This window comes from Meles meles, chromosome 17 (assembly GCF_922984935.1).
Source record: "Meles meles chromosome 17, mMelMel3.1 paternal haplotype, whole genome shotgun sequence".
Taxonomy (NCBI): Eukaryota; Metazoa; Chordata; class Mammalia; order Carnivora; family Mustelidae; genus Meles; species Meles meles.
Genome location: NC_060082.1, coordinates 50,867,206 through 50,992,209, shown reverse-complemented (window position 1 = coordinate 50,992,209; position 125,004 = coordinate 50,867,206). Strand labels below are relative to the sequence as shown.

Genomic DNA, 125,004 nt, shown 5'->3' with positions numbered 1-125,004 from the left:
AACAACTATAAAGTCTAGAGGTGCCTGGATGGCTCAGTCGGTTAAGTGTCAGACTCTTGATTTCAGCTCAGGTCATGATCTCAGGGTGGTGGGATTGAGCCCCTCAATGGGTTCAACACTGGGCATGGAACCTGCTTAAAATTTTGTCTCCCTTGCTGCCCCTCCCTTCTCATGTTCACTCTCTTTCTCTCAAATAAATAAATAAAAATTAAATTTAAAAAAAAAACCACAAAAGCAATAAAGCCTAACTCAGTGTATATCACAGAATACCTCAATAATCGTTAGCAGCAAGGACATGTAAGAATGTTACATTGGGAGTGCCTGGGTGGCTCAGTGGGTTAAGCCTCTGCCTTCAGCTCAGGTCATGATCTCAAGGTCCTGGGATCAAATCTCACATCGGGCTCTCTGCTGAGCAGAGAGCCTGCTTCTCTGTGTACTTGTGATCTCCCTCTGTAGATAAATAAATAAAATCTTTAAAAAAATGAATGCTACATTGGGATAATAATATTTTTAGAAAATGCTTTCCCAAGCATTATCACTTTCAATTTTCACAACACCCAAATATGTAAGAAGAATTATTACTCCCATTAATTAGGTGATTGAGGTTCAGAGAAGCAATGTGACTTCCCAAGTAAGAAAAATTAGGATTCAGTGGGGTGGTCCAAGTTCAATGCCAATTTTATTTTATCACCTTGTGCTGCCAGCATGAATGCTTGGAAAGAAGGGGACAGAGCAGTATGAGGCAGGAATGGGAGGGCACACAGAAGGGAAAATGAGAGGGTTCCCAAATCCACAATTTTATGCATGGAATTAGATGTTAACTAGTGGAATCTCTGAGAATAGACCTGTCTTTACACTCAACTCACCTTTGAAAGATCATACATAGGAAAATCGAGTTTTTAGAATATAGGGAATTTCCAAGAGAAAAGAAGGAAGCGCCCCTAAGATTTTAATTTGAGTTAGTGTTTTAAGATTTGAACGGTGACAATTATGCATAAAAAAATCTCATTCAAAACCAATTTACTGTCTCTATATATGCAATGTTCGTTTATCTTACTGATTCATCTTCTAGGTCATAGATTAGAAGCAGCATAGCAACTGAAGAAGAAAATTCACATATATGACAGCAGATAAGAACCAAGCTGATGGCCTGACAAGAGAAAAAAACTGTGACAAGCAGAATAAAACTTAAAAGCATGTAACAATTTGGGTCTAAGTGTAGATACTCACAGTGATCCCTCCGTATCCTACCCCGCCTTCCTATATGATGACTGAACAAAATAACTAACCAAGCTATAAAAAGAGAGAGTAAAATATATTCATCATATCTTATCAAAGGTAGCAGATATGTTTTAAGACATTTTAGCAATAATCATGCCTAAAACTGTTTCTAAAACCCATTTTTATTCCAATTTCCTGGGCAATTTGATGGCAGACGAAATTACGTGTTATTGTCACTAAAAAGTAATTCATTTGCATAAACATCATTAAGTGCGGAGGACCAGTGGGTCAGATCTCAAAGTCATGGGATAGCCTTTTCTGCTACGAAAGAGTGAGGCATTAAAAGCTCAACTTGAATTTCCTGTTTCTGTGCATCAGGAAGTCCTGGTGGGACTTTGCCAGGATGGCAAATAGAATTTTGTGTTCCTAAAGTTCAGATCCTCCTCCTTGGGAGAGTGGAAGCCTCTCTCTTTGTCCTGAAAATGCAGGTGCTCATGGTGCCCAAACTCTTGAAGCAGAAGAGATCAGAATGGGCTTTTGGGCTTCAGGAAGTTAAAAGTGAACAGCTGCCTGATCCTGGAGGAAATCCCAGGGACTGAGAGTAAATTCAATCACTTCTTCTGAGTAGGGCCTCAGAGGGGGCACCAGGGGTCTGCCAGGATTGAATGGGAGAGAGAAGGTCCTGGGGCCCAGGTAACAAGCCCTGGCATCTGAGGCCTCAGAGGGGCCCTCCTTCCAAGGCCTCTGCTGGCTTAAATGGAGACTAGACTGTGGCAGCCACTACCTTACTGAGGCTCAATCACCAGAAACATAGAGCTTCAGCGCCCCTCCCGAGGTGGCAGGGCAGAGACATTGTTGCTGTATCAACAGCAAGACTACTGCAAGACTACTACATCCTTATCTCCTCTCTCTGAGAAAGGCTGTTTGACAGACTACGCGACTGCCTTAGTCATGGGTTCTTGCAGAAGGAGGGAGATAGTGGTAGATGGTAGAAGGATCCATTTCCTCACAATCTGGTAGACTGGGGCTGGAGCCAGCTCTATTTTCATTTGAGAAGTGACTGGCATTACTTCTGTCCAGAGAGCGTGAAACCATTTATGTGTGATTTTTTTTTTTTTTTAACATCTCGGTAGTCAGAAGACAAGAGAAAAGGTCTAGATCTTCTCATGTCTGATGTTCATAAAACCAAGCCATCCGCTCTTATGGCTATTAAAGGAGATGAGTAATTCTGATGCTCTTCCTCTTAGCAATCCCATCTGCACCTACCAGATTTGACACGGTGATGCTTCCGCCAGCCAGTCAGCCAGCCCGAGATACATCAGAATAGCCTTGTGTTGCAACACTTAAAAAATCAAGTCTGGGTCCTGAATGTGCCTCCAAGTGAGGACACGTGCTTGAATTCCCCATCGTGAGAAATGAGAGCTTTCATATTGCCTGGAGCACTTCGTAGTTTTTAGGGAGATTCCGAAAGCCGGCCAGCATCCTCGGCTGGCGGACTTGCTGGCTGAAGCCTCACAGGGCCACCTCTAGTAGACGCAGATGGGATTGCTAGGAATGCTTCAGGGGACTTCAGGTTCTCAGGAGGCCTTAAAGTAAAGGACCCTCTCCTCCTCCCCTCACATGAGAAATTGGGCTCCCTTGTGGGCTTGAGTCTCTTAAGCTCATGATGGGGATAATGTTAATGAGAATGGGCAGGTCCTCTTAGTTATGGTCATTAACACAGATTATGAGTTTAGTGGGATATTTCTGATGACTGTAACCCTGACTTAAGTAGTTGGGATTTTCCATAATTGGCTCCCTTATGTCTAGCCTCCCAATGAAAGGAGAAATCAAAATCCTTTTCAGGTGATTTGAGACTCAGTTGCCATCCAGCTATGTTCTCTGATTTCTCATGGGTATTGTAAAGCTCCTGAGAGGAATAGATGTGGGAGGAAAGAGAGTTACATTAGGGACCCTCCTGTGGGAGCAACCTCAGCCCCCAGAGGAGGCTATTTCTAGACTGTGGAACACCCTCTTCCAGCCCCATGCATACAGCGGCTTAGCTGGACCAGCAACACCATATCCTCAAAAAAAAGCAAAACACCCACCTAGATGTGTGAACTGCCCCAACAACTCAACACCTTTGCTCCCTTTAAAAGATGAACCTCTTGGGGCACCTGGGTGGCTCAGTGGGTTAAAGCCTCTGCCTTCAGCTCAGGTCATGATCCCAGGGTCCTGGGATCGAGCCCTAAATCGGGCTCTCTGCTCAGCAGGGAGCCTGCTTCCCTTCCTCTCTCTGCCTGTCTCTCTGCCTACTTGTGGTCTCTGTCTGTCAAATAAATAAAACCTTTAAAAATATATAAATAATATAAATAAATATAATAGAAATATAGAAATAGAAATAATATAAATAAAAAATAAATGAATAAAATCTTTTTTAAGAATAGTAAAAGATGAACTTCTCTTTAATAACTTCTCTTTCCTTCTCCAAGGACTTCTGTTTTTGGCAACATAACAGGCTGATCTAATCCCCCTCCCACTTCCACAGGAAAAGACATGGGGGATAAAATAAATAAGATGTAGCAGAACAAGATCATTATTTTTTCTTATCCAAGATCTAAAGAAGAAACCCCCCAACCCCCAGGTGATAAAATACAAACTGTAGCTCAGAGCTAGAGGACAAGATCGTGAGTCGATTCCGTGGCCCTGCTAGCTGGGGTTTTCATGCCAGTAGGGGTACAGGAGGTATGTGCTTGGGCTCAGACATTGGCAAAACTAAAATGCAGATTTCTACATAAACGCTGGATTTGGAAGTGGTCCTGTCCGTGTAAGAGAGACTCAACAATTTCTTCCCACCAGCTCAGGAAGTAAGGAAGCTGTTCTCTGGTACGAGCCCAGGGAAGAAAATAAAACAGGGCCCACATGAGAATCTGCACCCTCTCTGAATTCACACTATTCAAGGGGGGGGGGGGCTGTCCAAGCATCTCAAGCCAAGAAATTAATGTCAAATGGAGTTAGCACCAGCCTCGTGAAACTCATGGGGTGTCCAGCGAATCACATGAGACTCCCAAAAGAAAAAGCAGCCCTAGCAGAAGTGGTTCACCATCAGGTTTAAAGCTCCTTGCGCAAGGAGACTGTAGCAGTTTGCTAGAGGTGACATGACAAAGTACCACAAACTGAGTGCTTCCAACAGAAATGTATTGTCTCACAGTTCTGCAGGTGAAGACTGAGTACTAGGTGTCAGCAGGGTTGTTCCTTCTGAGGCTGTGAGGAGGGGTCTGTTCTGTGCCTTCTCCCTGGTCTCCGGTGGTTCACGGGCAGTCTTCAGTGCTCCTTGGCTTGTAGAAGCATCAACTCTATCTCTGCCTTCATTTTCTTTCTTTTTTTTTCCCCTCATTTCATTTTTTTTCACATTTACTTTAAAATTAGTTTCAGAGGTAGCTTTCAGTGATTCATCGGTTGTATATAACACCCAGTGCTCATTGTATCATGTGCCCTCCTTAAAGTCCATCACCCTGTTACCTCATGCCCTCCCCCTCTCCCCTCCAGGACCCTTAGTTTGTTTCCTGTGGTTAAGAGTGTCTTATGGTTTGTCTTCCTCTCTGATTACATCTTGTTTTATTTTTCCTTCCCTTCCTCCATGCTCCTCTGTTTTGTTTCCTAAATTCCACATATGAATGAGGTCATATGATAATTGTCTTTCTTTGGTTGACTTATTTTGCTTAGCATAAGTCCCATCCACATTGTGGCAAGGGGCAAGATTTCATGTTTTTGGATGGCTCAGTACTATTCCATTCTGTATCTATACCCCATCTTCTTTATCCATTCATCTGTTGGTGATCATCTGGGCTCTTTACATAGTTTGGCTACTGTGGACATTGCTGCTATAAATATTGGGGTGCAGGTACCCCTTGCGATCAATACATTTCTATCTTTGTGGTAAATACCTAGCAATACAATTGCTGGATCATAGGATAGCTCTGTTTTCAACTTTTTGAGGAACCTCCATACTGTTTTCCAGACTGTCTGCACCATCTTGCATTCCCCCCAACAGTATAAGAAATTTCCCCTTTCTCCATGTCCTCGCCAACATTTGTTGTTTCCTGAGTTGTTAATTTTAGCCATTCTAACCATGAAGTGGTATCTCATTGTGCTTTTGAGTTTTATTTCCCTGATGCCAAGTGATGTTGAACATTTTTTCATGTGTCTGTTGGCCAACTGTATGTCTTCTTCGCAGAAATGTCTGTTTATATCTTCTGCCCATTTCTTGGCTGGATTATTTGTTCTTTGGGTGTTGAGTGTGGTAAGTTCTTTATATATTCTGGGTACTAGCCCTTTATCTGATATGTCATCTGCAAATACCTTCCCCATTCTGTCGGTTGTCTTTGGATTTTGCGACTGTTTCCTTTGCTGTGAAAAGACTTTTTATCTGGGGCGCCTGGGTGGCTCGGTGGATTGGGCCGCTGCCTTCGGCTCGGGTCATGGTCTCGGGGTCCTGGGATCGAGCCCCGCATCGGGCTCTCTGCTCCGCGGGGAGCCTGCTTCCTCCTCTCTCTCTGCCTGCCTCTCTGCCTACTTGTGGTCTCTCTCTCTGTCAAATGAATAAATAAAATCTTTAAAAAAAAAAACAAAAAAAACAAAAAAAAAACTTTTTATCTTGATGAAGCCCCAATAGTTTATTTTTGCTTTTGTTTCCCTTGCCTTTGGAGACATGTCTAGTAGGAAGTTGCTATGGCTATGGGCTCCATTTTTAATTCCAGTTCTACTGTGTAAAGTTGTATGACCTTGAACCAATTACTTAATTCTCAAAACTTCTGTTCTTCAACTGTAAAATGGAAACAGTTCTTGGTTTGCCTTAATAGCCCCCTGCCTCTTCTTTTATCCTAAAGAAACATCCTCCCCCAAACTTGTGTGTGTGTGTGTGTGCACGCGTGTGTGTGGGCACACTAGTTACTCTCCTCCTTCTGTGTATCAGAGGAGGTGGGCTTGGGCACCAGCCCCAGCAGCAGAGAGTGAAGCAGGTTGAGCCCAGTGGTGATTCCCTTCCTGGTGTTGGGTTTAGGTGTGGGCATGAAATCCAGGTCCTGTCGGGGAAATGTCCCTGGCATAAAGAAATCCTTTATGTATATATTTAAATCTATATAGATATCTCTATAGAGCTATATCTCAGGCTGGGTGTCTTTATATACTTAATGAAGAAAAAAAGATCTCTTCTCTGACTCTGGACGTTCTGTAAAGATGTGCCATTGGGAAGTATAGCAGCAGTTTGAAACAATATGGTTGTTAATCTGTGAACAATACCAATGAGAATGGCAGAGAGAAAAACTAGAGAGAATCTAAGTCCTTGATGACTTTACTCGGCCACTGTACTAACCAGCTCTGGGACTAATCTACCTGTGAAGTTCTTGTTAAGTGAGAGAATACATGTCTTAATGTTTAAGTCAGTGGAATCGGGGTTTTCTACTGGTTACATCCCAAACGTCCTAAGTGATTTATTACCTCATATATTTATGTGAATAAATGAGGTAATTCCTATAAAGTGTTTAGCACTGTGAAAAGTTAAGAATTATCATTAATAAAACACTTAATTGTAGAATTATTTACTGCTTTCTTCCTTACTAAAGTGTGCCGTAGTTCTCTAAAAATATCTGAGAATAGTTTTGGCCAGAACCTAAGCTTCTGCTCCTTTGGTGCCCAATTTGGCTACCAGACAAAACACATAGTAGATATTTAGTATATATTTCATGATTAATTAATATATTTTTATTTTTTCCCTAAATATAACCCTGATGGACAATCTAACCTGGGTGCCCTTGTGTTTGGTGGAGACTGTGTGTCCCAGAAGAATATTTTATTTTGTCACTGGGCAGTGAATTCCAAGAGGATCTAAGTAGTTTGAAAAATGGGAAAAATGGCAGCCCTTTCTAAAACTGGAAAGTGCCATAATCACAGGCTGTTGGGGCTCCCTGGAAACATACATACATCTTCTTCATTTTATAGCTTCATGTTCTAGAGCCCAGTCCAAGACAACAACCCAGCCTCCAGAACCTGCTTCCATCCCTTTGCCTCCTTTGTCATTACTTTCTTGACTTTCTCCATAGTCAGCTTCCCTTACAACCTTAGTAAGAGGGAAGCCCTCTCCCTAACGGCCATTTGAGCTGCCAGGAATTCGTAGGAGTCCATGGGAATCTTTGGGAATCTGTGCATCCACTCCCTCCCAAGGTCATTCTGCAGAGTCGCTGCCAGGGACCAGGTGGCCTGGCATGAGATCTGAGACTCGGCATCCTTTGCTGACTGCAAACATCAGCCCCTCATCCCTGAAGGGTCACTGAGGGCTAGAGGTTGAGAAGAGGCCTCTCCCTGTCCACACACTGATCAGCCCCTGGCATAGAGGGCTGGTAACAAGGGTAGGGAGGGACTCCCCATCCAAGTCAAAAGAGGGTACAGCATCTAAGCCTGGATGGTGCCATCCATCCCAGGGTGAGATCAAAAAGCTGTTAAAAGACTTTTGTTCCAGTCTGTCCTAGTCTGGCTCTGTATATGGCCTACCCCCACCCTCATCCCTGCCCCAGACACCATACACATTCATAACTTTGTTCATGCCATTTTCCACACCTGAACGCTCCCACCTTCTCTCATCTGCTCCCCATCCCCATGTTACTGGCCTGTTGAATTTAAATTTCAGTGCCAATGTCTGCCTTTCCATCAGAGTTAACTACATGCTCCTCTATGTTCCCACCATACTTGGTTTATTCAACATAAAATTTAATTCAAAATGGCGTCAGTTGGGTCTTTTCTACTAAATCAATGCTTCTCAAACTTTATACACATAAAAGTCACCTAGAGATTCAGATTTGGTAGGTCTGATTTAGGGCCTAAGAGTCTGCATTTTTAACAAGTTCCCAAGTGATGCTGACGTTGGTGGCCGATGGGCCACTCTGAATGTCCAGGTACTGCTTTTGAGTTCCTTGAGGGCAGGTGTCTTGTCTTATTCATCCTTGTAGTATCAGCTTTTAGCACAGTGTCTGGCTGATCATATGTAGTTAACACAAATACATTGAATTGAAATGAATCAAATTAAGGCACTGGTGGTTCTGAGCTGTCTCCTTTAAACTGAAATGTGGGATCTGGGCAGGATTAGACAGCTGTAGATGGGGTGGCAGAAAGTGAGGTGGGGCAGGAATTGGGGGTCATAGAAAACCAGAGTAAGTCAGCATTACAGATCCAGAAACTCAATTTTATCAGTCTGTTTAGGTTCTAAAAGACTGAGTGACACTAATATGTAAACCAGAAGGCCAATTTATTAATTAACATAAGAGGATCTGTCTTTCCAATGATGGAAATACCAGTGTCTGCCAATGAGATACTCTCCTGTTCCCCAGCACCCATCCATGCTCCCTGCCCCCCAACCCCTCACTCTAGGATCAAAGTGGCTCTGGATAATTTAACTCAGAACCTCGACTGAATGTAGATAAACTAAACAAACTGGCAGGTAAAAGAAAAGCTTGACAGGGGTGCCTGGGAGGCTCAGTTAGTTAAGCATCTGCCTTCAGCTCAGGTCATGATCCCAGAATCCTGGGATCAAGCCCCACATCTCATCGAACTTCTTGCTCAGCAGAGAGCCTGCTTCTCCCTCTCCCTCTGACTGCCACTCCCCCTGCTTGTGTGCTCTCTCTCTATGTCAAATAAATAAATAAATAAAATCTTTTGAGAAAGAAAGAAAGAAAAGCTTGATAAATTTTTCCTTTCCCAAAAAGACTGTACTTCTATAATACTTATTTTCTCCCAATAGTCTTTGTCCTGGGTGGTGCTGGATAAAGACAGATACAGTCTTTTTTTTTTTTTTAAGTAACAAAGAAAAGTTTATTGAAATATGGAAAACACTTGCAATCAATATAAAAATATTTTATAGAAAAATAGGAATAGTAGTTTTTGTTTGTTTGTTTGTTTTGTTTATTTACAGCATAACAGTGTTCATTGTTTTGGCATCACACCCAGTGCTCCATGCAGTGCGTGCCCTCCCTATTACCCACCACCTGGTTCCTCAACCTCCCACCCCCCCCGCCCCTTCAAAACCCTCTGGTTGTTTTTCAGACTCCATAGTCTCTCATGGTTCATCTCCCCTTCCAGTTTCCCTCAAGTCCCTCTCCTCTCCATCTCCCCATGTCCTCCATGTTATTTGTTATGCTCCACAAATAAGTGAGACCATTTGATACTTGACTCTCTCTGCTTGACTTATTTCGCTCAGCATAATCTCTTCCAGTCCCGTCCATGTTGCTACAAAAGTTGGGTATTCGTCCTTTCTGATGGAGGCATAATACTCCATCGTGTATACGGACCACATCTTCCTTATCCATTCATCCGTTGAAGGGCATCTTGGTTCTTTCCACAGTTTGGCGACCGTGGCCATTGCTGCTATAAACATTGGGGTACAGATGGCCCTTCTTTTCACTACATCTGTATCTTTGGGGTAAATACCCTGCAGTGCAATTGCAGGGTCATAGGGAAGCTCTATTCTTAATTTCTTCAGGAGTCTCCACACTGTTCTCCAAAGTGGCTGCACTAACTTGCATTCCCACCAACAGTGTAAGAGGGTTCCCCTTTCTCCACATCCTCTCCAACACACGTTGTTTCCTGTCTTGCTAATTTTGGCCATAGACAGATACATTCTTGTTTCCAAGTGTTTGTGTCTCTCTGGTGTCACAGGCCCCGTCAGTGGAGGGAGTAGGTGGAAAAGGGAGTCACAGCCTTCACCCACGTATTTTGCCACGTATTTGCCTCATGTTGATCTGGACTTTCCTTGTACTTCTTAGTGACAGTCAACTTGTGACTAAATATCTCAGCATAGACTTTGTTACGAACTAACCCACTAACCATGTGATATCCTGTGAATCACTTTCTGTGCTTCAGTTCCTTCCTTCCTTTGATTTGATTTCTTCCTTCAGAGATTTGGAAGAAATAGGCTCTATGATCTCATCCAGCCCTAAGATTGCCAACTTAAAATACTTTATATTTATAATCTGCTTTAAAATACTGTATTTCATGGATGCCCCATAATTTCACATTTACCTATGAGACGAATGAATCTTAGAGAAAATGAGTACCTTGTCTTAAAGCATCCACCTAGCAAATGGCCAAACTAGGTGTCAAACACCAATCAGGCTCCTCACTTTCTTAATCACTAACTGATAAGGTCTCCTGGAGCCAGGACAGGGAGGGTTTTTAGTTCTCTCCCACCCTTGGGAAAGAAAGCAAAATCTCTGGCTCCCTTGAGTCCCCTTTTCTTTGTCTCTGTCTTCTCAGGGTCTGGGCTGCTTTCAGCCTTTCTTTCCTTTCTGTTGAGTTCCCCATGTTCTCTCTCAGTTTCCTCCATCTCTCTTTCTTTCCTCCACCTTCCCTTCCCTCTACCTGCCTGTCCATCCCTCATTTAGCCTCCTCCCACCTCTGCTCCCTCTCCTCCTCCTCCTGCATGCCTGTGTCTCTTGATAAATATTGTGGGCTCTGCTTTTATAAAGATGTCACCCCATACTCCTGGGCGAATCTATGGGTTAGTTAGGATAGGAAGATGGTGCCCATGCATGGTCTAATGATGAGGGTGGTGTTTTCTAGTCTAGTGCAATGGTTTCCAAGCCTCAGAAAAGATGGCCTGCATTGGAATCACCAATGATGTGGGGGGGTATAATTCAAAATTCAGATTCCTTCACCCCTACCCAGAGGGACTTTATTCATTAGGGTCAGGGTGAAAATTTATTGCTCTATATTTTTAGAACCTCTTCTGAGATAATTATTATGAACAGCCAAGTTTCATACCTTACTGTTGGGGCCTGTGCCCAATAGACCTTGTCCCTAGGGTGAGTCAATGAGTAGCCAAGAATCCACTACAATACCAGGAGGGCTGCTTCTGGTGGAGGCCTTGCTCATAGATTATAAAACATCAGTTCGTAAGTCTGCCCTGTCTGTGGTGTATCTGGCTCAATATGGGGAACTCCTTGCTCCTGACACGTTCGGTCAAACAGAAGCTCTTGAATTACATTTCATCTATTTTTTACCACAAATCCCCAAATCAATAGGATATGCCCATTCCTTTCATCCTTTTGGATGACACTTCCTTCTTTCATACAGTAAGGAGTTAGAGGAGAGACATTTTCGTTTATGTCCCTCTAATGGAACGGGAGTTTTCCAATTATTGTATCAGGACTTTCAGCATGAAATCTGTGGGTTCTGAAAGCCACACATGCAGAGCCTGGTTTGAGGCCATCTAGTCTACCCCTCACTAATGAACCTCAATTGCTGAAAGACAAACATTCTTTGAATATGAGCTCTGTGCGGCATTACCAAGCTCTTTGCTGGGATTACACTCTGCCCTTGGTTTATACTGTGTGCTCTCAGTACAGGGAATATTGCCCCCAAGAGAGAGAATATTTGCGTTACAGTTATGCCAAGTCCTCCACGCCCATAGATCCAAGGACAAAGGAGTTGAAGACAAAATTTTGATCTCACATATGTTAGCCTGTCCAGCTGTTCACTGGGAATAATCATATTTGCCCTGACATCTACAGCTGGAGTGAGCTCTTTCCTCTAATTGAATAAGTCTGGTCTTTTGTTTTACTTATTTGGCATTTAGCTCTTAGCATTAGTAGCCTTGCATCACTTGTATGTATCTGTTTTGTCTTTATAACTAGATTATAAAGCATTTTATGGTAGAGATCATGTGTTTATGTGATACTTCACTTATATATTCATTCATCAAACACTCACTGAGCACCTCCAGGCATGGGGCTAGATTCTCAAGAGAAAAAGAAGACAGGACATGGTCTCCAACCTCAAATGCTTCCTGGTAAATAAGGAGCGGTAAAATCGTGTGACTGTACAGATGAGTATAAGTGCATGTGTATAAGTATAACTATAGAGATGGGTATGATTCCTTGTTGAGAGGAGACAATACTCAAGCTGGGCTTTGAAGGAGAAAGGAGGAGTTTCCCAAACAGAGAAAGAATGTGGAATAGGAAGTCCATTGCAGGCTGAACTTGAAGCCTAAAGACAATGATACATGTAGGAAGGGACCGGAAATGAGGCCAGGCCAAAGCGAGAGACACCTTCCAGGGTTAATCTAAGGTCATGGATTTTATCCACAAAGTCATGGATGCTACTAGAAAATCTAAATTAGCCAATGGTATCATTAGCTCTCTATTCCCAAAGCTCACTCTGGCTGCAGTGTGGATAGGAATAGAGGAGGATTGGAACCCAGTTAAGGGATGTGGCAACAAAGCAAAGTTGGTCATGCTTGGACAAGGACAGTGTAGGTGGGGATACAATGTCCAGAGAACTTGTTGATTAATATATTGTAGGGGTGAGTGAAAACTGGTACTACCACTTTGAAGGGAGATACATCACTAGTTATTAAATTTTGAGAAGGTAACAGTTCTGTGACTCAGAAATGCTAGTTATGGTTATCTCCTCTAAAGAAAAATACTTACTCAGCATTGTTTGTTAAAAAGTAAATCAGCTAGACCAACACATCCATCACTAGGGGACTAGATAAAGAATATAATATTAAATGTATCAGTACTATCAATATAACAAAAGACTTCTGTAGATATAACAAAATAGTTTTGTCTCAAGCATCATTATGACTGAATGAAAAAGAGCCAGTAGTAGAATGACACATGTAAGTGTTGATGTCCTAGAGAAAATCTCATTGGAGAGGCCCATTGCAAACAGCTGTCTTCCTACCTTCTCCCCATAAAGCAGACTGAATAGACATCAAGTCACACTTATCCGTGCAGTGCTTCTACCTAAAATTCTTATTTTTGTAAAAAATAAAATAAAATAACACTAAGTAGATACAAAATATCATTATTAGAATACATATAAACTCTATAGAGTTTGATGTAAGCAACACTCCTGTGGTCCCCACCAACTATAAGAACAGAAAAAACGTTGTTATTTTCCATGCCTGTGTCCCTCTCAAATCTGTCTTATTCTTCCCCCTCTGGGAAGTAACCACTTTCCTGAATTTTGTTTATGGTTCTATGTATGTGTTCACACTGTTTAATTTTGTGTGGCTTTGACCTTTTTATATATGTGGACCCACACAATATATGTTATTTTGTGACATTCTTTTTTCATCTAAATATATTTTTGAGGTTCCATGTTGGTATCAGTCAGAGTTCCCCAGGGAAGCAGAACCCACAGAAGATATATATATAAAGGAGATTGATCACGAGGAAATGGTTCGTATGATTACAAAGGCACAGAAATCCACCATCTGCTGTCTCCAAGCTGGAGACCCCGTAGTGTAATTCCAGTCAGAGTCTACAGACCTGAGACCAAGGAAGCTGATGATATAAACCCAGTGTAAGGCCAGTAGATCTATGTCCCAGACCCACAGACAGACTGGAAGAAAAAGGGATGAATTCCATCTTTCTCTGCCTTTTGTTCTGTTCAGGCCCCAGAGGATTAGATGAGGCCCACCTGCATTGGGAGGACAATCCACTTTACTAAATCCACTGATTCGAGTGTTAATCTCACAGATACACCCAGAAATAATGTTTAATCTGGGCACCCTGGGGTTCAGTCAACACCCAAAATTATCATGATGTTGTTGAATGTAGCTGTATTTTTCATTCTTACTTCTCTACCATATTTTACTTTATGAATATCATACAAGTTCATCGATATATTTTAATATCGAGGGACTTTTTTTTAAAGATTTTTTATTTTATTTATTTGACAGAGAGAGAGAGAGAGATCACAAGTAGCCAGAGAGGCAGGCAGAGAGAGCGGGGGGAAGCAGGCTCCCTGCAGAGCAGAGAGCCAATGTGGGGCTCCATCCGAAGATCCTGAGATCATGACCTGAGCCAAAGGCAGAGGCTTAACCCACTGAGCCACCCAGGCGCTCCCTGAGGGACATTTTTATTATTCCTGCTTCTCTCCGCCAGCTATAGACAGGGCTGCTGTGGACTTTCCTACATATGATCCTTGTGTGGATGGGTTACCGTATACCATATACAAGTAAGGATGTAGATCTTCAACTTTCTATATTATGCCATATAACATCAAATTTGTTTCCAAAGTGATTGTATCAATTTATATTTGTATTAGCAATATGTTCATTATTCTGTTTGTTTCACATTGCCAGACAGTTAGTTGTCAAGCTAATTTTTGTCAATCTAGCGGGTGAGAAATGATAGCTAGCAAGCAAAGGGGGACTCCAATCCTACTGCTACAAAGAAATGAATTCTGCTACAATCCCGTGAGCTTGGAAGAGGACGCAGATTCAGCATGAAGTGCAGCCTGGGCAACATCATGACTGTACTTTTTGAGACTGGGAGCAGAGGACTGACAAAGCTCTGTCTGTATCCTGACCCATAGAAAGTGAGATAAATGCATGTTGTTGTTGTTGTTTTTAAGATTTTATTTATTTATTTGAGAGAGAGAAAGACACAGAGATAGCTACAGAGATAGCAACAGAGCACAAGCAGGGAGGAAAGGGAGAAGAAGCAGGGCTGGGTCCCAGCACCCTGGGATCATGACCTGAGCCAAAGGCGGATGCTTAACCAACTGAGCCACCCGGTGCCCCAAATGCATGTTGTTTTAAGCCACAGAACTAAATTGTGTTAAACTGTTACACAGCAACAGATAATGAATACATTAGTGGATCCACAGAGAAATATAACCCCAATATGCTCATTAGTTCTGCTGTAAGCAGAACTGATATAATCTATGAAAGGGCTGAGAGCTGTTTTCTTTAGTTAAATTGTTGGCGAAGGGCTTAGATCAGCCTCACTGGTTTAGGCCTTCAATCCCTTGACTGATGTGTGATGAGGAAAGCAGGATTTGTCAGCAAGTGACAGCTCCCATTTAACCCACGTGGCTAGAGGAGACACTTCCCAGGAGAGGGGAGCTTTCACAGTTAAAACAACAACAGAATTCTGTCATGCTAATGCAATTGGGAGAGACAATTAGAAAAGACAGGTGTATCTAAAAGGAGATCATTTTTTCATTATTGAAGTTCATATGATTATAAAAAATCATTTGAAAATTAGCAAGAGCATAGGTACATGCACCAAGATGGTTAATATGAAGATCAATCTAAAATTGTGGTTGTTTTATATCAGTAAAAATTAGAGGAGCACCTGGGTGGCTCAGTGGGTTAAGCCTCTGTCTTCGGCTCAGGTCATGATCTCAGGGTCCTGGGATCGAGCCCCGCATCTGGCTCTCTGCTCGGCAGGGAGCCTGCTTCCTCCTCTCTCTCTCTCTCTGCGCCTGTCTCTCTGCCTACTGTGATCTCTGTCTGTCAAATAAATATTTAATCTTTTAAAAAAATTATAAAGTAAAATGGAAGATCTGTTGATAGACTAAAAGAGAATTTACCAATAAATGAATCAAAATGGAAATCTGTAGGATCAGTATGAGAAAAATTTAACCTGAGACATTCCTGCACTTGACTGACTGTCATGAAGGGTAATATGACCGTTACATTCTAACTAAATGCTTATTTCATGACAGAAAATATTTGATGGCTACTTCACACTATGCTTAGTTTAACAGGATCTTCTTTCTAACCAGTACATACATTTCACTAAGAGATTCAAATTTCAGTCCGCCTAAGAGCTACCTGGGAATGTGTCTCGGCATGCTTATTTGGAGACACCACCCTTAAGAAATTCCGAACTAGCCCCTCTGAATAGAACCTATTCACCTGCATTTTAACTGGAAAAACACTGCTTCAGCCCAAAGGAAAGACTCTCAGGAGATGGCGCCTCCTTTCTGATCTGGAGATCAGCAGAAGACAGATCCTCAGGAGGGAATATTTTTCTGGCAAACCTCAAGTAACATCAGAAAAATTGAATATTGTACGTATATGTTTACTTAAGACTGTTTATACCCAGGAGAATACATTTGTACCTAGCACTCGTATGGGATTATATGTGAGGAATCTTAAGGGATATGCCTCACACTGTATCCTCTCCATGCTTTCCCTCGTTTCTTCCTTACGTTCTATGGATTTGGGAAGTAAGGAAGGCAGCGATGGCATGGAGAGCATGTAGGAGGAGAGGCAAGGGCAGTGTATAGCATCATCTCTGAGAACTGTAGGTGTCCAGGCACTGTGATGGAGAATATGCGTATTTTACTGTTTGGCAATGCTTGGTTAGCTATCAATGAACCAGAGCAGAAGACCAGAACGGAAACCATGACACCCACCCCAGCATAAGTTTGGGTTTCCTCCAAAGCCATTTCCCCGTGTATATGAACGCAGCGAGCTGGAGAGAAGATATAAGTGGCTTCAAGAAGCTTCCTCCACGCTCTAGAACCCAAGGTGACCATTTTTGAGCTGCTTCTCTCTACCTTTGGTCAGATCTACCTTCAGTTCCATGGGAGGCTTTGAGGGTCATCTATACCCAGGACTGTCTCTCTTCTTCTATGGACTTTATCATGCACGACTAGTCTCCAGGGCCTTAATATGCAACTACCCAGTCCAGTATCTGCCACGCTATCCCTGGAGCAAAGGACGATGGGCAAGACTGCAACAAGTATGCTATGTTGGGCTGGTGAAGATATTAAGCGCCTTCATTTTAGCAGCCCAAGAGCTGCATAACATACAGGGACAGTTTGTACTTATCAGCAAGATATACCATCAGAGAAACTTTTTGTACCGCAAACAGTGGCAACATTTCACTCTCTATATGGCCTTCTTTCTGAGCGGGTGTGTGGATGCGGTGAGCCAGAACTTGCTGCCCCAGCGGGGTGCTGCTCTGGAGCAGGGCGCCCAAGCCCTGGCCATGTTTCTGTTTCTGCCTCTGATGGTGTCTCACGTGCAGGACTCCGAAGGTGTGGAGCTGCAGTCCCACGTCCTGCTCACCCAGGCCATATTCCTGCTGGCGCTGGTGGTGGTCGCAGAGCTGTGGGCTCCCAACATGCTGCAGCTTTGGGTCATGAAGGCCTTTTTTTATATGCTGACAGGCTCTTGGCTGATTCAGATAGGCTTTATGCTGTACAAACCAATTTCTGGCTATAAATGGATGGACGATGAGGAAAACGACATTATATTTGTCACCACCTTCTTCTGCTGGCATGTGGCATTCATTGCCGTTTTGATGATCTGGGTCTACGGCTTCTCCGTGGTGTGGTATTGTTACATTTGTTGATGTCCGAACCTGGGCATCCAGGGGAGCCTGGGGAAGCCCAGGAGGGTTCCTGTCACCTGCACATTCTGAAACACCTGGATGAGAAGTTGTGGGAAGTGGAGGTGTTAGAGAGGAAGACGACCGAGGCAGCAGACTCTGCTGGGATGGACCTACCCCCCCCCCCCCCCGGCTTCTCTCAGCCTCGTTTGCTGAGCAGTGTGCTGGGACAGGCAACTGAAACACAAGAGGCATGTCACAATGACCTTGGTTCTCGGCTCCCGATGTATTTCCCCCACCTCCTCTCCCTCTCCTCAACTCCAGCCAAGGCATTCTCTTTGCCTTTCTCCTCTCTGTAATCTTCACATCTCCCCCTCCCCCCAGGAGAACATGAAAATAAATGTACTATATCTTCCCTTTGGGTCTTTATATATATCTTCACTCACCCAGGAGAATACCGACCACAAGTTACATTTAGTACATCATAATTCACCCATCATAGAAAGCACCTCCTCACCCTTTCTCTTTCTGGATCTCTTCTCTATGAAATCTAAACTGTTGTTTTAACTAGAAAGAGCTCAGAGAACAATTGTGGAATTGTTTTCTTATGGTTTGTCAAAGAGATCTTTTATTTTCAGCTTTATTGAGATTACCTAATTTACAAGCAATCGCACATATTTAATGTGTATATTTCGGTGAGCTCGGGTGTAGGTGACACCATGATAACATCCCCACACTCCTGGAAGGCAGCTTCCTCCGCAGGGTCTGGCACTACAGAGCAGCACCTTGCACACAGCGAGGGTGCAAAAGGCCCCGTGTGCTTCCAGGAGTGAGTCTCACTGAGTGTAGAGCCTGTCAGAGTCTTCTCGCTGGGTACATCAGCCCATTATTCTGCACACACGTCAATCCATTTCCAAGTAGTAGACTCACCTGGAACCACTCCTTTCTGTTCTCATGTGTCGTGAAATTCAGTGGCTTATTTATTCCACAAAAAAAATTTTTTTAATCCTCACAACTATCTTATCATGTAGGTTTATAGATGATAATCTAAGACTCAAAAGGTTAAAAAAAAAACAACTAGCTTAAGGCAGTCAGATATCTAGTTATGTCGCACAATGCTATGCCTGGGTGTCCACGGAGGTGGAATTCTAAGTAGTAGAGTTAAATTGTTGGCAACTTGCAAAACAATGTCTTTATGACTCCTGTTACGCTTCTTTCCCCGCTGTGCCCAGGATATGGACAATCTGTTAGGCTTCTCTTACTCTTGGTCACGATTATAATATCCAGGCTTAGGACAGAGTGAGGCTGGGGCGGGGGTTCTAGGGGGTCATCATCCTTCCGGTTTCCCTTTTGCTTCTAGTTCTTAGCAGAACTAGACATACCTGTCTTCCTTTGGTTCTGGCCTTCCTCTTCCTGGTTAATTTTCTAGTTCAACAGTTACAGTGTAGCAGGGGTGAATTATTGTCTGCTTGTTAAGGTTTTTACTCCGTGGTTTGAGGAGCTTGTGAGCATTCAGAGTTACTGCAAAGGGGGTGGTGCGTCCCAGTGTCATTTCAGGGGTGGTCACCAATGTCTGTGAATGCGGGATGGCATGCATGTGCCCAGCAGGCACCAACTCTCCAGGGAGGGTTGCAATCAGGTTGCACCAGTAGGGTATCCAATCAGGTAACAGTGCTGCTCTCCCCCAGAGAGAGCGGTGGTCTGTGGGGTGGAAATAAAATATTTCTTAGGCATTAGTTCAGCTTCTTTGCCTCTACTTGTGACCAGTGGAGCTCTGCAGTTCTCTCTGTAGGTTCTGCCCTGTTCCTGGTTGTCACTTCGGGGTCCCTTCCGCTTGTTTCTCCCTCACAATCTTGGGTTTTTTTCAGACCTCGCCAAATTTGCAGCTCATCCTTCCTCAACCCTAGCTGAACCTCTTCTAGTGTCCTGAGGTTGGGAAAGTAGGGAATCTGTTTTTCCTCTGCATTCTTTCCTACTAATATGGCAAACCCCTGTTTCCTACTTCACTCAGCCCTCCTATTTTTGAATTAAGAGCATGTTTTGGATTTTTTTAATCTAAAAATTGACTCTTCTTTTCTTACAGTTACAATCAAACCTCATCTTGTGGCAATGTCTGCCACTAACTGGGGAAGAAGTTATTTACAAGGGTGGAAAAGCAAAGCCTAATAGTAACATATTAATATTTCAAGATATTATCTCTCTACAAAGATAGAAGTTGAAGAAATACCAAAGCCATCTAGTGATAGATCTGTCCCTTTCTGAGTACTTTGAGCTCCTGGTAGATGCTGATGAACTCATCTCCTGTAGTAAATTAATGCCTCCCAATATTTTTATGTCTCACAATATGTACCTTTGAGGTAAAATAATAAATATTAGCACAGTCACAACACCACAGAGAATTATTACTAAGGGCTGATATAATGGCGGAATGGACAGACCTGATGTTTGGATGAAAGGGTCTTTCTGTTCTCTTCACATCACAGTAGGTATGAGCACTCTGAAAGTAATCCTTTGGATTTGTATCTTTGGATGTAAAACCTTTGGAATGTAAAACCAACTGAAGGAAGATAAATTTAGAAACGATAGCAACAGCAAAAAACCCCAGAGTTGTAGAGAGAAAGGTGTAATCTTCACCACCGCCCACCAGAGGGCACATTTTTACACGAGCCTGGAAAAGGTAATTGCTCTCCGTTTGGTGTTGAAATAGCAATTTAGAAAAAATGATGGGATGAAGAGGAGGGCAGAAAAATCCATAAGCAAGTGTTATCCAGGCATCTGGTAAACATAATGAAGGTCTGTTTGTTTCTTGTTAAACTTAGGTGTGTGGACATGAGTAAACACAGAAATCAAACACTAGGTATAGATTATAGATAGATAGATAGATAACTGGAAACATTGATATACAGATACATATGGTATATAGGTGTATACATGTATAAATATCTATGTATATATACATAGATAGATATGTGTGTATCTCAAAAACAAAACCGTGTGCAATGCCCTTTGAACTGAAATGGCTGCTGTTTTTTAGGAACTTTATAAAATAACCAAAATGCTTTTTTTTAGCTCATCACATAATAGACATGCATCAGATAGTTGGTGAATGAGTAAATAAAGTATCTAGTACAGGTGTAGCGCAGATGAAATGTTAGTTTAATTCTGATCTGCGTTTTGATGGATAAGTAGGAGTTTGTTAGAGGAGTTCTGGGTAAGAATTCTGAGGTCTTTTATGTTCCTCTGCTCAGACACCAAAGCCCAGCAAACACAACTTTAGCAGAGCAGTTCCAGGGATGGAATTTCATGGCCCAGGAATACAGAGAACACTACCACTTCCTGTCCCTTAGGATGGGTGGCTAAGGAAGAGCCACACAAAATTATTTAACGAGAAGTTTAATAATTTACTTTACAGTTTGAAGGCAGAAGATTATTAATGGGCGCTTACTAATTGAAGGGGAATATTGTTCCAAAATAACAAAAACATTTGCAATGACTTGTATTGTAGTTAACATTCAATAGGTTAGGCATACATTGGTATACTAATTATTAAATTTTTTAACTTGACATAAAAAATTACTTGTAATATTATTTAAAATTGCCATCATTTGTTCATTGTCTTTCAATAAAATCATGCATTTGATAAATCATGCATATCATAAATCATAGGGAAAAAAATTTCCTAAACAGATACCATTTCCATATTTTGTTAGTTGAAATTCCTTAGTCATTTCATATTATAAAATTTAAATTTAAATTTACCCACTCAACCAAAAGAAATAAAATTACTATTGCCAACTTCTTGAGGCTTCTCTGTACAAAACTCAGAATTTTTATATATATTTTAGGTCAAAGAATATAAGATCAAGACTAACCCTTTCTTTGTAGGATTATATCCATTTTTGTTGTTGTTGTTGTTGTTGTTTATTTTGTTTTTTGTTTTCTGGTTTTTTTTGGTTTTTGTTTTTATGTTTTTTGTTTTGTTTTGTTTTGCTTTGCTTTTTGTTTTCTGTTTTATTTTGGTTTGGTTTTGCCTTTGGCCAAGACTTCACTAATCACCAGTCACAAAAGATTGTACTTCTTGGGGTGCCTGGGTGGTTCAGTTGTTAAGCATCTGCCTTCAGCTCAGGTCATGATCCCAGGGTTCTGGGATGGAGCCCCTCATTGGGCTCCCTGTTCAGTGGGAAGGCTGCTTCTCCCTCTCCCACTCCCCCTGCTTGTGTTTCCTCTCTTGCTGTCTCTGTCTGTCAAATAAATAAATCTTAAAAAAAAAAAAAAAAGATTATACTTCTTATAACTTCAGTATCTTTCCTTAAAATGAATTGTTAGCCGGGCACCTGGGTGGCTCAGTGCGTTAAGCCGCTGCCTTCGGCTCAGGTCATGATCTCAGGGTCCTGGGATCGAGTCCCGCATCGGGCTCTCTGCTCAGCAGGGAGCCTGCTTCCCTCTCTCTCTCTGCCTGCCTCTCTGCCTACTTGTGGTCTCTCTCTGTCAAATAAATAAATAAAATCTTTAAAAAAAATGAATTGTTAGCTAAATAGGGTATATTAGTGAAAGTCTTTTCCAATTTTTATTCTCTTTCTGTATTACTGTAGCTAAATGCACCAAGACCTATTATGTACCATTATGTAGCATTTTAACCCCTTTATGTAGGATGAAATTGCACCTCCTTTGACTTTAAGAATTATGTGTATTGCATCGACCACCATTCTGAAGTCTTTGATTGAAATCTATTATATCAGCAAAGATGACAAAAATTGGGAGTCAGGTCTAAATTCTGCATGCTGCATCTTTTCCTCAGATAGCTAACAATGAGCAGTAATGCACACAAAGTTCTAAATCAGAAGGCACAGCTTTGCTTAGGAGAATTCTATTGTCTGTCGATATTATATCTAAAGCTTTCGTAGGTTAACACTGGGACAATGACTCTGTGTTACTTGCTTTACCTCTCCCTCACCCTCTTTCAGTGTCCCCTTTCCTCAATCACAATTTTTAGGTCTTTCTATTTGGGCAGGACCAAGCTTTCCATATGGTCTTCACAGCCATTTCTCAGCTGAACTGAACAAACATTACCCGGTACCTACTACTGCCGGGCACTACAGGACGTGGTGTACCACTTTCTCTATGCCATTTCCTTTCAGCTCATTTCACCCAATTCCTAATTAGTGTGATTTATTTCCCTACTGTTAAAAGAGGATGCCAGTTTGAGAGAACAGATTGCAAGGGGGCAGCTATTACAATTTATTGTCATCCAACTTTCTATGTGTTTAACAAACTTTCTTAAGTCCCTTTCCAGATGGCTCCATCCTCTCCCACCTTGTGACTTTCGAATCACTAAACTCAGCTTCCAAGGGTTTTGTAAACTGGTGGATATTATTTCGGCAGGCAGTATCTCCTGGATGTTCTGTTCACTGAAAACATCAGCCTACCAGAGTCTTGAATTCCCTTTCTCTGGAGGGCTGTCGGGCACTTGGTTATCTTATCAAACAATTCTTCGATTTTTCTGGTTCTTTTCCCATAGGAAGTAAATATTCAAATGAAAGACCATCACCTCTGTAAACCTTAGTCATTTAGCCAAAATTACTGAGAAGAGAGTCAATCAGTGTCATACCCAAGAAAGTGTTAAAAGACTTGAAAAGTTCTGGGATTGTTGGGAAGCCTGTCATGTCTAAAAAATCTTGTCCCAAAGAGAAGAACTTCAGAAGGTGGCAGGCATGTTAATAATGAACCACCAATAATTATTTACATTTGAAAAAGTGTTGTGCTTCCTTTGGTATATGTAAAGACCAAATACTCTTTTTTAAAGTGATTTTGATTTTTAAAGTGAAGAGATTTGTGTTCCAAGATGAGTTGGTAGCCAACCATATTTCTTCAATCAATTATCAGTTACCTCATTTGTTAGTCAGTGTAATACACACACACACACACACACACACACACACTCACGAGAGAGAGAGAGAGAGAGAGAGAGAGAGAGAGAGAGAGGGAGATATCAGGGCGAAGCTCTGGATGTCCTTTGGAAAAGAGCTATCACAACCTGAGCAAAGAAGAAAACAAACAAAAAACCTTTCCAGTCTCTTCCTAAAAGCATGGCATATATAACACTGATATATACACCCACGTTCCTTAACAGACTGTGCTTTCAGACTTGTCCTCAATGAAGCTGTGTGCAGCCTTCTCTACTCCTGATCACTCACCCACAGTCTTCCCTGCAGCTCAGAGAGGCTATTGGAGCTATTAACAACTTAATGGAGGGTTGTCGCTCCAACAATGGCAAGGACTAAAAGCCAACATCACTGGCTACAGGCATTTCAAGCATGATCCCTGACCTTTCAAGACCTTTTAGTTCCCAAAAGGAAAAGGAATCAGATGTCTCCCAAACATGTGTGATAAGAATCACGTGGGGTACCTGTACATTACCATGTCCTTCCTCTGATGACTCCGATTTAGAAGGCAGGGGTGGGGCTCAGGAATCCATATATTTTACAGGTGCCCCAAGATGATGATTATTCTCAGGCAAATACAGAAAATTTTTGAATTAGATAGATTTGAGTTCAAATCTCAGCTCTGATACTTAGTGGCTGTGTGTTGGGTCAGATCTACAATGCAATGATTTCCCAGATCTCTGGGTGTCTCCTTTACCCGAGTGTATCTTTACCCTGGAAATGGCAGCAGATCTCTTTAGCAAAGATTAGAAAAGAGATTCATAGTAATTTCCGAAAGAAGTCCAGGGGCTGAAAGAAGTCCAAGGGGTTTATTTTTAAGGCCATTCAAATGCATGTGAAGGGGCACCTGGGTGGCTCAGTGGGTTAAAGCCTCTGCCTTCGGCTCAGGTCATGATCCCGGGGTCCTGGGATCGAGCCCTGCATCGGGTTCTCTGTCCTGCAGGGAGCCTGCTTTCCACCCCCCTCTCTATCTGCTTCTCTACCTACTTGTGATCTCTGTCTGTCAAATAAATAAATCTTTAAAAAAAAAATCCAAATGCATGTGAAAAGTAGATATGATTTACTAGCATATTTGAAATAACATGGGCTCTTGAATCAAATGAGCAGACTAAAATCTGTGTTGTACTTCCTATCTTTCAGTGAAAGGGAAGTAATAACTTCTAGTTTGTGGGTTAAGAATCGAATTAGAACAAACTATAAATACTTAGCCTAGCTTCTTCCTCATGGAAGATATTTAAGATATTCTTGAATATCTTGAATATTCAAGATTCTTGATATTCTTGAATATCTTGAATATTCATTCAAGAATAGAATGTTTATTCTATTCCTTTTCAAAGCCAATGGATTAGGAAGTCACCCACAGCCAATCAGAAGAGAAACTATCTGGGAAAGAGGAGAGAGGGCAGAAAACACACCTGGATATTTGGTTGAATTTGCCAGCTTATCTGGAAGATAAGTCAACTCATTAAGCATTCACCAAGTACCTATTAAATTTCTAGAAGGATCTTAGACACAAGAGACACATTAGAAATAAATGAACAGATCCTTACTTCCCTGAAGCATAGAGTCAAGTTAAAGAGACAGAACTAAAACTCAGGACCTGTATAACTCGAAAACAATTTATGAAGAACTTGTCAATGCACACAAAATAGTATATGGACTAAAAGCCTAAGTATAGGAAGAGTCTGGTACATTCCAGGAGATCCAGGAGATGAGGTAACAAAGACTTATCTTCAGACTGAGGTCTACACCAGACATAAATAGGCTGCTTCCTGATAGAATCTGGAACCCCTTGGAGGGGGTGTCACTGCGTGTTCACAAGGGGTGAAGTTCTGTTGACTGGGGCCTAAAATTCTGCCTCCTAATCAATCACAGTGGCAGGGAAAGCATGGCAACATGAGCAATGCTGGTGAGTATCTAAAAGGGATGTTTCTGAGGCTTTTGTCTCCCCCTACATAAGGCAAAACTCTCACCTGCCCAGTCTTAAACCACGTGTGGCTTTTATGTTTCATGCCCTTTATTTTCTTTTTTTCCTCTTCTCCTCCCCAACTCCCACCCCCACTTTTTGCCACCTGATCTTTAAGAATAGGACAGAGTCCCAATCATAGAAGAGTAAAGCAACTAAGAAGCAAGAAGAAAAACACAGATTGGGCTATCACGTGCCATGTCTCCTCCAGGGAGAAGGCTAGCATGAGGTTTGGGATTACCCAATGATTTCATTTGCTCCCAGTAAATATTATTGTATGGAATGAATGTTGAAGGCCTGCCCAAATTACTAGGAAGTTTCAAGGCAGAACAGGTGAAAATAGAAACACAGGAATGAAGACATAGTAGGATAAGGAAGGGAAAGATGTGGAAAACCTAGTTTCTATACCCCATTAAGACTGTCTTATTAATGGCAAATTCTGTCATAGTCAAGCCCCTTGTCACCAGCAGCGTGTATAGCTATGGAACACAATCAATTGGGAAATTTCTGCCAAACCCCACTTTCCTGCATGCAGATTGTTTCAATAATCTTACTAAAAAATCCATGCCAAGCTCTCTGAATGATAAATCAACAATTGAACAAAAGCTCAAAAGACTGAAGAACTCTTGAAAGAACAATTCATTCAACTTTTATAGAGCTTAGATATTAATGTAAGCACTTTAGTGCCTAGGAGAAGAATATGAAAAGACAGAGCTCCTCATCTCATTGAGCTCAGTCTATTGAGGAAGCCAGATGATACATCAATGGAAGAAAACAGTGACTTGTTAATTATAATAATGGGAGATATAAATAATGGTGCAGGAGGGTAGCGATTGACTTCACAATTGTGGTAGATTCTACCATGATTGGTTCACCAAGAAGATGATATGTAAACCAGTTCTTGATGACTAGTGATTTGCAAAGCAAATGGGTTGAGAGGACATTTTAAGTGATGGGAATATGGGACCAAAGATAGGGAGATTGAAAGTGAGAGTGCATAGCATGTGTAGGAAAGAGCAATATCTTGGCTGGCAAACAGGAGGAAGCATGGTATGGTGCTGGCACACAACCCAAAAGCCAGATCTGGTGAAGCCTTAGATTTGTAGGACACTGAGTAGTTTGGGAAGGGCTTTAAAAATCACAGCATTAGAAGACTATAGTGGCAGTATATGGAAAGTGCTTGGAAGGGAAAGTTAGGGAGACCATTAGGTGAGAGATGATAGGATCTGAAAAAAGGACAGTGACTTAATGGATGGAGAGAAGAGGATAGATTCCAGAGATATGTAGGAGGAGAGACCACATAACATGGTCCTCCATTTCTTAGGGGAGTATTTGAGAGGAAGAGAAACAGAACAATGGGGTAATCAAAGACGATTTTCAGGGTTCTGATTTAGACAATTGAAAGAGTGGTGGTTCTAGTGATTGAGATTGGGAATACAGGAAAAAGATCAGGTTAGGAAACAAAATGATCAGATCAGCTTTGAAAATGTTGAGATGGAAGTGCTGGTAGATGTCCATGAAGGGATGTCCCATAGCTCATTGGATATTTAGAACTAGAGCCAAGGAAAGAAGTCTGAACTAAAAGCATATGTTTTGGAATCATTCATGTGGACTACATAAAATAGATCAGTGAATGCTTCTAAAAAGAAAAGCAGAGATATCTGTGTAGCAAAGGGCAAACCGGATATCTGCTGTATTGCAATAGTGTTTGATTTGGGGTTCCTATTCCTATTACACAAAGACAATAATGACCATCATCATGAAAAATGTTTAGTTTTCTTATATTATCATAACTGCACTCTAGCAGTTGCGAGTGGCACTTACTATTCTCACCAGACATTTAACTAGACTAAGAGATAGGACTAATATAGTATTTATATTGCTCATTTTATACATGGTCCATTATAAACTTTGGGTATGATGAAAAAATGCTGGGCATTGATAAAACAACTGGATTATTCACTTGTTGAATATTGGACATTAAAGAGCATACACAGTGAGTTAGACCACCTGACACAGTGGGTTAGAGCAAACTTTGAGGGTGCACAGAGTCCACCTGTGGTCTCTGTGCTTGGCTTCATGACATTCAACATTCATCCCCTCAGATTAAATTCCGCTACACAATGATCAACCCTGAAAGGCGTAATAAATACTTTGCATGACCAAATCAGTATTCAAAAAAGTTCTTGTTGGGTCTAAATCAACAGGTTGAAATTCAAATGTAATGAAAGTAAATTCCTGCCCTTGGTTTCTGAAAAGTGACTGCATGAATAAAGGATAGTGGAGATAATAGTGTAATACGGGAGCACCCAAAGCTAATCCCATTTTGGGCCACACCAATAGAACATATAAATGGACAAAGTTGTCTATGCTCTTCCCTGGGAAACATGCAGAGTGCTTGAGTTGCAGATGCTACTCTAGCCAGAGAGGAAGGACCTAGGTAGAAAAGAGGCCATTTGAAGAATGGCTGAAGAATTGTTTAGTGACTGAAGAGCCAGAGGGGTTGGAGGTGGACAGAAGGTTGAGATATTTTTATAAATATGGGAGCATCAACCCATTTAAGAGGACTTTTAGATGAATTCTGTTGAGCTTCAGACAGCAGAATTTCTACAAATGGAAAGAAGATAAAAGAAGGCAGTTTACAATAGGAAAGTCTTCCTAACAATTTCATTTCTTCATAAATGGAATGGGAAGCCCTCTGAGGCTGTGAGTTCCCCACAGCTGGCAGTGTTTAAGCAGAGCAATATTGCATAGGAGAGTCCTGGAGAGAGGGAAAAATCAAGAGAGATGACCCTAAAGGTCATCAAATTCTGAGATTTGGCCAAGTGAAATAATCTGTACTATTGCTTCGTTTTCTCATCCCAAAAATATCCCTGGTTCATAAGGTTTTATTAGTTTGCTTGTTTATTTGTTTGCTTTTTCTCCCCATGTAGAGATAATCGGTTCTACAAATCTTATAATTCTGCTAGAGGATGAAATCTTTGCCGACTTTTTCAACACATTTCTTTCTCTTCCGGTAAGTGTTCCCAGAATTGAATTCAAATGTTTCCTCAATAGCCAAATAGTGAATCACACTGAGCTGAGTACATTTTAAAAAATAAATAAATAAACTACTAACTCAAGACTATTTAAATTTGAGCAAATAAGTAGGAATCAGAATCTCCTTTAAAATCCCTGGGAGTTTCCCATTACTGATAAATCCCAAACCCTCAGCTTTCTGGGTTGCCTTGGCTTGTCTGGTTATTTCCCATCACATCCTCTGCTGGCACCCAGATCTGCAGGGACAGCAACTGCACCCTCACGGAGTATACCTGGCCTTCTCTCCCCTCTGCACCCCTTCTTGGCTGTGTTGTTAACTTTTATAATTCCACCTACCAAAGTCTTTTTTTTTTAAGATTTTGTTTATTTATTTGAGAGAGAGAGAGTGAGAGCATAAGCAGGGGAGGGACAGAGGGGAAAGAAGAATAAGTAGACTTCCCATGTAGGGCTCAGTCCCAGAATCATGACCTGAGCTGAAGGCAGCCGCTTAGCCCACTGTGCACCCAGGCGCCCTACCACCTACCAAAGTCTTAACCATTTTTCAAATCTCTACTTAAATCCTATTCTTGAGGAATTTCTATCTCCTAATCAGAATTTATTTTTTCCCTGCCTCTGAGTCCATTGGCACTTTCCAACCCTGTTGTATTATACGGGTGTATCTCTCCCATTTAATTGTGAGACGGTGAATTCCTACAGGACAAGGACCTTGGATTACGTATTTTGCTCTATTTTTCTTACCAGGTGTTTGGCATCTAGCACTTTCTGAGCTGTTGCCTGAAACTGAACATGTATTTCCTTAACCCGTGCAACTAAAATCTGAAACATCAAAGTATTCTTAGATCCAAACCTAGACTAATCCCATAAATTTTTTGGTTTAAGTTTCTGGTTATATCTTAAAGTTGGTGCCTTATAATTTGTGGCTCAGTGTGTCCTTTCCCATGCAACACTACTATTAAAATGTGAAATTCATACAACTGGGGAAAAAACATTTTATAATACCTCACAAATATTTATTGCATAGTTACTTTGTGCCAGCCAGTGGGCTTGGTACTGGGGATACAGATATTAATGATGCCATTGCTGTTCTCAAGGAATTCCCAGTCTAATGGAGAGTAATATTTAAGGTAGTGCAAAAAGGGTTCTGGGTGACATGATAGGAGTGTCTAGAAGGCAGCAAGAGTATAAGTGCATCAGAGCTGGTAGGTCAGGAAGGGCTTCCGTGAATAGAAGACACAAGCAAGTTTTTAATGAAGATAGCATATTTGACAATTGGCTGGGGAACAAAATGGGGAGAAATATGTGAATAAAGAGGTAGGAGGAAAAGATGGGGGTGGGGGAGGGGTTGAGTATTAAGAAGCAGAGACCTTACAAACAGAATGGAGTAAGTAAAGGCACCAGGGAGAACAATCCTGTGGTACTTGGGGAGAAACTCTAAGCAACTAAGACAGGCTGAAGAAGAAGTTGTGACAGGCAGACACAGCAAGACACAAAATGGCACGGATGGACTCTGAGAGCAGGCAGGCATCATCCTGAAGGTACTAGAGAGCCATCGAAGGGTTTCAAGTAAAGAAGTAACATGACCAGACTTTGATTTGGGAAAATTATTTCTGCTGAAGTCTGATCTTAGGTTGCTGGGCTGTCTGGGGGATCATGATAGAGGCAAGGAGACTAGTTAGGAGATTATTTCAGTGAGGGAGGTCTAAACACAAGAGAATGAAGAGAATGGAACAAATAAGAGATTTTTTAGGAAGAAATATATTAGACTTGTCGCTGTTTGAATGCAGGGAGAGTTGGTACCTAGGGGAGGAGTCAGGTGCTACTGTCTTAATGAAAGTTTACAGAAGTAATCGTGAGGCATTCTCATTAATTCATCAACACAATTTATGCAGCCTATACTAATGTTCTAGAAATGGTGAGAATGGTGTGGAAAGTAGAATGCCAGCCAAGAATGTAAGAAAGTCTTGGCCATTTAGGCAGCTGTGGTCTATGTAGAGGGATAGTATTAGGTCCTGTTGAATACCACTGTCAACTTATAATTTGGCCATTTAATTTCTTTAATCACCCTGGGAGAGGGACACCATTCCCTTCTCACAAATGGATCTCAGAAATTAAATGACCTAAGAACACATGGCAAGTCTGGGGAAGTTCCAGGACCCGACCAGGTTTTGAGGCTCTATACCTGGCATGTTTTCCACATCAGCCTCATGGCCTCTGTAGTACCAATGTCACGTGGTGAGACTGCTCCCATGTGCTACTCCCACAATAACCTCATGACGTCTTAGCCCTACCACACATCTCATAAAGGCATCTTCACATGCTGGGCAGGGCGTGTCATGCCAAACCCCAAGTGCATAGCAGAGAGGGGTCACTAAGGACTGAGCCTCCTTCACAGCCTGATATTTGTAAGGTACAATAGGTACCCCTGCCTTCCTTTTATATCTCATAGTCAAGGACAAAGGAGAGAAAGAGCGGGCCTCAGACTGACAAAATATGGGGCTGATAGTCTTGGGGAGATGGTCAGGCTGACATAAAGTGCTGAGAGTGCAGCCAGGAGTTGGAACTTTAGACCCTCTAGTTTATCCCAATTGATGTGGGGATACTTCGAGACATGTTGGTACCTATGGTGAGAATGCTAAGCTTAGATACCTGGAAACATAGAACCCCATGCCCATTAGTCTCAAAGCTGGTTGTCCCCTCTCCAGGACAGTAATGTAGAATTATCTATCAATTTTGGACACTCTAATTGCCTCCACTAAGTAATTTGTACCCCTAGTCCTCGTATTCTTAGGCCTCTCTACTTTCTCCAGTTCAAGAGTTGAGGCAAATCCAAAGCTGTTTCTCTTTATTAAAAACTTCAAGTCTTTGCTCTAACTCTCTAAATCCATACAAAAATGAATAATGCAGAGTGCTTGGGTGGCTCATCAGTTGAGTGTCCAACTCCTGGTTTCAGCTCAGGTTATGATCTCAGGGTCCTGGGATCGAGCCCTACATCAGGCTCTGCACTCAGAGGGAAGTCAACTTGAGGATTCTGTCTCTCCCGCTCCCTCTACTCTTTCTCCCACTTGTGTTTTCTCTCTCTTTCTCTCTCAAATAAATAAATAAATCTTAAAAAAAAGAAACAAATAATTCAATGCAAAAATAATATTATGGGCTTTGGCCTTTGTACACAGACAAGATAACTCCCAGGCTGGGGAAGAATAGATCCAAAAGATCAATGAATCTTGCAGTTTAGTCTATTTTGGGTGCTTTTCTGCAAGGCAAGTTGATTTAGGGGAATGAATTTAAGAGTTAATGTCCCTTGAGATAGGAAATCAATGGAACCCCCTTCCCTTGTGGCTGCAGTTGGAGTGTGACATATTTGTGAAGCGAAGCTCTACCTCTTTGGCTGTTTCCTAGCTTTCTTTTGCAGGTCTTTGGTCAGACACCATTTTATACTGTTGAAAATTCACAATGGAGCTTGTGGCCAGAAATACCTTATAACTTGGTAAGATTCTTGAGTGGCAGAGCCTTTGGGGTGGGGAGAGAGGGACCTAAATCTGAAGTGTGATTTGAGAGATAGATAAAATGAAGAGGAAGTCCAGAGTGTGACTCTGGAAGAAACTATAAAGCAGGTGAGTAGGACCTTGTAAACAGCATCAAGCCACGTGTAGACCTTTCTCCTTTTTGTGTTTTTACCACTTGGGCAGACAATCGCTGGTGAATTATCTCCTCTGTATTCTAGTCTATGGTCAGCAAATGATATTCATCTTTCATGTCCACTGTGATAATTGGGTAGCAAATGTTTGGAACACCATTTAGAAGAACTCTGGGACAACACCTAATCAAGAAAAAGTCTGAGAATTGATGGACAATGTCTGCCGCGAGCAGGATAGGAAGTGTCAGCCTATGGGCCACATAGTGATTATTTGCATTATAAGTTATAGCTTAAGGTAAGGTGCCACTCTTCAATTCCGAAGACTACCCTACGACTCTCCTTCAGAAACATGTCTTTCTCCCAATCTTTTTTATCTCTTATATGTTCTCCTTATCCATGGTCTTTCTCTTCTCCTTTTCCCCTTTCCTGTTCTTCTTTCCCACTATGTACACCTTAGACATACCAATGACTTCTGCATGCTGTACCCGTGGCGTGTGGGATCAGCAAGATCTCTCTAAACCATGCTCATAACAAGATTTTGTTTTTCTCTGCGACCTGGACAGCTTAGAAAGACACTCCCCTCTGATTCTTATATCTGATTTCCCTAGGAAACCCCTAAAACTTAAAAAATCTTTATTTTCTTGAAAGAGAAGAAATAACCACCAACACCACAAAAATATAAAAAATTATGAGAGACTACCATGAAAAATTATATGCTAAAAAATTGGACAACCCAGAAGAAATGGATAGATTCATAGAAATATACAATTTCCAAAAATGAATCAGGAAGGAATAGAAAATCTGAATAGAATAATTACTAGTAATGAAATTGAATTGGTGATCAGAAAATTTCAAAGACCAGAACCCAGATGGATTCACAGGGGAATGCTACCAAAGGTTTAAAGAAGAATTAATACCTATTCTCATCAAACTCTTCTAAAAAATAGAAGAATAAGGAAAGTTTCCAAATACCTTCTACAAGGCCAGCATTACCCTGATACCAAAATTAGACAAAGACACTACAAAAAGGGAGAACTATAGGCCAATATCTCTGAAGAACATAAATGCAAAACTCCTCAACAAAATATTAGCAAACTGAAAGCAGCAATACATTACAAGGATCATTTACTATGATCTAGTGGGATTTATTTTATGGTTGCAAGGATGGTTCAGTGTTTGCAAATCAATCAACATGATATACCACATAAACAAAATGAAGGATAAAAATCATATGATAATCTTAATAGATGAAGAAAATACATCTCACAAAATTCAACATCCATTCATGATAAAAAAAAAAAACTCTCAACAAAGTTTGTTGAAAAAGAACATACTTCAACATAATAAAGGCCATATATATATGACAAACCCACAGCTAAGATGAAAAATTGAGAGCTTTTCCTCTCAGATCAGAAATAAGACATGAATGTCCACTTTTACTACTTTTTTTAAACATAGTACAAACCACAGCAATCAGATTTTTAAAAAAGGCATCCAAATTGGTAAGGAAGAAATAAAACAGTCACTTTTTGCAGATATGATACATATGAAGCACTAAAGATGACATCAAAAAAGTTAGAAGTAATAAATGTAATTTATGTAATTCTGTAAAGTTGTAGGATACAAAATTAATAAACAGAAATCTGTTGTTTCTAGATACTAACAATGAAATAGCAGAAAGAGAAATTAAGAAAACAATTGCATTTATAATGATACCAAAAAGGATAAGATACCTAGGAATAAACTAATCAAGGACGTGAAAGACCTGTACTCTGAAAACTATAAAACACTGATGAAAAAAATTAAAGATGACACAAACAAATGGAAAGACATACCATGCTCATGAATTGGAAGAGTTAATATTGTTAAAAGTCTGTACTACCCAAAGCAATCTACAGATTCAATTCAATCCCTATCAAAATATCAATAGGGGTACGGAGTCAAGATGGCGGCGAAGTAGCAGGCTGAGAATACATCAGGTAGCAGGAGATCAGCTTGATAGCTTATCTAAACATTGCAAACACCTACAAATCCAACGGGAGAGCGAAGAGAAGAAGAACAGCAACTCTAGAAACAGAAAATCAGCCACTTTCTGAAAGGTAGGACTGGCGGAGAAGTGAATCTAAAACGATGGGAAGATAGACCGCGGGGGGAGGGGCCGGCTCCCGGCAAGCGGCAGAGGAACGGAGCACAAAATCAGGACTTTTAAAAGTCTGTTCCACTGAGGGACATTGCTCCAGAGGCTAAACCAGGGTGAAGCCCACGTGAGGTCAGCGTGGCCCCAGGTCCCGCAGGGTCACAGAAGGATCGGGGTGTCGGAGTGTCGCAGAGCTCGCAGGTATTAGAACGGAGAAGCCGGCTACAGAGACAGAGCCGAGGACTGAACTCTCAGCTCGGGGTTACCTTTAACTGGTCGCGGGCTGGGTGAGCTCGGAGCGCGGCTAGAGGCTGGGGATACGGGAGTGATTGGGTGCTGTCCTCTGGGGGCACACTGAGGAGTGGGGCCCTGGGCTCTCGGCTCCTCTGGGCCGGAGACTAGGAGGCCGCCATTTTCATTCCCGTCCTCCAGAACTCTACGGAAAGCGTTCAGGGAACAGAAGCTCCCAAAAGCGAACCTGAGCCGATTACTTAGTCCTGCCGCCGGTAAGGGCGGTGCAATCCCGCCTCGGGCAAAGACACTTGAGAGTCACTACAACAGGCCCCTCCCCCAGAAGATCAACAAAATATCCAGCCAGGACGAAGTTCATCTATCAAGGAAAGTAGGTTCAATTCCTAAGACAGAAGCGCAATTCCACAGGAGGAGAAAGCAAAGCACGGAACTCATGGCTTTCTCCCCATGATTCTTTAGTTTTGCGGCTACTTCAATTTTTTTTTCTTTTTTCAATTTTTTTTTCTTTTTTCTTTTTTCTTCTTCTGCTAAATTTTTTAAAACTTTTACCCTTTTCTTTTTTAACGTTTTTTGACTAGCTTATCTAAATATATATATTTTTTTCTTTTTTATATATTTTCTTTATTTGTTTTATTTTTCTAAATTTTTTTCTTTATTTTTCTGAACCTCTTTTTATCCCCTTTCTCCCCCCCACAATTTGGGGTCTCTTCTCATTTGGTTACAGCGCATTTTTCTGGGGTCTTTGCCACCCTTTTAGTAGTTTATTTGCTCCTTCATATCCTCTTATCTGGACAAAATGACAAGGCGGAAAAAATCACCACAAACAAAAGAACAAGAGACAGTACCGAAGGCTAGGGACCTAATCAACACAGACATTGGTAATATGTCAGGTCAAGAGTTCAGAATGACGATTCTGAACATTCTAGCCGGGCTCGAAAAAGGCATGGAAGATATTAGAGAAACCCTCTCTGGAGATATAAAAGCCCTTTCTGGAGAAATTAAAGAACTAAAATCTAACCAAGTTGAAATCAAAAAAGCTATTAATGAGGTGCAATCAAAAATGGAATCTCTCACTGCTAGGATAAATGAGGCAGAAGAAAGAATTAGTGATATAGAAGACCAAATGACAGAGAATAAAGAAGCCAAACAAAAGAGGGACAAACAGCTACTGGACCATAAGGGGAGAATTCGAGAGATAAGTGACACCATAAGACGAAACAACATTAGAATAATTGGGATTCCAGAAGAAGAAGAAACAGAGAGGGGAGCAGAAGGTCTATTGGAGAGAATTACTGGAGAGAATTTCCCTAATATGGCAAAGGGAACAAGCATCAAAATCCAGGAGATGCAGAGAACCCCCCTCAAAGTCAACAAGAATAGGTCCACACCCCGTCACCTAATAGTAAAATTGACAAGTCTTAGTGACAAAGAGAAAATCCTGAAAGCAGCCCGAGAAAAGAAGTCTGTAACATACAATGGTAAAAATATTAGATTGGCGGCAGACTTATCCACAGAGACCTGGCAGGCCAGGAAGAGCTGGCATGATATATTCAGAGCACTAAACGAGAAAAACATGCAGCCAAGAATACTCTATCCAGCTAGGCTATCATTGAAAATAGAAGGAGAGATCAAAAGCTTTCAGGACAAACAAAAACTGAAAGAATTTGCAAACACCAAACCAGCTCTACAGGAAATATTGAAAGGGGTCCTCTAAGCAAAGAGAGAGCCTAAAAGTAGTAGATCAGAAAGGTACAGAGACAATATACAGTAACAGTCACCTTACAGACTAATAATGGCACTAAATTCATATCTCTCAATAGTTACCCTGAATGTTAATGGGCTAAATGCCCCAATCAAAAGACACAGGGTATCAGAATGGATAAAAAAACAAAACCCATCAGTATGTTGCCTACAAGAAACTCATTTTAGACGCGAAGACACCTCCAGATTGAAAGTGAGGGGGTGGAAAACAATTTACCATGCTAATGGGCATCAGAAGAAAGCTGGGGTGGCAATCCTTATATCAGATCAATTAGATTTTAAGCCAAAGACTATAATAAGAGATGAGGAAGGACACTATATCCTACTCAAAGGGTCTGTCCAACAAGAAGATCTAACAATTTTAAATATCTATGCCCCTAACGTGGGAGCAGCCAACTATATCAACCAATTAATAACAAAATCAAAGAAACACATCAATAATAATACAATAATAGTAGGGGACTTGAACACTCCCCTCACTGAAATGGACAGATCATCCAAGCAAAAGATCAACAAGGAAATAAAGACCTTAAATGACACACTGGACCAGATGGACATCACAGATCTATTCAGAACATTTCATCCCAAAGCAACAGAATACACATTCTTCTCTAGTGCACATGGAACCTTCTCCAGAATAGATCACATCCTGGGTCACAAATCAGGTCTCAACTGGTATCAAAAGATTGGGATCATTCCCTGCATATTTTCAGACCACAATGCTCTGAAGCTAGAACTCAATCCCAAGAGGAAAGCTGGAAAGAACCCAAATACATGGAGACTAAACAGCATCCTTCTAAAGAATGAATGGGTTAACCAGGAAATTAAAGAAGAATTGAAAAAAATTCATGGAAACAAATAATAATGAAAACACAACAGTTCAAAATCTGTGGGACACAGCAAAGGCAGTCCTGAGAGGAAAATATATAGCGCTACAAGCCTTTCTCAAGAAACAAGAAAGGTCTCAAGTACACAACCTAACCCTACATGTAAAGGAGCTGGAGAAAGAACAAGAAAGAAACCCTAAACCGAGCAGGAGAAGAGAAATCATAAAGATCAGAGCAGAAATCAATGAAATAGAAACCAAAAAAACAATAGAAAAAAATCAATGAAACTAGGAGCTGGTTCTTTGAAAGAATCAATAAGATTGATAAACCCCTGGCAGACTCATCAAAAAGAAAAGAGAAAGTACCCAAATAAATAAAATCATGAATGAAAGAGGAGAGATCACAACTAACACCAAAGAAATACAGACAATTATAAGAACATACTATGAACAACTCTATGCCAACAAATTTGACAATCTGGAAGAAATGGATTCATTCCTAGAGACATATAAACTACCACAACTGAACCAGGAAGAAGTAGAAAACCTGAACAGGCCCATAACCAGTAAGGAGATTGAAACAGTCATCAAAAATCTCCAAACAAAAGCCCAGGGCCAGACGGCTTCCCAGGGGAATTCTACCAAACATTTAAAGAAGAACTAATTCCTATTCTCCTGAAACTGTTCCAAAAAATAGAAACGGAAGGAAAACTTCCAAACTCATTTTATGAGGCCAGCATCACCTTGATCCCAAAACCAGACAAGGATCCCACCAAAAAAGAGAACTATAGACCAATATCCTTGATGAACACAGACGCAAAAATTCTCGCCAAAATACTAGCCAATAGGATTCAACAGTACATTAAAAGGATTATTCACCACGATCAAGTGGGATTTATTCCAGGGCTGCAGGGTTGGTTCAACATCCGCAAATCAATCAATGTGATAGAACACATTAATAAAAGAAAGAACAAGAACCATATGATACTCTCAATAGATGCTGAAAAAGCATTTGACAAAGTACAGCATCCCTTCCTGATCAAAACTCTCCAAAGTGTAGGGATAGAGGGCCATACCTCAATATTATGCAAGCCATCTATGAAAAACCCACCGCAAATATCATTCTCAATGGAGAAAAACTGAAAGCTTTTCTGCTAAGGTCAGGAACACGGCAGGGATGTCCATTATCACCACTGCTATTCAACATAGTACTAGAAGTCCTAGCCTCAACAATCAGACAACAAAAAGAAATTAAAGGCATCCAAATTGGTAAAGAAGAAGTCAAACTATCACTCTTCGCAGATGATATGATACTATATGTGGAAAACCCAAAAGACTCCACTCCAAAACTGCTAGAACTTGTACAGGAATTCAGTAAAGTGTCAGGATATAAAATCAATACACAGAAATCAGTTGCATTTCTGTACACCAACAACAAGACAGAAGAAAGAGAAATTAAGGAGTCAATCCCATTTACAATTGTACCCAAAACTATAAGATACCTAGGAATAAACCTAACCAAAGAGGCTAAGAATCTATTCACAGAAAATTATAAAGTACTCATGAAAGAAATTGAGGAAGACATAAAGAAATGGAAAAATGTTCCATGCTCCTGGATTGGAAGAATAAATATTGTGAAAATGTCCATGCTACCTAAAGCAATCTACACATTTAATGCAATCCCTATCAAAATACCATCCATTTTTTTCAAAGAAATGGAACAAATAATCCTAAAATTTATATGGAACCAGAAAAGACCTCGAATAGCCAAAGGAATATTGAAGAACAAAGTCAAAGTTGGTGGCATCACAATTCCGGACTTCAAACTCTATTACAAAGCTGTCATCATCAAGACAGCATGGTACTGGCACAAAAACAGACACATAGATCAGTGGAACAGAATAGAGAGCCCAGAAATCGACCCTCAACTCTATGGTCAACTAATCTTCGACAAAGCAGGAAAGAATGTCCAATGGAAAAAAGACAGCCTCTTCAATAAATGGTGCTGGGAAAATTGGACAGCCACATGCAGAAAAATGAAATTGGACCACTTCCTTACACCACACACGAAAATAGACTCCAAATGGATGAAGGACCTCAATGTGAGAAAGGAATCCATCAAAATCCTTGAGGAGAATGCAGGCAGCAACCTCTTCGACCTCAGCCGTAGCAACATCTTCCTAGGAACAATGGCAAAGGCAAGGGAAGCAAGGGCAAAAATGAACTCTTGGGATTTCATCAAGATCAAAAGCTTTTGCACAGCAAAGGAAACAGTTAACAAAACCAAAAGACAACTGACAGAATGGGAGAAGATATTTGCAAACGACATATCAGATAAAGGGCTAGTATCCAAAATCTATAAGGAACTTAGCAAACTCAACACCCAAAGAACAAACAATCCAATCAAGAAATGGGCAGAGGACATGAACAGACATTTCTGCAAAGAAGACATCCAGATGGCCAACAGACACATGAAAAAGTGCTCCACGTCACTCGGCATCAGGGAAATACACATCAAAACCACAATGAGATATCACCTCACACCAGTCAGAATGGCTAAAATTAACAAGTCAGGAAACGACAGATGCTGGCGAGGATGTGGAGAAAGGGGAACCCTCCTACACTGTTGGTGGGAATGCAAGCTGGTGCAACCACTCTGGAAAACAGCATGGAGGTTCCTCAAAATGTTGAAAATAGAACTACCCTATGACCCAGCAATTGCACTACTGGGTATTTACCCTAAAGATACAAACATAGTGATCCAAAGGGGCACGTGTACCCGAATGTTTATAGCAGCAATGTCTACAATAGCCAAGCTATGGAAAGAACCTAGATGTCCATCAACAGATGAATGGATAAAGAAGATGTGGTATATATATACACAATGGAATACTATGCAGCCATCAAAAGAAATGAAATCTTGCCATTTGCGATGACGTGGATGGAACTAGAGCGTATCATGCTTAGTGAAATAAGTCAATCGGAGAAAGACAACTATCATATGATCTCCCTGATATGAGGACATGGAGAAGCAACATGGGGGGTTAGGGGGGATAGGAGAAGAATAAATGAAACAAGATGGGATTGGGAGGGAGACAAACCATAAATGACTCTTAATCTCACAAAACAAACTAGGGGTTGCTGGGGGGAGGTGGGATTGGGAGAGGAGGAGGGGGCTATGGACATTGGGGAGGGTATGTGCTATCGTGAGTGCTGTGAAGTGTGTAAACCTGGCAATTCACAGACCTGTACCCCTGGAGATAAAAATACATTATATGTTTATTAAAAAAAAAAAATTTTGGAAGGGGAGGCGAACCATAAGAGACTGTGGACTCTGAGAAACAACCTGAGGGTTTTGATGGGTCAGGGGTGGAAGGTTGGGGGAACAGGTGGTGGGTAATAGGGAGGGCACGTTTTGCATGGAGCACTGGGTGTTGTGCAAAAACAATGAATACTGTTACGCTGAAAAAAAAAATATACCAATAGTATTTTTCACAGAACTAGAACAGATAATCCTAACATTTTTATAGAACCACAAAAGACTCCAGAATACCAAAGCAGTCTTGCAAAAGGAGAACAAAGCTGCAGGTATTAGAATCCTAGAGTTTAAAATATACTACAAGGCTATAAAAATCAATATTGCACTGACACAAAAACAGACACATAGATCAATTTAGCTGGATCTGTAGATAAATCTATCCATAGATCTATTTCTAGTACAGAGAGTCCAGAAATAAACCCACACTTTTATGGTCAAGTAATCTATGATGAAGGAGGGAAGAAAATACAATGGGAGAAAATACAGTCTCTTAAATAATGTTGAAAAAAACTGGACAGCTACATGCAAATGAATGAAACCACTTTCTTTTACCATACACAAAAATCAACTCAAAATGGATTAGAGACCTAAGTGTGAGACCCGAAACCATAAAAATCCTGAAAGAAAGCACAGACAATAACTCTTTGATATCAGCCTTAACAATATATTTGTGGATATGTCTCCTCAGCAAGGGAAACAAAAGCAAAATTAAACTATTGAGACTATACCAAAATAAATACCTTTTGCACAGCAAAGGAAACCATCAGGAAACGAAAAGGCTACCTAGTGAAAGAAGAAAATATTTGCAAGTGATATATATGTAAGAAAGGGTTACTATCCAAAAAAATATAAGAACTATACAACTCAACACCAAAAATAAATCCAACTAAAAATGGGCAGAAGACCTGAATAGAAATTTTTTCCAAAAAAGATGTACAGAGGGAGGTGGCTGGGTAGCTCAGTCAGTTAAATGTTGGGCTTACAATTTCAGCACAGGCCATGATCTCAGGATCATGAGATCGAGCCTGATGTAGGGCCTGCACTCAGCAAGGAGTCTGCTTAAGATGGTCTGCCTCCCTCTCTCCCTCTGACCCTCCCCCTGCTTGTGCTCTCTCTCATTAAAATTAATACAATCTTTAAAAAAAAAAAAAAGAGGTATAGATCACCAGTGTACATGTGAAAAGATGTTCAATATCATGACTCATCGAGAAAATGTAAGTCAAAACTACAATGAGGTACCACCTTATACCTGTCAGAATGACAAGCAAAAACAAGTGTTGGCGAGGATGTGGAGAAAAGGGAACCCTCAGTCACTGTTGGTGAGAATGTAAATTGGTGTCACCACTGTGGAAAACAGTATGGCGATGCCTCAAAAAATTAAAAATAGAACTGCCATAAAATCCAGTAATTCTGTTACTGGGTATTTACCCAAAGAAAATGAAAATACTAATTTGAAAAGTTATATGCACACCTATGTTTAGGCATTATTTACAGTATCCAAAATATGGACATATCCTACGTGTCCATCAATAGAATACTACTCAGCCATTAAAAAAAAAAAAAAATGAGATCTTGTGATTTGTGACAACATGGATGGGGCTAGAGACTATACCGCTAGATGAAATAAAAGCAAATATTGTATGATTTCACTTATATGTGGAATCTAAAAAACAAAACCCAAATGAACAAATAAAAGCAGAAACAGACCCGTAATACAGAGAACAAACAGGTAGTTGACAGTTAGGAAGTGGATGAGGAGGGATGAAAAAAACAGGTGAAGAGAAGTTCAAGTAAAAAGAAAAATTATATTCTTCTTCCTTCTCTGGTGGCTCAGTCCTTCAGGATCCAACCTGTACTATAAATGATGTGAGTTTTGTGTCTTTTTGTACATGTTGTGCATTTGATATGGGTTAGGAACTTGTAAGAAATTGTAAGTGTGCTTACAAAGAAACAAGTTGAATAGAGTTATGACACACCACAGATCAAAATCTCTTCTGCTTCTCTTCTACCTAACAAGACTTAGATCTTTTCTTAAACAACTTCACTGAGGAATAAGGACAATGTTTTTTTATAAAAGACCAAGGTTTTTCTTTCCTACCAATTCATTCACTCCTTTGGAAACCTCAACTCAAGTCTTCATTCCCTTAGATACTATTTTTAATCAATATACCTCTTCTGCAGGCCAGATACTGCAGGAATGAAGTTGTTTCCCCTTGCTAAGCTGCATTTCTTAGCATTCAGTTCCATTTCTCTTTTCTGTTCCCACGTTGTTTGGACCCTAGATTGCAAAGTACAAAGGATTATTGACCTGGTTGGAAAAATACCGGTTACCTTTCTTCTGTAAAACCAATTTGTGTTTCCATTACATTCTCTGTCAGGAGCTCATCAGCTTCATTAACTCCCCAGAAGGAGGTAAGCATGAGTGTGTGTGTGTGTGTGTGTGTGTGTGTGTGTGTGTGTGTGTGTAGAAATATGGGAAACCAGACTGCATAATGATCCTGTGCCTGTTGGTTCTATAGTAAGGTACAAATACTGGCCAGCTTTGTACCCTTAGATGGGAGGGTACCTCAGCTTGTAATGTAATGCAGCAGTGGTTGAAATGTTGGTACCTAGAGCAATAAGCAGGGATCAAATAGGTTATGTGGATTAGTTGTCAGAAATGAGAGAATTCCTGGTGGACACACAACATGGAAGCATTGCCTAAAATATATCCAGAATCAAACATAGCTCACCGCCTGGTCTAAGCCTCCATCATTTCTCACCTGGCCACTGAACTCATCTCTTAATTAATCTCCTTGCTTCTTCTCTTGTTCTCCTGTTCTCAGCAGCCAGAGAGAGCATTTTAAAACTTAATTCAGAGCACATCACTCCTCTACTCACTGCTCCATACCCGACCAATGGCTCCTGTGTCAGCGTAAAATCCAATGCCCCTACAATGGCTTTCCGGATCCTACCGATGTGGTCCCATTACTTTTAGGACCTCATCTGCTCCTACTCCCCCCACCTTGCTTACTCCATTCCAGTTATACTTGATCTGCTTGCAGTTCCTCAAACATGCTGGATACATTCTCACTTCAAGGCTTGACTTGACTGTGCACTCTGCCCGGAATGCTCTTTCTCCATATGTCCACATTGGCTCTTTCTCTACCTCTTCAGATCTTTGTGCAAATCTCACCTCCTCAGTGGAGAACTACCCTGATGATCCTAGTGTCCACTCATCCAACTCTTGCCCTAGCACTCCCAAGTCCCTTTACCCTCTCTTACTTTTCTATTTTTTCCTGTAGGGCTTATGACGTTCGACCTTACCAGATAATGTATTTACTATGGTTATTGTTTATTATCTGTCTCCTTCACCAGAATGTAAGGGTCCTTGAGGTCAGGGACTTTGTTTGCAGATGTATCCCAAACACCTAAAATGGTACTAAGTAGTAAACATGTAGTAAATATTTATCGAAAGAATGAATTAATAAAATTCCATCTAGGGCTGAATCGATAATTTGATAATTTCTCAGCTCCACCCTGGGGAAAGTCAAGATTCAGGAGATATGATTGAGTAAAATGTAACAAAACACCCAATATACTCATATACTCATCTCCTTCATCCATCCCAGTATATATATATTGGAAAAATTGGGTAGGCAAAATCACTGTCAGGTGGGGATTACAGAAGGCAAGAGGTGTTGCTCAGAGGGTGTTTTTTAGTCTGTGGGTCACTAAGAGGGTCTTTTCCTATGTTCAGAAGTACCACATACTCATAACCAGCTCATCCAACTGGCCATGATTTTTCCTCACTCAAAACTGACTGAATGGGGGTCTAGCTGTGCAAGGCTGAGAGAGGTGCTGGGGGAAGAGCTCATTGTCTCTCTCTCATCATGAGCTTCTCCTGGCAGCCAAGATGATGAGATGGAGGAAAGCAGACCAGTGGCTACTCCACAAGTGCGTTGGTGGGGTCAGAGGGATGTGGCGCTTCTGTACCTACCTCACCAGCAGTACAGGTAGGTTCTTGGAGTTGTATCTGGAGCCTTTGCAAGTTCTCAACAGCTTCCAGGATGCCCCAGTGCACTCACTGACAGCAGGGTATGTATATGGGAAATATCGTGTTTTATTATTGTTGTTTGGGTGAAAGTCTTTGAAAATGGGTCCACGGTGTAGGTTAGGGCAAAAGCAATCAGAGTGCCCTTCTTTCATCCATCCATCCACCCATTCAGTTAACAGTGTTGGTGGAGCACCACTGTATGGCAGCCACTGTGAACAGAGCCACAAATCCCCACTTAATAAAGCTGCCACAACGGTGGGGAAACAGACTAGGAACGAGGAGATAAACAAACCTGAAGCACAAGTGTTGGGATGCACGGCTTTCTGTTCTGTTGGGTCCAGTGGTTGATGAGTGCTGGGAGGTCAGCAGCCACACTAGCCAACACTCCAGTTCAGCAGCATTAAGTTCCATCTCAGGACAAGCTCTAGTTTAAGGGTGAAATCCTGTGTTTCCAGGGAGCAGATAGGGAAGAACTAGACAGACCATCTTTAAGTTTATCACTCAGACTCCAGCCCTGGCAAAGTTGTGAAACAGGGAGTATAGCCTTTGACAACTTTGGGCTCCATTATTCTTCTTCTGGCTGCTCTCGGCCCACGTTATAGCAAATATTCTTTTTTTTTTTTCTCATTTTCTTTTTTTTTTTGGATAAAACTCAAATGTCTCAAGATCCATCCTTGGAGTCTTGCAGTTTTTCCCTAAAGTGACACTTTTTCTCACAACAACAGAATTCACAAAAGATCCCTACCCATTAACCCCCTTTTCTCTGTCCCTCCATCTGCCCCTACATTATGACATTACTAAAGACCATGCCTTAACCTAAAGAAGTGACTAATGGTGATATTGGTGGTGGGGAGGGGTGTCAGTCATATCAGCTGCTACACCCAGATGTAAACACTGCAGGGGCGAGACTGGGCTGTGACTCTGTGCTCACCCTTTCTGATCTGTAGGTGAAGAGTTGGTGGACTTCTGGATCCTTGCTGAGGAGATCTTGAGCATAGATGAGATGGACCTGGAGATGAGAGACCACTACCTGTCCCTCCTCCTTGTGCTGAAGGCAACGCATCTACAGGAGGGCTCAAGAGTGATAACTCTCTGCAACATGAACATCAGTGAGGATCATAGAGAATTACATCTGAACTGAAATCACCGGGGGGTGTAACAAAGAAGTCAGTTCGGTGTCTGATAATACTCAGTTTCTCATTTTGCAGACTGCTGCCCTCTCCATTCTCTATGTATCAGGGATACCACTGAGAACCTGAACAGGGAAGGGTTTCAAGAGACCCGTTATCTTTGAGCTTCTTCCTGAGATACTGCTCGCCAGTAAAGGTTGGCTGGAAGGAGTGAGGAGGAACTGGGACAGGGTAATTAAACAGCTCCTGCATCTTCTGAGACTGCATGGCTTGTCTTTCTTTCAGCTGAGATTCCCTAGAACAATCTACAGTTCACAGGCCAAACATAGTTCATGTAGCCTATGAACTAAGGATGTTTCTATATTTGTAAAGGGTTAAGGAAGAAGACGATGCAGCAGAGCCTGCATATGGCTCTCAAAGAATATTTCATTTGATCTTAGCCAAAAGGCTGAGAAGTGAGCAAAGAATAATATTTTATTATCTGATCCTTTACAGGTTTGCCAGCTTCTTCTCTAGAACACCAGAGTCATCTAAATTTATTTATTTATTTGTTTGTCTATTTATTTAGTAAGTAAGGAGACATTCCTAACCCAAATATAAATGTGTTCCTGAAGATTTGCTGTTTGGGATTGGTCACACACCTCTATTCATACAGATAGTTTGAGAATTTATGACATTAAAATCAGGGCTAATAATGACTCCTTCAAATTACCCATCTAAACCCCTTCTTCCAGGCAGATCTGACTCAGAAATCCCATTCTTAAACATGTTTTCGTGTACCTTGTCTAAAAAATAATTCAAGGAATCCCATAAACTGGCTTATTGTTATGGTGAAGAAGGAGGGTAATCAAAGAAAGGGGTCACTGTTCCCTGAGAAAACCCTGAAAATGTGTTTATTATATATTTGTCCTGTCCATACCCAAAGGTTGTATGAAGAACAAATGAAATGCTATGCACAATGATATTTGGAAAAATTCAAAAAACAACTCCCACCATCACTATCACCACCATCACTACATTATTTTCATCCTTCATGTCTCTTCTCTTTCCAGAGTCCCTCCTGAACCTCTCCATCTGGCATCCCAACCAGTCAACCACCAGGAGGGAGATCTTGAGCCACATGCAGAAAGTGGCTCTGTTCAAAATTCAGAGCTATTGGCTCCCCAACTTTTACACCCATGCCAGGACAATTATGGCCAAGGAGGAATCATGCCAAGGTCTAATGCAGGAATATGAGACTCGCCTGTACACTATTTGCTGTACTCATGTAGGAGGACTCCCTCTAAACATGAGCATCAAGGAGAGCCACCACCCCCAGAAGCAGTACTCGAGCAGGAAGACCAAGAGGAGGATGTGGCAATTGATAGACCATAGCACTACTCTGAAAATGGATACCAAGCCAGACACCAACATTACGCACCCCCAGAAGATGTGTTCTCCAGAGAAAGACACATACGAATATAGATATATACAAATGCCTTCCCCGAAAATGACTTCTTCAAAAGAGAGAATAATCAGTTCCCTGGAAAAGGATATTTTATGTGCCAGGAAGTCTGACATGAAAAAGAAAGCCAAGAGCCACCTCCACACGGAGGGCCTCTTTGAGACAACATTCCCTACACACCTGAGGACGGTCACCCCTATCATCAATCACTCCCCCCAGATGAAAGTCAAGAAGGCCATCAAGCAAACCATCTCCTTAGGGTACACACACTGGGCTTTGTGTGCTGATGCCTGTGCAGGGAGTCCCTTCCGGAACCACCTGAAAAAGCAGAATTTGAAAGTGGAGACCCAACTCCTGGACCTCTGGCAGGATCTGCACCATTTTCTCAGTGTCCTGATGAATAACAGGAAGACTGGGAATGCCACCTTTCGGCACATGCTGGGCAACCGAATTTGTGAGCTCTACCTGAATGAGCAGATTGGTCCATGCCTACCACTCAAATCGCAAACCATTGAAGGCCTGAAGGAGATGCTGCCTTCTGGGGATATAAACCCCTGGATTCCCAGAGCCCAGAGGGAGATCTGCAAGGTAGGAATTGCAAGGTAAAAGTCTGCAATGTAGAAATTGGTTAGTATCTGGAAGATTAGGTCAAGACTGGCCAAAAGTCCTATCTGGTCATCTAGACTGGTTAAGTTAATGATATAATAACCAACATAATTTTTCACATATTGAAGACTTGGTTGATCTCTTAGGAAAAAGCTATACAAATTCCCAAGAAATAGCCAAAATCCAAAGTAGAATGTAAGTGGGTGATTGGTCAACATCCACTGTTTATTTCTTCTTTAATTTACCCTTATATGGAATCTCCCAAAACCATGAACCCCAGAGTGTTGTACTGAGGAAAGTTCCAAGAATTCTGTTCCAAACATAATGTATTGAAATGCAGGGTAGACTAGACTATCAAGAAGTGGCCAGTTGGTAAGAGTTTATTCTTATCCCAAAACATTAGATAAAAGCATGCAACTATCCTGAAGACTCACAGCCAATGAGGCCCATAGCTTGAATATTTATGGTCAAGATCTTGGCAGAGACAAATGGCAGAATCAAGTTGGGTAACAGATGAAGGTCTGCTACAAGGGACTGCTTATACAGGAAAGGGCATGAGGGTAGGGAAACCACAAGAGATAGTGTAACACCTCAGGGCCAGTAAGCGTGGGTCATTTTTCTCCCTCTGAGACCTGAAGAATTGAGGAGAGGGAGTAGTTACCAGAACCAGGAGAGAAAGAGCTGTTTGGGGTGCGGCAGTTGGCAGGAACTCTGTCAGTAGAAATGTATAGCCAGTCCTCAGTGATCTGGCCAGAAGGGATCACGGGGAATAGCTAATCCCACGCTTACTCTCCTCCTGCTTTCCCATCTCCTGTTAGGACTCCTTTTTTTTTTTTTTTTAAAGATTTTTTATTTATTTATTTGACAGAGAGAGAGAGATCACAAGTAGGCAGAGAGGCAGGTAGAGAGAGGGGGAAGCAGGCTCCCTGCTGAGCAGAGAGCCCGATGTGGGGCTCGATCCCAGGACCCTGAGATCATGACCTGAGCCGAAGGCAGAGGCTTAAACCACCCAGGTGCCCCTCCTGTTAGGACTCCTAACTAGATGAACCCAACGTGAGGTCAAGGGAACCTGTTGATGTGGTCCATACAGGTTAATTTCCCAAGGCACAAGCAGAGTGAAGAAGGATAGAGAGTAGATCTGGAAGGGCGGGTGAACATAAGCAACTTATTTAGTGCATTAAAATGTATTTGCCTTATAAAGTGTGTTTTCACATATTACCTCTTTGAGGCTTCTTAGAACCTCAGAGGTAGACAGGGTAGTGCTATTGCCGCTGTTCCGTAACTGAGGTAAAGGACACTGACCCTAGAAGGTAGGTGGGTTAGCCCAAAGGCACACAGCAGGCTAGTGGAGAAACCAGTCAGAACCCAGGAAGTCTTAGCATGCCTCCCCTTCCCTGTTACAACTGCTCTTGTCTAAGACCCGCCCAGTGTCACCTAGATTACTGCAGTGGCCTCCTGAGTGATGCCTCTGGATTCATCCTTGGACATAACAAGCAGGCTCATTTCCACACTGGCCGTGCTGATTCTGCAAAAACATACACTGTGTGATTTAACTGAAATCAGTAAAAGGAATTGAGTGGGGACCTTGAAAACAGATGGCTTTCTGTCTTCGGTAAAATCCGAAGACCTTGCCAAAACTGGCAAGGCCAAATAATTTCTTCTCTACCTCCCTCTTTGGTTTCCTCTTCCACTGCGTCTGGGCACACCACTCCAGCCACGCTAGGCATACTGCCTGCTCAGTGGTAGTGCTCCCACCTTTGTACAGTGCAGATGCTCACACAGCTTGCCCCCCACCTTCAGCTGTTTGCTCAAGTCCTCTCAGCAAGGCCTTCCTTACCCACTTCATATAAAATTTCATCTCATCCCCACTTTGTTTTTCTCCTTAGCACATATCATCCAGAGCCAACCATCCATCTAACATACATACGTACATACATACACTCTGTGTGAGTGTGCGTATAATACACATATAATCCTTACAGTGTACACGTATGCATATGTGCGTACATCTATTATATACACATACACTTGTATTATGTTTCAGGTAGATGCATAATACATATATGTGTATATATATATATACATATGTCTATGTATGTATGTGTGTGTGTATATATTTATTTATTTAACTTACTTTGCTTATTTCTCCCTATGAGGTCTGGGATTTTCATTGTTTTGTCAGTACTGTCTCACCAGCATTTGGAACACTACCTGGGGGAGTATAGTATTCAGTGCTTGATAGTGCTAATAGACATTCAGGCTCAATAGATGTCTTTTGAACTGATCAATCGCAGTTAGCAATGGCCCCCTTTTGGCCTTCCCCAGAGCTCTTTTCTGATTGGAAACAACTAGATTCTTTTTTTTCTTTTTCCTTTTTCTTTTCTTTTTTGAGACAACTAGATTCTGTGAGAACTCTGATTTTCATCCATCTCTTCAATCATCCTCCAATTATCCAGTCAACCTTTGTGAATGGTAATTATAGTATGTCCACTGATATGTCCATTTCCTGACTTCTGACTCACCAATGTGGAAACACATCTATGTGGAGTAGGGGGAAAGTTTGTAAAGTTCTGACTGTGTCACTGTTTGGCTATGTGATCTTGAACAAACCCAAAGTATAATTCTTGAATTTCCCTAGGTCTCTTTGCCTCATATATAAAATGAGAAATGGGACAAAATCATATTTTGTCATTGTATTTGTGGATTTAATAAGTTTATAGATACACTGAGAATACTATACCATAAAAGGAAATGGGTAGAGAGAAGTAGGCGTGAACCTGGAGGACAGCGCATCAGCTTAAAAATTGCCTTGGGTTCTAACCAAAGAGGGGAGGATTGAGAGAAGGTATGAAGATGGCAGGAGTAAGGAGTTCCACAGACACTGGAACATATTTACTATCTGGCCTTTCATGCACTGCTCTCAGGATAGGGCAGGAGAGTTTACCAAGTGATGGGCAAACTGAACTTTGAAGGAAACCCTAATATAGTTTAATGAAAAACAATTATAGGGTGAAACCATATAATTGTCTTTCTCTGCTTGACTTATTTCACTTAGCATAATCCTCTCCAATTCCATCCATGTTGATGCAAATGGTGGGAATGCATCCTTTGCAATGGCTGAGTAATATTCCATTATATATATGAACCACATCTTTATCCATTTATCTGTTGGAGGGCATCTTGGCTCCTTCCACAGAATGGCTATTGTGGACATTGCTGCTATGAACATTGGAGTGCATATTCCCCTTCTTTTCACTACATCTGTATCTTTGGGGTAAATACATAGTAGTGCAATTGCTGGGTCATTGGGTAGCTCTGTTTTTAACTTTTTGAGGAACCTCTATACTGTTTTCCAAAATGGCTGTACCAACTTGAATTCCCACCAACAGTGTAAGAGGGTTCCCCTTTCTCAACATAAGGAACAGTATGGAGGACATTAGGGGAAGGAAGGGAAAACTGAAGTGGGGGGAAATCAGAAGGGGAGACGAACCATGAGAGACTATGGGCTCCACGAAACAATCTGAGGGTTTCAGAGGGGAGGGGAGGTCGGGGGATGTGGTAGCCCCGTGACAGGTATTAAGAACATGTGTTCATGGTGTTATAAACAAATAATGAATCATGGAACAGTACATCAAAAACTAATGATGTACTATATGGTGACTAACATAACATAATTAAAAAAACAATTATAGAAAAAGTACATATATATTAAAAATAGTAGGTAAATAAAAATAAAATAAATTTTATTTAGATTCAATTAGCCAACATATAGTACATCATTAGTTTCAGATGTAATATTCAATAATTCATTATATAACACCCCTTACTCATCACATCACATGCCCTCCTTAATGCCCATCACCCAGTTACCCCATCCCCCCACCCTTCCTCTAGCAACGCTTAGTTTGTTTCCTATAGTGAAGAGTTTCTCACTGTTTTTCTCTCTCCCTAATGACTTCCTATTCAGTTTTTCCTCCCTTCCCCCTATGATCCTCTGCACTGTTTCTTATATTCCACATATGAGTGAAAAAGTGCAGATGCTCACACAGCTTGCTTCCTCCCCCACTTCAGCTGTTTGCTCAAGTCCTCTCAGCAAGGCCTTCCTTACCCACTTCATATAAAATTTCATCTCATCCCCACTTTGTTTTTCTCCTTAGCACATATCATCCAGATCCAACCATCCATTCTAACATACATATGTACATACATACACTCTGTGTGAGTGTGCATATAATGCACATATAATCCTTACTTATAATCATATGCTAATTGTCTTTCTCTGACTTACTTCACATAATACCCTTTAATCCCATCCATGTCAATGTAAATATTAAGTATTCATCCTTTCTGATGACTGAGTAATATTCCATTGTATTTATACACCACATCTTTCTCCATTCATCTGTCGATGGACATCTCAGCTCTTTCCACAGTTTAGCTTTTGTGAATATTGCTGCTATAAAAACTGAGGTGCAGGTGCCCCTTCAGATCACCACATTTGTATCCTTTGGGTAAACACCTAGCAGTGCAATTGCTGGGTCATAGGGTAGTTCTATTTTTTTAAGGGGTTTTTTTTTTTAGATTTTTTTATTATTATTATGTTCAATTATCCAACATAGAGTACATAATTAGCTTTTAATGTAGTGTTCAACAAGTCATTAGTGCAAATAAACCTCCATTTTTCACTTCTTGAAATATCTCCATACTGTTTTCCAGAGTGGCTGCACCAGCTTGCAGTCCCACCAAGAGTGTAAGAGATTTCCCTTTTCTTTGCATCCTCACCAATATTTGTTGTTTCCTGCCTTATTAATTTTAGTTATTCTGACAGGTGTGAGGTGATATCTCATTGTGGTTTTGATGTGTATTTCCCTGATACCAAGTGATGTGGAGCATTTTCTCATGTGTCTGTTGACCATTTGTATGTCTTCTTTGCAGAAATGTCTGTTCATGTCCTCTGCCCATTTCCTGACTGGATTCTTTGTTTTTTGGGTGTTGAGTTTGCTAAGTTCTTTAGAGATTTTGGATACTAGCCGTTTATCCAATATGTCATTTGTAAATATCTTCTCCCATTCTGTCACCTGTCTTTTGGTTTTGTCAACTATTTCCTTTGCTGTGCAGAAGCTTTTTATCTTGATGAAGTCCCAATAGTTCATTTTTGCTTTTATTTCCCTTGCCTTTGGAGATGTCTAGCAAGAAGCTGTTGCAGCCAGGGTCAAAGAGGTTATTGCCTGTGTTCTCCTGTAGGATTTTGATGGATTCCTGTCTCACATTTAGGCCTTTCATCCATTTTGAGTTTATCTTTGTGTAAGATGTAAGAAAATGGTCGTCTCATTCTTCTACAGGTAGCTCTTTAATTTTCCCAGCACCCTTTATTGAAGAGACTGTCCTTTTTCCATTGGATATTTTTTATTTCTTCATCAAATATTAGTTGACCGTAGAGTTGGAGTGTCCATTTCTGGGTTCTCTATTCTGTTACTTTGATTCATTTGTCTGTTTTCCTGCCAGTACCATACTCTCTTGATGATTACAGCTTTGTAATATAGCTTGAAGTCCAGCATTTTGATGCCACCAGCTTTGGTTTTCTTTTTCAACCCTCCTCAGGCTATTTAGGGTCTTTTCTAGTTCCATACAAATTTTAAGATTATTTGTTCCAGCTCAGTTGCATTTCTATACACTAACAATGAGACATAAGAAAGAGAAATTAAGGAATCAATCCCATTTACAATTGCACCAAAAACCATAAGGTACCTAGGAATAAACCTAACCAAAGAAGTAAAGGATCTATACTCTAAAAACAACAGAACACTTATGAAAGAAATTGAGGAAGACACAAAGAACCGTAAAAACATTCCATGCTCATGGATAGGAAGAATATTGTTAAAATATCTATGTTACCCAGAGCAATCTACATATTCAATGAAATCCCTATGAAAATACCATTGACATTTTTCATAAGTCAAATTTTAAAAAGTAAGTATAAGTTTAGATATTGCTTTATTATATTTATTATTTATTACTATATTTTGCTGCAACTCTTTCTTCTAATGAGAAATGCTTTATTAAGCATTATTGGTTAAGATACCAATTAGATCACTTATTCACTAGTTATTAGAGTCATAAATCTTTTAAGCTAGAAGGAACATTAGTAGGGTACTCATGTCACACATTTATTTATTATTCATATTTAATATATATATTTAGAGATTATCCTCTGGTCAGTCACATCATATTACATTATATATTGCTAATATTCAATCACTGAGCTGAATTTTCTCAGGAATATACTTCACTCCAGTTCCCCAGGAGCCCAGGAGATCTATGAAGTTACTAAAACTCATACTCTTTGACTCACTCACCTTTTGGCAGTATGACTTAGGTGGTTTGTGGAAACAATCTTACATTCCTTAAAAATTACTGTTGACTCATTCCCAGCAAACTCATGTCTAGACTACATACCAAGGCATCCAAGTCCTTCATGGATAGTCCCAACCAAACCTTCACTGCCTCATCTCTTGCTACCACCCCACCACTGTGCTCTCTGCAGAATGCTACAGCTCACCCATGTTGGAGTACTCATCATTCCCAAACTGTCCTTGCCCATCTCTGTGCCTTTGCTTAAGTTCTTCCTACTGCCTGGAATGCCCTTTACTCAACTTCCATATGGTGAGCTCCTACTTATCCTGCAAAATGCAAATTCTGGTTAAAATTTCCTTGCCTTTCCGAATTCTTTCTGAATTTCCTGAACTCTGCTCCCAGAGGACTTTCTTCACCCTTGTACTGTAGCATGTGCTATCCTGTGCTGTTCATCATGCCAGAAGGTGCACTCCTTGAGAACAAGTTTCATAACATATCATCCATATATTCCCAGCCATTTGCATAGTACCTGGCAGATAGGAGGCCCTCAGAAACTATTTGTCAAATAAATGGGTGAACAAAGGTGAGAGTACAGACAAATAAACCTAGCTGTGCCCTAACTCTTAGGTGTTTTTGTTGTTATTATTGGTTTTTGTTTGTTCTAATGTAGTGAAATACCCTTCACAAATGGGTAAGGTCTTCAAGTGGGAAATCTTGAGAGAAGTCACTGCAGAAAAGATCTTTGGTTTTCAGGGCCATTTTGAGGATCAAATGAGATGGTACTTTATTTAGAAAAGAACAAGGAAGTAGGAAGATGTCAAGTAGTTGTCCTTCAGTAAGTTGTTATTCCTTCCTTAGGTAAATATCAATTACCGTTCTCTGAGATTCAGAGAGAGACTGCGCAAGCTGCCATTTTCAGGGAGACAGAGGTTGCTTCCTGGTTGGTTATGGCTAATGCTTGCTGTTCCATTTTATCTCCAAAGTAGAGAATCCAGAACCTGCAGCCTGCTCTTCTCCCACACAAACACTAGCACAAGAGATGCGGCAAACTGAGCATCACCTCATAGCGCTTATATCCTGTTTGGATTTCAGATGCTCAGCTCCTGGTATGATGAATTCCTGGAGGAAGAGGACCACTGGTTTCTCATTTTCACAGTAGGAGGGACTTTGAGCTGGGGAGGAATCATGAGGTTGTGGGAAGAAAAAGGAGTAACTGCTCTCTTAGAAGACTTATTTGTCAGAGTAAATGAAATTTTTATTTTTCCTAGAGGCCACTGGGCATTGACATGGCCCCCGATACTCTAAACACAAACCTCAAGGAAAAAGACTAAGTACAGTAGCTGGTTGTGAAGAAGTCACGTCCATATAGAACTCCTCCCTTATAGATACGAGTTTGATTAGAAGAGGGTGGGGGTTGGTGGGTCAAGGAGCAGTGGTTCTTTTTTTTTTTTTTTTTTTTAAAGATTTTATTTATTTATTTGACAGAGAGACCACAAGTAGGCAGAGAGGCAGGCAGAGAGAGAGGAGGAAGCAGGCTCCCCGCGGAGCAGAGAACCCGATGCGGGGCTCGATCCCAGGACCCTGAGATCATGACCCGAGCCGAAGGCAGCGGCTCAATCCACTGAGCCACCCAGGTGCCCCAGGAGCAGTGGTTCTTAAGAAAAGCAGTCAGCCTAAGTCCACGTGACAAGGAAGCACAGGAGGACTGAGTGGTTACAAAAATCTTGCTTCTGGTCCATTTCCTATAGCAAATGCTCTTTGACCCCATCCCATTCTCCTAGACTCAGGCCAAGTTCATCAGCAGCAGATGGCATAAAAAGGGATCTATAAGTAAAGAAGAGAACATTCTTCTTTATAAGAGGTGTGAGGAATCCCTGGAGTTAAGCCAGGGTTTGGCTAACATGGAGGAAATGGACTCTCTGCAGTGGCAAAAGATAGCAACTGAGGACCTGAAACAAGGCGGGTCTCTCCTGGTAGAACTAAAGTCTCCAGTGTTCCAAGCAGGTAAGGGCAGTCACCATAATTTTTTGACCCTAACATATAGGCAACTGGGAAATATTACTATTCAACATTTAGTGATGATTTACTGCACGTCAACACTGTGCAATGCAAAGATTACCTCATTTGATCTTCAAAATAACCTATGAGGTAAGTCCTGAGTAACTGAGTAACGGAGAGGTTAAATGACCTTCCCAAGGTCACACAGTAAGTGGCCGAGCCAAGGTCTGACTGACTGGCTATTTAAGTTTGGTCAGACTCATGCCCATCAAAGCATCACCTTAGTTACAGAATAATTCCTTGTTGTTCATCTGATAAGCCTATTCTACCTTACCACCCCTCCTCCAGAGTCAGGTCCAAAGTATAGAATAGAATGTATTTTTAATAGCTACTCCTCTTTCCCAACAGAACACAGCAGCTCACTCAGGCAGCAGAGAAGGAGTGGTTAGGAGTGCAAGACTGTGCTGTCCCAGAGGACAGGGTTATATCCTAGGTCTGCTAGTGACTGTAAACTTGAGCAAAGTATTCAACCTCTCTGTAAGCCCCAGTTTTCTCATCATTAAAATGGGGCTAATCGTGATAGGTTTGTTGTTTGTTTTGAAGAAGCTCCAAGGTCACCTATGAAACCTATTACCACAATGTTTGGCAATAGTTAAAGTTCAATAATGTCAGCCACTAATATCTAAATTGAACAAACTGCTTTCATTCTCTATGCTGAGGCAGTCAGAGCACTACAGTACTACAATCCACAATAAACACATTAGACATCGGGGAAGATGTACTTGTGTATATGTGTGTGTGTATATGTGGAAAAGCATTTTCACAAAGCAATAGTTACCCTTACTGTATAATGTGATTTCCTCTCGTTTCTCTATTCTATTTTATTCTCTTTCATTTTGGAAAAGCTGGCAATGACAATTTTTCGACTTTATTGAGTCATGACCTGCACTTTTAAAAATACAGAAGAGGAATAAGCCAAAGCTTCAAAAATTCAGTTTCACTGCTCCCTTGCTCAGTGAGCCTGGGAGAGTTACTTCATCTCTTTGAGCCTCATTTCCTCAGCTGTGGAATGGGGATAATGGCCCCAACTTGGTAGGATTGTTGAGGGGATTCGAGGCAATGCCTTTACAGAGCAAGCTGGTGCTCAGTAAGTACTTGTTAGATTATACTAAAAAACATTCAGCTTTTTAAAAACTTTGATGTGCACTCCATATACAAAACAAGATGCCTTGAATGCTTGCCTCCCATAGCCATGCTTGGGCATGAGTTATTAAATCTAGCATGAACAAACCCTGTGTTTCATATCAGAATATCACCTTCTCTCTAAATACCAAACATGCCAGAACCTGTTCCAGAAATCAAGAGAAAAGTGGAAGAAAGGATGGCTGGTAAATTTGACTGCACACATACTTGGCAATAGGCATGGCTTTGGTGGTCTTGGAGTGCCAGGGATGGCCAGGAAGAGTGGGAACCACTCTCCGTGAAGATGCTTCTTCCTTCCCTCAGCGCACATCATTACTTCCTCCACCACTGCTTTTTGGAAATGCAAGTATGACCTGATAAAGGTCCTCCTGTATATTTGCCCAACCCAGGGTCCTGACTCCCAGGTGGGCTGATCCAGTCAGGGTATACCATAAACTCACAGCACATCAGAGCTAGAATACCCTCAGCTTTCATATGGAGAAAACGAGTCTCTGAGAAGTGGAAAGACTTGGTCAAGGTTGCTTAGCAAGTGAGGGTTTGGTCCAGGACGAGAAAACTGGATCTATTGCAGGAATGATCTACTGCTCTTAACAACTTACAGCGGATTCCCCTGGCTGAGAGATGATAATGATAACAATGACAATGCTGACATTTGCGGGTCCACACCCCATCCTTCCTTCTAGACTCCCACCAGTATAATCTTCAGAAAGTACGAAACTGCCTCGGGAGAGTTTCTGAAGAACTGTGTGCAATTAGACTTACTTTAAACCCCAGAACTCAACACGATTGAGTGTTTTCACCTAGGTAGGAGGCAAGGTGCTGCTAATCTGTTTCTATTGTTCAGTACATGACTAAAACTTCCCTTGATGTCTCAGCTTTCCTGTCTCATCTTATTTTGGATGCAAAAACATATTCTCTCTCAATCAACTATGTATAGCTAGAAATAATTTATGGCTATTTCTAGAAAAAATGATTCGTTCTCAAAGGACAATGATTTGCAACTATTAATGATATTTACATATATGAGCTATAATTCTGAAAGTAATTCCCAAAGACAGAGCCAAGCAAGAGAGAAAGTTCCTAGCATGTTATTTGCCATATATTATCCCTAAGTGTATCAAATTCTTTGAAGCAATAGCAGAATGTTTGAAATATAGTTGCAATTCCTTCCCATAACAGATGGCTACTTTGAGGGAGTCAGTATTCATTTGAATAAATTACTTCCTGTATATGTGTTAAAAATTAGTACCACTTTCAAAATCGTATCTCAGTTACCCTAGTATCCCTCAGGCAGAAAAATCTCCATGGGTCAGGTGTCCCCAAGAAGCACAGAATCCTCCCATTCTGGAGAGGAGGGAAGGCTATATTTCCTTCTATAAGTTCCCTGAGGAACTTATATTCCTTGTGTAAACATTTTATTAAAACATTATTGTCTTCCTTAAATAACATTTTAAAGGTAATACTGTCAGTAAAAGCGTATGAATCCTTGAACCAGAGTGGACAACCAGGCTCTATCCCTTTTTTCCCCTACTTGGTAGACATCAGGAAAATGTCCTTTGAGGAACTCTGCTATAAGTTTCCAAAGGTGGCCATACAGAAGATCAGCGATGACTACAGAATATATTGTGAAAAAGCACCTAAAGTAGGTAAGTGTTTACAACTCAGAGAGACATTTGAAACAATCAGGTAAGAGTCTCTCCAACTGCAAGAGGCATACGCCAAGAGAGGAACCATGCTTCTTTTGAATGAAGGATGATCAGGGGAGAATTGCCACATCTTTTTTTTTTTTCTCCTACATGGCCACAGAAGGGCATCATGAAACTGACAGGCAATTATAAATGAATGAGAATGGTGATGAAAATTGTTCATTCCTACCTTCTCACCTAGTTCTTCTGGGACTTCATAATGCAGATTCATCTTCTGCCAAGTTTCTTAGAGTCAGAGGTGTGTGGAAGGAGGTTTGTTGGTGTGTGTTCTTACTAATAACCCCTTTCAAGAAATAAGGAAAGCAGCATTGGCAGACGTAGATGCTGGTCAGGTGTTACAGCAGACCTCAGCCGGTCCCATAGAAGAAACTCTAAAGCTAGGATGGCCTTTCCAAGTTGTGCCTCACTGAGACAAAGGATTTTTTTGGGTTTTGTTTTGTTTTGTTTTTTACATTGACTCATAAGGGATTTGGCTGCTTGTAGGGAAGATATAATCTTGGGTCATGCAGCACCCTTTGGCTGAGGTAATGCCCAGAGGGGGTCTCAGGGACGAGCCGTCTGTAGCCAACAGTCCCAGGCAGCTGAGCATGAGTGATTTGGTCCTAAAACAAGGATATGAGCTATGCATCAGCTGTGCACCACAGCACCCTGTTGAATTTCTTTGTATGGAAATTTCACTCCATCTTGGAGTAGCTACCCCAATAACTTCTGGTTAGTTTTGTTGTTTTTTGTTTTCTGTTTTGTTTTTTTTTTCTTCCCTGGGGAACTCAGACTGGAAGGGCTGACTCACACTCCTATAGCTCATCTGGAGACCATGATGAATACTCCTCTTCACCCTCCTTTCTACCCATCCTGGAGTTCCTTTATTTTCAGCTAGTGTCTCTGCTGGTCTTGAGGGACTTAACTGAGAGGATGATGTAGACTGTCTTGCTAGAACTGAGCTCCCTGGTATTTATCACTTCTCAGGCTATAGTTACTGCACTTGACAATTTATCATCAGAATTAGGCAGCAGAATACCAAGAGTGCCAAATGAATTCTCCATTGCCCCTGCTGTGTGACAAATACATATTATTTAAATTAATTTCATCCTTTTTATTTTATCTTTTTCAATGTGACTACTAGAAAATTTAAAATTATGTATGTGATTCATGTTACATTTCTACTGGACAGCACTGGTCTAGACCCACAGAACCTAAAGTTGTAAGGATTAGAAATTTCCCTAAGGAAGTCATTGATACTGATGTTAAATGGATCACTCCTACTTTTATCCTTTGTCCCATGTGTATGGGACAGTTTAACCTGAAGGATGATGTCCCATGTCCCATGTCCCAAGATCATAATCAAGCTGGTTTCGCAGCTGCACCTTCAAGAAATGGCTCCATTGCTCTACCAGGCCAACACCTCTCACAGTTGATAGACCTAGTGGATCCCATCGTCGTATGTCCATTGCCAACCTCCTGGGCTGTAAGTGTATCCCTCGGTCAAAGGAAACATTACATGGGATCTCGTTCCAGGATCTTGTGAGCCCCCTGATAGCAACTGAGGCTTTACAGGAAGGGAATCCTTGTCACTTCCAAGCAAGATGAACTGATGGCCTTTCCAGAGTAGAAGTGATCCAATGTCATTAATTTGTCAACTTTCTCTGGGAGTTATTGAAGTATGTGGCCTTGGCATTTTGTCCCTGTCACTGACAAGTTGAACATTTGGCAGCAGGGGTAACTAAACCAGCCTTGGTGAGTATAGGGCTCATGCCATTGGGTACACATACAACTTCCATCCCTAGTAGTCTAGTACCCACCTAGCCACTCTGTTCACGAGTTCATTGTGCCAACACTGGTGGATTATGGCAGAGAATTGCCGAAATCAATCATCCAAGTCATTTTGTCTACTTGGTTATTTAATGCCCTACTTCACAGTGGTTTATGAGTGAGCTTTAAGATACAATGCAAAAACTTTTGTTCTTCACGCTTACTCCTGTAGATTTCATCCACATGTGTCTTCCTTTCTCCCAGTATTCTTTTTTTTTTAAGGCTTTGTTTAGAGTAGTTTTAGATTCACAAAAAAAATTATGAGGGAAGTACAGAGATTTCCTATATACCCCATGCTCCAAGACTTGCAGCACCTCTCCCATCATCAACATCCCCCACCAGAATGCTGCCTCTGCTACAATTGATGAACCTATATCAACACGTGATAATTGCCCAAACCCATAGTTTACCATAGGGTTTCCTCTTGGTACATACTATCTTTGAGTTTGGACAAATGTATAATGACATGGACCCATCATTATCACATCATACAAAGTATTTTCATGGCCCTAAAAAGTCTCTGTGCCCTAAAAGTCCTAATAAGCTCTACCTATTCATCTCTCTCCATACTGCCAACCCCTAGCAACCATGGATCTTTTCACTACCTCCATAGTTTTGCCTTTTTTAAAATATCATATCATTTGAAATCCTATACTAGATAGCTCTCGATTGTCTTCTTAGAATTTGTAGTAGACATTTAAGCTTCCTCCATGTATAATTTTGCCTTGATAGTTTATTCCTTTTTAGCACTAAATAGTATTTCATTGGTTTAATGTACCAGCATTTTTTTATCCATTCACCTACTGAAGGACATCTTGATTGCTTTCGAGTTTGGACGGTTACTAATAGAGCTGCTATAAACAACCATGTGCAGGTTTCTGTGCAGTCATAAGTTTTTATTGGGTAAATACTAAGAAGCACAATGGCTGGGTCTCATGATAATAGGTTCGTTTTTTGTTTTGTTTTGTTTTGTTTTGTTTTGTTTTGTTTAGGATTTTATTTATTTGACAGAAAGATACACAGCGAGAGAGGGAACACAAGCAGGGGGAGTGGGAGAGGGAGAAGCAGGCCTCCCACTGAGCAGGGATCTGGATGCAGGCCTCATCCCAGGACCCCGAGGTCACGACCCAAGCTGAAGGCAGACACTTAAGTGACCGAGCCTCCTAGGTGCCCCAGCAGGTTCAGTTTTATAAAGAAGTGCCAGACTTCTTCCAAAGTGTCTTTGGAATGTCTTCCAAAGTGGTTGTACAATTTTGCTTTCCTACCAGTAATGAGAATTTCTGTTGCAGATTTGGCCCATTCTAATAGATGTGTAGTAGTATCTCATTATTGCTTAATTTTCTTTTTCCTAATGATATACAGTGTGAAGGTTCTTTTTAAATGCTATTTTCAGGGTACCTGGGTGGCACAGTCAGACATCAAGCTCTTGGTTTCAGCTCAGGTTATGATCTCTGGCTCATGGGGTCAAACCCTGGGTTGAGTTGACACTCAGCGCAGAATCTGCTTCAGATTCTCACTCCCTTCACCCCTCCCAGTTGTGCAGTCTATCTCTTTCTCTCTCTGAAATAAATAAGTATTCTTTAAAATGCTGTTTTCTATCTGTATACTCCTTTGCCACCAAAGTGTCTGTTGAGATGTTTGGTCCATTTTTTAGTCAGCTTATTTGTTTTCTTATTGTTGAGACTTGAGTTCTTTGTATATTTTGGAAAAACAGTTCTTCATCACATATGTCTTTTGCAACTATTTTCTCCCTTTCTCTAGTCTTCTAATTGTCTTTCATAGAGCAGAATATTTATTTTAAATAAAGTACAGCTTATCAATTCTTTTTTTCATGGATTGTCCCTTTGCTGTTATATCTAAAAAGTCATTGCCAAATCCAAAATTATCTAAATGTTTCCTATGTTATCTTCTAGGAGTCTAATAGTTTTGCATTTTACATTTGGGTCTATGATCCACTTTGAGTTATTTTTGTGAAAGGCATAAGGTCTCTGTCCACATTGATTTTTTTTTCTTTCTTTCTTTTTTTTTTGTTTTTTTGTTTTTTTGTTTTTGTTTTTTTTTTTTTGCATATGGATGTCAAATAGTTTCTGCACCATTTGTTGAAAAGATGAAAAGACTGTCTTTGGGGTACCTGGGTGGCTCAGTTGTTAAGCATCTGCCTTCAGCTCACATCATGATCCTAGGGTCCTGGGATCAAGGCCCACATCAGGCTCTCTGTTCAGTGGGGAGTCTGCCTCTCCCTTGGTGCCCTCTCTCTTTCTCCAATAAATAAATAAAAATCTAAAAAGAAAAAAGAAAGAAAGGAAAAGGCTATCTTTGTTGTACTCGATTGCCTTTGTTCTTTTGTCAAATACCAGCTGTCTATATTCATGTGGGCCTATTTCTGGGCTCTCTATTCTGTCCCATTGATCTGTGTGTCTGTTCTTTCACCAAGATCACATTGTCTTGATTATTGTTGCTTTACAGTAGGTTGTTTTCGTTGTTTTATAGTAAGTCCTGAAGTCAGCTAGTCTTCCAACTGCTTTTTTCCTTCACTATTGCGTTGGCGATTCCGGGTCTTTTGCCTACCGACAGAAACTTCAGAGTCAGTTTTTCAACACAGGTGTAACTCATTTTATTGCATTTCATTTTACTATGCTTTGCAGATGTTGCATTTTTACATACTGAAAGTTTATGGCGACCCTATCTCGAGCAAGTCTTTTGGTGCCACTTTTCCAAAAGCATTTGCTCACTTTGTGCATCTGTGTCACATTTTGGTAATTCCTCAAATATTTGAAACATTTTTATTATTTTATTTGTTATGATGATCCGTGATCAGTGATCTTTGATGTTACTATTGTAAGTGTTTTGGGGTGCCACAAACTTCACCTATATAAAATAACAAACCTAACTGATGAAATTTGTGTGTATTCTGACGAGGCCGATGATTGGCCATTCCCTCTCCTTGGGCCTCCCTCTTCCCTGAGGCACAACAGTATTGAAATTAGGCTATTAATAACCCTACAATGGCCTCTAGGTGTCTGAGTGAAAAGAAGTATTACACATCTTTCACTTTAAATCAAAAGTTAGAAATGATTAAGCTTAGTGAGGAAGGCATGTGAAAAGCTGAGATAGGATGAAAGCTAGGCCTCTTGCACCAAACAGTTACACAAGTTGTGAATGCAAAGGAAAAATTCTTGATGGAAATTGAACGTGACCCTCCAGTGAATACATGAATGGTAAGAAGGCAAAACAGCTTTATTGCTGATACGGAAAATGTTAATGGTCTGGATAGAAGATCAAACCAGACATAGCCTTTCCTTAAGCCAAAGCCTAACACAGAGCAAGGTCCTAGGTCTCTTCAATTCTATAAAGGCTGAGGGAGGTGAAGAAGCTGCAAAGACAAGTTTGAAGCTAATAGAGGTTGGTTCATGAGGTTTAAGGGAAGAAACCATCTCCATAACGTAAAAGTACAAAGTAAAGCAGCTAGTGTTGATGTAGAAACTTCTGCAAGATATCCAGTGTAGCCAAGATAATTCATGAAGGTCGCTACACTAAACAACAGATTTTCAATGTAGACAAAACAGTTTCATACTGGAAGAAGACGCCATTTACAATTTTTCATGGTTGGAAGAAGACGCCATTTACAATTTTTCATGGTTGGAGAGAAGTCAAGGCGTGCCTTCAAAGCTTCAACAAACAGGCTAACTCTCTTGTTAGGGTATAATGAAGCTGGTGACTTTAAGCTGAAACCGATGTTCATTTACCTTTATTATCTTGAAGTGTGGGGTCCTTAAGCATTATACTAAATCTACTTGCTTACGCTCCATAAACAGAACAACAAAGCCTGGATGACGGCACATCTGTTTATAACATGGTTTGCCAAATATTTTAAGCCCACTGTTGAGACCTATTGCTTGGAAAAAGATTCCTTTCAAAATATTTTTTTAAACAAATTTTTTTAAGATTGTATTTATTTATTTGACAGAGAGAGAGATCACAAGTAGGCAGAGAGGCAGGCAGAGAGAGTGGGGGAAGCAGGCCCCCCACCGAGCAGAGAGCCCGATGTGGGACTCGATCCCAGGACCCTGAGTTCATGACCTGAGCTGAAGGCAGATGCTTAACCCATTGAGCCACCCAGGTGCCCCGATTCCTTTCAAAATATTACTGCTCATTGACAATGCACCTGGTCACCCAATAGCTCTGATGGAGATGTACAAGATTAATGCTATTTTTTTTAAATCTTTTTTTTTTAGATTTTATTTATTTATTTGACAGAGAGAAAGTGAAAGATCACAAGCAGGCAGGCAGAGAGAGGGGGGAGGCAGGCTCCCCGCTGAGCGGAGAGCCCGATGCAGGGCTCGATCCCAGGACCCTGAGATCACGACCTGAGCCGAAGGCAAGGCTTAACCCACTGAGACACCCAGGTGCCCCAAGATTAATGCTATTTTTATGCCTGCTAACACAACATTCATTCTGCAGCCCATGGGTCAAGTAGTAATTTTGACTTTCAAGTCTTATTATTTAAGGAATACATTTCTTAAGGCTATAGCTGCCATACATAGTGATTCCTCTAATGAATTTGGGCAAAAGAAGTTGAAAAACTTCAGGAAAGGATTCCCTCTGGATGTCATTAATAATATTCATGATTTGGGGCACCTGGGTGGCTCAGGTGTTGAGCATCTGCCTTCGGCTCAGGTCAGGATCTCTGGGTCCGGGATAGAGCCCCAAGTTGGGCTCCCTGCTCAGTGGAGAGTCTCCTTCTCCTTCTCCCTCTGCCTCTCTCACTCACACTGTCTCTCTGTCTCCCAAATGAATATCTTTAAAAAAATTTCATGGGAAGAGTTCCAAATATCAACATTAGCCGGAGTTTTGTAGAAGTTGACTCCAATTTCCATTGATGACTTTGAAGTGTTCAAGACTTCAGCGGAGGAAATAACTGCATATGTGGTAGAAATAGCAAGAAAACTAGAACTAGAAAGGACACCTAAAGATGGGACTGAATTGTGGCAATCTCATGATAAAACTTGAGTGGATGAAGAGTTGCTTCTTACGAAGGAGCAAAGAAAGTGGTTTATTGAGCTGGAATCTACTTCTGACAAAGATGCTATGAAGATTGTTGAAATGACAACAAGGAATTTAGAATATTGCATAAATTTGGGATATTACATATATTTTAGTTGATAAAGCAGTATCAGGGTTTGAGAGGATCAACTCCAATTTTGAAATTAGTTCTGTGGGCAAAATGCTATCAAACAGCATCATACATACAGAGAAATTTTTTGCGAAAGGAAGAGTCAATTAATGTGGCAAACGTCATTGTCTTATTTTAAGAAGTTTCCACAGTCACCCTAACCTTAAGCAACCACCACCTTGATCAGTTACCAGCCATCAACATTAAGGCAAGACCCTCTACCAGGGTCACAACTCACTGGAAGCTTTAATGATGGTTAGTATTTTTTACCAATAACATGTTTCTTAGTAAACTAAACAAACTACAGTATAGTGTAAATATAACTCCATGAATCAAGTTGGGAATAACTCACATTTTGACAATACTGAGTCTTCCTATCTATGAACAGGGAAAACCTCCCCATTTATTTTATTCTTTGTTGAATTAGTTCAATAGAGGTTTGTAATTCCTCATATAGGTTTTGTACATATTTTGTTATATGTATGCTTAAAGGAAACAAAAGTATCTCAGTTGCGCTAACATAAATGGCATTGTGTTTTTAATTTCCAATTCCATTTGTTCTTTGCTAGTATATACGAAAGATTGGCACCTGCATGTTAACCTTGTATTCTGCAACTTCACTATAATTGCATATTAGCTCCAGAAGATTTCTTGTCAATTCTTTTGGATTTTCTACATACATAGTCATACATATACAAACAAGAAAAGTTTTAATTCTTCTTTTCCACTCTGTGTAACTTTTACTTCCTTTTCTTATTGCATTTGCTAGAACTTTCAGCACAATGTTGAAAAGGAATGGTAAAAGGACATAATTGTCTTATATGTGATGTTAGTTAAAAAACTTTCTCACCATTAATTATGGTGTTAGCAATAAGGTTTTTTTGTATGATAGCCTATATTACACTAAAGAAATGCCTCTGTGCCAAAATCAAGAGTCAGACACTCAACCAACCGAGGTGCCCTTATCTTTCTCACCCTGTTCAAGTTTTCCCACTTCATGCTGGTCTGCTCCTTTATGTCCCAATGTCAGTACCATTCTCACCCCATATGAACTCCATATGCTGGGCCCTCCTTTGTGTAGATGTCCTCCTCATCTTGCTTGAGTTCTGAATTCTCCAATCCAAGTTGCCCTTCCTGCGGTTATGCTCCTCACCCATCTTGGGCTTCAGTTCCCAGTGTAGGGCAGTATTTCTTTGGGGAAGTCCCCTTACCCTACCTGGAATCTTGTGGCTTTTTCTCCCTTTTTGTGCTGACACCTCTCTTGTCCTAACCTTAGTAATGATTTCATAACTTAATTATTTAGGATATGAAGCCATCTCTTCAGTTTTTTAAGGGTGGCATTAGTCTCTACTATTATCCCCAGAATGTGATACTGTTTTTATCACCTTGAGTAGGGGCATGGAAAGAGTTTCAGAGACTTCCACTTGATCTTTCTCACCATAGTAGCTCTTACTCCTTAGACCAAGGAAATAATGTGGAGATCCTACCAACTACCAAGTAATTCTATTCCAGTATACATGTAGGGATTGGAGAAATAACTACTGAATGGGTTTGTGAGCTATACCTGGGCCAGGACTCCATTTATTACCTATCTTCATAAGGGCCTTCTCTACTGGGGTCGATGATGACATTCTGGGGATCTAGGTGGTGTTAACTAGGACCCTGTGTTCAATAGTCCTTGAAATGACTAGATATTTCCCTTCCAGTTACTGGAATAAATGCTCAAAGGTCCCATTGGAGAGGGACTGTGAGTATCATTAGAATTCGCTTTCCATAATGCTGTAGGGTCTTCCTTCATGGAGACCTTTCTCCTTCATGGAGACCTTTCTTTAGTCAATGCATTCCGTATCTGAAAATTGACTCCTGTTTAGAAACTGAGGAAACGATTGTGACTTTTGTTGGTGAAAGTGCTCTCAGTAATTTGTCTTTGGTGTCTTTTTGTTGTATATATTAAGCAGTAATTTTTTTGGCTGCCTATCCATTTAACCTCCAGGAACACCATGTTATATTAACCATACCCACAGCTTTCTGAGGGTCAGGTCCTCCTAGGCTCCCATCCTTGTTCTATTGCCACTTTATATATAATATATGTATAATATGTTATATATATAATATATTATATTTTATATATATATATACATATAACACTAGCATCTTCCTTACTTTGGGCAGTAAATTGCCTCCACCTCACCTCTACGATTCTGGGATTTGATGTCCATTGCTGTCAGAGACGGCAATTTAGTCATAGTTAGCCCTGGCCTACAGAGAAATGTGTGCTGGAAAACCCAGAGTTTGTGTGCTAAGAATATGCAGACTATTACTTGCGGAGTGAGAAGGCACAGGCCACCCCTACAAGGTTGGCAGGTAATTCCCTTGGCATCTGAGCTCATTTTGGGAAGAGAAAACCCTAGAACCATTTTGATTGAAAGCACAGTTTCAATACACTCACCCAGAAGATGTCAAGTCACAAAATTTATTACTTTCAAGACTCAAAATGGGGTGCAACAAGCCAGAGGAAAGGCATTCCTACATCCCAGGTTACCAGCGAGCAAGAGAGGGAGCACAAGCAGAGTAGCAAACACCTATTCTTCATAAGGAGATTGGGACAGCTGTCACTAATTTTTCATGGATCCAACTCTGAATGGCCATTATAAAAGATGTCCCAGGAAAAGCAAAGCAGGAACTTGGGGTGAAAATCCTAAGCTTGGGTCCTTTTCTAAATGTCCAAACTCCATGTGAGCAAAATTGTCACAGTGCAAAATGCTTAGGCAAGCTACTCAAAATAGATGTTTTGTCATCAGAGAAAGTCACCAAGAAGTTTCTCAGTGATGCTAATGCTGCTCTCATCAGGGGTTCCCACTCCTCCCCCACCCCCACCCCCCCTCTTCGGCTTTAGTAAAAGGATTGACCCCTCTGTGACCCGTTGTTGGCTGGTGGGTTTTTTAGGCTTACGTAATTTATCTTCTGTAGCAGGCTCAGTTCTATGAGCCATTTGATATCTTCCTTGCCTGTTTGTTTTGGCCACTAGAATTCCTACTTAGTATGAGCCATGGCTTTCTCCAAACTTCTAAGAATCAGCATAGCAGTGTAGCACTACTTTCCAGGATCCTTTCCAGGCTCTTAAATCCTATATCCTAGGAGAACAATCCCATATTAATCAACTCTCCCTTAACCAAGTTTCTATTCTGTCTCCTTGGAGCCAGCACCCCAGCATTATTCCCGTATATTGTCTTCCAGCTTCTGCCAATCCATGTTGGCCAGGTTCACTGCTCCTATGAAAGGTTCACTACCCTGGGTTGAGCAGTAACTCTTTCAGCTGAGGTCCTCAACTGTGCACCATCACCAGGCAAAATTTATAGCAGGTTAGGAGAATGAATGCTTCAACTCAGACAGGGTGGATGGGATCTGAGTTGCTACAACATCTCCTGAAGTATTCTTGACCCAGAAGAAGCTTAGGATATATCAGTAGCATGGTTAAATCACTGCAGTGACAGGGAGAACTGCTGTGTCTACTCTGAGTGTGTTTCTCCAGGCTCTACTCCCGTGTACATGGTTTATAGAACTTTATTCTGTGCATAGCGTAATAGTCTTAACATGATCTTGTGACCTGATGTAGCATGCTCCCACCCCAGTATCTCAGCTCTGTTATCCCTGAGAGAAGGGAAGGAAGAGCCAACGCATCATGGCTTTTTTTTCATTTTTCCCAATAAGGCATTAAAAATTTCCACTTTAAATCACCTAGCCTCTGTTCGTTTTCTCTCTTCTTAGCCCTTATTTGCCTCTTTTCTAATAACTACTAATAATTGTGAAGAATAGGAAAAGGAAGAATATGTTTGATCCTCAACTGCCCTTTTGAACAAAGGTCACCTTTATGTTACTGCCCCATTTTTAATCCTTCCCTATTTCCCAAGGTTAATGGTAATTTAATTTTATCTGGTTTTTTAAATTTACATAATTTTTTGATATTTATATAAATTGAGGCATGCAGTATGTACTCCCATGACAGCCTTCTTTAACTCAACATTATGCTTGTGAGTTCTATCATGTTGAATGCAGCAACTGTTGATTTTTTTTCAGTAATGCAGAACAGTTGCGTAACCCTCACCTCAATCTTTTTTCATTATTGCTCCCACAAGGAGCCTCTTTAGACATAAATTTTAATGCCATAGATATACCACATGTCTGTGGCGTATGAAGGAGTAAGACTTCTGACCCTCAGAAACTAATTTTCACCTATTGGAAACAATAGCATCCTTCGAGAATGCATGCTGCGGAGTATTCTAATATATGAATGTGCCATTTTTAATTCATTCAAACGTGATGAGTATTTTAGTTGTTTCAGTTTTTTAGTGCTCCGATGAACATCTTTGCGCTTATTATTTGATGCACATATGAGCACATTTCTGTTGAATATGGACCTAGAATTTCTGGGTCAATAAGATACACATAGATTCCACTTTGGTAACTAATTCCCAATACTTTTACAAACTGTTTGTACATGTTTATCATGTTTATCAACAGGATATGAGAATTCCAATGGCTCTACAACCTCACCAATATTTAATGTGCCATGTGTCACTTGTTTTGACATCCATTTCCTTATTGAGTAATAACACTGAGTGCCTTTACATTTGTCTAATATTCAATTGGATATGGTGTGTGTGTGTGTGTGTGTGTGTGTGTGACATTCCTATTTAAGTCTCTTGCCTACTTTTCCATTTGTTTTTACCGATTTGTATGGGTTATTTATATATTCTATACACGAGTCACCTATCAGTCACAAGTCTTATAAGGATAATATTCTCTGGGTATCTCTAACAAACAGAAGCTCTTAATTATAATCCAGTTAAAATTGACTTTGTTTCTTTACTCCAAGTATCTTTATTCCATAGATACTCAAGTTTTTAAACTATAAGCTTCTTTGCATTGCCTTTAATGTAAAGATCTATAGTCTTAACTCTTTAAATGTTATACTATAGAATTCACCAGTGAAGTCATGTGGTCCTTGGTTTTTCTTTGAGAGGTTTGTCATTACGGATTCAGTCTCTTGTTATAATATGTTCAAATTTTTTATTTCTTCTTGAGTCTGTTGGATAGTTGTACATTTCTTGGAATTTTTCCATTTGTCTAGATTACCTAATTTATTGGCATATAATTGTTTATAATGTTCTCTTTTTATTTCTGTAATGTTGATAGTAATGTCTCCACTTTCATTTCTGAGCTTAGTTGTTTGAGTCTTTTATTTCTTGGTCAGTCTAACTAAATATTTATCAGGTTTTTCTTTTTTCTTTTCTAAGAAAAAGCTGTTGGTTTTGTTGATTTTCTATATTGGTTTTCTGTTCCCCATTTTGCTTACTTCCATTCTAATCTTTATTATTCTGTTTTTCTGCTAACTTTGGATTTATCTAGTTCTTTATCTAGTTCCTAGAGGTATAAGTTTCACTTACTGATTTGGTGTCTTTTTTCTTCAATATCTGCATTTACAAGAATAAATTTGTCTTTGAGCAATCTTTTTGCTACATCTCATATGTTTTGTTTCTAATTTTTAATTTCATTTAGCTCAAAATTATTTTACTTTTCAGCTACAGAATTGCTATTTGATTTCTTTTTGTCATTTCTATCTTTTTATTGATACTTTTTTTGGTGAGACACCATTCTCTTGATTCCTTTAGTTCTTTGTCCATACTTTCCTTTAGCTCTTTGAGCATTTAAGACAGTTGATTTAAAGTTTTTGTACAATGACTAGACTTCTCATAGACACTTTCTACTGATTTCTTTTTTTCTGTGAATGGGCCATACTTAGTTTTTTGCATGCCTTATAGGTTTTTTTTGTTGAAGACTAGACATTTTGGACATTATATTGTGGCAACTCTGAAAATGAGATTCTCCCCTCTCCTTCAGGTTTGCTGCTGCTGCTTTTGTGGGTGTTGTTTTCTTTGGTGAACTTTCTCAACTATTTTTGTAAAGTCTGTACTCTTTGTTATGTGTGACCACTGAAGTTCATGTTCTACTTGCTTGTGGCCAACCAGTGTTTTGATAGTTTCCTTAAATGTCAGAAAGAAAAGAAGAAAAGGAAATAAACAAAACAAAAAGAAAAATTACTCTACTGGCCTTTGCAGATTGGCTATGTGTTGGAATAATCTTTCAATGCTCAGCCAGGCTATTACAACTCTGCCTTAGCCTTCATTTTCTATTGGCCTGGACCCTGAAGTTCAGCCAGAGGGGAACATTTTGGATCTTCTCATGACTTTTCTGACCACACATTCAGTTTCTGGCATATGAATAGCATTCTTAATTCCCCAATATATGTGGGAGCTTTAAAAGCCCTTATTACCCTAGGTATACACTTCTTTCCCCAACTTTATGCTGTCTGATATCCCAACCTCATCTTTCCCCAACTTTGTGTTGTCTAATGTCCCAGCTGTTGTCCCAGTCTACTGTACCCAGTACTTGTGCCTATAAATGCTTTCAACAAATGTCACGTGGGATGCCTCTCAGCCCTAAAAATACTCCTAAATAGGGAAAAACAAAGGCTAGTCCTTATGCCAGTTCTTCAGGGAGCCAAGAGACAACTTCATTTCAAGAGGCAAACACATTCTTTGAAAATTAGATCCATATTGCTATCTCTGGCAATAGAAGCCTGAAGCAAGAATGTCGGTTGCTGTCATATGGCCGCCACTGATGTGGCATAATGAAGGAATGGGAGGTGGACAACTTAAAAATGTCACAACACTTTCTTAGCAGACTCAGCCTCTTCTTTCTTCACTAAGCCTTTCCCTGGTTATTATAAGTTCTTGATCAAGTTCAGAATTCTGTAAAACCCTGATTGTGACCATTTTGCCACATCTTTAGTTGTTTTTATAGAAGATGGATCCCTGGAGCACCCTACTTACCATTTTCTGTGATGCCATTCCCTATAGTACTTTTTAATCCATGAATTTAGTGTATTTCTCCACTTATTTAAGTTTTCTTTAATTTCTTTCAATAATGTTTTATGTTTTTCCATGTAATATTATTTTACGGCTTCCACTACATTTGTGTTTAGGTCTTTGATGTTTTCTGATACACTTGTAAATGGTATAATTTTTAAACTTTCATTTTTAAATTGTGTTTGGCATTTAAAAATATGTTGATTTTTACATATTGGTCTCCTCCTGCTTTCCTAAATTATAAATTCTAAAAATTTGTCTATAAATTTGTTTGATTTTTATACACACAATTGTGCCCTCTGCCAATAAAGAGTTTTATTTATTGTGCTAAGATATTTATACCTTTGATTTCTTTTCATTACCTCATTGGTCTTACTAGTTCCTCCGTTACCCTTTTAGATAGAAATGGTGTTGGCCAGCAGGGATGTCTATTATCACCACTGCTATTCAACACAGTACTAGAAGTCCTAGCCTTTGCAATCAGACAACAAAAAGAAATTAAATGCATCTAAATCAGTAAAGAAGAAGTCAAACTATCACTCTTTGCAGATGATATGATACTTTATGTGAAAACCCAAAGACTCCACTCCAAATCTGCTAGAACTTGTACAGGAATTCAGCAAAGTGTCAGGATATAAAATCAATGCACAGAAGTCAGTTGCATTTCTATTCACCAACAACAAGACAGAAGAAAGAAAAATTAAGGAGTCAATCCCATTTACAGTTGCACCCAAAGCTATAAAATACCTAGGAATAAACCTAACTAAAGGGGCAAAGAATCTGTACTCAGAAAACTATAAAGTACTCATGAAAGAATTGAGAAAGACACAAAGAAATGGAAAAATGTTCCATGCTCATGGATTGGAAGAACAAATATTATGAAAATGTCTATGCTACCTAAAGCAATCTATACATTTAATGCAATCCCTATCAAAATACCATCCTTTTTCTTTTTTCAAAGAAATGGAACAAATAATCCTAAAAATTATATGGAACCAGAAAAGACCTCGAATAGCCAAAGGAATATTGAAAAAGAAAGGAAAGTTGGTGGCATCACCATTCCAGACTTCAAGCTCTACTACAAAGCTGTCATCATCAAGACTGTATGGTACTGGCACAAAAACAGACACATAGCTCAATGGAAGAGAATAGAGAGCCCAGAAATAGCCCCTCAACTCTATGGTCAACTAATCTTCCGCAAAGCAGGAAAAAATGTACAATGGAAAAAAAGACAGTCTTTCCAACAAATGGTGTTGGGAAAATTGGACAGCCACATGCAGAAAAATGAAACTGGATCATTTCCGTACACCACACATGAAAATAGACTCAAAATGAATGAAGGACCTCAATGTGAGAAAGGAATCCATCAAAATCCTTGAAGAGAACACAGGCAGCAACCTCTTCCACCTCAGCTGCAGCAACTTCTTCCTAGGAATATTGCCAAAGGCAAGGGAAGCAAGGGCAAAAATGAACTACTGGGACTTTATCAAGATCAGAAGCTTTTGCACAACAAAGGAAACAGTTAACAAAACCAAAAGACAACTGACAGAATGGGAGAAGATATTTACTTGCAAACAACATATCAAATAAAGGGCTAGTATCCAAAATCTATAAAGAGCTTATCAAACTCAACACCCAAAGAATAATCTAATCAAGAAAATTTCTGCAAAAAAAGACATCCAGATGGCCAACAGACACATGAAAAAGTGCTCCACGTCACTCAGCATCAGGGAAATACAAATTAAAACCACAATGAAATACCACCTCACACCAGTCAGAATGGCTAAAATTAAGAAGTCAGGGAATGAGAGATGCTGGTGAGAATGTGAAGAAAGGGGAACCCTCCTATACTGTTGGTGGGAATGAAAGCTGGTGCAACCACTCTGGAAAACAGCAAGGAGGTTCCTCAAAAAGTTGAAAATAGAGCTACCCTATGACCCAGCAATCGCGCTACTGGGTATTTACCCTAAAGATACAAATGTAGTGATTCGAAGGGGCACATGCACCTGAATGTTTATAGCAGCAATGTCCACAATAGCCAATCTATGGAAAGAACCTAGATGTCCATCAACAGATGAATGGATAAAGAAGTGGTAGATATATACAGTGGAGTACTATGCAGCCATCCAAAGAAATGAAATCTTGCCATTTGCAACAACGTGGATGGAACTAGAGGGTATTATGCTTAGTGAAATAAGTCAGTCAGAGAAAGACAATTATCATATGATCTCCTCGATATGAGGAATTTGAGAGGCAACATGGGGGAGGGGGGAGGAAAATGAATAAATGAAATAAGATGGAATTGGTAGGGAGAAAAGCCATAAGAGACTTTAAATCTCACAAAACAAACTGAGGGTTGCCGGGGGGGAGGCGGGTAGGGAGAGAGTGGTTGCGTTATGGACATTGGGGAAGGTATGTGCTATGGTGAGTGCTGTGAAGTGTGTAAACTTGGCAATTCACATACCTATACCCCTGGGGCTAATAATACATTATATGTTAATTTAAAATTTTTTTTTAATTTTTAAAAAAGAAAGAAATAGTGTTGGCAAGCACACTTGTCTCAATCTCAAGGAGAGATTTAATTACAAACTTAATTTCTTTAAAATATGTGGGATTTTTCAGAGTTTCTATTTCTTCTTGTGTCATTTTAATATGTTGTATTTTCTACAAATTTGTTGATTTCATTTGAAATTTCAAATATTTTGCTAAGTCGTTTATGATACCCTCTTATAATTAATTATCTATCTCTAGGCATATAATTTTGGATGTAATATTCTATATCTGCAAGTAGATGTATTTAATTAAGCATGTTCAGATTTTCTATATCTTTTTTTAAGGTTTTATTTATTTATTTGAGAGAGAGAGAGAGAGCATGAGTGATGGGGATGGGCAGAAGGAGAGGGAGAAGCAGGCTTCCTGCTGAGCAGGAAGCCCAATGCTGGGCTCAATCTCAGGACCCTTGGATCATGACCTGAGCCAAAGGTAGACACTTAACCAACTAAGACACCCAGGCCCCAGATTTTCTATCTTTGATGGTAGTTTTAGAGTACATTTGTATCCATTATTGAAAGAGAAATTTTTACATTTCCCCTCTGGATTTTTACTTCTTTTTCTAAGACTTGCAGTTTTGGGGGCCCCTGGGTGGTTCAGTCAGTAAGCATCCAACTCTTCATTTCAGCTCAGGTCATGATCTCAGCATCATGTGATTGAGCTCCACTGGGCTCCGTGTTAGGCGAGAAGTCTGCTTAAGATCCTCTTTCCCTCTTCTTCTGCCCCTCCCTGCTCTCACTCTCTCTCTTTTTCTCTCTCTAAAATAAATAAATAATTCTTTTAAAAAAAACAACTTGCAGTTTTTCCTTTATATTATTTGAGGCTACATCTCTAAATACAAGCAAATTTGGAATCATTATAGCTTTATGGTAGAAAAATTCATGATTTCTGATAATGCTTCTTTATTGCTTACTTTGTCTAATATTATCTGATCTAATTAGATAACCAATTATATCTAATAGTCATCACTTTTCTTTCTGGCTTTCTTTGTTTGCTTGTTATATCCTTTTCCATTCTTTCATTTTTCAAATATCTCCTTTTATTTCTAAGGTGACCCTCTTTTAAGCAGAATCTCTCTTTTTTGGTATTTGCATTTTTGTTTAATCCAATTCTAATTTCTATGTTTTTATTTTGTTTTGTTGTAATTTTCTACAAACATATATGAGTATTAAAATGTGTAATTTTTTTTATCCAGGATTTATAAGTGTTTATACTGGAAGGTTTTTGAGTTTTATTTGTGTGGATTTTTTTATATCTAGTATTCCATCATCTGGTTTTATTTTTTGTCACCAATCAATTGCATTTACTTAGAACCTATATATATATATATATATATATATATATGGCTTTTCAGTCTTTTTTCTATGCTATCACTGTTAGTATTACCAAACCATATAAAAATTTTCTGTGGGAGTATATTCTATTTAATAAACATTTTAAGCCATTAACTATATAACTAGCACATGTTCCAATTTCTAGGGGTGAGATAAGTAATATATCATCCTTGCCCTTAATAAGTTGATAGTCTATATATTTTCTTATACAATATTCACCTCAAAGGGCTTTCCTAAGATACTGAGATCCCTGGAATCTATTATTCTTCAATAGTAATGTTTTAATATACTTTTTGAAATAATGTTTTTCATATGGTAATAGGGAACTAGACACCCACTCTAAATTGTATATGGTGTGATAGAATAGCTTTTAAGAAGCTTGCAGTGTGGGGCACCTGGGTGGCTCCATGGGTTAAGCCTCTGCCTTCGGCTCAGGTCATGATCCCAGGATCCTGGGATCCAGCCCCGCATTGGGATCTCTGCTTAGCGGGGAGGCTGCTTCCTCCTCTCTCTCTGCCTGCCTCTCTGCCTACTTGTGATCTCTCTGTGTCAAATAAATAAACAGAAGCTTTAAAAAGAAAAAAAAGAGAAGTTGGCAGTGGAAGCAGTGTTCTCAGAAGAGAGAATGATTTCAGTTAAAGGAAGGAGATAGAGGGAACACTTAACAAAGAGCTCCAGATTCTGTGAGAGTTTGCCCATTACAGAACAGGAGTTCCTGAGGGCAAGTGAAAGGGCATAGGTCGGGATAACAGAAGTGTCAGGCAGACTGAACGTCTTGTGGAATATGGTCCAGTCAATATGGCTGATTAGAGGAAGGATAGGTAACATTTGGTGTTAAAATGGGAAGAAATACATAGGCTTGGTCTTAGGAAGTCTTCTGAGGAAGGTGGTTTCTTGGCCTAATGACCAACACACTTAGATAAAACAATCTGGACTGAAGTCAGGTAAAAATTATCCCCAAGTCTCTTTTCAGCAGTCATGTCCTGAGATGCTGGGCAGTTGTGGGAACTGGTTTTTCCACATGCACTTGATGTCCAATAAATATCTTTTTTAATTTGTCCCTTCTTATTCTCTGGAATATTCTCTATAACATGGCGTTACCTAACTTTGTGATTTTTCATTAGATATTGCATTGGAAGTTGTCAGAGAACCAAATGTGTTTTCAACCTCACATAGGAAAATGTCCTTCTTCAGAAAGACTGGTGCAAGGAAGCCCTCGTTAAGACCCAGGTAAGACATAGGATCTGGTTACAGCAATATACTCCAGACACAAGTTCTCTTTAATCTCAACATGTTTAATGCTGGATTTATCTTTCTGTACATGGATTTTTTGCTTCTTTCCACATGTTGTACACATATGCAAGGCACACTTTGTTATTTATTTATTTTTAAGATTTTTATTTTAGTGAACATACAATGCAGTATTGGTTTCCGGAGTAGAAATCAGTGATTCATCACATACATACAACACCCAGTGCTCATCATAAATGCCTTCTTTAATACCCATCATCCATCTAGCCCATCCCCCACCCACCTCCCTCCATCAAACCTGGGGTTTTTGTTTTTTGTTGTTGTTTGTTTGTTTGTTTGTTTGTTTTTTAAGATTTTATTTATTGGGTGCCTGGGTGGCTCAGAGGGTTAAGCCTCTGCCTTCGGCTCAGGTCATGATCTCAGGGTCCTGGGATCCAGCCCTGCGTCAGGCTCTCTGCTCAGCAGGGAGCCTCCTTCTTCCTCTCTTTCTGCCTGCCTCTCTGCGTACTTGTGATCTCTGTCAAATAAATAAATAAAATCTTTTTTTCTAAATATTTTACTTATTTATTTGACTCTCTGCCTCTCTGCCTACTTGTAATCTTTCTCTGTGTGTCAAATAAATAAAATCTTTAGAAAAAAAAAGATTTTATTTATTTATTTGGCAGAGATCACAAGTAGGCAGAGAGGCAGGCAGAGAGAGAGAGGCGGAAGCAGGCTCCCAGCTGAGCAGAGAGCCGGATGCAGGGCTAAATCCCAGGACCCTGAGATCATGACCTGAGCCGAAGGCAGAGGCTTAACCCACTGAGCCACCCAGGCACCCCAAGCCTGTTTGTTCTCTATCATTAAGAGTCTCTTATGGTTTGTTTCCCTCTGTCCTTTTTTCTTTTCTCTCTTCCCATATGTCCATGTTTTCTTCTTAATTTCCATATATGAGTGATCATATGGCATTTGACTTTCTCTGACTTATTTCACTTAGCATAATATACTCTAGCTCCATCCATGTTATTGCAAATGGTGAAATCTCTTTTTTTGTTTTGTTTTGATGGCTGAGTAATAATCCACCATATATATATACGGTGGAGTACACACACACACACACACACACACACACACACACATCCCCCACATCTTTACCCTTCACCAGCTGATGAACATTTGGTCTCTCTCCATAGTTTGACTATTGCTGATAATGCTGCTATAAACATTGGGGTGCGTGTGCCCCTTTGACTCAGTATTTTTGTATCCTTTGGGTGAATACCTAGTACTACAATTGGTGGATCATAGAGTAGTTCTATTTTTAAGTTTTTGAGGAACCGCCATACTGTTCTCCAGAGTGACTGCACCAGTTTGCATTCCTACCAACAGTGCAAGAGTGTTCTGCTTTCTCTGCATCCTCACTAACACCTGTTGTTTCTTGTGTTAATTTTAGCCATTCTGACAGGTGTGAGGTGGTATCTCATTGCAGTTTGGATTTGTATTTCCCTGATGATGAGTGATGCTGAGCATCTTTCCATTTGTCTGTTAGCCATTGGATGTCTTTTTTTTTTTTTTTGGACATAACTTTTTTTAAAATTATTTATTTCTTTTCAGTGTAACAGAATTCATTGTTTATGCACCACACCCAGTGCTCCATGCAATATGTGCCCTCCGTAATACTCACCACCTGGCTCCCCCAACCTCCCACCCCCCCCCGCCCCTTCAAAACCCTCAGATTGTCTTCTTTAGAAAAGTATCTATTCATGTCTTCTGCCCATTTCCTAATGGATTATTTGGGGGGGAGGGTGTTGAGTTTGATAAGTTTTTATATATTTTGGATACTAACCCTTCATCAGATATGACATTTGCAAATATCTTTTTCCATTCTTTAAGCTACCTCTTATTTTTGTTGATTGTTTCCTTTGCTGTGCAGAAGTTTTTTATATTGTTGAAGTCCCAATAATTCATTTTTGCTTTTTTTTCCCTTGTCTCGGGCAACACATCTACTAAGATGTTGCTATGGCTGAGGTCAAAAAGGTTCCCGCCTGTGTTCTCTAGAAAAATTGATAGAGTCCTGTTTCACATTTAGGTCTTTCATCCATTTTGAATTTATCTTTGTGTGTGGCGTAAGAAAGTGGTCCAGTTTCATTCTTCTGCGTGTTGCTGTCCAGTTTTCCCAACACTATTTGTCAAAGAGACTTTTTTCTATTTAATAATCTTTCTTGCTTCATCGAATATTAGCTGACCATAGATTTGAGAGTCCATTTCTGGGTTCTTTATTCTGTTCCATTTGATCTATGTGTCTGTTTTTGTACCAGTACCATACTGTCTCAATGCCTCAAGATGCCTCCAGGTATGTTTTTCTTTTTCAGAATTGTTTTTGTTATTTGATGTCTTTTGTGGTTCCATACAAACTTTAGGATTGTTTGTTTTAGCTCTGTGAAAAATGTTGGTGGTATTTTGATAGGGATAGCATTAAATGTATAGATTGGTTTGGGTAGTATAGACATTTTAACAATGTCTGTTCTTTCAATCCATGAGCATGGAATGCTTTTCCATTTCTTTGTGTCCTCTTCAATTTCTTTCATAACTGATCTATAGTTTTCAGAGTATAGATCTTTTACTTCTTTAATTAGGTTTATTCCTAGGTATCTTATTGTTCTTGGTACAATTGCAAATGGGATCAATTCCTTGAATTCTTTTTCTACTGCTTCTCTATTGGTGTATAGAAATGCAACAGATTTCTGCACACTGATTTTATATCCTGCAATTTTGCTGAATTCATGTATTAGTTCTAGCAATTTTTTTGGTGGTCTTTTGGGTTTTCTACATAGAATATGATATTGTCTGTAAGTAGTGACAGTTTTACTTCTTCCTTACCAGTTTGGATGCCTTTTATTTCTTTTTGTTGTCTAATTGCTGAAGCTAACACTTCCAGTACTGTGTTAAATAGTAATGGTGAGAGTGGACATCCTTGTCTTGTTCCTGACCATAGAGGAAAGTTCTCAGTTTCCCCCCATTAAGAATTATATTAGCTATGGGTCTTTCATATATGGTCTTATGATGTTGAAGTATGTTCCCTTTATCTCTACTTTCTGAGGGTTTTAATCAAGAATGGATGCTGTATTTTGTCAAATGCTTTTTCTGAATCGATTGGCAGTACCATATGGTTCTTTTCCTTTCTTTTATTAATGTGATGTATCACATTGATTGATTTGTGAATACTGAACCACCCCTGAACCCAGAATAAATCTCACTTGATTGTGGTGAATAATTCTTTTAATATACTGTTGAATTAGATTTGGTGAGTATTTTTGCATCCATGTTCATCAGGAATATTGGCCTGTAATTCTCCTTTTTTAATGGGGTCCTTTTCTGGGAATCAAGGTAATACTGGCTTTGTAGAATGAGTTTGGAAGTTTTTCTGACTTTTTTTTTTAAGAGTTTGAGAAGAATAGGTATTAACTCTTCTTTAAAGTAATTCCCCTGGGAATCCACCTGGCCCAGGACTTTTGTTTATTAGGAAATTTTTTATTACTCATTCAATTTCTTTGCTGGTTATGGGTCTGTTCAAATTTCTTCCTTTTTCAGTTTTGGTAGTTTTTAGGTTTCTAGGAATTTGTCATTTCTTCCAAGTTGCCCAGTTTGTTGGCATATAATTTTTCATAGTATTCTCTTATAATTGTTTATATTTCTGTGGTATTTGTTGTGATGTCTCCTCTTTCATTCATGATTTTATCTATTTGGGTCTATTTTCTTTTCTTTTTGATAGGTCTGGCTAGGAGTTTGTGAGTTTTACTAATTCTTTTGAAGAACCAGGTTGAGTTTTTTTAATCCATTCCACCGGGTTTTTGTTTGTTTGTTTCTATATTGTTTATCACTGTTCTAATCTTTTATTTCCCTTGTTCTGATGGTTTTAGGGTTTATTTGCTGTTCCTTTTCTAACTCATTTAAGTGTGAAGTTAGGATGCACACTGGAGACTTTTCTTGCTTCTTGACATAGGCCCAGTATGTTTTCTGTCTTCTCAACTTGACTATGATTCTCTAGTAGACCATGCCATCCATTCAATAATTCATTTTTTATTCAGTAATTATCTATTAATTACTAGGTATATGAAAAGTCCTTGAAGATAAAGTTATAGTAACACATACAAATTTGGTAGTCAAAATCATTGGAAGAATATTTTGCATAGACAAAGCTTTCTGAAGTATGCTTTCAGTTATTGATAACATTCATTGAGCGTGGTAAGTCCTCTAACTCTTCTAAATACTCTAGAGAGACCTCCCTTCCCTTCAAGGAACTGAAATTATTCTCTGAACATCAATCATTTATTCCTTTTGCTCTTCCAATTTGTACCACTTACCACTCTCTATTATGTTTCCAGAAATACCTATTTTCCAATATTGTTGAGTGTAACTATCACAGAAGTCATATAGTCCAGTTTCATATCTACCGTTAAGACCAAAAGAGAATGGCCCAGGGATACCATAGTTGTAATTCTCTTAAACTTTGTCCTAGCCCTCATTCAATATAATAAACAATTATTGGCCATATATTGTGTCCCAGACACTAACATTACAAAAAATAAAATATAATCCTTGCCTTTAATCTAATCGAGAATTAAATAAAATACAAGGCTAACCTTATAATGTTACAACAAAATATTGACTAATTACTATAAGAGCATAGGAAGGAGAAGGACATTTTGAGTGAGTATTAGGAAAAGTTAGAGTATCAGAAGAGGCTCCAAACTACATGTACAAACTCTTGTGCATGTTCAAAGAAAAGCGAGTATTTTGGGGGTAGGGCTAAATCTTCTAAGTTAAAGAAATGACACCAACATATAAACTCACAAATATAAAAGTACTTAAAAACAGCCCAGTGATGTTAAGCATAGAATGCATGAGGTAAAGGGACATAAAGCATAAGATTAGAAAGCCAGAATGAGACCAAATAATAGAAAGAAGGTCTTGAATGAATTATTAAGGAATTTGTATTGTTTAACTGGAAATGATAATTCCTTGGCATTTGTTAGAACAGGAGTACCAGAAAAGCCTGTTATATAGATTTAAAAAACATTACCCTGGGGCACCTGGGTGGCTCAGTTGGTTAAGCAACTGCCTTCAGCTCGGGTAATGATCCTGGAGTCCCAGGGTCGAGTTCCACATCGGGCTCCCAGCTCCATGGGGAGTCTGCTTCTCCCTCTGACCTTCTCCCCTCTCATGCTCTCTCTTGTTCTCTCTCTCAAGTAAATAAAGAAATTCTTTAAAAACAACAACAACAACAAAAATTACCCTGGCAGAAATAATAAGGATATATAAGAAGTCTGAGAATCAGAGACTGAAAACAGAAATAATAGTTAGAAGTTCACTACAGTTGTTCAGACAAGTGATATTAAAAGTTTGAATTAAACAGTGGGAGTAGAAATGTAAGGGAAGATAAAGATTCTAAAATGACTGAAGAGGAAGAATCAGATTTATGGAATGGTGGAGTAAGAACATCACAAATAGTTTCCCCATAAAAGCCGTTATAAACCTGAACAAACCTTTCAAAAGAATTCAGAAAATTAATTTTATTAATAAATTAATTAATAAACTATTTTATCTAAAATGTCAGTTTTAAAGAACAACAACAAAAAATTATGAGACATACCCCCCCCACCTCCCAAGGAAAACACACAGGAAAGTATGGTTCATACACAGAAGTAAAAAAGCGGTCAATAGAAGCTGTCTCTGAGGTGATTTAGATATTGGACTTACCAAAGTCTTCTAGGCAATATATTTCATGAAATAAAGGAAACCATGTTTAAAGAATTAAAGGAAAGTCTAAGGATAATAACTCATCAAATAGAAAATATTAATAAGGTAGAAATTGTAAAATAAAACCAAATAAAAATGTGGAGTTGAGAAGTACAATAACTGAAAAGAAAAACTCACTAGAGAAAATCAACAGCAGACTTGGCAGAAGAAGCAGTGAACTTGAAAATAGCTCGATATACATTATCCAGTCTGAAGAAAAAAGAATAAACATAAACAGAACCTCAGAGATCTGAGAAATTCCAGTAAGCATACCAACATGCAAATAAGGGAAATCCCAGAAAAAGAGGAAAGAGAGAGAAAGAGGCAGAAAATTTTTGTATATATAATGGTTGAATATTTTCCAAATTTTATTACAGCCCTAATTAAGACACACAAAAAGCTTCATGAACTACAAGTAGGAAAAACTCAAAGGATCCACATCTAGACATATCATAGTCAAAATGTTGAATGACAAAGAGAAAAATCTTAAATGCTACAAGAGAAGAATGACTTATATTCAAGGGAACTACAAAAAGATTAAAGTTTACTTGTCATCAGAAACAATGGAGACCAAAGTTGGGATGATACATTCAAACTACATAAAAGTAGAAGGAAGTAAATAATAAATATCAGAGTGGAAGACAACAAATGTAGACAAAAAAAATAGAAAAAAAAATCAAGGCACAAATAGGTTTTTTGTGGAGACTAAAAAAAAAAAAGAAAAGAAAAGAAAAAAAAGAAATGATAAACCATTAGCTATAGTGGCCAAGGGGGAAAAAAAATGAGATGACACAGATCCCCAAAATCTGGACTGAAAGAAAACATAATCACTGACTCTATAGAAATTATTAAGATTTTCAAGAAATGCAAGGAATAAATTAGACCACTTTGATGAAATTAACAAATTTCTAGAAATACCCAAGTTTCTGAAACTGACTCAAGAAGCAGAAAATGCAAATAAATCTATAACAAGAGAAAAAATTAAATTAGTAACTTAAAATATTCTCACAGAGAAAAGTCTAGATACAGATGGCTTCACTGGCAAAATCTATGCAGTAGTTAAATGACAAATAATACCAATAATAGTCCATGAACTCTTTGAGAAGATAAAGATAAGGAACACTTGCTAAATTATTCTATGAGGCCAAAAAAGTATTATCCTGATCCCAAAGTCAAATAAAGATATCATGAGACATGAAAGTTACAGACCAATTTCCCTCTCAAATCTTGATATAAAAATATTCAATAAAACAATAGATATAAAAAATATTATACAACATGACCAAGTGGGATTTATCCTGGGAATGCACAGTTGCTCTAACATCCAAAGATCAATTAATACAGTATGCCATATTGATCAAATAAAGGGGAAAACTCCACATGATTATCCCAATTGGTGAATGAAAGCATTTTATAAAATCCATCACCCGTTCATGATACAAATTCTCAATAAAATTAAAATAGAAGTGTACCATCTTATTCAAATAAAGCTCATCTATTAAAAAAAAAAACTTAGGGCTAACATCATACTTAATGAAATAAGTATATAAAAGAGAAGGATAAGTTGGACAACATGTGGATGTATGTATAGAGGCTTAAATAATAAGTATGACAAAGATGAGGCTGAATGGACAGTTGAAATTTTGAAGTGGAGGTCATGAGAACTACAGATATGGTATCAATGAAAATCAAAATGAAATAAATGAAAACTTTTTTCAAATGATTTTTTGTTTCAAATGAAACATTTGAATGATGTTTCATTTGAATGAAAAATGAAAATTTGTTTCAAATGAAACAAAATGAAATGAAATGAAAACACCATTTCCTCATATCAATGAAAACTGAAAGCCTAGAAAATACAGACATTACCCAGAGAGGGGGAAAATCATAAAGCAAAAGTAAAGAGGATTAAGGACAAAATATTAGGAGTATCTATATTTAAGGAAATGTGAAATAATAAGTCAAGCATAGAAATTTAGAAATATTAATCAATAACAACTGATCACTCATGCTCTGCCTCATTGAAATGAGCGCCAATTAGAGGTTGCTTTGAATCAACAATGTAAAAAAAAATTATCTACTTTAAAATACCTCTCCTCCTCTTCTATTGGGATCATCAAATGATTGGACCGAGCTTAGGGTAGATATATAAAAGTTTAAATTTATCTCCAAGGAGATAGGCATAGTAACCGATTTATTGACTCCACTTTTCACATATGGCTGGAGTCTGGGAGATGTCCCTCCCCACTCCTTAACTGGAGCAGAATCTCGGGCTACCATCCTTTTCTCTTCACCAATGATGCTTTCTTATTTTCCAGAAACTTAACAGAAGTCCTCCTAAATACACGCCACTTGGAGTTCTTCAGAGAGTTCCTCAAAGAACGGAAGGCTGAAAGCCCCTTGCAATTCCTGGTGGCCATACATAAGATCAGTATTGAGACAAACGAAACAATGTACAAGTCTCTCTTTGAAAATATAATCAAGACTTACTTCCATGGCAAAAACTCTGCTGGTATACATCCTCTTCTCCTGATCGTGCTCCCTTCTTCCTTTAATATGTTAGGGGCAGAGTTTGCAGAGAAGCTGTCTCAAGTGAGCCTCCTGAAAGAGCAGAACAGAGCAGTGGCCGCATGGGCAGTCCTGAGGCAAAGATTAAGAGGGACAGTAAAAGCAGAGAGCAACAAAAATAAATCTGAAGTAAATACCACTGCAAGAAGCCAAGTGCAAGACACTCGTACTTGAATGTGAAATAGAACCTCTCATTTAACTCTATTTGGCACATAAAATAGGATCTTATTTCATCTCGATAAGATAGGAAAGAATAGCTCCATTTTACTACTGAGGACGATGAAACACAGAAAACTTGAATTCAAACTCAAGTGATTTTACCTTTAAATCAACTAGACAGTAATTTAGATACAAAAGGAAGAGTCAGCCGTCTGTAAAGTTGGAGGGCTTGCCCACTGTAGATTGTAGAGAGAGTTGTCTTGGGAACAAATGTCTCCCTGAAAATATTTGTTTCGTAAATTTTGTTAACTTGCCTGTGGAGGGAGGGCGATCTAACCCACGTAAAGTCATCTTGGCCAAAAACAGAAGTTGCAGATAAAGTGTTGACCTATGATTCTAGAGGGAAAAAAGGGAGGTAAGCATAATCCCTTCCTCGAAGTTAACAAATCTATAGCAAAGCAATGAAGATTTTGCCACAAAATGAACAAACAGGTGTGTGTGTGTGTGTGTGTGTGTTTCCTTGTGATAACCAAGACAAGGTTATACGTTTTATGAGAGTAAAAAAAGATGTAAATCTGGTAAATGTTTACTTATAAGAAATATTTACTTGTTGATTCTCGGGAAGAAGACAAAGATGAGTTTGCGGATCTTGTCCTTGATAATCTTGTCCTTATTAATGAACACAGTAGTCTCTGGACACCTGAGAATCATAGCGCCCTCATGATACTTATTTGTAATCTTGGATTCCCTCCCCATCTGCCCCAACAATTTAACTTTAATCCTTTACTGTTCTGCTCTCTTCCTAAACCAAACACTTAACTAACTGCAGAAATGAGTCTTTTAAATATTTCCTTCCTCTGAAGCACTTATTTTTGAATTTGAAGGGAAGTATTTGCTCTACAATTATGCTTTTGAGATTTTCAAATTGTGGAGAGCTCACAGTCTGACCAGATTAAGAATAAGGAACTGGGATGAAAAACACACCAGGTACCTCAAAAAAGGTAGACAAGTTGGTGACTTTTTTCTCTCTCGTGGCATTTTTTTTAGAAGAAATACTGCAGTGTGACGCCCCTATTGTCAAAGACATCTCTCGAATGCGTCATGTCAGCACAACCACACTGTTAATGGTACAGGGCTTTGTCATGAAATCTCTGGAAGAGAAGTGGTGAGTATTGCTAGGTGAAGGCGATAATTCTTTCTGGAGCTGCTCATTGGCTTCTGAAAGCCGTAGTACTCAAGGAGTCTCAAAGTTGCTCGTACAGTTCACTGCCCGAGCTCCCTACAAGAGAAAAATCAAATTTCTCTTGAATCCTCTGCCTACATACCTGTGCACACACACACTTTATTTCATTTACCTGAACAAGGAACAATACAGTATTGATCAGGAAGGATAGGCTGACATTAGCAAAGGACCGAAGTGGTAAGAAGAGTCCTTGGGAGTGTCCCACCGTTTCCCAGTTCCCACTTTGACTTCCTCCAAAAGCTGAGGTAGGTTTGCCTTGACCGTTACCTTTTTTGTACCAGGTGTTCGCCTTCTTGATGTTCTTGGTCTCCTTCTGGCAGGTTTAAAGATTACCAAGAGCTGTTCCCACCTTATCCTGAAGGGCATGTTGAAGTACAAACTTCTAAGAAGCCCTCAAAGACCGCACCTCACCTACAAGACTCCCAGGTCAGTGAGGAAGGCAGTGAAGACCACACAGCGCGGGCAAAAGGGAAATCTTATGCTTTGTCAACGTGCAAAAGACTTCCTGTTAGCTTATTTATTCACCCAAACAACGACTCTTTGGATATGTTTTTTTTTTTTTTTTAATTTATTTGACAGAGATCACAAGTAGGCAGAGAGGCAGGCAGAGAGAGAGGAGGAAGCAGGCTCTCCGAGGAGCAGAGAGCCCGATGCGGGGCTCGATCCCAGGACCCTGGGATCATGACCTGAGCCAAAGGCAGAGGCTTTAACCCACTGAGCCACCCAGGCTCCCCTGGATATGTTTCTTAATTCACGTTTTACAATGAAGGACCCTGAGGCTGAGAGAAATTGTTACAGTGGGAATTTGAGGAAAAATCCTTGCTTTCACTCTGTGACTAGAACAAGTTACGCAAAAGACATAGGGATCAGATACATGGAAATCAAAATGTGAGGGTTTTTTTTTTTTTTTAACTGCTAAAAGCTGGTTTGAAGGACATGGATTGGCCATTGCCCAATGGGTTTAATAATCCTCTCTGCACCCAAATTAAACTTAGTCGCATGTGCAGCCACTGGCATAACTTGGCATAAGAGCTTGGGCCTTCTGGGTGAACCCCTTATTGAATGACAAACCCCTTATGGATACCTGACATTTCTACAGTATCCTGCAAACAAGCAACTCCCAAAGAGAGAATGCAGAGGGCTGAGAACAGAACATGCCCATTTTCTTCTTCCAAACTCACCAATTATTTAGCTCATTCTTTCTCTATGCCAGCAGTGAAAAAAAAGGGGGGGGGAAGGGGGTTGGGAGAAAGAAGAGACAGGATTTTTTTTCCAGTTTACATAAAAGCATTTTAATGGACAGTATACAATTTTGCAAAATATAGTTTTGCAGGAAAATGGCAATAATTAAATATTGTCTTTAAAAATAATTAAATATTATTTTTACAAAGAAGTTTCATCAGTAAATTCCAGTGTACTTCTGACGCCTGTCAACCAAGACTCGTGCTCCCCCAGACAGGAATGTTGTTCAGGAAACTATCTTCATATGATTTGAGGAAAAAAATACATGCTCCATTTTTAAATAATCACTTGCTCATTGTGCTGTAGAGTTGGTCAGTATCCGAAAAATGTGAGCCCAGCTCTGACTCCAAAAATCTTGCTAAGATATTTCTGAAAACAGACACGGACTATGCCCATATGAAAATGTCTACTCCCTCTTTTCTCTTTTTTTTTCCTCCATACATAAGTCAACTCTGTGTCAGGGTACCATGAATGCTCATGTAGGACATTGAAAGGAATATCGTACCCAGAACCAGACTTCATTCTAATTTCAGGTCTTCCAGTTGCTCTTAGATAAGAAAAGATAAAAATAAACTGACACATACTTCGTGCCTACTTTGTACCAAGCACCACATTCGAGTTTAAATACATAATCACTAACCCTCACCCCAATCCTGAAGGCTATTGTTTCTCTCTTATACATGGAGACACTGAGACACAGATTAAGTAAATTGACCCAAATTACACAATCAGAGAAAAGCTAGGCTCCAGACTCCACGTTTCTGAACCCAGACCCAGTGATTTTTGTATTTTGCTACTGGCTCTCTAAATTCATGCTTGCCTTGAAGATCCCCCTTTGTGGAATGAGACAACTGATCTAGTTGATCAATAAGATTCTTTCTGACTCCAAGTATCAATTTGTCAAGGGGTAAATGAATTACAGAATGGTCACTGGGCATTAAGAAACAGATAATGAACTTATAAAATGCATTTGGGGCTGTGTGTGGGGGGGGTATGCATGTACATGTAATTACACTTTTCTCTTTTTAATGACTAGAAATGATTTTATTCATTTCCTTATTTCTTCAACATTTCAAATTTTCCTGAGCCAATACTCCCTTCTTGTGAGTTAGGCGTATCTCCGACCCCTCTTTCTTCCTATGTTTAGCACTCGCAGTCTCTCCTAATCATGTCATCTCAAGTCTTACTGTTGAAAGACTATGGTAGAAGGAGCATTGCCAGTGGCTCCGTGCCTCTGTAAAGCCAGAATCTTCTGCCCATTAGCCACTTAATTTGGAGAAGGTTTACGATTCTGTTTTTCCTCACCCTTAAATTGGAGTTTAAGATTATTCCTTACAAAGGAGGTATTGTGAGGACTAAATATAATGAATGTCAAGTTTCTGGCACATAGGAGACTTTCAGCGAACAGCAGCTACACTTACGAATATGGCGTACCCCTCTCTCTTCCCCCAGGGGAGAGGCTGGCGGAAAATGATTGGCTTTATTAAGAGCTTTTGCAAGTACCGCAGATTTATGTCTGATCCCCATAAGCGCCGGGAATTTGAAGACTATCTTCACCTAGAAGTACAAAATAACAAGGAAAGTAAGTCACCTCTCTATTTACTGTTTCTCCTGTTGATATTTCAGACACAGGGGTCAGCCCTGATAAAAGGCTGCAGAGCTCTCACTTTGTGTCTTGCCTGTGTTAGCCTGGGGTTCCGCAGGGACAGCAGGTCCTGGGTGCAAAGCCAAGCTCAGGCCTGCCTAGAGAGGATGTGAGTCCAGTGGCTTCTGCTCCCAGAGCCAGCAAGGGTGGAAAATGACCAAAGTGCAGCAAGATCTGACATTTCACAAAACTGTTGTCCATGGGATAGATTTATTCAACTACTTCATTTCTTAGCTCATTCGTTCATTCACCACACTTTCTGAGAACCCACTCCGTGGCAGGAACTTCGCCAGGTGCTGGGGATGCAGTGGTAAACATGCAGGATAGGACATGTCTTCGTGGCATTTACATTTTGAGGGCAAGACAGAAAGTAAGAGCCACAGATGTTGGAGCCAAATATCCTGGGTTTGAATATGCCTGGAGGGCCTTGTGGAAGTGATTTGACACCTCAGTTTTTTCATCTGTAGAATGGTAATAATAATGGTGCTTAACGCCTAGATTGTTGGGAGGATTAGATGAGTTAATACATACAAAGTGTCTTTACCCATTACTATAAAAGGGTTAGCCAGTGTTACTGCTGTTATCATACGGTGAGTAATCCCAGTGATAACTGTAGGGAGACCCTAGCTAGTCAGGGAGGAGGATCAGGGAAAATTGCTAGAAAATGACAAATTCTTCCCAAATGACAAGTTAAGCAGGCAAAATAGGTGGGGAGCAATTTCAAGGTCTACATAGAATCCTAAAATAAGAAAGAGCACGGCTTATTGCAGGAACTGCAATCAGGCCAGTTGGACTGGAGATTAATGATTATGATTAATTAATTAAGATTAATGAGATGGCCAAAGTGCCTGAGATCATGAAAATCTCATCTCTCTCTTTTTTTAGTTTTTAAAATTTAAATTCAATGAATTAACATAGTATATTATTAGTTTCAGAGGTAGAGTTTAGTGATTCATCAGTTGCATGTAACACCTGCTGTTACATGAACATCATGTAACATGATGTAACATCATGTAACATGACGGGCTCATTCCTTCAAGGGCCCTCCTTAATGTCTATCGCCCTCATCTCTCTTGTTGACTTTTGAGTTGTTTTAATTGTCGGTATGACAAATAATGCTGCAAAACGCACATATTTAGCAATCGTGTATTTCTATGAGATTAATTCCTTAAAATGGGAGAAATGGGTAAATGGTTAAAAATAGTTAAAACTTAAAAACATTACACTAATTAAACTCTCACCAACAGTATAAATAAGTGCCATGTTGTCACCAACCTCTGGAATATTAGGCACTTTTTAAAAACTGATGATCCAAGGGCACCTGGGTGGCTCAGTGGGTTAAGGCTCTGCCTTCAGATCAGGTCATGATCTCAGGGTCCTGGGATCAAGCCTCACATTGGGCTCTCTGCTCATTGGGGAGCCTGCTTCCTCCTCTCTCTTTGCCTGCCTCTCTGCCTACTTGTGACCTCTGTCTAAAAAACAAAACAAAACAAAAATCTGACGATCCAGTAAATGAAAACAAACGTGCCATTCTTATGTAATTTTTTTTAGTAATTGAGTACCTTTATTTGTTGGTCATTTGCAGTCCTTTTTGAATTGTTTGCGTCTCTTGTCTATTTTTCTATTGGAATTTTAATTTTAATATTATGTTATTTTCTAATTTGCAAAAGTTTTTGTATGTATGTTTTAGGAACTGCTTCACAAACATTTAGGGTTTTTGAATAGTTCTAGCTCTTTTGTTTCTTCTTTTAAATAAAATTAGTTCAAACCTTTGTGCCCCAGAATGGTTAAAAAGTCCAATTTCACCCTACTTCAACTTCCCACATCCTGAGCTTTGTATAAGATAGCCCAAGAAGAATGCTTCTGTAGCCCAGTGGGGATCTATCTGCCAGTGCTCTGTTTTCTAACATTATCACTTAGACTTTTCTGGGATTGTTATGTCCTTCAATCAATTGACCCATTTGTCATTACAAAAAAATATTTCTATCCTTGGTAATATTCTTTCCTCTGAAATCTACTTTGTCTGATATTAAGATAGTCACTCCAGCTTTCTTTTTATTGGTGTTAGCATGTATTATCTTTTTCATTTCCTTTACTTAAAATCTATTTATGTCCTAGAGTTAAAGTATTCTTATAGCTAGCATAGAGTTGGGTCTTGCTTTAAAAAAAATAATACAACCTGACAATCTCTACCCAATTGAGAGTCAGCTGTTAAATATTCGGGACATGGGGCACCTGGGTGGCTCAGTGGGTTAAGCCTCTGCCTTTGCCTCAGGTCATGATCTCAGGGTCCAGGGATTCAGACCCGCATCAGGCTCCCTTCTCGGCGGGGAGCCTGCTTCCCCCTCTCTCTCTGCCTGCCTCTCTGCCTACTTGTGATCTTTGTCTGTCAAATAAATAAATAAAATCTTTTAAAAATAAATAAATAAATATTCGGGACATTTTGTGAACCATCAATAGCTGAAACCAACTACGGTGGAAGTATTGATTATAGAAATCAGCAAAGACCACCAAAGCAGCTCTCCCTCTCCCCTACCAGAGCTGGTTTACAAGTATATCACTGCTCCCAGATTTCTTGAGTGGGTTTAGCATACTCTTTTCCTAAAATCCCTGGCCATCATCCCAACTTCCACTACTATTCAAACTTTGTTTTCCCCTTTGAACTCAAGTCTAAGAGATAAAGAGAGATTGTAAGATAGGAAGGAGGAGGCTTTGCTTTATTTGGTGCTGTAACCCTAGGACCTAGCACAGGGTCTGGGAATTAAGAGGTGCTAGCTGTTTATCCAGTGTTGTAGTACCCTCCCGTTCTATATGTAACACTTCTCCAAAAGGAATCCCACTTACACCATAGGAAGCACCATACCGCATCAACGATTCCTGAACAGATATCCAGAATAACGGATTTTATAGGAAGAATTGTGAATTCTAGAGCTGGATTAGACAATTTTCTTAAATCCAGCCAGGCATTTAACCAGGGTCTGCTTGCCAGATACAGTCCAAAACTGTTGTCTTCTCAGTCCTAAATCCCTATGAATGGATTTCTTTGTGGATATCCTACTCAAGAAACTTTCTAAGATAAATGTCTTGTTTTTCTAGACACAATCCAAACCTTCTTGAATCTTTTATATTCTTCTTTACTCATTTATGTCTGTTTTCTACTCTAGCACCCTACTCTCTGTTCCATTAAACTTCTTTACTCTTGATGTGTTGACTTTTTTGTTGTGCTGCTTTCCCAGTTTCCTTCTAAAGTACTTCCTTGATAAACCTAGAATAAGCATCATCAGAACCACAGACTCCGGGGTGCCTGGGTGGCTCAGTGGGTTAAGCAACTGCCTCTGACTGAGGTCATGATCCTGGAGTCTCAGAATCAAGTCCCGCATTAGGCTCCAGCTCCATGGAGAGTCTGCTGCTCCTTCTGACCTTCTCCCCTTTCGTGCTCTCTCTCATTGTCTCTCTCTCAAATAAATAAAAAAATCTTTAAAAAACAAAAATAAAAACAAAAAAACTACAGACTCCATTTTGAAGGTCACATCTGCATATTCAGTTTCTGCAGAAATGTTAAGGATTGGCATTAACTATAGTGCAATTATATGTCCATGAGACATGCACCAGGAAAACACCTTTCAGTACTCAGTTGACTTTTTTTTTTTTTTTTTTTTTTTGGTGTGTATGTGGTCATACCATCTGAGCAGTTGGCTTTTTTAGCAGTCCTTCAAGTCAAAGTAAAACATTGAGTCCAAGGGTAGGAAATCACTATTTCAACAGCCCCAAAGATGGGTCCACACTTTCTTTTCTTCATTTTAGTTATGCCCAAGTCAAAGGCTTCAAGTTTAAGAGCGACTTCATCAAACTAGATTTTAATTCCTTCGTCTTCTCTCTCAGATTTCTCCCCAACACCAAATGCACCAGGACGCCCAGCCGCAAATGCCACCAACGTCCGGAACGCAGACCTTGAGAATGGGGATATAATACTGATGAAGCGCCGAATACTTGGCCACAGAATTATCACCGTCAACTTTGCAATCAATGATTTGTATTTTTTTTCTGAAATGGAGAGGTAAGTTTCCCATCTCTCCCTATCACGGCTTCCCCTGGTTAGTACCTTCCTGCAAAACCTGTAAGTGACACAGTGATTTCAGCCCTGCCAGGCAGGAATCTCCAACTGAAAATCACACTGAATTCTGCCTGTCACCATATCAATTTCTGCCATCCTTCCCTTTAGGTCCTAGACGCTCTTCAGTATTCTGGAGTTGCCAATATTGAAATGATTGAAATATTGAAATGATATTTATACCCAGGAAGTGGAACGCTTTTTTCTCCTTATTATTTGCTAATATGATAGAAGTCCTCTTATGGAGCACCATAGAGCCAATAGTTCCTTAGTTAGGACAAAGAATTATAGTAATAAAAATTGTGGTCTGTGTGTGTGCATGACATTGAACAGAGACATATAGTTATAGATATAGATATTATTCCTTGCTTTATCCGTGCAACTTATGAAAAAAGCAAGTCGTAAGAAAAAATTGGAGGTCATTCCATGACAGCTTTGGTGAAATATAGAAAGCAAAACATCTTTCTGCCCTGGGTCAGATTCTTCTTACCTGTTGTTTAGTACAGTTTCTACTTAGAAATATTTCTCTGGGCAAAGAGAAGCAGAAGGAGAGGGAGAGAAAGAAGCCTGAACAGGCTCTATATCCAGTGCAGAGCCGGACGTGGGGCTCAGTCTCATGACCTTGAGATCATGACCTGAGCCAAAATCAAAAGTCAGGTGCTTAAGTGACTGAGCCACCCAGGCACCTCTCTACTTAGAAATACTCTTAACCGAGTGTGTCTCATGTGTACAACTCTCCAGTTTGTGAGCCCAGGCCCTGAACTTGCAAAACAATCATACTGGAGTAGAGGAGTTAGTCAATGGTTCTCAACATTGGTGCACGTCAGGGTCTCTGGGAGCTTGTGAATACTGCCAATGCCAAGGCCCAGAGATTTGGATTTCAGGGGTCCACTGTGGAGCCTGGGAACTGGTACTGTCAAAAGCTGCTCATGGGATTCTAATGGCAGCACAGTTGAGAACACAGGTCCAGCGCCTCTGAAGGAGGAAACTGACTTAAATTTTTCTTGAACATTTGCGGATAGAAACAAGTGACTCTAAGAGAAATAAGAGTTTCTACTTCTTTCTCTGTCCTCATCAAAGGGAACATCTTTGCCATTAACAGAAAGGGCATGTTCCTGGAACACTGATTTGAAATTTGGAATACACTTCCCCCATAGAAATGATGTACTACATGGTGATTAGGTATCTTATGTACTAAAGTAGAATGGCTTATGAGTCTATGTTTTAGAATGTGGTGGGCTTTTTTTCTTTCTTTTTTTTTTTTAGAACCTTAAAGGTTCTAAACAAATTTAGAAATAAAGATAGAGATGCATACATGGTATTTAAGTTGATAAAAGTTGGAAGTCTCCTGTACCTGCATACAGGCTTCTCAATCCTCTATATTACTTCACTCATTATGTATCTTTATTATTGTCGTTTTTGCCTGCCTTTGGTTGATTAGCTTTTTTAAAATTTTGATTCCAATATAGTTGACATACAGTGTTATATTAGTTTCATGTGTAGAATATATTGATTAAACTTTAAACAATTCTATACATCATTCAGTATTCCTCATGATAAGTATATTCTTACGACCTATTTCACCCATCCTCCTGCCCCCCTCCCCTCTGGTAACCATCGGTTTGTTCTCTTTAGTTAAGAGTCTGTTTCTTGGTTTGTCCCTTTTTTTCTTTGTTTTCTTTCTTAAATTTCAAATATGAGTGAAATCATATGGTAGTCGTCTTTCTCCGACTGACATTTCACTTAACATTATACCCTCTATCTCCATCCATTTGTTGAAAATGGCAAGGTTTCTTTCTTCTTTATGGTTGAGTAATATTCTATTGTATCGATATACCATATTTTCTTTATCCATTAATCTGTCAATGGACACATGAACTGCTTCCATAATTTTGCCATTATAAATAATGCTACAATAAACATAGGGGTGCATATATTTCTTTGAATTAGTGTTTTCGTATTCTTTAGATAATACCCAGTAGTGGGATTACTGGATTATATGGTAAATCTATTTTTAAATTTGTGAGGAACATCCATAATAAAACAGATATTATTATGGTAAATCATGCTAACATACTTTAACTCGCCTGTCAAACTTTTGACATAAAATCAAAGCCATTCCTCTAACTGGAGATCCATATATTTTTCTTGCATAAACTATATCCAAAATGCTATCAGCTAATTCTAAAATTTCTCTCTTTAAAGTGATTAAGAATATAAAGGCAGTTTAATCCTTCTGGATTTTTATACATGTTTTTTCAAAGTTTTAAATTGCTTTGCCACACCTCACTCAATAGCAACTTTTTTTTTTTTCCAATAACAACTTTTTAAAAAACAACTTGCCTTTACTGGAACATTCCAACACATTCAAATTTATTTTCTGAGAAACAACAAATATCTTTTCCTTTTATGTTCCTTTTTTATTAATTTTCATAAATTACAAATTATAGGAACAAGTACAACAGGCAAAAAATCTTTGAGAAGAGGCTTGAATAATTCTCAGTATATATCTGCCTCAACTCATTGGGAAAATGTGAGAGTATGTTACAGAAGGTACAACCAGTGTATATGATGAGCATGTCGTTGGCATCAGTCAGTGGGTTTTGAGAAGTACAGAGTATCTGGTCATTCAGCACACTAGTTAGGGGAATTTGGTTAAGAGATCTTCTTAATCTGCACCCCAATGAGGCATTTAGCTCAGTTCCACAAATGCTTACTGATTGCTTGGGCACTGGGTTTGGCATTGGAGATTCAAAAGACAACTAAGACGTGCTCCCTATTCTCTGAGATCCTGCAAACCAATCTGGATGGCAGACAAAACACAAATGAGAGTTAATAAGTTGGATGATAGGTGCAGGAAGTGCATTTAGACAATTAAAAAGAAGGCAGGACTTTGCTTACCAAGTTCACTGCTGAATCCCTGCTCTCGGAATGGCACCTGTCACAGAGTAAACCCTTTCAAGTGTCCACTGATTGAATAAATAAATGGATATGCAAAACAAGGTTATAATGGGGAAATCTTAGTATTCTTCTCTTAGGAAAAGTTTAAATAGTTAAGATTTAAAGAGTCCTGAGAGAAATAAACTGTGTACTTAAATCCAGATAAGGTATAACTGACAGGTATTTGATGGTTAGTGAAAGAATATGTTGCTAGGAGGCAGAAAGTAGTTGCCAGGGGCTGCGGTATGGGGAGAATGGAGAGTTACTGCTGAATGGCTTAGAGTTTCAGCTGGGGAAGATGAAAAAAATTCTGGAGATGGATCGTGTTGATGGTTGCACAGTGCAGTCAATGTACTTAATGCCACTGACTGTACGTTTAAAAAATGGTTAAACTGGTGTATCTTATGTTGAGTATGTTTTACTATAATAAAATAAATTAAGAAAAGTAACATGTGGCTTCAAAGAGTGGTGGTAATTGTGAAAGCATCAGCACAGGAGGGTAAAGAAAGAGCAAGATAACCCTTAGCCCTTAAAGTCTTCAGAGGTAAAACTGGTACGGAGGTCAGGATGGAGGCAGGATGGGATACATAAAGGAGTTTTTGGTAAAGAAATACACTTGAAGAAGCACTTAGCATATCGCCTGGCATGTGGTAGGTGCTCAATCTGTATTTGCCTGTGGAGGCATTTTGGTTGAATGAATTAAGTTGCAACCTGGCCCAGGATTGGCCCTGTCTTTTTTAGGCCAGAAATGGGTCTGGGCTGGCTGCCCTATTTAGTTGCTGCCTTTATCTTCTCCTTGCTGATTTCCTACTTACTGCTTCTTTTTAGATTTAATGATTTGGTGAATTCAGCTCACGTGCTGCAAGCCAACCGGGCATTCAAGGAGAATGACGTGGCCCTAATGAAGTCTAAAATTAACATCATCCTAAAGCTCTACCTGCATTCAGAAATCCCTCCAAGGCTGAGGGTAAAGGAGATTCCCGCTCCTCTCTGGGCATTTGCCAAGAAGCATTTCTTCCTCAAGAACTCTGAAAGCTGATAGGCACCTCCTAAGTCTTGGGTCAACCAGATGTCCTTTCCCTAGCAGTTGCATGAAAAGCTTCTGGGAAGGGTGTGGTCTTATAGGTCCTGGGGGGTTAAGAGAGGTTTTCTGCCTTCCCTGGAGCCTCTGCCAGTAACATGCTCCCATTCTATGGGTAGGTGAACATCTCTGAATCCCAGAAGGATTCCATCCTTGCTGTCATTGCAGAGGGCCACCTAGATCGGAACATCTTCCACGGGACTATCATGTCTCTCTTCCCTGTCATTATGTACTTCTGGAAAAGGTAACATTTCCTCCTTGCCCAAGACCATGAAGGCAGAAAAACACATTTGGCTTTCTAGAGCATTTTCTGTCTTCCTCTAGCCCTCTGCTTCACAGTTTCCAGTCTCTTGGGGACTACAATGGTGTATTCTTATGCCACATGATATACTCCATCCCTCCCACTCTCACGCTGATACCGAGTCAGAGGATGGAAGGCCAAGTAAGACTGGGGATCAGAGTACCTGGCTCTCTCCCAGGTACCTCCTCCTTGCTTAGAAAAATGATGTTAATTTTCTTAGGCATATGTTCCTCACCTAAGAGTGAGTATGGACCTCCATACCTGGGAAGAAGTTCTGTCAAGTTTAACACAACTGTCATTGTGCCTGAGGAACGTCATGAGAGAGTAAGACACAAGAGTTATGTCCAAATCCCATAATTACCATTAGAGGCACAGTTGCTAGATATTTCATTCTCAAGAGGAGCTTGGAAATTTAGTTTTGTTGTTGTTGCAAAAGATTTATTTATTTCAGAGAGAGAGAGTGAAGGGAGGCAGAGAGGGAGAGAATCTTCAAGCAGACTCCCCGCTGGGCACAGACCCAGACGCAGGGATCCATCTCATGACTGAGATCGTGACCTGAGCCAAAACCAAGAGTTGGTCACTCGACCAACTGAGCCACCAAGGTGTCCCAGAAATTTAGGTTTTTATGTCCCATCTCCCAATGTTAACGTGGCAAATGTGGCAACAAACTCAAAACTAAAACATGGCGAGGAAATCATGAAGGCCAAAGAGCAAAAATGAAACAAACAAAAAATATCTGCAGGAAAAATGCAACCTGTGGCCCACTGGTTTCTAACCTAGCCTGCCGAAGTTTGGGCTGAGACACTGGTCCAGTTCTCCCAGGTTCTCCTGGGTTCTCCTACTCTCTCATAGTGACAGTAATGCCAACCTATATGTTCCATACAGGGCCCTGTGTGACAGCGACCAAAGGATAACCAGCTGAAATTTTCCAAAACAGGGCTAATTAGGATATTTAGATTATTATATGATTCCGGCTCTTAGGGGACCCCCCCACACACACACACGCATAAGTGTTACTTTAGTAGAAGAGAAGTGTAAAGGTTGCTTACCATTCTCCAACCTTTATTTTAAAATCTCTATGATAAATAGAACTATCCTATGATCCAGCAATTGTACTACTAGGTATTTACCCACAGGACACAAAATACAGATTCGAGGGGTTACCTGCACCCCAATGTTTATAGCAGCATTATCAACAACAGCCACACTATGGAAAGAGCCCAAGTGTCCATCAGTTAATGAATGGATAAACAAGATGTGGTATATAGACACAATGGAACCTTCCTAAGCCATCAAAAAGAATGAAAGCTTGTCATTTGCAGTGGTGTGGATGGAGCTAGAGTGTATTATGCTAAGCAAAACAAGACAGTCAGAGAAAGACAAATACCATGTAATTTCACTTACATGTGGAATTTAGGAAATAAACAGATGAATGCGTGGGAAGGGGGAAAAAAGAGAGAAGGAGAGAGTGGGGAGGAAAACCATAAGAGACTCTTAATGTTAGAGAACAAACTGAGTGTTGATGGAGGGAAGTGGGTGGGGGATGGGGTAAATAGGGATGGGTGTTAAGGAGAGCCCTTGTTCACTTGTTACGATGAGTGCTGGGTACTACATGCAAGTGATGAATCACTAAATTCTACTCCTGAAACAAATATTACACTATCTGTTAACTAATTAGGTTTTAAAGAAAACTTTGGAAGAAAAAAATAAATATAATTCAGTTCAATTAAAAAAAGACTCTATGATAATACATTATTTAATACAGGATTAAAGAATTAAAAATCGAAGTTCAAGATAACCAGTTTATCCTTTGAACATAAGTTGTTATCTAGCACCAAGTCCAGACTTGATTCTAGTTCTGCTAAGCAGGATTAAACAGAAATTTGTCCTGAAACTTTCTGTTGGATCAGAACCCTGAGAAATGCATGCTGCTCCTGGCTTGAGTCAGTGCTCAGCACTGCCTCACACCTATTTAAGAAGGGTAGGACTGCTTCAGGGAGGCTTTGAATCCCTAATCTTTATGCAGCTGGTTCTTCACTGGCTTTCCTATACACTCCTGTATAAAGAGTTGGATACTGCACAAACTGTGTCTACGTATGTTATCCCAGATGAACCTCCCAACGGCCCTAGGAGATGGGTGGGGCAAAGTGTCATTATCCCTATTTTATAGATGAGTAAATTGAGGTTCAAACGGGTTAAGAGATGCCAAGGAGCACTTGGAAATGGTAAAACCAGGATCAGAAACAAGGTCTCTCATTATTTTAAGCACCATAAAGTATGCGTTGTAGCACGCTGGGAGCTTCTTGATGGGACGAAGACCCAGTAGAGCGAGTGGAATGAGAGAAACCAGCTGTGATCAAATAGAATGCCTCTTGGGGGCATGGGAAAGAGGGCACCAGTTACGACTATCAGAGCAAAGGCAGGATAGAAAATAAATCCCATCTTAGCCTAGACCAACCTCTAAGGGGTCCAATGCAAGAGTAGGCTGATGGACAGCAAGGCATTAGGGGCCAGGGAGGAAGAGATGAAGAGTGTTGTGAGGGACTCCAGGGAGCAACGGTTCTCAGACTGAGTAAGTATATGAATGCAAGTTCATGTGAGGAAGGGGTTTACTCAGACTGCTGGGAATGTGATGACAGGGTCATGACCTCTAGTAAGGGACACGATGAAACCAGGGATTGGGACCTGAAAGGAAATCAGTCAGACACTCTGGCTGTACCAGGTGAGGTTAAGTGGGGAGCTCATAATCTGATGCTCAAGCAAGCATTGGAGGGATTGACCCTTCCTCAGACCAAATAAAGCAGATTCTTTACAGTCTCCATTCACTGGTTCCGAAAGGGAATCCCAACATACTGTTCATACTAGGTCCTCACTGGAACTAGGCCTGGACACAGAGAGGGCTCAGAAGAAGAAGGGCCTCTGACAGGCAGCCCCCCAAGACCAAGTCTTTTCTCCTCTCTATTGCACACTTTACTCTCTGTGAGGAGTGGTCCTGACCCAGTTGCCTCATGCTCAGTGTTCCAGCCTCCTCAGCAGGTAAATTTTTCCACATGACAGCCAATCTTCTCACAGGTTTTGTTCCTGGAAGGCAACCTGCTCTTACTTCCAGTTCAAGGGGAAGACACACAAGGATAAAAAAACTTCTCCTAAACCCACGCACAAGTCTTCTCCTTGGAGCGGAGGTAAGCTCTGCCATGACCTATAACCCCATTCTCTAGAAAATGAGACTCATAAAGGGAAAGCAAAAGTCCAAAGGACCAAGGTAAGATTTCGTGGAGGGTATTTCCTGGAGGTGTGGGCATCTCATTAACTTGGCTCTCAGAGAAGAATTAAAGTATGTTTTGTCTGTTGATATCAGTACCAGCAAAAGGGTACCCCACCCATGTACCACACTCCCCAGCAGTACTTCCCAACAGCCTCGGGATGTAGGTCATGGTCCATGCGGTGGGTAAATGGAGGTGGTGACTCATTTTACTGCCATTTAAGAAGCCCCAGCTTCGACTATCTCCAGAAACCCTATCATTTGAAAAGCATCTGTTTTATGGTCTTAAATGAGAAAATTAAAAAGTGGGTTTAGGGTATGATTTTCATGTGGTAAATATATATATCTTTACGCATGTGTGTAATTTTTATGAGAACATGGGAAAAATTCAGAAATAAAGTATTAATAGGATTATCTCTGCATGGTGTGATGATGAGCGATCTACATATTTATTATTAATATACTCTTAATATGTCATTCATATATTGTATATTATTAATATATTTATAAATAAGCAAATAGATGTGTTTGAAAACACACAGAGACACGTTTTCTTAGCAGAGCAGTTAAACTCAATCCCTTTCTTAATATCTGCACTGAGGTCAGTACTTAAGCAAGAGGAAATTTTAAAGAGAGGGAAGAGTGTGCACGGCGCAGTGCCCAGAGAGAGCAAGACTGGATGTCTCTGCAGTGGAAGGTTCTGAGAACCAAAGAGAACAGGTCTGTGAGTCTGAAACCGGTACCAGCATCAGAACAAAATAAGGAGACAGGACAGGAGTCTTAAAGACAGCAACAAATTGTCCTGTGAGAGAGCCGAGCATTCCATGGTTTTAGTTTAAGTCTATGGAGTTCTCATGTCCATTTTTTCCAGATACTTAACCCTACCTCCCTTCCAGCCTCCTCACAAACAAGCATCCCACTCCCTTTGGGGAGTACAAATGAGGCCTTTGAAACTTAACCCATCTAGCTTGCATGAAGAGTGAAAGAAGCAGCTCTGGCTGGTTGTGGAGCCAAGTTCCTGCCCCTCTGAGAGGTTCACCTAAGTAGGAAATAAATCACCTTTACCTCCCTGATCTCAAATATAGAGGCTTGGATTTAGATGATATCTGTCCTGTACTCCAAGGAATGTTGTCAAGAACTTCCTTGTTTACATATAAAGATTTATTTTGTTGGGTGTTATAAGGGATTTTAATGTTCTTTCTTCTCCAGGAGACCATGCCGTCTTAAGATTCACCTTGCTCAGAGGTATTGAATGGTTTCGGCCTCAACAACGGGAAGTAATAGCAAGTCCAGGCCAAAATTGTGAGTTGGAGATAGAATCCCACTGATCTAACTACTAAGATGGTGACTCTAATTCAGTTTGGCCAAGCTCCTTAATGACCACAAGGAGACTGAGGTCACCGAAATGTGAAGCGATTTGCTCCAAACCACCCAGCATGTGAGTGGCAGAGATGGGATGAGAAGCAGGTCTCCTGACTGCCTTTCTGGGGCTCTATGCACAGCTCTCATCTGAATAATTGTATCTTCCTAATTCTCTTATAGCCCCTTGAAGGCAGGTACCTTAGGCTTGTCTGTATCTCTGCTGGCTCCTCTGTGTGTGGTGGTTCCAATGTGTGTGTGGACACAATCATAACATCCCAGTTGTTATTTTCCCCTCCCTCTGAGAGCACCTGCTGGCTTGAACAGAACCTCCATCTCATACCTTCTGCTTCCTGGAAGTGCCTGCTACAGATCTTCTTATCCCAGTAATAAACACTCTTGTCCTAGCCACCCATATATGAGCCATGTTATATTCTTTTTCTCCCCCCACCTTCAGCCTCAAGAAGTTAAGCCCTCTTCCAAGTATTAAAGTTGTCTTGGTTTCCACATGGTCTCTCCTGATAAACTTTTTCTTTCCCCCTATACCAATTGTTTCTAGGCTGGAGATACTGTTTCTTTCTGCTGCTTATGGGTGTGAAACACCAGCTTGACTTTTCTGCCCATTTGCATATGTCCCCTCATTCCCTAATGGGGGAGGCCACTATGGAATATTGCCCATGATCCATAGGACCCAAACAGCCTTAAGCTTTGTGATTCTAGTATTCATATGGCTTAATTTCCTTTTGTTACTTTCCTGGGTCCTTGGGGTTGGCATCATGACCTTTGCATCCAGATAAAATGTCTCCTAACACCAAAGGTACTGAAGCATTCAAACCAGGTCTCCTTGATGTCCCTGGAGAGTCACTGTTTCAGCTTCCATTTCCCCACTCCTTCCCTGAAAGTGTTTCCCTGGAGGCTGTTCTGGGATGGCCTTCCTGGGCTGGAGGCCCTCGAGTGAGTGCCTGTACCCTGAGTTCTGATGCAGTTTTTCTCTACATTTGTCTTTAGCTTCATCTAACAATCTTACCCTATCACCACTGTGCAGCTGTGTCCTGTCCCAGCATAGGCATGGGTCAGAAGTCCTCTTCTTCAGTTCAGAGTTGCGTTGTCCAAGTGTACAATGGGAGATGGGGGAGAAGTTTCCCAGAGACCTAGCTCCACATCCTGATGCTCCTTACATATGGAAACCAAGAAGTTGAGCTTGCTTCTTCCAGAGAGTCCTATAGTCAAGATAGTTAGGGAAGGGTTTCTCTGTGGGTTTCCTTACATGTCTCCAACTAAGACAGGCACTTTTAGGAAGTTGAATCCCCTGATCCACCTTCTAGGAGAACATTATTGCTGGCAAAAGAGTGGTCCAGATGATCTTTTATTACCAGCCTCCCTAATACTCAAGCCTTTCAAGGTAAGGGGCATAATATGGAAAGAAAAAGAATTGTTCTACTTGGCAGGATATTGTCAATAAAACCATAAAGAACTTGAGCCTGTCAAAATCTGATTCAGCTTGGGGCACCTGGGTGGCTTAGTGGATTAAGCCTCTGCCTTTGGCTCAGGTCATGATCTCAGGGTTCTGGGATCGAGCCCCGCGTCAGGCTCTCTGCTCAGCAGGGAACCTGCTCCCCCCACCCTCTGCCTGCCTCTCTGTCTACTTGTGATCTCTATCTGTCAAATAAATAAAATCTTTTTAAAAAAAATCTGATTCAGCCTAACTCACTTCTGTACAAGCACCAAAGTGGAATTCATGCTACGTTAGAGCTCTGAGAAAATAACGACGGGGTGGTGGAAGACAGAACTGAGCCAAAGAGCTGCTTGGAAGTCAGGGTTATAGACACCAGGCTATGTGACTGGAAGGCCTGGTTTCCTCAGCAGCCAGCCCATCTTCTCATACCTTCTACAAGGCCAACGGGAGTTTTGAGCTGCCCCAGTATCACTTGCCTGGAAGACAAGAACTTTGGAATTATTTGTACAGAAAAGCAATACGTAGCTTCAGGGATTATCAGTTCTTGGAGAGGAAGGTAAGAAGAGGAGCCCTAACCTGAGGTCAAAGGGTTTTGGTTTGGACCACTGCAATTTCTAAAGGGAATGACAGCAACAAACCAGCAGAGTATGCCAGTTACCTCATTGCCACTCTAATAACTGGCCACTCTTCTCTTTTCCTTCAGACCAAAATTACCTGGCACCAAAAAGGAGAGAAAGTAGTCCAGTCAGACTCCCAACAGAGGCACATCATCTCTCAGAAGCCTCTTAACACTGACAGAAACTTTGTTGGTCAGAAATGAAATGGCCCAGTGTTATCTGCCCTGTAATGATCAATGGGATGTCAGCCCAGACATGGTAGGATGGGACTTTAGTGAGTAAGATGTGAGCAGAGAGTATGAACAGAAGCACCTCTGTGCTCCTGGATCCTGGGGGTACTGTCAGAGATGGTCTTTCCACAGTGGGCATGTAAGAGATCACCTGACTCTCAGGGTCAAGAGACCTGAGTTCTTGATTCACTCTGGAGCTGCATAGCCTTGAGCAAATCTCTGACTCATGGATGTCAATGAATCTCATGACAAATGTATGTAGATGGCATTAAACACTCTAGTAAACAAGGTGATGTTTTATCAACAGTAAACAGATGGGATCTTAATGCTGGGATCTCCAATTTGGACAATGACTCAGATCATCCTTAGGAAATCCTCACAACCCTGTGAGTAACCATGTTAAAAATTACTTCTTTTTAAACAGATAAGGAGAGCCACACAGATGGTTAAGTGTCTTTCCCCAGATCACCAGGTAGTCAGTGGCAGAGTCTGGACTAGAACACACCACTTCCGAATCTTTGGCTAGTTCTCATTCCATGATCACCCTCTATATAACTATATGCCCAAAAGGAATAGTTCTTCCCTAGAGTTCTGTTTAGTTGTCAATTAATAGATAAAGAGACTCTTTGGAAATTTTTGACCTAAAGGCCCAAATTATTGTCATGGTTATAGAGCACTAGGCCCATTTTGAAGAAAATCGGGAGTAAAATGACCAAATGTCTTAAATGAGCCTTCCACTTGAGATAATTGAGAAAAGATGGGCTCAACCCTGTGGGCTGCAGAACAAGGAAAGACTAGAAAGCTTACTGGAGAAGCCTCTCAAATTTCCAGGCAGTTTCCTCCTATGCTCACATCTTTTATTTCCTAGCTTTCCTCAAGAATGAAAAATGTTGGAATGTCTGTACAGGGCTCACAAATCCATGGGACTGTGAGATCATCTGAATGGGGTTTTGACTGTGACAGGCCAGGAAGACTCTAGGCAGATGTGACCAGAAAAGGTGTTGCCTCAGATGAGGTGCAGAGAGCCTTAGGCCACTGGGAGAGGGTCCAAGGAAGTAAAAATTCAGCCTAAGGAAGGCCCAGAAGAAAGGAATGAGAATTTCCTCCCCTAATGAGGCTAAGGTTCCAAGATAGAATTTGGGTTAACAGATGGAGTAGAGGGCATGAGACAGAATTACAGATTTTAAAAATCAGGCAAGAACTTATAAGAATGGGGAAGAACCCTATTATTGGAATTGAGCTGTCAGGAATGATCTTGGTCAAAGATAAACAAGTCAAAACCTTGCACACAGAACCAGAGAGGACGTTAGGCCACAACAAAGCAACGATGAGGATCTCGTAAAATACTAACTCAGGGTCATGTGCCTAAATACCCTCCTGTTGGACTGAGGCAGAGCTGAAACTGTAGATTGGTAGTAGGTGGGTCCCACTGAAGGAAAAGAAACCTCCCTCAAAGAATTCATCTGAAACTGTGATTTTTGCCCGTTTCATAATTCTCTACCTATATACACTCATCCATAGGTAGAGTCGCACGCAGAGGTGCAAGCACACATGTTATTCAAAAGACCTCACAATATTTCATAGGACCACCCTGAATTGAAAAAAGTAATTCTGCTCATTTATTGCATCTTGCTGTTGCTTCCTTTGCTTTCATATCCTCTCACTTCAGAGATCCCAGATCTAGTATGTTTCACTCTAGATTTAGGTTAGTGTCACAAAGGCAATCAGCATGCAAACAGGTAATATAAATGAGTAAACAACCCATGAGAGGTAACAAGGAATGCTAGAAACTGAACACTTGTCAAAGGGGACGGTAACACTCAGATCCAGGCAGCCAGCTCAGTGGGGCCAGAGCTCCTTAACTTAAGGCAAAAATAAGGAAAGAAAGAAAAAGAAGAAAGGGACGGGGGGAGGGAAAATACAAAAAGGAAGAGAGACAAAGAACATGAAATTTAAAGTTTTTATAACTTTAATATATAACTTTATAAAGTTATATAAGTTTTTATGCAAGTCAAACAAAACTTGGTGGTCGGTAACCATGGCCCACAGCCCAACAAATGCAATCTTTGCTTTAAACTTTTTCTTTCCCCCTTGTAATTATATTTGGGCCCGGGGTCTATCTTAGAAAACATTAGGAGGGAGGAGGAGAAGTCCAAACATTAGACCCATGAGGGTCACTGGCATCAAAGTGATGAGGGAACAGAAGGCTGGCTGAAGAAAGCAGAAGCGAGCCCCTGCAACCTCTCCCCACCCCCCATTCCTGGGTGGGACGGTTGTGACTTTCTTCCAGGAATCTCCCAACTATCTAATGTTAATGTCTTGCTAGAGGGGGAAAAACAACCCGAACTTCACAACTGGCAAGGCCTTTGGTATCTTGAAGGTCCTCTTTAGCATATGAAAGCTCTTTTAAAACCTCCCCTTTTCCTTACCTCTCCCAACCGCACAGTGTACAACCAGCCACCGCTCACAGTCCCAGTGCTGCAGGCCTTTCTGACCCCGGTTGCTGTCCCTAGGCTTTAATAAACCGCCATTTTGCCCCAGAGACATCTCAAGAATTCTCTCTTGGTCATTGGCTCTGGACTTCACCCCACTGAAACCCGCCTATATTCCAAAGCCACATCAAAAGGGAAAGGCCAGGGAAGGAAAGTGGCTTCCTCTAGTCCCCGTATTAGTGTTCTAGCTATCATAACAAATCACCAGACACTTACTGGCTTAAAACAACACAATGTTACTATGTGATGGTGCTGTAGGTCAGAAGTCGGAGCTGGGACTCATCGGTTAATGTCAGGTGTGCAGAACTGCATTCCTTCCTGGAGGCTCCAGGGGTGAACCCATCCTCCCACTCGTTCAGGTGGTTGGCAGAGTTCAGGCCCTGCAGGTGTAGCACTGAGGTTTGATTCCTTGCTGGCTGTCAACCCTTCTTTGCCTGACTGAAAAAGCCCCAACTCCTTAGTAACATATAAGACCACTGTCGATTTGACCCCAATCTGGGTTTCCAGATTCATCTCTTGCCTCTCTCCCTCACGCATTCCATTCCCCAGCAACGTTGTGTAAAATATCCTTCCTCTTCCCCTCCACCTGGTGATGAGACATCACAACAGTGACACCTTCTGCTGGTCTCCTCTCTCTTCCCACCCTTTCTTCTCTTTCTGCAACACTTTTTCCCCTTCTTGAGATTCTTGTTTATATATATTCCTCACCTGCTAAAGTATAAACCTTTGTAAGACAGAGGCCATGTCCTGCTTTTCTTTATGCCTCTAATAGGTAGCAGAGTGACATGCGGATACCAGTTGCCCCGTAAATACATGGTGAGTGCATGAGTGAATGAACTGTGCTAGGTTTGGGAATGTAGTGGGAAAAACAGAACGTGCACTTTATGCCCGTCTGACCTTACAGTTAATTGTGCTGACTTCACAATTAGTGTAGACCACGATGTTCACCAGAAAACTCAAATCAGTCATCAAATCTGATTGTGACTAGCCCATTAAAGAAGAAATATCTAATTATCCTTACGAAATTTTTTTATGTTCAATGACTCTTGATGCTTTAAGGGCTCTCTATTTTTTTTTAGGAAGTTCATACAACCCAACCCAGACTAAATAGTAACGAAAGAGGCAGGGAAAACAGCAGAAGAGACAGAGGTCCACCTTCCACCTTCAGAAAGCTTCCAGTTGCACGTCTGGAAATGACATAAAATCTTCCCTCTTTTTACAAAAGTAGGAAAAGATGTCTGTCCTTCATTCTGAAAGCCTCCAACTGATCCAAGTGTTGCTGCAGAGGAAGGGGAGCTTGTGTGCAGCACTTTGGGGTGCCAGTCCCCACCGCATACTTCAACCAGAGCTGCAGATCATTAACCAGAATAAAGGACGTCCATATTCACAATCGGTGGGCCTCCCCTACTTAAAGGAGAGGGCACAGGAAAACAGTCCGTCACTCCCCAGAGGCTCTCAAGGTCATTTTCAATTCAAGAAATTAATGGAAATATTACTACACCTTCTGGATTAAGACCATGGACCAGCCAGGCTCATGCAGAAGCTCTGACACATGGGCCCACCCCTGACCAAGAGTCCAGGCCAAGAGCCATTCCTATGAGCTCATGTTTTTCCATGAGGCAGGCTGGTTTTAAATCCCATCTCCACTCCTTAGTACCTTGGCAATCATCAGCAAATTACTTAACCTTGTTGAATCCCAGCAAGTGTAAAATAAAGATAGTAATGTCTGCCTCCTTGGGTTGTTTATAAACCGTTTGGAATAATGTAGGCCAAGTGCATTGCATGGGGCAGGTGCAGAGCTGGCATTAAGGACATTAGTTGCTCCCCCTCTTTCTACCTTTTCCATAAATTTCCCGGACCATGAAGGAAATGATTGACCGGGAATGACATAGTTGAAGAGTTAAATCCTGAAAAAAATTCTTGTTGTTCATTAACATTGAATAGCCAAGACATCCACAGACCCATTAATTTCTAATGTGTAATTTCTATATATGGTCATTTGGAGGATTTCTTTATGTTCTATAAATCTACTATTTATAGGAGGTTTTAAAAAATTTTTGTTTTTGTTGTTCCTCCCGAGCCCCTAACAGATACTTCAAAATATTCAAGACCCTTCATTGAGCATTTACTATGTGACAGGTAGGATAGGAATCACAAGATTTATTTTACAGGTGAGCTGATGGAGGTCTGCAGAGAAGCCTCTTTTTGCCTCTCGCTTGTGTGGTTACTGAGAAGTAAGAAGAAACTCTTATCTTTGTTCCTTTATAGATTAAGTGTTGTATTCCTCCAGGTTTTTTCCTTCATCCTTGATATTCTATAGTTTGGATATAATATGCTTAAGTGTAGTTTCTTTTGGCAGTTATTCTTCTTGACATTCTTTAAACTTCCTGGATCTGTGGCTTGGCATCTAGCATTAATCTGGGGAAGTTCTCAATCATTATTGCTTCAAATATTTATTTTTTTCCTTCCTTCTTTTTCTGGTTTTCCCATTACATGAATGTTACACCTTTTGTAGTTGCCCCACAGTTATTGGATGTTCTCTTCCCTTTTTCCAGGGTTTTTCTCTTTTTACCTTTCAGTGTTGGAGGTTTCAAATGACAAAGCCTCAGGCTCAGATTTTTTTCTCTAGCCATGTAGGTATCAAAGACATTCTTCATTTGTTAGCTTTTTTTTTTTTAATCTCTAGCATTTCCTTTTAATTTTTTCTTAGAAGTTTCATCTCTCTGCTTACATTACCCGTCTGTTCTTGCCTGTTGGCCACTTTCAGCATTCAGTCCCTTAGCATATTAAGCACAGCGGTTTTAAATTCGTGGTCTGATGATTCCAACATCCCTGCCATATCTTGGTCTGTTTCTGATGCTTGCTCTGTCTTCAGACTGAGGGGTTTTGTTTTTTTTTTGCCTTTTAGTATGCCTTGTAATTTTTTGTTGAAAGCCAGACAGGATGTACTTAGTAAAAAAAAACAAAAAACAAACAAACAAAAACAAAACAAAAAAAGCCTGTGGTTGCAGGACTTTTATAAGGTAGTGGCATGGTGTAAAAGAAGAACATTCTACAGACACACCTTGTTTTATTGCCCTTCACTTTACTGCACTTTGCAGACATTGCCCTTTTTAAAAGTTGAGGTTTATGGCAACCTTGTGTTAAGTAAGTCTATTGGCACCATTTCTTCTGACAGCAGTTCACTTCAGGTCTCTGTCATATTTTGGAATTCTTGAAATTCTTACACTATTTCAAATTATTCCGTTACTATTATATTTGTTATGGTGCTCTGTGATCAAGTGATCTTTGATGTTATTATTATAATTGTTCGGGGGAGCCACAAACTGTGCTCATATATGACAGCAAACTTAATCATAAGTACCATGTGTATTTTGATAGAACAGCTCTACCAACTGGCTGTTCCCCTGCCTCTCTACCCTCAGGTCTCCCAGTTCCCTGAGACACAGCAATATTGAAATTAGGCCGATTAACAACCCTACAATGGCCTCTAAATATTCAAGTGGGAGGAAGAGTCACATGTCTCTCACTGTAAATCAAAAGCTAGAAATGATTAACCTTACTGAGGAAGCCATGTCAAAAGCTGAGACAGTCTGAAAGCTAGGCCTCTTGTGGCAAAGAGTTACTCAGGTAGATTGTGAACAAAAAGGAAAAGTTCTTGAAGGAAATTAAAAGTACTATCCCGGTGAACACACAAATGGACTTTTTGCTGATATGGGGAAAGATTCAATAGTCTGGAGAGAAGATCAAACCAGCCACAACACTCCATTAAGCCGAAATCTAATCGGAACACAGCCCTGACTGTCCTCAATTCTGTGAAGGCTGAGAAGGGTGAGGTGACTGCAGAAGAAAAGTGTGAGCCCAGCAGAGGTCGGTTCACGAGGTTTAAGGAAAGAAGCCGTCTCCATAATATACCAATGCAAAGTGAGCCTGCAAATGCTGATGTAGAAGCTGCCGCAAGTCATCCAGAAAATCTAGCTATGATAATCAGTGGAAGTAGCCACACTAAACAGATTCTTATTATAGATTAAACAGTCTTGTATTAAAAGATCTAAAACTTCCATAGCTAGAGAGAAGTCAAAGCCTAGCGACAAAGCTCGTTTGTTAGAGGATAATGTACCTGGTGAGTTTAAGTTGAAATCAATATTCATTTCCACTCCAAAATTCTCCACTCCAAAATTTCTAGGGCCTTCAAGAATTATGCTAAGTCTTCTCTGCCTATGCTCCATAAAGGGAACAACAAAGCCAGGATGATAGTACATCTTTTGATAACATAGTTTACTGAATATTTTAAGCCCACTGAGACCTACTGCTGGGGTTGGGGGGGGGGGGGAGAAAAGATTCCTTTTAAAAGATTCCTGCTCACTGACAATACACCTGGCTACCCAAGTGTCCATGGAGATGTATAATGACATTAATGTTGTTGTCATGCCTGTTAACACAACATTCTGCAGCCCGTAGATTAAAGACTAACTTTGACTTTCAAGTCTTATTATTTAAGAAATACATTTCTTAAGGCTATAGCTGCCATACATAGTGATTCCACTGCTGGATCTGAGCAAAGTAAATGAAAACCCTCAGGAAATTGTTCACAAATGAACTTTAAGAACAGTCGTGATTCATGGGAAGAAGTCCAAACATCAACCTTAGCAGGAGTTTGGAAGACGTTGATTTCAACCATCATGGATGACTTTGAAGTTCAAGACTTCAGTGGAGGAGATGACTGCAGGTGTGGTGGAAATAGCAAGAGAAGTAGAATTGGAAGTGGAGCCCAAAGATGTGGCTGAATTACTTCAGTCTCATGGTCAACCTTGAATGGATGAGGAGCTCTTTCTTAAGGGCTAGTGAAGAAATTGGTTTCTTGAGATGGAAACTACTCCCAGGGAAGATGCTGTGAAGGTTGTTACAATGTCAACCCAGGATTTAGAATATTATATAAACTTAGTTGAAAAAGCAAGGGCACATTTTTGAGAGGATCAACTCCAATTTTGAAAGAAGCTCTCGTGTGGGTAAAACGCCATCCGACAGTATTGATGCTACAGAGAAATCATGTGTGAAACAGTCAATCGATGTGACAAACTTCACTTTTGTCTTATTTTAAGAAAGTGCTTCAGCCACTCCAGCCTTCAGCAGCCACCCCCGTGATCAGTCAGCAGCCGTCAACATGGAGGCAGGACCCTCTATCGGCAAAAAAGATTATGAATCTATGAAGGTTTCAATCACGGTTAGCATTTTTAGCAATTGTTGGGGTTTGTTATCAAAGGAACAAGACTGAGACAAAGTGAAAGTTCTGTGAAGCTTTATTCTATATCAAGCATTCGAAGTCAGACTGACAGGCCAGGGCTGCCTCCGAAGAGAGCGACCCCCTCCCGATCTCACAGGCTGCTTTTATAGGGCATAACCGCAGACCCAAGGTAAGTGGCTTCTACTGTTAAGGCGTTTACTCCCGGAATCGATACCCGGAACCATACCAGGAACTACTGGGGCATTTATTCCCGGAATGAAGTCCGTGAATGCAAACAACAATATGGCTACGTAGGCAACATGGAGTTGCTCTGGCTAAGCAGGCCCTGATAGCTACACAGGTCTTAACATTACATCGGCCCTAGCAGCAATCATGTATTTTTTGTTACTTAGATACAATGTTGCTGCATACTTACAGACACAGTATAGCGCAAACATAAATTTTACATGCCCTGGGAACAAAAAAATTCCCTTGACTCACTTTATTCACTTTATTGTGGTGGTCTAGCACTGAATGTACAGTATAGCCAAGGTATGCTTGCACAGTCTTACGATTTGATCCCAGGCTTTTAGTGAGGTTGTGCTGCTGGGATGTCAGTTTTGCAAATGCTTCACAGTTTTTCCTTCTTCTTCTTCTTTTTCTTTTTTCTTTCTTTTTTTTTTTACCATTTACATGGCCCAGGACGGCCAGGCGGGGCTGGATTTGTGTATTGGCTTCCACCTGAAAGGCTAGAGTAGCTGGCGTTGGCTATTTTCCTTTCACCTGAGTTGGTTAGACGCTGATAAAACCCCAATACGTTAGTCTGGTAAAATAGTTTCTTTTGTGGGCCTGCCTTTCTCAGAATGCGCTAGTGTGTTTCAAAAAGTAAAAAATTACTTTTTGCCTCCCTCTCCTGAAAGCCCAAAGGTATTTTTCTCTGATCTTTACTGTGAGAACCTGGTAAAGCTCCTGGAGGTAAAAAGCACAAAGTGTGAGTCTTGCCCCTGTGACTGAGTCTTCCTGGGTTGCTTTGTTTTGTTTTGTTTTATCTCCCCAACTTGTCCATACAGAACCCCCAGCAATTTATCAGTTACAGCTTAGATTTCTTCCCCATTTTCGGTCTCACTGAGGTGGGTTTCTGCTCTGGTAAGCTGAAATTCTCCCTAGTTCAAGAAGCAGCAGTTTGTCCTGTGATCTTGCTCCTTTGATAGACCTGAGAAGGTTTATTGATTTTTTTTTTTTTTAGTTTGTTCATTTTTTTCCTTATTGATAGAATGGGATGATGACTTCTAAGTTCCTTACATGCTGGATCAGAAAACTGAAGTCCTGGGGGAGATTTTTTTTTTTAAGATTTTATTTATTTATTTGACAGAGAGAGATCACAAGTAGGCAGAGAGGCCTGCAGAGAGGGGGAAGCAGGATTGCCACTGAGCAGAGAACCAGATGCGGGGCTCCATCCCAGGACCCTGGGATCATGACCTGAGCTGAAGGCAGGCACTTAACTGACTGAGCCATCCAAGCGCCCTCTGAGGGAGATTTTTTAAAAGATTGAACCTGCGGGGGCGCCTGGGTGGCTCAGTGGTTTAAGCTGCTGCCTTCAGCTCAGGTCATGATCTCAGAGTCCTGGGATCGAGTCCCACATCGGGCTCTCTGCTCAGCAGGGAGCCTGCTTCCCTCTCACTCTCTCTGTCTGCCTCTCTGCCTACTTATGATCTCTCTCTGTCAAATAAATAAATAAAAGCTTTAAAAAAAAAAAAAAAGATTGAACCTGCGGCCCACAAAGGTTCTGACTTAATTGGTCTGGGATGGGGCCCAAGTGATTCTAATACAGAGCCAGGGTTGAGAACTACTGCCAGGTGCCACGTGCGCTTTTCTACTGAAGGAGAGAAATAGGCAGTGAGAATGAGTACAGACGGCTTTGTCTTCTCGGTCGTCTCTGACTCTAGTCAGCCTTCTCTGGGCTAGATCCAGTTCTTTGGATATTATTAAAGGAAATAGCTACATGACATTTGTGGAATTTTACACTTTTTAAAATATATTCACAGGGTCGGGCAGTCATCAACACGAACTAATTTTAGGACATCTTTTGTCGATCTGCGGTTCAACTTGGGGAGTACTGTCGTCCTAATATTAAGTCATCCATTCCACAAACACGAAGCATCTTTCCATTTAGCATAATAAGACTGAGACTTATATAATCCTAAAAATCAGCGTTGTAAGTATGTCTTGCTTTCTATAACAGCTGAATTTGGTAATAGTTGAATAAAAATCCATCTTTATATCAAATTACTTTCTTAAATTTTTTTTAATATTTTATTTATTTATTTGACAGAGAGAGATCACAAGTAGATAGAGAGGCAGGCAGAGAGAGAGAGAGAGGGAAGCAGGCCCCCCGCCGAGCAGAGAGCCCGACGCGGGACTCGATCCCAGGACCCTGAGATCATGACCCGAGCCGAAGGCAGCAGCCCAACCCACCGAGCCACCCAGGCGCCCCTCAAATTACTTTCTTAATTAGGACTTTATTTTTAGAACAGTTTCAAATTCATAGTAAAGTTGAGGGAAAGGTATAAAGATTTCTCATACACCCCTACCCCACACACATGCATAATTTCTCCATTATCAGCACCCCTCCCCACCAGAGTGGTACATTTGTTACAACTGATGAACCTACATTAACACATAACTGCCCAAAGTCCGTAGTTTACATTAGAGTTCACTCTTGGTGTCGTACATCTAAAGGGTTTGGACTAATGTATAATGACATGCCATCATTATGGTATCATACAGAGTATTCTTACCGCCCTAAAAAGCCTCTGCTCTGCCTATGTATCTCTTCTCCCATGATAGCCCCTGGCAACCAATGATTTTTTTACTGTCTCCATAGTTTTACCTTTTCCAGAATGTCATATAATTGAAATCATGTGGTATGTAGCCTTTTTAGTAATATGCATTTGAGGATCCTCCTTGTCTTTTCATGACTTGATAAATCGTTTAATTCTAGCATTGAATAATAGTTAATTGTCTGGATGTCCCAGTTTGTTTATCCATTCACCTACTGAAAGACATCTTGGCTGTTTCCAAGTTTTCGGAATTATGAGTAAAGCTGATGTAAATATCCATGTGCAGGGGTTTAGGTAGCCATGTTTTCAGTTCCTTTGGGCAAATACCAAGGAGCGTGATTGCTGGATCATATGGTAAGAATATGTTTGGTTTTGTCATCCAAAATGGCTGTACCAGTTTGCATTCCAGTCAGCAATGAATGAGAATTCCTGTTGCAACTCACCCTCCCTCACCAGCATTTAGTGCCATCAGTGATCTAGATTTTAGCCATTCTAGTAGGTGTGTAGTGATACCTTGGTCTTGTTTTAATTTTTATTTCCCTGATGACATATAATATGAAACATCTATCATATGCTTTTTGTCTATCTGTATATCTTCTTTGATGAGGTGCCCATTAAAGCTTTTGCCTGTTTTTAATTAAATTATTTGTTTTCTTTTCTTTTTTTGTTTTTTTTAAGATTTTATTTATTAGTTTGACAGAGACACAGTGAGAGAGGGAACACAAGAAGGGGAAGTGGGAGCAGGAGAAGCAGGCTTCCCGCAGAGCAGGGAGCCTGATGCAGGGTTCGATCCAGGACCCTGGGATCATGACCTGAGCTTAAGGCAGATGCTTAATGACTGAGCCACCCAGGTGCGCCAAATTATTTGTTTTCTTCTTATTGAATCAAGAGTTCTTTGTACAATTTTAGAGAACATCCTTTATCACGTATGTCTTTTCCAAATATTTTTTTTCTGGTCTGTGGCTTCTCTTCCCATTCTCATGATACTGTCTTTCACAGAGCAGAAGTGTTTAATTTGAATGAGGACCAGCTTATCAATTTTTCTTTCATGGTTGATATCTTTGGTTTTATATCTAAAAAGTCATTGCCATACCCAAGGTCATCTAGGTTTTCCCCTGTGTTTTTCTTCTAGGACTTATATCATTTTTGACTTTAAATTTAGATCTGTGGTATATTCCAAGTTAATTTTCATGAGGGGTGAAAGGTCTGGGCTTACATTCATTTTTTTTTTGTATGTGGATTCCAGTTGCTCCAGCACCGTTTATTGAAAAGACTACCTTTGCTCTATTTTATTATCTTTGTTCCTTTGTCCTTCATGGGGGTCTAATTCTGGGCTCTCTATTCTAAAAATTGATCTATTTGTCTGTTTTAGCTACTGATAAATTTGTCTGTTCTCCTGGTCTATTTGTTCTTTGCCAATATCACATTGTCTTGATTAGTGTTGCTTTATCGTAAGTCTTGAAGTTAGGTCCTCTGACTTTGTTCTTCTCCTTATATATTATATTTCCAATTCTGGGTCTTTTACTCTGTGTATAAACTTTAGAATAAGCTTGTTGGTATCCACAAAATAACTTGCTGGAATTTTTAGTGAGTTTACATTTAACACAGAGGTCAAGTTAAGAATTGACATCTTGATAATATTGAGCCTTCCTCTACAGAAACATAGAATATCTCTCTACTTTATTCTTTGATTTAATTCAACAGATATTTGTAGTTTTCCTGATATAGATCCTGCACGTATTTTGTTAGATTTATATCTAAGCATTTCATTTTGGAGGGTGCTAATGTAAGTGGTATTCTGCTTTTAATTTCAAATTCCACTTGTTCATTGATGGTATATAGGAAAATAATTGGTGCTTGTATATTAACTTTGTACCCTGTAACTTTGCTATACCTATTATTTACAGTAGATTTTTTTGTTGATTCTTTCAGTCGTCCACATAGATAATTATGTCATCTGCAAACAAAACAGCTTTATTTCTTCTTTTTCAAAATGTATATTTTTAAAATTTTTTTTGTTAACATAAAATGTATTATTAGCCTCAGGGATACAGGAATAGATTCACAGGAATCGCCAGATTTACACACTTCACAGCACTCATCATAGCACATACCCCCCCCCAGGGTCCATACGCCAACCACCCTCTCCCTAGCCCCCTACCCCCAGCAACCTTCAGTTTGTTTTGTGAGATTAAGAGTCTCTTAAGGTTTGTCTCCCTCCTGATCCCATCTTGTTTCATTATTTCCTTCCCTACCCGCCAACACCCCCCCCCCCCGCATTGCCTCTCGAATTCTTCATATCAGGGAGATCATATGATAATTGTCTTTCTCTGATTGACTTACTTTGCTCAGCATAATACCCTCTAGTTCCATCCACGTCATTGCAAATGGCAAGATTGCATTTCTTTTGATGGCTGCATAGTATTCTTCTTTATCCATTCATCTGTTGATGGACATCTAGGTTCTTTCCATAGTTTGACTATTGTGGACATTGTTGCTATAAACATTGGGGTGCACGTGCCCCTTCAGATCACTACATTCGTATCTTTAGGGTAAATACCCAGTAGTGCAATTGCTGGGTTGTAGGGTAGCTCTATTTTCAACTTTTTGAGGAAACTCCATGCTGTTTTCCAGAATGGCTACACCAGCTGGCATTCCCAAAAACAGTGTAGGAGGTTTCCCCCAAAATGTATACTTTTTAGTTCTTGTTCTTCTCTTACTGTGTTAGCTAGAACTTACAGTATGGTGCTGAAAAGGACTGGTGAGAGGGGGCATCCTTGCTTTGTTTCTAATCCTAGTGAGAAAGCTTAAGTTTCTCACTACTAAGATGTTAGCTATAGCATTTTTGTGGATATTAAGTTGAAAATGTTCTCTATTCCTAGTTTACTGAGGATTTTTATCATGAATGGTACTGGACTTTTCAAATAGTTTTGATATTATTGATCTTTTCAAAGAATCAGCTTTTGATTTTATTGATTTTCTCTATTAATCTCCTGTTTTCAATTTTATTGATTCTGTTCTGGTTCTTCTTTCTTTTTTTGTTTTTCATGCCTACTTTGGATTTAATTTGTTTTTCTTTTTCTAGTTTCCTAATGTGGAAACTTAGATTATTAATTTTAGGTCTTTCTTTTTTTTTTATTTTTTTAAGATTTTATTTATTTATTTGACAGAGAGAGATCATAAGTAGGCAGAGAGGCAGGTAGAGAGAGTGAGAGGGAAGCAGGCTCCCTGCCGAGCAGAGAGTCCGATATGGGACTCGATCCCAGGACCTTGAGATCATGACCTGAGCCGAAGGCAGCGGCTTAAACCACTGAGCCACCCAGGGGCCCGCAGTTCTTTCTTATTTTTTAACATATCCACTCAATGGTATAAACTTCCCTCTAAGTGGTGCTTTTTACAGTACCTCCTAGGTTTGAAAAGTTGCATTTTTTATTTAGTTAAAAATATCTTAAAATATTTTCTGATATATCTTCTTTGACCTGTGTATTGTTAGAAGTATGTTGTTTAATCTCCAAGTATTTGGGGATGTTCCAGATACCTTTCCATTACTGGTCTCTAGTCTCAATGCCTTGTGGCCTGAAAGCAGACATTGTATGATTTCCATTCCTTTAAATTTGTTAAGGTGTATTTTATGATCCAAAATGTGGTCTATATTGCTAAATGTTCCATGTAAACTTGAGCATAAGGAGTGTTCTGCCACTGTTGGGTGATGTCGTCTATAGATGCCAATTATACCCAGTTGATTGATAGTATTACTGAGTTCAACGGTGCTCTTTTTTTTTTTCCCCCATTCATTCTTTTATTCAATCAGCAACTTTTTATAGGGTAGCTCTCATATAGACTGGGCTTTGTCTAAGCACAACAGGAGGTACAAGAAGAAGAAAGATATTATATCCTGGCCTTCTGTTCTTCTCAACTCCTACTATCCTTGGTACTTCCCTTGGTTTCCAGTGGTTACTCGAAAATCCTCAGCTGAAAACAATTTCCAAGGGTTCATGCGTTCAGTCCAACCCCTTCTCTCCTGCCTCCATGCAGAATGTCATTTGAGGCAGGTTTATGTGAATACACATTGTTAATTAATGTTAAGTTACAACAATGTCCATCTTTCAACAAGTTTGGTGCTCGGACCACAAAAAAGCTGTATCTTCTGCCTCAAAGTGAGAAACATCTCTATGGTGATCTCTGACATCAGAAAGGCAGGAATACCTCTTTAGATTTTGTTCACCAATGTGAACAGTCCTGGGAACACTTGCTTCATTTCTTAGAAAGAACCTAGAGCTGTGGATGCAGAAGGGAGTCATTCAACAGAAACTAGACTTTCAAGAGAGAGAAAATGTATCCAGCTGCCTTGTCTGGTGTTTTGTCTTTTTTTTTTTTTCCACCGTTCCCAAATTTATTGTTTATGCCCCACACCCAGTCTCTATGCAATAGTGCCCTCCTTAATACCCACCACCAGGCTCACCCAACCCCCACCCCTCTCCCTTCCAAAACCCTCAGTTTGTTTTTCAGAGTCCACAGTCTCTCGTGTATTGTCTCCCCCTCCAATTTCCTCCAACTCACTTCTCCTCTCCCATCTCCCAATGTCCTCCATGTTATTCCTTATGCTCCACAGGTAAAGCCATATGATAATTGACTCTCTCTGCTTGACTTATTTCACTCAGCATTATCTCTTCCAGTCCCATCCATGTTGCTACAAAAGTTGGGTATTCATCCTTTCTGATGGAGGCATCATACTCCATTGTATATATGGACCATATCTTCTTTATTCATTTGTCTGTTGAAGGGCATCTTGGTTCTTTCCACAGATTGGTGACTGTCGCGATTGCCACTATGAACACTGGGGAGAGGAGAAGTGAGTTGGAGGAAATTGGTGGGGGAGACAAACCATGAGAGACTGTGATGGCCCTTCTTTTCACTACATCAGTATCTTTGGGGTAAATACCCAGTACTGCAGTTGCAGGGTCATAGGGTTGCTCTATTTCTAATTTCTTAAGGAATCTCCACACTGTTTTCCATGGTGGCTACACCAGCTTGCATTCCCACCAACAGTGTAAGAGTGTTCCCCTTTCTCCACATCCTCTCCAACACTTGCTTCCCATCTTATTGATTTTGGCCATTCTAACTGGTGTAAGGTGGTATCTCAATGTGGTTTTTATTTGAATCTCCTTGATGGCTAATGATTATGAACATTTTTTTCATGTGTCTGTTAGCCATCTGTGTGTCTTCTTTGTAGAATTGTCTGTTAATGTCTTCTGCCCTTTTTTGATGTGATTACCTGTTTTGTGTATGTTGAGTTTGAGGAGTTCTTTAAAGATCTTGGATATCAGCCCTTTGTCTGTAATGTCATTTGTATCTTCTCCCATTCTGTGGGTTGCCTCTTTGTTTTGTTGACTGTTTCCTGAAATCCAAAATTATACAGGAGAGTGTATTTTTTAACTAACAAATTAACAGGGCTATGAGGGTGGGAGGGGAGCGGTTCTTTTTTTTAAAATGAAGAAACTGCTGCTTGCCACATGAGGGAAAAAAGAAACCCTCATATACAGAAAGGAGAAGTTTACCTGATACAACTCTTCTGGAAAGCAATATGGTAATAGAAAACAAAAATCTGAAAATCCTTAAATCAGTTATTCCAATTCTAGAAGTTTAATTCTAAGGAACTAATGGTAAGTGTTTACAAAGGTTAATTTCAAAATAATTGTAGTGTCATTAACTATAGAGAATTTTAAAAAAACACACTAAGTGTCCAACAAGAAGGATGCAATTAAATAAATCATGATGCAAGATACAAATATTTACTAAAATGGGAAAACATTCATGAATGGAAGCAGACGCCAAAGCAGTATTGTGCTATGACTCAAGCTGTTACTGATTTTATATATCCATATCTATATATATCCCAAATATTATTTGATAACTATGTAAAGAATGTTCATCTTTATAATACCAGAAGTTTCTACGTGTTGGGATTACAAGGTGGTACCTATTGTGTTCTTTCTTCTTTTCTAAAATTAACTTTCCTGGAACTCCGGGGTGCCTTAGTCGGTTAAGCATCTGCCTTCAGCTCAGGTCATGGGTCCTGGGATTGAGTCCCACACCCAGCTCCTTGCTCAGCGGGGAACCTGTTTCTCCCTCTGCCTGCTGCTCCCCCTGCTTATTCCCTCTCTCTCTCTGACAAATAAACAGAAAAAATCTTTTTTAAAAAATAAATTAACTTCCCTTCAATGAACTAAAATTAAACATACACATTTAGACACATATTTCATATATTTCAAGCAACGACTATAATTTTTTTATTTGCAAAAGGATGAAGTTATGTGGTAGAGTAGCTTCTTGGAGTGTTACTCATATTAATAAGAGGAAGCAAATAAAAATAAGTCAAAAAGATGATGTTTAAACAATCTTTGATAACATAATTGATAGAATATTATAGTCATTTTAAGTAATTATTATAAATCAATGTAATGTGCGTGTAGTATATTAATTTTTTTAAAAAGTAGCATCACAGTAGAGCAATACAATAGAATATCAATTATGCAAAACTCTCTTATGCATGTACATAAAGTCTGGGGTAGAATATGGAATATTAAAATAGTTTGTTATCATAATGAGAGTGTTTTTTTTTAATTGCTGATGCTCTTGTGGTATTATTTATCAAATAGTATGAATTATAATATAAATTTAACTTATAAGATACAACTATTAATCTTTTTATAATAAATTTGATTACTCTTTTTAAAAATTAATTTGTTTCTTAAAACTCAAGTTTATTTCCATTCTGGTTATTTTTGGCTCACCTTAGTTATTTTAAAAAAACAAGAAACCCTACACCCAACAAGTCTTGTCTTACTTTTCATTCCCTTCCCATCCAAGAACATCCAAGGAACTAAACTGAAGTCTGGAAGGACCCTGGCCTTGACCTGCCTTGGCACTGTCTGTGTGGCATTGGGCAAATTATTGAGCATATCTGAATCTGTGTTGCATCCATTGAATGGGCATTACACTGCCTAACTTGGGAAAGAGGCAGGATGGTTGCTATTCATACCTTGGGGACAGTAGAACTTTACCATGGAGGGCCATGATTTATTCCTTACCTTGGGTCACCAAAGTGGAGAAGCAAACTGAAGACACAGTCCAAGGACAATGGCAAATAAGCTCTGCCCTCTGGAGGCTCTTTGCTGCCATGTATATTGGCATAAAGGACACACCAACATATAAGACCAACGTTTTTTGGCAGGGGGAGAGGGGATACTTTTTGTATTATTTCCCACTCACTAGTCTTTCATGTTGCTCTAAATGCCATAGGAGAAATGCCAGTCAGTCAAGAAGACTGATTTGTAATTCTGGAGTGGGGAAAGAAGCTGCTTTTAAGGACACTGGCCTGCCAAGACATACTTAGAGGAGATCTTGGGGAGGCGGCATCCAGTCTAGAGCAGAAGTGAAGAGAAGTGTAATACTGTGAAACAATATATTCCAAGTATCAGTGACTTCAGAACCCGGGGCTACATCCGCCATCTTCAAGTGGACGGGGTGGTGGTATCACACACCCCTTTGGAATTGCTGTCTTCTTGATAGACTAATTCAAACCTTCTAATAAATACCTTTATACTTCTAAGTGGAGTCACTTAATTAAAGTCAATAAACAAAATCTTATAAGAACTAAAGGAGGGAGCCAGCTTGGCGTTGTGTTGCCAAGGGTGATTCAGTGAAAGAATGCAAGTGTTCTGTAGGCTGGAAAGCATTATGCAAAAATAATTCTCAGCCAGATAATTACTTTATATAACTGCTAATCTAGTGAGAGGGGGGACGTGTATACAGAGGAAAGACCATAGGTATCTGAGCCAGGTAGAGTTCCGTTTCTGTGTCTTTTTTTTTTTTTTAAGATTTTATTTATTTATTTGACGAAGAGAGATCACAAGTAGGCAGAGAGGCAAGCAGAGAGGCAGGCAGAGAGAAAGGGGGAAGCAGGCTCCCCGCCGAGCAGAGAGCCCAATGTGGGGCTCCATCCCAGGACCCTGAGACCATGACCTGAGCCAAAGGCAGAGGCTTTACCCACTGTGTCACCCATTCGCCCCTTGTTTCTGTGTCTTAATAGCCGTGTGATCCTGGACAGATCATTTACTCTCTCTGCACCTCATTTCCTCACCTGTAGAATGCAGAAAGAAAACTATCTTTCAGGATGATCGTGTCAACATAGAAAATATGTAACAGCCTAATAAAATAGGAGACTTACAGCATCTGTTGAATAAATGTTTATCCCAGCCCACCGCCACACCACCTCCACCACCATTCTTGTGGGCTGTCTCCTTATTTTTGCAAGACCAGAAGGAGACATGATAAAGCATGTCACTCAGCCATGTCTTGGGATCTCTGGGAGGGAAAATTAAGTTCTTAACGAGGTCCGGAGTCATACACACACGCACAAAAGACATTTCCTTTGGACATTCTGAGGCCACGTCAGGCTCAGTTTTAGCTGAGATTTCTACAAAATGAATCTTTGCATTTGTGACCATATACAGGCCAAGCTCTGCCCATGCCTGCCTAAATGAGATGTCCTTATAGCATTTCCAGACTCACCACTTTCTATGCCCACACTCCCTTTATTTATCCATGTTTGGACTCTATGGTCAGAAGTCATTCTCCTCTGTCAAGGGTCTCCTTTATTTGTTTCAGAATAGGCTGTTGAGTTTAAGTGTAATTGGCTTATTTTCTGTTAGTAGCTCTGTATTTTGTAGG

The 125,004-nt window shown here is 40.1% G+C and overlaps 2 protein-coding genes across 2 annotated transcripts; both read left to right on the top strand.

The window, feature by feature from the left end:
* Positions 1-16,577: 16,577 nt before the first annotated feature.
* On the top strand, positions 16,578-17,351 carry LOC123927575 (transmembrane epididymal protein 1-like). The gene has a single exon (XM_045982273.1). It carries the CDS (start codon positions 16,578-16,580, stop codon positions 17,349-17,351), a length of 774 nt encoding a protein of 257 aa, XP_045838229.1.
* Positions 17,352-25,165: 7,814 nt separating this feature from the next.
* Positions 25,166-103,902, top strand: RGSL1 (regulator of G protein signaling like 1). Its single transcript, XM_045983529.1, has 21 exons — positions 25,166-25,178; positions 28,169-28,251; positions 31,684-31,758; positions 42,486-42,615; positions 44,094-44,198; positions 45,187-45,348; positions 46,422-47,401; positions 54,866-54,928; positions 55,555-55,777; positions 58,513-58,620; positions 77,600-77,705; positions 85,820-86,013; positions 87,276-87,393; positions 87,792-87,897; positions 90,166-90,295; positions 94,241-94,415; positions 98,238-98,376; positions 98,610-98,734; positions 101,864-101,973; positions 103,263-103,355; positions 103,721-103,902. Exons 1-21 carry the CDS (start codon positions 25,166-25,168, stop codon positions 103,900-103,902), a joined length of 3,420 nt encoding a protein of 1,139 aa, XP_045839485.1.
* The last annotated feature ends 21,102 nt before the right edge of the window (positions 103,903-125,004 follow it).

Coding starts and splice junctions, on each gene's coding strand:
- LOC123927575 (XM_045982273.1), top strand. CDS start 16,578: ATGGGAGGCTTTGAGGGTCATCTATACCCAGGACTGTCTCTCTTCTTC.
- RGSL1 (XM_045983529.1), top strand. Junction 87,898..90,165: donor CTCACCTACAAGACTCCCAG/GTCAGTGAGGAA, acceptor CTCTTCCCCCAG/GGGAGAGGCTGGCGGAAAAT. Junction 94,416..98,237: donor TTTTTTTCTGAAATGGAGAG/GTAAGTTTCCCA, acceptor GCTTCTTTTTAG/ATTTAATGATTTGGTGAATT.